Source organism: Oncorhynchus tshawytscha, linkage group LG01 (assembly GCF_018296145.1).
Source record: "Oncorhynchus tshawytscha isolate Ot180627B linkage group LG01, Otsh_v2.0, whole genome shotgun sequence".
In the NCBI taxonomy this organism is placed as follows: Eukaryota; Metazoa; Chordata; class Actinopteri; order Salmoniformes; family Salmonidae; genus Oncorhynchus; species Oncorhynchus tshawytscha.
The window spans coordinates 718,758-820,896 of NC_056429.1; the positions used below are offsets into that span (position 1 = coordinate 718,758).

Here is a 102,139-nt window from a genome sequence, read left to right on the forward strand (position 1 = left end):
ACAGGGAGTACCAGGTAATAACATGGTTATATACAGGGAGTACCAGGTAATAACATGGCTATATACAGTAAGTACCAGGTAATAACATGGCTATATTCAGGGAGGTAATAACATGGTTATATACAGAGAGTTCCAGGTAATAACATGGTTATATACAGGAAGTACCGGGTAATAACATGCTTATATACAGGAAGTACCAGGTAATAACATGGTTATATACAGGGAGTACCATGTAATAACATCTTTATATACAGGAAGTAACAGGTAATACCATGGTTATATACAGAGAGTACCAGGTAATAACATGGCTATATACAGGGAGTACCAGATAATAACATGGCTATATACAGGGAGTACCAGGTAATAACATGGCTATATACAGGGAGTACCAGGTAATAACATGGCTATATACAGGAAGTGCCAGGTAATAACATTACTATATACAGGAAGTGCCAGGTAATAACATGGCTATATACAGGGAGGTAATAACATGGTTATATACAGGAAGTACCAGGTAATAACATGGTTATATACAGAGAGTACCAAGTAATAACATGATTATATACAGAGAGTACCAGGTAATAAGATGGCTATATACAGGGAGTACCACGTAATAACATGGTTATATACAGGAAGTACCAGGTAATAACATGATTATATACAGGGAGTACCAGGTAATAACATGGATATATATAGGAGGTACCAGGTAATAACATGGCTATATACAGGGAGTACCAGGTAATAACATGGCTATATACAGGGATTACCAGGTATTAACATGGCTATATACAGGGAGTACCAGGTAATAACATGATTATATATAGAGAGTACCAGGTAATAACATGGTTATATACAGAGAGTACCAGGTAATAACATGGTTATATACAGGAAGTACCAGGTAATAACATGGTTATATACAGGGAGTACCAGGTCATAACGTGGTTATATACAGGGAGTACCAGGTAATAATATGGCTATATACAGGGAGGTAATAACATGGTTATATACAGGGAGTACCAGGTAATAACATGGTTATATACAGGGAGTACCAGGTAATAACATGGCTATATACAGGGAGGTAATGACATGGTTATATACAGTTTGTACCAGGTAATGACATGGTTATATACAGGAAGTACCAGGTAATAACATGACTATATACAGGAAGTACCAGGTAATAACATGGCTATATACAGGGAGGTAATAACATGGTTATATACAGGAAGTACCAGGTAATAACATGGTTATATACAGGGAGTACCAGGTAATAACATGGCTATATACAGGGAGGTAATGACATGGTTATATACAGTTTGTACCAGGTAATGACATGGTTATATACAGGAAGTACCAGGTAATAACATGACTATATACAGGAAGTACCAGGTAATAACATGGCTATATACAGGGAGGTAATAACATGGTTATATACAGGAAGTACCAGGTAATAACATGGTTATATACAGAGAGTACCAAGTAATAACATGATTATATACAGAGAGTACCATGTAATAAGATAGTTATATACAGAGAGTACCAGGTAATAACATGGCTATATACATGGAGTACCAGGTAATAACATGGTTATATACAGGAAGTACCAGGTAATAACATGATTATATACAGGGAGATAATAACATGGTTATATACAGGGAGTACCAGGTAATAACATGGATATATTTAGGAGGTACCAGGTAATAACATGGCTATATATAGGAGGTACCAGGTAATAACATGGCTATATACAGGGAGTACCAGGTAATAACATGGCTATATACAGGGAGTACCAGGTAATAACATGGCTATATACAGGGAGTACCAGGTATTAACATGGCGATATACAGGGAGTACCAGGTAATAACATGGCTATATACAGGAGTACCAGGTAATAATATGGCTATATACAGGGAGTACCAGGTAATAACATGGTTATATACAGGGAGTACCAGGTAATAACATGGCTATATACAGGGAGTACCAGGTAATAATATGGCTATATACAGGGAGTACCAGGTATTAACATGGCTATATACAGGGAGTACCAGGTAATAACATGATTATATATAGAGAGTACCAGGTAATAACATGGTTATATACAGAGAGTACCAGGTAATAACATGGTTATATACAGGGAGTACCAGGTAATAACATGGTTATATACAGAGAGTACCAGGTAATAACATGGTTATATACAGGGAGTACCAGGTAATAACATGGTTATATACAGGGAGTACCAGGTAATAACATGGCTATATACCGGGAGGTAATAACATGGTTATATACAGGGAGTACCAGGTAATAACATGGTTATATACAGGGAGTACCAGGTAATAACATGGCTATATACAGGGAGGTAATGACATGGTTATATACAGAGAGTACCAGGTAATGACATGGTTATATACAGGAAGTACCGGGTAATAACATGATTATATACAGGGAGGTAATAACATGGTTATATACAGGGAGTACCAGGTAATAACATGGCTATATACAGGGAGTACCAGGTAATAACATGGTTGTATCCAGGAAGTACCAGGTAATAACATAGCTATATACAGGAAGTACCAGGTAATAACATGGTTATATACAGGGAGTACCAGGTAATAACATGGCTATATACAGGGAGTACCAGGTAATAACATGGCTATATACAGGGAGTACCGGGTAATAACATGGCTATATACAGGGAGTACCAGGTAATAACATGGTTATATACAGGGAGTACCAGGTAATAACATAGCTATATACAGGAAGTACCAGGTAATAACATGGCTACATACAGGGAGGTAATAACATGGCTATATACAGGGAGTACCAGTACTGAGTATAGCCATGTTACTTTTACTCGTTATTATTATTCACTGTATATTTAGTCTTCATATCACTATGTCATTTATTTTGATGTTATCTCCGTATTGTTGGAAAATAACCCGTAAGTAAGTCTTGTCCGTCTACTCCTGTTGTTTGCAAAGCATGTGCCAAATAAAATTGGATTTGATTTAGATTTGCTATTGCCACATTCTCTAGCCAGCTGGGTTCACTCACACTTTGCTTGTGTTGGAACATTGTGTGTCTGTCTGTTGTAACAGGAAAAGCGTATGAATGTATAGCCTACATCATACACTAATGGTCTTTTGAGAAACCACTAAAGCTTTATCTAAAAGGCAGAAGAACATTTCAAGACTATTTCTGATCATCACTTTCTTTTTCTCAAACCCCCACATCATGTGGGCTTCCTCAACGTCACAGTGCTGTTTTGTGTATAGCCAACAGATGGCATCATTTTCAGACTTATACATGTGAGTCTGCTTGGAGCGACAGACCAGTCTGTGTCTGTGCTTGGAGGGGACAGTCACAGCACACTGAAAACACTGCAGTCAAGAGTCACAGACAGGAGTAGTATGACTTACTACAGCAATAAGACCAGCTATTTACTTTGATATCACATAAGGTAAGCAAGTACTTTGTTATAGCTTACCTAGTGGAGTTGGTACATTGTTCTGACAACGAAACTGTCCCTTCACGTTGTAATGTTGTTACAGCTCTTATTGATACATTGGGTGGAGAACGTTTGTTCAACTCTTAAAGGCAACTTGAAAATCATTCATTATTCTTTCAATGATCATGATTATAGTTTGACGTGTTCAATCTTCCGTAATTTCTGTAATTCTTTGCTTTTGAATATTCAGGGTTGATCCTTGTTAATGCTGTTAATTTGGCATTCAAAATCAGGCTTGCCTAATACTGAAGCCCTGTTATACCAACAGTGGCATTTAGATTCAGGCTTAGTGTTTCCAGGCTCCTTGACTAAAATGTTGTGAAAGAAAGGCAAACTGGGACACTATTCCTATTGTAGTACACTGCTTTTAACCAGGACCCATAGGGAGACCCATAGGGAGACACATAGGACCCATAGGACCCATAGGGAGGCCCATAGGGAGACCCATAGGGAGACACATAGGACCCATAGGACCCATAGGGAGACCCATAGGGAGACCCATAGGGAGACACATAGGACCCATAGGACCCATAGGGAGACCCATAGGGAGACCCATAGGGAGACACATAGGACCCATAGGGAGACCCATAGGGAGACACATAGGACCCATAGGGAGACCCATAGGGAGACCCATAGGACCCATAGGACCCATAGGGAGACCCATAGGGAGACACATAGGACCCATAGGACCCATAGGGAGACCCATAGGGAGACACATAGGACCCATAGGACCCATAGGGAGGCCCATAGGGAGACCCATAGGGAGACCCATAGGGAGACACATAGGACCCATAGGGAGACACATAGGACCCATAGGACCCATAGGGAGACCCATAGGGAGACCCATAGGGAGACACATAGGACCCATAGGACCCATAGGGAGGCCCATAGGGAGACACATAGGACCCATAGGACCCAATAGGGAGGCCCATAGGGAGACCCATAGGGAGACACATAGGACCCATAGGACCCAATAGGGAGACCCATAGGGAGACACATAGGACCCATAGGACCCAATAGGGAGGCCCATAGGGAGACCCATAGGGAGACACATAGGACCCATAGGACCCATAGGGAGACCCATAGGGAGACACATAGGACCCATAGGACCCATAGGGAGGCCCATAGGGAGACCCATAGGGAGACCCATAGGGAGACACATAGGACCCATAGGACCCATAGGGAGGCCCATAGGGAGACCCATAGGGAGACACATAGGACCCATAGGACCCATAGGGAGGCCCATAGGGAGACCCATAGGGAGACACATAGGACCCATAGGGAGACACATAGGACCCATAGGACCCATAGGGAGACCCATAGGGAGACCCATAGGGAGACACATAGGACCCATAGGACCCATAGGGAGGCCCATAGGGAGACACATAGGACCCATAGGACCCAATAGGGAGGCCCATAGGGAGACCCATAGGGAGACACATAGGACCCATAGGACCCAATAGGGAGACCCATAGGGAGACACATAGGACCCATAGGACCCAATAGGGAGGCCCATAGGGAGACCCATAGGGAGACACATAGGACCCATAGGACCCATAGGGAGACCCATAGGGAGACACATAGGACCCATAGGACCCATAGGGAGGCCCATAGGGAGACCCATAGGGAGACACATAGGACCCATAGGACCCATAGGGAGGCCCATAGGGAGACCCATAGGGAGACCCATAGGGAGACCCGTGGGTAGACCCGTAGGTAGACACATAGGACCCATAGGGAGACCCATAGGGAGACCCATAGGGAGACACATAGGGAGACACATAGGACCCATAGGGAGGCCCAAAGGGAGACCCATAGGGAGACCCGTAGGGAGACCCATAGGGAGACACATAGGACCCATAGGGAGGCCCAAAGGGAGACCCGTAGGTAGACCCGTATGGAGACTCATAAGGAGTCCCATAGGGAGGCCTGTAGGGAGACCCGTATGGAGACCCATAAGGAGTCCTACAGGGAGGCCCATGAGACCCATAGGGAGGCCTATAGGGAAGCCCATAGGACCCATAGGGAGACCCATAGGGAGACCCATGAGACCCATATGGAGACCCATGAAACCCATAGAGAGGCCTAAAGGGAGGCCCATAGGACCCATAGGGAGGCCCATAGGGAGACCCATAGGGAGGTCTATAGGGAGGCCCATAGGGAGGTCTATAGGGAGGTCCATAGGGAGACCCATAGGGAGGCCCATGAGACCCATAGGGGGGCCTATAGGGAGGCCCATAGGACCCATAGGGAAACCCATGAGACCCATAGGGAGGCCCATAGGGAGACCTATGAGACCCATAGGGAGGCCCATAGGGAGGTCTATAGGGAGGTATATAGGGAGGCCCATAGGGAGACACATAGGACCCATAGGACCCATAGGGAGACCCATAGGGAGACACATAGGACCCATAGGACCCATAGGGAGGCCCATAGGGAGACCCATAGGGAGACACATAGGACCCATAGGACCCATAGGGAGGCCCATAGGGAGACCCATAGGGAGACACATAGGACCCATAGGACCCATAGGGAGGCCCATAGGGAGACCCATAGGGAGACCCATAGGGAGACACATAGGACCCATAGGGAGACACATAGGACCCATAGGACCCATAGGGAGACCCATAGGGAGACACATAGGACCCATAGGACCCATAGGAGGCCCATAGGGAGACACATAGGACCCATAGGACCCAATAGGGAGGCCCATAGGGAGACCCATAGGGAGACACATAGGACCCATAGGACCCAATAGGGAGACCCATAGGGAGACACATAGGACCCATAGGACCCAATAGGGAGGCCCATAGGGAGACCCATAGGGAGACACATAGGACCCATAGGACCCATAGGGAGACCCATAGGGAGACACATAGGACCCATAGGACCCATAGGGGCCCATAGGGAGACCCATAGGGAGACACATAGGAGGACCCATAGGACCCATAGGGAGACCCATAGGGAGACCCATAGGGAGACCCGTGGGTAGACCCGTAGGTAGACACATAGGACCCATAGGGAGACCCATAGGGAGACCCGTAGGGAGACCCGTAGGGAGACCCGTAGGGAGACCCATAGGGAGACACATAGGACCCATAGGACCCATAGGGAGGCCCAAAGGGAGACCCGTAGGTAGACCCGTATGGAGACCCATAAGGAGTCCTACAGGGAGGCCCATGAGACCCATAGGGAGGCCTATAGGGAAGCCCATAGGACCCATAGGGAGACCCATAGGGAGACCCATGAGACCCATATGGAGACCCATGAAACCCATAGAGAGGCCTAAAGGGAGGCCCATAGGACCCATAGGGAGGCCCATAGGGAGACCCATAGGGAGGTCTATAGGGAGGCCCATAGGGAGGTCTATAGGGAGGTCCATAGGGAGACCCATAGGGAGGCCCATGAGACCCATAGGGGGGCCTATAGGGAGGCCCATAGGACCCATAGGGAAACCCATGAGACCCATAGGGAGGCCCATAGGGAGACCTATGAGACCCATAGGGAGGCCCATAGGGAGGTCTATAGGGAGGTATATAGGGAGGCCCATAGGGAGGCCCATAGGGAGACCTATAGGGAGACCCATGAGACCCACAGGGTGGCCCATAGGTAGACCCATGAGACCCATAGGGAGACCCATAGGGAGGTCTATAGGGAGACCCATAGGCAGGTCCATAGAGAGGTCTATAGGGAGGTCCATAAGGAGACCCATGAGGCCCATAGAGAGATCAATAGGTAGGCCCATAGGGAGGCCCATAGGGAGACCCATAGGGAGGCCCATAGGGAGACCCATAGGTCTATAGGGAGACCCATAGGGAGGCCCATAGGGAGACCCATAGGGAGGCCTATAGGGAGACCCATAGGTCTATAGGGAGGCCTATAGGGAGGCCCATAGGACCCACAGGGAGACCCATAGGTCTATAGGGAGGCCTATAGGGAGGCCCATAGGACCCACAGGGAGACCCATAGGGAGACCCATAGGTCTATAGGGAGGCCTATAGGGAGACCCATAGGTCTATAGGGAGACCCATAGGGAGGTCCATAGGGAGGCTATAGGGAGGTCTATATGGAGGCCCATAGGGAGACGCATTGGGAGGCCCATAGGGAGACCCATAGGGAGGCCCATGGGGAGACCCATAGGGAGGTCTATAGGGAGACCCATAGGGAGGCCTGTAGGGAGACCCATAGGGAGACCCATAGGGAGACCTGTATGGAGACCCATAAGGAGACCTATAGGGAGACCCATGAGACCCATAGGGAGGCCCATAGGACCCATAGGGAGACCCATGAGACCCATAGGATAGACCCATAGGGAGGTCTATAGGGAGGTCTATAGGGCGGTCTATAGGGAGGTCCATAGGGAGGTCTATAGGGAGGCCCATAGGGAGACCCATAGGGAGGTCCATAGGAAGGTCTATAGGGAGGCCCATAGGGAGACCCATAGGGAATCCCATAGGGAGACCCATAGGGAGGCCCATGAGACCCATAGGGAGGCCCATAGGGAGACCCGTAGGGAGACCCATAGGGAGACCCATAGGGAGGCCCATAGGGCCCATAGGGAGGCCCATAGGGAGACCCATAGGGAGGCCCATAGGGAGGTCTATAGGGAGACCCATAGGGAGACCCATGAGACCCACAGGGAGACCCATAGGGAGACCCATAGGTCTATAGGGAGGCCCATAGGGAGACCCATAGGTCTATAGGGAGACCCATAGGGAGACCCATAGGTCTATAGGGTGCCTTTTGGGATGATACCTAATAGTTTTTTTCTCCAAGGCCATAGTCATGCCCATTGGCCTGTAGTGTTAGGCTCAGCTTCAGAAGGATCCTATCCTGGCTCAGCTTCAGGAGGATCCTATCCTGGCTCTGCCTCAGAAGGATCCTATCCTGGCTCAGCCCTCAGAATGATCATATCCTGGCTTATGGAACACATGGAGTTGCACCTCCTTTTCGTTTGAGCTGGAATGTAGTGCAGCATGCTGGGACATGTGGGTAGAGATGTCAGTCCTCGTCTCACAATCGCTCGTCAGTGCGTTGCTGCGCTGCTCTCATTCTGCTCTCATTCTCTCTTGTTTTGTCGCTCAGAACTGAACAGGCAATTCTCTCTCGTTGTGTCACTCAGACTGAAGACAGAGTTACATGTTTATCGTTTACGAGGACGTATCGACCCTCAATGAGGACATTGGGCATGGCTGTTTTCAAGCAACAGAGAGTAGAGGACTTCTATGAGATTGGTGAAGAGCTGGGGAGGTGAGTGTGTTGCTGTTTCTCCTGAACTGTTATTACTGTTTTATGAGCTCTTATAGACCTGTTATGTAGCTCTATGCTCTGTGTTCTGTATGTAGATTATAATGTACTGTATGTCATTATTATGAGCTGTTATAAACATCTTATTTAGCTCTAAGATCAGTGTTTGTGTATTTAGTCTTTATAATGACTCCTCCTTAGTGTTAATCCCAGCCCCACATGTTGACTGGCCAGCCAGCCTGCCTGATCCTGGGGAGTGCTGTAAAGGAGGACAACAGAGAAATGCAAACAGCTGGCTTGTTGATGTGTATAGGACAGGAGCTAGTTACAGTTTACAGCAAGTTAAATATTGGACAGGATAATGGTGTTAAATGTAGGATAGGATACTGTAATGGAGATAAATATAGGATACTGTAATGGCGATAAACGTAGGACAGGATAATGGTGTTAAATGTAGGATAGGATACTGTAATGGAGATAAATATAGGATACTGTAATGGCGATAAACGTAGGACAGGATAATGGTGTTAAATGTAGGATAGGATACTGTAATGGAGATAAATATAGGATACTGTAATGGAGATAAACGTAGGACAGGATAATGGTGTTAAATGTAGGATAGGATACTGTAATGGAGATAAATATAGGATACTTTAATGGCGATAAACGTAGGACAGGATAATGGAGATAACCATAAGACAGGAAAATGGAGAAAACATGCTATGTGATAATGGAGATAAACACAGGACATGCTCACGTAGATAAACATACTATATCACAATGGAGATAAAAACACAGGACAGGATAATGGAGATAACATACTATATGATAATGGACATAAACACAAGACATGATAATGGAGATAACATACTATATGATAATGGAGATACACACATGACATGATAATGGAGATAACATAATATATGATAATGGACATAAACACAGGACATGATAATGGAGATAACATACGATATGATAATGGACATAAATACAGGACAGGATAATGGAGATAACATATGATATGATAATGGACATAAACACAGGACAGGATAATGGAGATAACATATGATATGATAATGGACATAAACACAGGACAGGATAATGGAGATAAACATACTATATGATAATGGAACATAATAGTTAAGGTGATTTCCCAAACGGTTTATTACCATGTTATTCAACTTTCTCAACCTGTCTTCGGGTAGTCTATTTTCAGCCAATGTGGAAATGAACCTGTAGAAACCCCAATCTCTGGTTCAAAACTGTCCCCTCAACGGGCCCTATAGGCAGGCTAACCTCCCAGTAAGGAACTGCTGTTATAGAGAACATATAGGGGAACTCCTTCTAAGGAAGTATACAATAATTCAAAAGAGGTTAGGAATGTGTTCAGCAGGAAGTTCATTAAGTCACGTGTGGGACAGACGGACAGTATTGGAGGGTTCCAGGAGAAGGCCAACAGCACTTCTACACAGACAACAGGACTTGAAATATGATCTGTGGTCTACCACACTATAGTAACTTCCTGTTCTGGTATTTTCTGTGACACAACCTGCTAGGAGTTAACTTTGTTCTCTTTAACACTGGGTTCAGTTCAGATGGCTCTTGCCTCTCTATTTGAATGCTGGTTATTGGAACATTCAGCTGTTACCGTGGAGATGGCTTTATTGAGATCAATAGGGATTGTTTAGGACACACAAGACTTCACGAGTGGTTAGATTTGCATGTGTATGTGTTGAACCCCCAGACACAAGGACAGCAACAAGACTGGGCTGGGAAGCCTCAGACAACTGTAATGAAAGAGGAAGGACTGTGTGTGTGTGAGTGTGTGTGTGTGTGTGTGTGTGTGTGTGTGTGTGTGTGTCACGGAAGTGTGTGAGAGTTTCCTCAACACCTCAGCAGCTGCTGTGTCAGTTATTAGAGAGAGGGGGAGGAGAGGGAGACTGTCAAAAGAGAGAGAGATCATAGGGAGAGAGATTGGTGGAGAGAGAGAGAGGGGTGGAGAGAGAGAGAGAGAGGGATAGAGAGGGAGGAGAGGGAGACGGGTCGAAAGAGAGAGAGATCATAGTGAGAGAGATTGGTGGAGAGAGAGAGAGGGGGAAAGAGAGGGGGAGAGAGGTCAGAGAGAGAGAGGGGTGGAGAGAGAGAGGGGTGGAGAGAGAGAGGGATAGAGAGGGAGGAGAGGGAGACGGGTCGAAGAGAGAGAGAGATCATAGGGAGAGAGATTGGTGGAGAGAGAGAGAGGGGGAAAGAGAGGGGGGGAGAGGTCAGAGAGAGAGAAACAGATAGATTAGAGAGACAGATCAGAGGGAGACAGATCACTTGCTTTGGCGATGTTACATATGTTTCCCATGCCAATAAAGCCCTTGAATTGAATTGAGAGAATAGTTTCAACTTGAGCAGCAGCTGCTGAAAAAAATGAGCTCCTACAAATATTGAAATTAGCATGGTTTTTAAAGTGAAGTACATTGGAAAAAACAAAAGACAACTGAATGTGAGACAAAACAAGCAACAAATGAAGAAAATAGGCCTATAAGATTGTGCAGTTAGCTTAGCTAGCTGGGTTGTTAAGCAGTTGTTAGGGACTCTCCTAAAAGAAGATAGTTAGCTATCAAAAAACGAGCTAGTTAACAACTCAATAAAAAGACAGAAGACAAAGGACATCAAAGTAAAGCAGTTCTCTAAAGACTCTAATACAAGAAACAACGCTGTTTTGGAAAAGCTACCTTCTATTAGAACGTTGTAGCTATGCTATGCTATGCTATGCTATGCTATGCTATGCTATGCTAACCTATGGACATTGTTTACACACCACACATGCAGACGGAGAAAGCTAAGCTAAAGTTTCAAAGGCTTGATGATGGGACAGAAGCATATGCTGAGGTAACCTCTGGCAAAAGACCCCTTAGAACTACTAGAGATTGGAGAGGTGTGCCAACTACTGTATATAATATGCAAACTACTGGACTAGACACACCCTTTAATTCACACAACATATAACACTTCAGTGCACAACATAAAGCACTTCCTTCCTTAAACAGCTAGGCTGCCCACTACAGCTGAAACAGAGCAGTACCTAGCCAACTGCTTTGCCCTAGTCCCACTACAGCTGAAACAGAGCAGTACCTAGCCAACTGCTTTGCCCTGGTCCCACTACAGCTGAAACAGAGCAGTACCTAGCTAACTGCTTTGCCCTAGTCCCACGACAGCTGAAACAGAGCAGTAACCTAGCTAACTGCTTTGCCCTAGTCCCACGACAGCTGAAACAGAGCAGTAACCTAGCTAACTGCTTTGCCCTAGTCCCACTACAGCTGAAACAGAGCAGTACCTAGCCAACTGCTTTGCCCTAGTCCCACGACAGCTGAAACAGAGCAGTAACCTAGCTAACTGCTTTGCCCTAGTCCCACTACAGCTGAAACAGAGCAGTAACCTAGCTAACTGCTTTGCCCTAGTCCCATGACAGCTGAAACAGAGCAGTAACCTAGCTAACTGCTTTGCCCTGGTCCCACTTCAGCTGAACAGAGCTGTACCTGGCCAACTGCTTTGCCCTAGTCCCACGACAGCTGAACAGAGCAGTAACCTAGCCAACTGCTTTGTCCTAGTCTCACGACAGCTGAAACAGAGCAGTACCTAGCCAACTGCTTTGCCCTAGTCCCACGACAGCTGAAACAGAGCAGTACCTAGCCAACTGCTTTGCCCTAGTCCCACTACAGCTGAAACAGAGCAGTACCTAGCCAACTGCTTTGCCCTAGTCCCACGACAGCTGAAACAGAGCAGTACCTAGCCAACTGCTTTGCCCTAGTCTCACGACAGCTGAAACAGAGCAGTAACCTAGCTAACGGCTTTGCCCTGGTCCCACGACAGCTGAAACAGAGCAGTAACCTAGCTAACTGCTTTGCCCTAGTCCCACGACAGCTGAAACAGAGCAGTACCTAGCCAACTGCTTTGCCCTAGTTTCTGTCAGGCTACACAGAACAAGCCTGTGTACGTGGTCAAGACTGCCGAATAACGGCGCGACCAGCTGACACCTACACCAGTGGATGTCCAGTGTGCCATGAGGGGCTGGTACTTAAGCAGCTTCCAGCGAACGGCCTGCTCCATGTAGCCATCCAATGAGCAGCCAACTTGCACAATGAGCACCTCCCCCTGGCCTCCCCCCATCAACAACAATATCTGGTGTATTTGGCTCACAGGAAAACACATCATCATCAACATCATACCAGCTTCCCCTTACACAACAATGTTCATGCGTGTGTGTTGTTGGTGAAACCACCTCGCTGGTCAACAAGCCAGTCATGTCTAGCAATGTACAAATCCATGTATGAACAGGAACCATTCACAACACGGGCAATGGACTCCGTTACATTTGACTCACTGTTGGTTCACTAGTCCAGCCTACTGCACTGTTGGTTCACTAGTCCATCCTACTGCACTGTTGGTTCACTAGTCCAAACTTACTGCATCCTTACTGCACTGTTGGCTCACTAGTACATCCTTACTGCAGTGTTGTTTACTACAGAAAAACACAAGGCCCCTATGCAATACCTCTCCTCCCACATACAGGACTGTCTCTCTGTCCTGCTGGTGATCTAGAGCCACCACTGCCTAACTGAACCCTTCATATCTAAAACATGACGTTTAGTTTTCATTTACATACATTTGTTATCCTTTATAGAATACGTTGACATGGTGTTGAACATGACTATTCTTCCCCTCAGGCAACTGGACGCTATTCTGAATCTTTATTCCTGCAATGTAACAACTTTGTCTTCATTAGATTCACACATAACAGTCATCACTCTACTGTGTTATAGTCATCTGAGACAGGCTTTCAGAGCTGGGTCTCTGGGGGTGAAATGTCCTGCCGACACCACAGACAGTGAGACCATTTGAGTTGCCGTGTGTCCAGGTCTGCCTCAGGGCCTACATTCCTCCCTGTGAGTAAACTGAGTCTCTCTCGGAATTCAATTCAAAGGGCTTTATTGGCATTGGTAACATATGTTATCGCTCTCTCTTTATACCACTCTAAATTCAAAGGGCTTTATTGGCATTGGGAACATATGTTATCGCTCTCTCTTTATACCACTCTAAATTTAAAGGGCTTTATTGGCATTGGGAACATCAAGTGCATTCGGAAAGTATTCAGACCCCTTGACTTTTCCACATTTTGTTACATTACAGCCTTATTCTAAAATGGATTAAACAGTTTTTTTCCCTCATCAATCTACACACAATACCCCATAATGACAAAGCAAAAACGTTTTTGTTTTTTTTAATGTTTGCAAATGTATTAAATATACAAAACTGAAATATCACAAGTATTCAGACCCTTTACTCAGTACTTTGTTGAAGCACCTTTGGCAGCGATTACAGCCTTGAGTCTTCTTGGGTATGATGCTACATGCTTGGCACAGCTGACGCTACATGCTTGGCACAGCTGGCACGTCCTGACCATAGAAAGCTTTTATTTTCAATGGTAGAGTAGGTCAGGGCGTGACTGGGGGGGTTGTTCTAGTTTATATTTTCTATGTTTTCTGTTCACACTGCATTGTCGTCACGGTTAGTTTATTCCTTATTTGTTTTGTATTTGCTTAAGTTTCACTTTATTCATTAAAAGTATGTGGAACTCCAAGTACGCTGCGCCTTGGTCCGACCATCATTATTACAACAAACGTGACAACACCTGTATTTGGGGAGTTTCTCCCATTCTTCTCTGCAGATCCTCTCAAGCTCTGTCAGGTTGGATGAGGAGCGTCGCTGCACAGCTGTTTTCAGGTCTCCAGAGATGTTCTATCGGGTTCAAGTCCAGGCTCTGGCTTGGCCACTCAAAGAAATTCAGAGAATTGTCCTGAAGCCACTCCTTCGTTGTCTTGGCTGTGTGCTTAGGGTTGTTGTCCTGTTGGAAGGTGAACCTTCGCCCCAATCTGAGGTCCTGAGTGCCCTGGAGCAGGTTTTCATCAAGGATCTCTCTGTACTTTGCTCCGTTCATCTTTGCCTCGATCCTGACTAGTCTCCCAGTCCCTGCCGCTGAAAAAAATCCCCACAGAATGATGCTGCCACCACCATGCTTCACCGAAGGGATGGTGCCAGGTTTCCTCCAGACGTGATTCTTGGCCTTCAGGCCAAAGAGTTCAATATTATTTTCACCAGACCAGAGAATCTTGTTGCTCATGGTCTGAGAGTCTTTAGGTGCCTTTTGGCAAACTCCAAGCGGGCTGTCATGTAGCTTCTCTACCATAAAGGCCTGATTGATGGAGTTCTGCAGAGAGGATTGTTCTTCAGGAAGGTTTCCCATCTCCACAGAGGAACTCTAGAGTTCTGTCAGACTGACCATCGGGCTCTTGGTCACCTCCCTGACCAAGGCCCTTCTCCCCAGATTGCTCAGTTTGGCCGGGCGGCCAGCTCTAGGACGAGTCTTAAGACACTACACAGAGACAGAGACAGAGACAATACACAGAGACTGAGACACTATACAGAGACTGAGACACTATACAGAGACTGAGACACTATACAGAGACTGATACACTATACAGAGACTGATACACTATACAGAGACTGAGACACTATACAGAGACTGAGACACTATACAGAGACTGATACACTATACAGAGACTGAGACAGTGACACTATACAGAGACTGATACACTATACAGAGACCGAGACACTATACAAAGACTGATACACTATACAGAGACTGAGACAGTGACACTACATAGAGACTGAGACACTATACAGAGACAGAGACACTATACAGAGACTGATACACTATACAGAGACTGATACACTATACAGAGACCGAGACACTATACAAAGACTGATACACTATACAGAGACTGAGACACTATACAGAGACTGATACTCTATACAGAGACTGATACACTATACAGAGACCGAGAAGTGACACTATACAGAGACTGAGACACTATACAGAGACTGAGACACTATACAGAGACTGAGACACTATACAGAGACTGAGACAGTGACACTATACAGAGACTGAGACACTATACAGAGACCGAGACACTATACAGAGACTGAGACACTATACAGAGACTGATACACTATACAGAGACTGAGACAGTATACAGAGACTGATACACTATACAGAGACTGAGACACTATACAGAGACTGAGACACTATACAGAGACTGAGACACTATACAGAGACTGAGACACTATACAGAGACTGAGACACTATACAGAGACTGAGACACTATACAGAGACTGAGACACTATACAGAGACTGAGACACTATACAGAGACTGAGACAGTGACACTATACAGAGACTGAGACACCATACAGAGACTGAGACACTATACAGAGACTGAGACACTATACAGAGACTGAGACACTATACAGAGACTGATACACTATACAGAGACTGAGACACTATACAGAGACTGAGACACTATACAGAGACTGAGACACTATACAGAGACTGAGACGCTACACAGAGACTGAGACACTATACAGAGACTGATACACTACACAGAGACTGATACACTACACAGAGACTGAGACACTATACAGAGACTGAGACACTATACAGAGACTGAGACACTATACAGAGACTGAGACACTATACAGAGACTGATACACTATACAGAGACTGATACACTATACAGAGACTGAGACACTATACAGAGACTGAGACACTATACAGAGACTGATACACTATACAGAGACTGAGACACTATACAGAGACTGAGACACTATACAGAGACTGATACACAATACAGAGACTGAGACACTATACAGAGACTGAGACACTATACAGAGACTGAGACACTATACAGAGACTGAGACAGTGACACTATACAGAGACTGATACACTATACAGAGACCGAGACACTATACAAAGACTGATACACTATACAGAGACTGAGACAGTGACACTACATAGAGACTGAGACACTATACAGAGACAGAGACACTATACAGAGACTGATACACTATACAGAGGCTGATACACTATACAGAGACCGAGACACTATACAAAGACTGATACACTATACAGAGACTGAGACACTATACAGAGACTGATACTCTATACAGAGACTGATACACTATACAGAGACTGAGACACTATACAGAGACTGAGACACTATACAGAGACTGAGACACTATACAGAGACTGATACACTATACAGAGACTGAGACACTATACAGAGACTGAGACACTATACAGAGACTGAGAAGTGACACTATACAGAGACTGAGACACTATACAGAGACTGAGACACTATACAGAGACTGAGACACTATACAGAGACTGAGACAGTGACACTATACAGAGACTGAGACACTATACAGAGACTGAGACAGTGACACTATACAGAGACTGAGACACCATACAGAGACTGAGACACTATACAGAGACTGAGACACTATACAGAGACTGAGACACTATACAGAGACTGATACACTATACAGAGACTGAGACACTATACAGAGACTGATACACAATACAGAGACTGAGACACTATACAGAGACTGAGACACTATACAGAGACTGAGACACTATACAGAGACTGAGACAGTGACACTATACAGAGACTGATACACTATACAGAGACCGAGACACTATACAGAGACTGAGACACTATACAGAGACTGAGACACTATACAGAGACTGAGACACTATACAGAGACTGATACACTATACAGAGACTGATACACTATACAGAGACTGAGACACTATACAGAGACTGAGACACTATACAGAGACTGAGACACTATACAGAGACTGAGACAGTGACACTATACAGAGACTGATACACTATACAGAGACTGATACACTATACAGAGACTGAGACACTATACAGAGACTGAGACACTATACAGAGACTGATACACTATACAGAGACTGAGACACTATACAGAGACTGAGACACAATACAGAGACTGAGACACTATACAGAGACTGAGACACTATACAGAGACTGATACACAATACAGAGATTGATACTGTGACAATATACAGAGACTGAGACACTATACAGAGACTGAGACTGATACTCTATACAGAGACTGAGACACTATACAGAGACTGAGACACTATACAGAGACTGAGACTGATACTCTATACAGAGACTGAGACACTATACAGAGACTGAGACTGATACTCTATACAGAGACTGAGACACTATACAGAGACTGAGACACTATACAGAGACTGAGACACTATACAGAGACTGATACACTACACAGAGACTGAGACACTATACAGAGACTGATACACTATACAGAGACTGATACACTATACAGAGACTGATACACTATACAGAGACTGAGACAGTGACACTATACAGAGACTGAGACACTATACAGAGACTGAGACACTATACAGAGACAGAGACACTATACAAAGACTGATACACTATACAGAGACTGAGACACTATACAGAGACTGATACACTATACAGAGACTGATACACTATACAGAGACTGAGACACTATACAGAGACTGAGACACTATACAGAGACTGAGACACTATACAGAGACTGATACACTATACAGAGACTGAGACACTATACAGAGACTGAGACACCATACAGAGACTGAGACACTATACAGAGACTGAGACACTATACAGAGACTGAGACACTATACAGAGACTGAGACACTATACAGAGACTGAGACACTATACAGAGACTGAGACACCATACAGAGACTGAGACACTATACAGAGACTGATACACTATACAGAGACTGAGACACTATACAGAGACTGAGACACTATACAGAGACTGAGACACCATACAGAGACTGAGACACTATACAGAGACTGATACACTATACAGAGACTGAGACACTATACAGAGACTGAGACACTATACAGAGACTGATACACAATACAGAGACTGAGACACTATACAGAGACTGAGACACTATACAGAGACTGATACACAATACAGAGATTGATACTGTGACAATATACAGAGACTGAGACACTATACAGAGACTGAGACTGATACTGCTACACTATACAGAGACTGAGACACTATACAGAGACTGAGACACTATACAGAGACTGAGACTGATACTCTATACAGAGACTGAGACACTATACAGAGACTGAGCCTGATACACTATACAGAGACTGAGACACTATACAGAGACTGAGACACTATACAGAGACTGAGACACTATACAGAGACTGAGACACTATACAGAGACTGATACACTACACAGAGACTGAGACACTATACAGAGACTGATACACTATACAGAGACTGATACACTATACAGAGACTGAGACAGTGACACTATACAGAGACTGAGACACTATACAGAGACTGAGACACTATACAGAGACAGAGACACTATACAAAGACTGATACACTATACAGAGACTGAGACACTATACAGAGACTGATACACTATACAGAGACTGATACACTATACAGAGACTGAGACACTATACAGAGACTGAGACACTATACAGAGACTGATACACTATACAGAGACTGAGACACTATACAGAGACTGAGACACTATACAGAGACTGAGACACCATACAGAGACTGAGACACTATACAGAGACTGAGACACTATACAGAGACTGAGACACTATACAGAGACTGAGACACTATACAGAGACTGAGACACTATACAGAGACTGAGACACCATACAGAGACTGAGACACTATACAGAGACTGATACACTATACAGAGACTGAGACACTATACAGAGACTGAGACACTATACAGAGACTGAGACACTATACAGAGACTGAGACACCATACAGAGACTGAGACACTATACAGAGACTGATACACTATACAGAGACTGAGACACTATACAGAGACTGATACACTATACAGAGACTGAGACACTATACAGAGACTGAGACACTATACAGAGACTGAGACACTATACAGAGACTGAGACACTATACAGAGACTGAGACACTATACAGAGACTGAGACACTATACAGAGACTGAGACACCATACAGAGACTGATACACTATACAGAGACTGATACACTATACAGAGACTGAGACACTATACAGAGACTGATACACTATACAGAGACTGATACACTATACAGAGACTGAGACACTATACAGAGACTGAGACACTATACAGAGACTGAGACACCATACAGAGACTGATACACTATACAGAGACTGAGACACTATACAGAGACTGATACACTATACAGAGACTGAGACACTATACAGAGACTGAGACACTATACAGAGACTGATACACTATACAGAGACTGAGACACTATACAGAGACTGAGACACTATACAGAGACTGAGACACTATACAGAGACTGAGACACTATACAGAGACTGAGACACTATACAGAGACTGAGACACTATACAGAGACTGAGACACCATACAGAGACTGAGACACTATACAGAGACTGATACACTATACAGAGACTGAGACACTATACAGAGACTGAGACACTATACAGAGACTGAGACTGATACACTATACAGAGACTGAGACACCATACAGAGACTGAGACACTATACAGAGATTGATACACTATACAGAGACTGAGACACTATACAGAGACTGAGACTGATACACTATACAGAGACTGAGACACCATACAGAGACTGAGACACTATACAGAGACTGAGACACTATACAGAGACAGAGACACCATACAGAGACTGAGACACCATACAGAGACTGAGACACTATACAGAGACTGAGACACTATACAGAGACTGAGACACTATACAGAGACTGAGACACTATACAGAGACTGAGACACTATACAGAGACTGAGACACTATACAGAGACTGAGACACTATACAGAGACTGATACACTACACAGAGACTGAGACACTATACAGAGACTGATACACTATACAGAGACTGATACACTATACAGAGACTGATACACTATACAGAGACTGAGACAGTGACACTATACAGAGACTGAGACACTATACAGAGACTGAGACACTATACAGAGACAGAGACACTATACAGAGACTGATACACTATACAGAGACTGAGACACTATACAGAGACTGATACACTATACAGAGACTGATACACTATACAGAGACTGAGACACTATACAGAGACTGAGACACTATACAGAGACTGAGACACTATACAGAGACTGATACACTATACAGAGACTGAGACACTATACAGAGACTGAGACACCATACAGAGACTGAGACACTATACAGAGACTGAGACACTATACAGAGACTGAGACACTATACAGAGACTGAGACACTATACAGAGACTGAGACACACTATACAGAGACTGAGACACTATACAGAGACTGAGACACTATACAGAGACTGATACACTATACAGAGACTGAGACACTATACAGACACTATACAGAGACTGAGACACTATACAGAGACTGAGACACTATACAGAGACTGAGACACTATACAGAGACTGATACACTATACAGAGACTGAGACACTATACAGAGACTGATACACTATACAGAGACTGAGACACTATACAGAGACTGAGACACTATACAGAGACTGAGACACAATACAGAGACTGAGACACTATACAGAGACTGAGACACTATACAGAGACTGAGACACTATACAGAGACTGAGACACTATACAGAGACTGAGACACTATACAGAGACTGAGACTGATACTCTATACAGAGACTGAGACACTATACAGAGACTGAGCCTGATACTCTATACAGAGACTGAGACACTATACAGAGACTGAGACACTATACAGAGACTGAGACACTATACAGAGACTGATACACTACACAGAGACTGAGACACTATACAGAGACTGATACACTATACAGAGACTGATACACTATACAGAGACTGATACACTATACAGAGACTGAGACAGTGACACTATACAGAGACTGAGACACTATACAGAGACTGAGACACTATACAGAGACAGAGACACTATACAGAGACTGATACACTATACAGAGACTGAGACACTATACAGAGACTGATACACTATACAGAGACTGATACACTATACAGAGACTGAGACACTATACAGAGACTGAGACACTATACAGAGACTGAGACACTATACAGAGACTGATACACTATACAGAGACTGAGACACTATACAGAGACTGAGACACCATACAGAGACTGAGACACTATACAGAGACTGAGACACTATACAGAGACTGAGACACTATACAGAGACTGAGACACTATACAGAGACTGAGACACTATACAGAGACTGAGACACCATACAGAGACTGAGACACTATACAGAGACTGATACACTATACAGAGACTGAGACACTATACAGAGACTGAGACACTATACAGAGACTGAGACTGATACACTATACAGAGACTGAGACACCATACAGAGACTGAGACACTATACAGAGACTGATACACTATACAGAGACTGAGACACTATACAGAGACTGAGACACTATACAGAGACTGAGACACTATACAGAGACTGAGACACTATACAGAGACTGAGACACTATACAGAGACTGAGACACTATACAGAGACTGAGACACTATACAGAGACTGAGACACCATACAGAGACAGAGACACCATACAGAGACTGATACACTATACAGAGACAGAGACACCATACAGAGACTGAGACACTATACAGAGACTGATACACTATACAGAGACTGAGACACTATACAGAGACTGAGACACTATACAGAGACAGAGACACCATACAGAGACTGAGACACTATACAGAGACTGATACACTATACAGAGACTGAGACACTATACAGAGACTGATACACTATACAGAGACTGAGACGCTATACAGAGACTGAGACGCTATACAGAGACTGAGACACTATACAGAGACTGATACACTATACAGAGACTGAGACACTATACAGAGACTGAGACACTATACAGAGACTGAGACACTATACAGAGACTGAGACACCATACAGAGACTGAGACACTATACAGAGACTGATACACTATACAGAGATTGAGACACTATACAGAGACTGAGACACTATACAGAGACTGAGACTGATACACTATACAGAGACTGAGACACCATACAGAGACTGAGACACTATACAGAGACTGATACACTATACAGAGACTGAGACACTATACAGAGACTGAGACACTATACAGAGACTGAGACACTATACAGAGACTGAGACACTATACAGAGACTGAGACACTATACAGAGACAGAGACACCATACAGAGACTGAGACACTATACAGAGACTGAGACACCATACAGAGACTGAGACACTATACAGAGACTGATACACTATACAGAGACTGAGACACTATACAGAGACTGAGACACTATACAGAGACTGAGACTGATACACTATACAGAGACTGAGACACCATACAGAGACTGAGACACTATACAGAGACTGAGACACCATACAGAGACAGAGACACCATACAGAGACTGATACACTATACAGAGACAGAGACACCATACAGAGACTGAGACACTATACAGAGACTGATACACTATACAGAGACTGAGACACTATACAGAGACTGAGACACTATACAGAGACAGAGACACCATACAGAGACTGAGACACTATACAGAGACTGATACACTATACAGAGACTGAGACACTATACAGAGACTGAGACACTATACAGAGACTGAGACACTATACAGAGACTGATACACTATACAGAGACTGAGACACTATACAGAGACTGAGACACTATACAGAGACTGATACACTATACAGAGACTGAGACACTATACAGAGACTGATACACTATACAGAGACTGAGACACTATACAGAGACTGAGACGCTATACAGAGACTGAGACACTATACAGAGACTGAGACACTATACAGAGACTGAGACACCATACAGAGACTGAGACGCTATACAGAGACTGAGACACTATACAGAGACTGATACACTATACAGAGACTGAGACACTATACAGAGACTGAGACACCATACAGAGACTGAGACACTATACAGAGACTGATACACTATACAGAGACTGAGACACTATACAGAGACTGATACACTATACAGAGACTGAGACACTATACAGAGACTGAGACACTATACAGAGACTGAGACACTATACAGAGACTGAAAAGCGCTGAAAGTTCTGCCTCTCCCATCTCCTCATTGGTTTATAGTTGCAGGTACCCACGTGCCATCTCCTCATTGGTTATACCCACGTGGGTGACTGAAAGACAAACTGTTTTGCCGGTAGTCATGGTAATACAATGAACGTTTAGATGCGATCACCATATAAGTTAAACGATGAAAAAGCCTGGAAGGAGGAGAGATGACTAGAAACGATTCGGTTGGCCGTTTTATGTGTGGATTAATTATCGGAGTAGAGGAGTTTTTGTTTTGATATTTTAACCTGTCCACGTGTTCGAGTTTGTTTTGATATTTTAACCTGCGTGTCGTGATCGCGTTTGGTGTGGGGGGACAAAATACATGTATGCACGATGGCGCACGCGCGCAACCGGTTTGGGTTCTGTGTTAGGCTTAACCAGCTCGTCAAAGTCCTTATCGGGCTGATAATAGGAATAATAGCCTGTATGTAACTTGGTTGCAGATCACTAGAGAGTTAAGACTGAGCTATATCTTGTGTAACATGGAAGTACATGGCGTGAGCAGGCCTAACACAGGCCCCTGTGGTACATTACAGAGTGACTGGCCATTATGGAGCAGGCATGATGCAAGCAGGAGAGGACACTGCAGCAGGCATGATGCAAGCAGGAGAGGACACTGCAGCAGGCATGATGCAAGCAGGACAGGAGAGGACACTGCAGCAGGCATGATGCAAGCAGGACAGGAGAGGACACTGCAGCAGGCATGATGCAAGCAGGACAGGAGAGGACAGGACACTGCAGCAGGCATGATGCAAGCAGGACAGGACAGGACAGGACACTGCAGCAGGCATGATGCAAGCAGGACAGGAGAGGACAATGCAGCAGGCATGATGTAAGCAGGACAGGACACTGCAGCAGGCATGATGCAAGCAGGACAGGAGAGGACACTGCAGCAGGCATGATGTAAGCAGGACAGGAGAGGACACTGCAGCAGGCATGATGTAAGCAGGACAGGAGTGGCAGCAGCCAGCAGGATTAATCAGCATTGATAGCAGCCTGTCAGTGTCAGGATGATAACTTTCTCAACGCAACAGAATACGGTGTCATCATACCCTGACAGAGACGTCATACGTTGTGTTTACCCTGTAAACATCACTAGGGAACTATTTTAACCTCCTCTTTCTTTAATTCCATGAACATACCAGCTGTGTTAGGCTATGTGTTACGCTCTCGTTGGCTGGCCCTCGCTTCATACTCGTCGCCAAACCCACTGGCTCCATGTCATCTACAAGACCCTGCTAGGTAAAGTCCCCCTTATCTCAGCTCGCTGGTCACCATAGCATCTCCCACCTGTAGCACACGCTCCAGCAGGTATATCTCTCTAGTCACCCCCAAAACCAATTCTTCCTTTGGCCGCCTCTCCTTCCAGTTCTCTGCTGCCAATGACTGGAACGAACTACAAAAATCTCTGAAACTGGAAACACCTATCTCCCTCACTAGCTTTAAGCACCAACTGTCAGAGCAGCTCACAGATTACTGCACCTGTACATAGCCCACCTATAATTTAGCCCAAACAACTACCTCTTTCCCAACTGTATTTAATTTTTATTTATTTATTTATTTTGCTCCTTTGCACCCCATTATTTTTATTTCTACTTTGCACATTCTTCCATTGCAAAACTACCATTCCAGTGTTTTACTTGCTATATTGTATTTACTTTGCCACCATGGCCTTTTTGCCTTTACCTCCCTTCTCACCTCATTTGCTCACATTGTATATAGACTTGTTTATACTGTATTATTGACTGTATGTTTGTTTTACTCCATGTGTAACTCTGTGTCGTTGTATCTGTCGAACTGCTTTGCTTTATCTTGGCCAGGTCGCAATTGTAAATGAGAACTTGTTCTCAACTTGCCTACCTGGTTAAATAAAGGTGAAATAAATAAATAAATAAATGTGATGGGAAATTCAGTCTGTCCTTTATTGCTGCTGTGTTGTAATCTACCCTGTCAATGGGGACACGTTGACACATTCTACGTGAACCACAGTCTCTCGCACTGATGCCCAGTAATTAGGTCCATGTTAGGTAAACTGTTTATTTAACCTTTATTTACCAGGGAGTCATATTGAGACCCAGGTCTCTTTTTGTAAATGAGCCCTGTTGTAAAAATCCCAGACACAATCAGTAAATCGTTCAATAAAGAAGCTGATGATTTCAGTTGTGGTAGCTATGTCCTGGAAGCTATGGTAGCTATGTTGTGGTAGCTATGTCCTGGAAGCTATGGTAGCTATGTTGTGGTAGCTATGTCCTGGAAGCTATGGTAGCTATGTTGTGGTAGCTATGTCCTGGAAGCTATGGTAGCTATGTTGTGGTAGCTATGTCCTGGAACCCTTTACAACCACACATGCGAGAACAATAAGTCTGTTGTAGGAGCTTTGGGAAACACCTCTGTTGTGACCTCTTCTGGAGATTTGGGAGTACGAGGGGTGGTTCAGATATTTGGCAGAACATTTGATGGAGTGGGAGAATAGTTCTCTGGCTGTACTCTGCTCCCATCTGACACAAGCCAAGCTTTGGACTTCCTCCCAAACTCTAAGTCTGTGTTCTTTTATCGTCATAAGTAGTTAGCAGCCGAGCAGGGAAAGCGGTCATCTTTGCTTACGGTGAAATTGTCCCCCTGAATATCCCGTTGTGGTGCCCCATGGCTTACTGGGAGAGTTAGAGAGGCAGGAAGCTGCACTCTGCCAGCGACTTAGTTAGTTAGGTAAGATGGGAAAGTGGCTTGGCATGAAGCAGACTGGTACATGTTGCTAGAGTACAGATCTCTAGTTGCTTCAGCTCTGATCTGATCACGTTGCTACAGCTCTGATCTGATCACGTTGCTACAGCTCTGATCTGATCACGTTGCTACAGATCTCTAGTTGCTTCAGCTCTGATCTGATCACGTTGCTACAGCTCTGATCTGATCACGTTGCTACAGCTCTGATCTGATCACGTTGCTTCAGCTCTGATCTGATCACGTTGCTACAGCTCTGATCTGATCACGTTGTTACAGCTCTGATCTGATCACGTTGCTACAGCTCTGATCTGATCACGTTGCTACAGATCTCTAGTTGCTACAGCTCTGATCTGATCACATTGCTACAGCTCTGATCTGATCACGTTGTTACAGCTCTGATCTGATCACGTTGTTACAGCTCTGATCTGATCACGTTGCTACAGCTCTGATCTGATCACGTTGCTACAGCTCTGATCTGATCACGTTGCTACAGATCTCTAGTTGCTACAGCTCTGATCTGATCACGTTGCTACAGATCTCTAGTTGCTACAGCTCTGATCTGATCACGTTGCTACAGATCTCTAGTTGCTACAGCTCTGATCTGATCACGTTGCTACAGATCTCTAGTTGTTACAGCTCTGATCTGATCACATTGCTACAGCTCTGATCTGATCACGTTGCGACAGCTCTGATCTGATCACGTTGCTACAGATCTCTAGTTGTTACAGCTCTGATCTGGTCACGTTGCTGCAGCTCTGATCTGGTCACGTTGCTACAGCTCTGATCTGATCACGTTGCTACAGCTCTGATCTGATCACGTTGCTACAGCTCTGATCTGATCACGTTGTTACAGCTCTGATCTGATCACGTTGCTACAGCTCTGATCTGGTCACGTTGCTACAGATCTCTAGTTGTTACAGCTCTGATCTGATCACGTTGCTACAGATCTCTAGTTGTTACAGCTCTGATCTGATCACGTTGCTTCAGCTCTGATCTGATCACGTTGCTACAGCTCTGGTCTGATCACGTTGCTACAGCTCTGATCTGGTCACATTACTACAGCTCTGATCTGATCACGTTGCTACAGATCTCTAGTTGCCACAGCTCTGATCTGATCACATTGCTACAGCTCTGATCTGGTCACGTTACTTCAGCTCTGATCTGATCACGTTGCTACAGCTCTGATCTGATCACGTTGCTACAGCTCTGATCTGATCACGTTGTTACAGCTCTGATCTGATCACGTTGCTACATCTCTGATCTGGTCACGTTGCTACAGCTCTGATCTGATCACGTTGCTACAGCTCTGATCTGGTCACGTTGCTACAGATCTCTAGTTGTTACAGCTCTGATCTGATCACGTTGCTACAGATCTCTAGTTGTTACAACTCTGATCTGATCACGTTGCTTCAGCTCTGATCTGATCACGTTGCTACAGCTCTGATCTGATCACGTTGCTACAGCTCTGATCTGGTCACATTACTACAGCTCTGATCTGATCACGTTGCTACAGATCTCTAGTTGCCACAGCTCTGATCTGATCACGTTGCTACAGCTCTGATCTGGTCACGTTACTTCAGCTCTGATCTGATCACGTTGCTACAGATCTCTAGTTGCCACAGCTCTGTTCTGATCACGTTGCTACAGCTCTGATCTGATCACTTTGCTACAGCTCTGATCTGATCACGTTGCTCAGCTCATCAGACTGTAACTGTTGTTCAACCATCAGACTGTAACTGTTGTTCAACCATCAGACTGTTGTTCAACCATCAGACTGTTGTTCAACCATCAGACTGTAACTGTTGTTCAACCATCAGACTGTTGTTCAACCATCAGACTGTAACTGTTGTTCAACCATCAGACTGTTGTTCAACCATCAGACTGTAACTGTTGTTCAACCATCAGACTGTTGTTCAACCATCAGACTGTAACTGTTGTTCAACCGTCAGACTGTAACTGTTGTTCAACCGTCAGACTGTAACTGTTGTTCAACCGTCAGACTGTAACTGTTGTTCAACCATCAGACTGTAACTGTTGTTCAACCATCAGACTGTAACTGTTGTTCAACCATCAGACTGTTGTTCAACCATCAGAATGTAACTGTTGTTCAACCGTCAGACTGTAACTGTTGTTCAACCGTCAGACTGTAACTGTTGTTCAACCATCAGACTGTAACTGTTGTTCAACCATCAGACTGTAACTGTTGTTCAACCATCAGACTGTTGTTCAACCATCAGACTGTAACTGTTGTTCAACCATCAGACTGTAACTGTTGTTCAACCATCAGACTGTAACTGTTGTTCAACCATCAGACTGTTGTTCAACCATCAGACTGTTGTTCAACCATCAGACTGTTGTTCAACCATCAGACTGTTGTTCAACCATCAGACTGTAACTGTTGTTCAACCATCAGACTGTTGTTCAACCATCAGACTGTTGTTCAACCATCAGACTGTTGTTCAACCATCAGACTGTAACTGTTGTTCAACCATCAGACTCTAACTGTTGTTCAACCATCAGACTGTAACTGTTGTTCAACCATCAGACTGTTGTTCAACCATCAGACTGTAACTGTTGTTCAACCATCAGACTCTAACTGTTGTTCAACCATCAGACTCTAACTGTTGTTCAACCATCAGACTGTAACTGCTGTTCAACCATGTCAGTCCCAAATTCCCCAGACATTCCCAGTCTATTGGATGAGGTCAGAGATGATATCATCCTCTGTGTACTATGTCAGAGATTTATATTTCAAATGTACCTTTTTGTGTGTTCTCTGCATCCTTCGTCGTCAATTTGATGTCATCCTCTTTGTGTGCTCTTTGCATCCTCAGTGGCCAGTTTGCCATCGTGAAGCGTGTCCGGGACAAGTGCTCGGGTCTGGAGTATGCTGCCAAGTTTGTGAAGAAGTGTCAGAGCCGGGCCAGCAGGAGGGGAGTGAGGAGGGAAGACATAGAGAGAGAGGTGGACATCCTACAGCTGGTCACACATCCCAACATTGTAGCGTTGCATGATGTCTACGAGACCCGCACTGACGTGGTGCTCATACTGGAACTGTGAGTGAAGAGGGACACGCACAAACACGCACGCACGCAAGCATCCATCCAGACAGTCTGGTTGCTGTTCAGCCATTACATTCCACTCCTTCAAATCAAATCAAATGTTATTTGTCACATACCCATGGTTAGCAGATGTTAATGCGAGTGTAGCGAAATGCTTGTGCTTCTAGTTCCGACAATGCAGTAATAACCAACGAGTAATCTAACTAACAATTCCACAACAACTACCTTATACACACAAGTGTAAAGGGATAAAGAATATGTACATAAAGATATATGAATGAGTGATGGTACAGAACGGCATAGGCAAGATGCAGTAGATGGTATCGAGTACAGTATATACATATGAGTAATGTAGGGTATGTAAATATTATATTAAGTGGCATTGTTTAAAGTGGCTAGTGATACATGTATTACATAAAGATGCAGTAGATGATATAGTATATACGTATACTGTATGTTTAAAGTGTCTAGTGATACATGTATTACATAAAGATGCAGTAGATGATATAGTATATACGTATACTGTATGTTTAAAGTGGCTAGTGATACATGTATTACATAAAGATGCAGTAGATGATATAGTATATACGTATACTGTATGTTTAAAGTGGCTAATGATACATGTATTACATAAAGATGCAGTAGATGATATAGTATATACGTATACTGTATGTTTAAAGAAACAGAAACGGCCAACTGCTTCTGGAAAATGTGAAGTCCAAGATGGACAAAGGGGGTGCTGTTGGGGCTGTGTTTCTGGACCTAAGGAAGGCTTTTGATACTGTTAACCATGAGATTCTCATCACAAAATTGTCAAAATTGTCTAAGTTCAACTTTTCCCCTGATGCCTTGAGATGGATGAAATCATACCTTGAAGGCAGAACTCAGTGTGTCAGAGTGAGCAATGAGATGTCGCCCACTCGTAGCTATGATGTGGGCGTGCCCCAAGGGTCAATACTGGGGCCCCTCCTGTTCAGCCTGTACATTAATGATCTGCCTTCTGTCTGTACTGGGTCTGAAGTTCAAATGTATGCAGATGATACAGTGATATATGTGCATGCAAAGAGCAAACAACAAGCTGCACAAGAACTCACTACTGTAATGGTCCAGGTTACAAAGTGGCTCAGTGACTCGTGTTTGCATCTCAATGTGAAAAAAACTGTTTGCATGTTCTTCACAAAGAGGGCAACAGATGCTACTGAGCCAGATGTCTATGTGTCAGGGGAGAAGCTCCAGGTGGTATCCGATTTTAAGTACCTTGGCATCATACTTGATTCCAACCTCTCTTTTAAAAAGCATGTGAAAAAGGTAATTCAAATAACCAAATTCAACCTAGCTAATTTCCGATTTATACGAAATTGTTTGACTACAGAGGTAGCAAAACTGTACTTTGAATCTATGATACTCCCCCACTTAACATACTGCTTGACTAGTTGGGCCCAAGCTTGCTGTACAACATTAAAACCTATTCAGTCTGTCTACAAACAGGCTCTCAAAGTGCTTGATAGGAAGCCCAACAGCCATCATCATTGTCACATCCTTAGAAAGCATGAGCTCTTGAGTTGGGAAAATCTTGTGCAATACACCGACGCATGTCTTGTATTCAAGATCCTTAATGGCCTGGCTCCCCTCCACTCAATATTTTTGTTAAACAGAAAACCCAGACATATGGCAGCAGATCCACAAGGTCTGCCATGAGAGGTGACTGTATAGTTCCCCTAAGGAAAAGCACCTTTAGTAAATCTGCATTCTCTGTGAGAGCTTCCCATGTCTGGAATACACTGCCATCAGACACACATAACTGCACCACATATCACACTTTCACAAAATGCTTGAAGACATGGCTAAAGGTCAATCAGATTTGTGAACATGGTCCCTAGCTGTGTGTTGCCGCTTTCCATGTTGTCTGTTGTCTGTAGCTTGTGAGGTGTGGAAACACTTTGTTGCTTTTATGAATTTTGTCTTGCTGCTTTATGTTCTATGTTGCTCTGTCTGTATGCTATGTCTTGCTTATCCTATGTTGCTATGTCTTGCTTGTTCTATGTTACTATTGTCTATATTGTAATTGTTTTTAATAACCTGCCCAGGGACTGCGGTTGAAAATTAGCCGGCTGGCTAAAACCGGCACTTTTACTGAAACGTTGATTAATGTGCACTGTCCCTGTAAAAATAAAAAATAAAATAAAAAATAAATAAATAAATAATAAACTAAAGTGGCTAGTGATACATTTTTACATCAATGTTTCCATTATTAAAGTGGCTGGAGTTGAGTCAGTATGTTGGCAGCAGCCACTCAATGTCTATTAGACCATCTATTAGACTGGATAGACAGTATATAGACCATCTATTAGACTGGATGTATATATATATAATCTATTAGACTGGATGTATATATATAATCTATTAGACTGGATGTATATATATATAATCTATTAGACTGGATGTATATATATATAATCTATTAGACTGGATGTATATATATATAATCTATTAGACTGGATGTATATATATATAATCTATTAGACTGGATGTATATATATATAATCTATTAGACTGGATGTATATATATATAATCTATTAGACTGGATGTATATATACAATCTATTAGACTGGATATACAGTATATAGACCATCTATTAGACTGGATGTATATATATAATCTATTAGACTGGATGTATATATATAATCTATTAGACTGGATGTATATATATCATCTATCAGACTGGATAGACAGTATATAGACCATCTATTAGACTGGATATACAGTATATAGACCATCTATTAGACTGGATGTATATATATCATCTATTAGACTGGATGTATATATATAATCTATTAGACTGGATGTATATATATCATCTATTAGACTGGATAGACAGTATATAGACCATCTATTAGACTGGATGTATATATATAATCTATTAGACTGGATGTATATATATCATCTATTAGACTGGATAGACAGTATATAGACCATCTATTAGTGTAACGGCTTTCTTCTATCTCCTCCTCGGACGAGGAGGTGTAGCAAGGATCGGACCAAAATGCAGCGTGGCTATTGCAATCCATGTTTATTTAATAATAAAGAAACACAAACTTTACAAAAACAATAAACGTAATGTGAAAACCGAAACAGCCTAAACTGTTGCAAACTAACACAGAGGACACTAAGGACAATCACCCACGACAAACTCAAAGAATATGGCTGCCTAAATATGGTTCCCAATCAGAGACAACGATAAACACCTGCCTCTGATTGAGAACCACCTCAGGCAGCCAAGCCTATGCTAGACACACCCCTAATCAGCCACAATCCCAATGCCTACAAAAAACCCAATACGACAACACAATAAACCCATGTCACACCCTGGCCTGAACAAATAATTAAAGAAAACACAAAATACTAAGACCAAGGCGTGACAATTAGACTGGATATACAGTATATAGACCATCTATTAGACTGGATGTATATATAGACCATCTATTAGACTGGATGTATATATAGACCATCTGTTAGACTGGATGTATATATAGACCATCTATTAGACTGGATGTATATATATATCATCTATTAGACTCTATGTATATATATAATCTATTAGACTGGATGTATATATATAATCTATTAGACTGGATGTATATATAGACCATCTATTAGACTGGATGTATATATAGACCATCTATTAGACTGGATGTATATATAGACCATCTGTTAGACTGGATGTATATATAGACCATCTATTAGACTGGATGTATATATATATCATCTATTAGACTCTATGTATATATATAATCTATTAGACTGGATGTATATATATAATCTATTAGACTGGATGTATATATATAATCTATTAGACGGGATGTATATATATAATCTATTAGACTGGATATACAGTATATAGACCATCTATTAGACTGGATGTATATATATAATCTATTAAACTGGATGTACATATATAATCTATTAGACTGGATGTATATATATAATCTATTAGACTGGATATACAGTATATAGACCATCTATTAGACTGGATAGACAGTATATAGACCATCTATTAGACTGGATAGACAGTATATAGACCATCTATTAGACTGGATAGACAGTATATAGACCATCTATTAGACTGGATAGACAGTATATAGACCATCTATTAGACTGGATAGACAGTATATAGACCATCTATTAGACTGGATATACAGTATATAGACCATCTATTAGACTGGATAGACAGTATATAGACCATCTATTAGACTGGATAGACAGTATATAGACCATCTATTAGACTGGATAGACAGTATATAGACCATCTATTAGACTGGATAGACAGTATATAGACCATCTATTAGACTGGATAAACAGTATATAGACCATCTATTAGACTGGATAGACAGTCTGTGAGAGTCCAGTCTGTGAGAGTCTAGTCTGTGAGAGTACAATCTGTTAGAGAAGAGCAGACATTAGTGTGATAAAATCTAGAGAGGATGTTTTGTCCATGGTAAGATCAGCTGGCCCTGTCTAACAGAGGATGTGATGTCCATGGTGTTATCATCTGTCAAAATCAAATTTGAATTTGTCACATCCTTTGTAAACAACAGGTGTAGACTAACAGTGAAATGCTAACAGGTCCTTCCCAACAATGCAGAGAGAAAATTAACAACATGAGGAATAGCTACATTTTCCCCCAGCATCCGACTTCCCATTACTACCATTACTACCACTACCAGTACTACTACTACTAATACCATTACTAATACTACTACTACTACCATTACTAATACTACTACTACCACTACCATTACTACTATTACTACTACTACTACTACCACTACCATTACTACCATTACTACCAGTACTACTACTACTACTACAATTATGAATACTACTACTACTACCATTACTACTATTACTACTACTACTACTACCACTACCATTACTACTATTATTACTACTACCAGTACTACTACTACCATTACTAATACTACTACTACTACCAGTACTACCATTACTACCACTACCAGTACTACTACTACTACTACCATTAATAATACTACTACTACTACTACCATTACTAATACTACTACTACTACCATTACTAATATTACTACTACTACCATTACTACCAGTACTACCACTACCACTACTACTACTACCATTACTAATACTAATACTACTACCATTACTACTATTACTACTACCATTACTACCAGTACTACTACTACTACCATTACTAATACTACTACCACTACCATTACTAATACCACTACCACTACCATTACTACTACTACCATTACTAATACTACTACTACTAACAGTACTACTACTACTTCTACTACCATTACTAATACTACTACCACTACCATTACTAATACCACTACCACTACCATTACTACCACTACCAGTACTACTACTACCACTACTACTACTACTACTACTACCATGACTACCACTACCAGTAATACTACTACCATTACTAATACTACTACGACTACCATTACTACCATTACTACCAGTACTACCACTACCACTACTACTACTACCATTACTAATACTACTACTACTACCATTACTAAACTACTACCATTACTACTATTACTGCTACCATTACTACCAGTACTACTACTACTACCATTACTAATACTACTACCACTACCATTACTAATACCACTACCACTACCATTACTACTATTATCATTACTACCATTACTAATACTACTACTACTACCAGTACTACTATTACTACCACTACTACTACTACCATTACTAATACTACTACCACTACCATTACTAATACCACTACCACTACCAGTACTAATACTACCATTACTACTACTACTACTACTACCATTACTACCACTACCAGTACTACTACTACCAGTACTAATACTACTACTACTACTACTACAATTAATACCATTACTACCACCACCAGTACTACTACTACAATTACTAATACTACTACTACCATTACTACTATTACTACTACTACTACTACCACCACTACCATTACTACCACTACCAGTACTACTACTACTACTACTACTACTACTACCATTACTCATCCTACTACTACTACCATTACTACCATAACTACCACTACCAGTACAACTACTACTACTACCATTACTAATACTACTACTACTACCATTACTAATACTACTACTACCACTACCATTACTACTATTACTACTACTACTACCACTACCATTACTACCATTACTACCAGTACTACTACTACTACTACAATTATGAATACTACTACTACTACTACCATTACTACTATTACTACTACTACTACTACCACTACCATTACTACTATTATTACTACTACCAGTACTACTACTACCATTACTAATACTACTACTACTACCAGTACTACCATTACTACCACTACCAGTACTACTACTACTACTACCATTAATACTACTACTACTACTACTACCATTACTAATACTACTACTACTACCATTACTAATATTACTACTACTACCATTACTACCAGTACTACCACTACCACTACTACTACTACCATTACTAATACTAATACTACTACCATTACTACTATTACTACTACCATTACTACCAGTACTACTACTACTACCATTACTAATACTACTACCACTACCATTACTAATACCACTACCACTACCATTACTACTACTACCATTACTACCATTACTAATACTACTACTACTAACAGTACTACTACTACTTCTACTACCATTACTAATACTACTACCACTACCATTACTAATACCACTACCACTACCATTACTACCACTACCAGTACTACTACTACCACTACTACTACTACTACTACTACTACTACTACCATTACTACCACTACCAGTACTACTACTACCAGTACTAATACTACTACTACTACTACTACAATTAATGCCATTACTACCACCACCAGTACTACTACTACAATTACTAATACTACTACTACCATTACTACTATTACTACTACTACTACTACCACCACTACCATTACTACCACTACCAGTACTACTACTACTACTACTACTACCATTACTCATCCTACTACTACTACCATTACTACCATAACTACCACTACCAGTACAACTACTACTACTACCATTACTAATACTACTACTACTACTACCATTACTACCACTACCAGTACTACTACTACCACTACTACCATTACTAATACTACTACTACTACGATTACTACCACTACCAGTACTACTACTACCATTACTACCATTACTGATACTACTACTACTACCATTACTACTATTACTACTACTACTACCACTACCAATACTAATATCACTACCACTACCATTACTACCACAACCAGTACTACTACTACCATTACTAATAATACTACCACTACCATTACTACTACTACTACTACTACTACTACTACTACCATTACTACAATTACTACCATTACTACCATTACTACCACTACCAGTACTACTACTACTACTACCGTTACTAATACTACTACCACTACCAGTACTACTACCATTACTAATACTACTACCACTACCATTACTAATACTAATACTACTACCATTATTACCACTACTACTACTACTACCATTACTAATACTACTCCTACTACCATTACTACCACTACCAGTACTTCTACTACCATTACTAATAATACTACCACTACCATTACTACTACTACTACTACTACTACTACTACTACTACTAATACTACTACTACCATTACTACCATTACTACCACTGCCAGTACTACTACTACTACTACCATTGCTAATACTACTACTACCAGTACTACTACTACTACTACTACCATTACTAATACTACTACTACCATTACTACCATTACTACCACTACCAGTACTACTACTACTAATACTACCATTACCAATACTACTACCACTACCATTACTACCATTACTACCACTACCAGTACTACTACTACCATTACTACCATTACTAATACTAATACTATTATCATTACTACTATTACTACTACTACTACTACCACTACCATTACTACCATTACTAATACTAATACTATTATCATTACTACTATTACTACTACTACTACCACTACCATTACTACCACTACCAGTACTACTACTACTACTACCATTACTACCATTACTACCATTACTACCACTACCAGTACTACTACTACTACCATTACTAATACTACTACCACTACCATTACTACCACTACCAGTACTAATACTACTACCACTACCATTACTAATACTAATACTACTACCATTATTACCACTACTACTACTACTACCATTACTAATACTACTCCTACTACCATTACTACCACTACCAGTACTTCTACTACCATTACTAATAATACTACCACTACCATTACTACTACTACTACTACTACTACTACTACTACTACTAATACTACTACTACCATTACTACCATTACTACCATTACTACCACTACCAGTACTACTACTACTACTACCATTACTAATACTACTACCACTACCAGTACTACTACCATTACTACTACTACCACTACCATTACTAATACTAATACTACTACCATTATTACCACTACTACTACTACTACCATTACCTGCTCCTACTACCATTACTACCACTACCAGTACTTCTACTACCATTACTAATAATACTACCACTACCATTACTACTACTACTACTACTACTACTACTACTACTACTACTACTACTACTAATACTACTACTACCATTACTACCATTACTACCACTGCCAGTACTACTACTACTACTACCATTGCTAATACTACTACTACCAGTACTACTACTACTACTACTACCATTACTAATACTACTACTACCATTACTACCATTACTACCACTACCAGTACTACTACTACTACTACTACCATTACTACCATTACTACCATTACTACCACTACCAGTACTACTACTACTACCATTACTAATACTACTACCACTACCATTACTACCACTACCAGTACTAATACTACTACCACTACCATTACTAATACTACTACTACTACTACCATTACTACCAGTACTACTACTTCTACTACCATAACTAATACTACTACTACTACCATTACTACCACTACCAGTACTACTACTACCATTACTAATAATACTACCACTACCATTACTGATACTACTACTACTACCATTACTAATACTACTACTACTACCATTACTAATCCTACTACTCTTATTTTCAAATGTCTTTTTACTGTTGTTTTATTTCTTTACCTACACACACACACACACACACAACCTTTTTTTCACACTATTGGTTAGAGCCTGTAAGTAAGCATTTCACTGTACGGTCTCCTACACCTGTTGTATTTGGCGCACGTGACAAATAAACTTTGATTTGATATGATTTCACTCTGTAATAATAACTAGGCTACTTTTATTTTATTTCAAACAACACCGTTTGAAATTCGACTGAAAAAAAGAGGTGGAAGTATACATTATTCCTCATAAATCAGACACATAACTTTACTTTTCAGCAGATGAACTTCCCTGAACGTTGTCCACATGATGAAATGAACTATGACCTTTAAAAACAGAGAAGAAGGATAGGCGTACATATCATTATTTACTGGTTTTAGATTGTCTGGGGGTATATTTTTCGTTGCTATATCACTGACAACGATTCAAGTGATCCTGCATTGTTGGTTAAAGCGTTTCACGGTACGATCTATACACCTGTTGTATTCGGTGCATGTGAAAAATAACATTTGATTATATTTTTTTATTTTTTAAAATTGTATTTACGTGATTTCTATCTCCTATCTATAATCCCTTTTGGGGGGAGAGCCTTTTAGGTTCAACAATACTTTAAAAAAAGTGAATGAATGAATCTGGTTTAAAACTTTAAAATAAGACAACTTTTTATCCTTTTTCATATTGAAATAAGCTTAGTAGATATAGGAGTGGTTTTGTTTACTCAGGAATTAGATCATATTGAAATAAGCTTAGTAGATATAGGAGTGGTTTTGTTTACTCAGGAATTAGATCGTATTGAAATAAGCTTAGTAGATATAGGAGTGGTTTTGTTTACTCAGGAATTAGATCATATTGAAATAAGCTTAGTAGATATAGGAGTGGTTTTGTTTACTCAGGAATTAGATCGTATTGAAATAAGCTTAGTAGATATAGGAGTGGTTTTGTTTACTCAGGAATTAGATCATATTGAAATAAGCTTAGTAGATATAGGAGTGGTTTTGTTTACTCAGGAATTAGATCATATTGAAATAAGCTTAGCAGATATAGGAGTGGTTTTGTTTACTCAGGAATTAGATCGTATTGAAATAAGCTTAGTAGATATAGGAGTGGTTTTGTTTACTCAGGAATTAGATCGTATTGAAATAAGCTTAGTAGATATAGGAGTGGTTTTGTTTACTCAGGAATTAGATCATATTGAAATAAGCTTAGTAGATATAGGAGTGGTTTTGTTTACTCAGGAATTAGATCATATTGAAATAAGCTTAGTAGATATAGGAGTGGTTTTGTTTACTCAGGAATTAGATCATATTGAAATAAGCTTAGTAGATATAGGAGTGGTTTTGTTTACTCAGGAATTAGATCATATTGAAATAAGCTTAGTAGATATAGGAGTGGTTTTGTTTACTCAGGAATTAGATCATATTGAAATAAGCTTAGTAGATATAGGAGTGGTTTTGTTTACTCAGGAATTAGATCATATTGAAATAAGCTTAGTAGATATAGGAGTGGTTTTGTTTACTCAGGAATTAGATCGTATTGAAATAAGCTTAGTAGATATAGGAGTGGTTTTGTTTACTCAGGAATTAGATCGTATTGAAATAAGCTTAGTAGATATAGGAGTGGTTTTGTTTACTCAGGAATTAGATCGTAGGGCGGGGGGGAGGAAGGTAGAGGGGGAACAATGGGTATATGAGGGTATTGTGTGAAAATGTTGTCTCTAGGTCTCCTGTTTTTGTTTTGAGTTATTAATGGCACAAACGTTATCTAAAGTACATGTTGTCGGCATTGTATATACCAACTTCTTCCTATGTTTTGTCAATTCTACTTCTTCCTATGTACTACAGGAATGACAATCTTTGACTCATTTAGATAGGTAGACACAACGCTTTTTCATGGAATGTGAAGTGTATGGAATGTGAAGTGTATGGCATGTGAAGTGTATGGCATGTGAAGTGCATGGAATGTGAAGTGTATGGCATGTGAAGTGTAATGTGAATGATGGCATGTGACAGCCCTGTTGCAGGAAACTCATTCAATGGGACAAGACATGGAACTAACTAAAAAATGGCATGGGATAAATGTGAAGTGCATGGAATTAAGTGTATGGAATGTGAAGTGTACTCACCCAAAGTGAAGTGTATGGAATGTGAAGTGTATGGCATGTGAAGTGTATGGAAGAATATGGCATGTGAAGTGTATGGAATGTGAAGTGTATGGAATGTGAAGTGTATGGAATGTGAAGTGTATGGAATGTGAAGTGTATGGAATGTGAAGTGCATGGCATGTGAAGTGTATGGAATGTGAAGTGTATGGCATGTGAAGTGTATGGAACAGCATGGCATGTGAAGTGTATGGAATGTGAAGTGTATGGCATGTGAAGTGTATGGAATGTGAAGTGCATGGCATGTGAAGTGTATGGAATGTGAAGTGTATGGCATGTGAAGTGCATGGAATGTGAAGTGCATGGAATGTGAAGTGTATGGAATGTGAAGTGTATGGAATGTGAAGTGTATGGAATGTGAAGTGCCTGGCATGTGAAGTGTATGGAATGAAGTGCATGGAATGTGACAGATGGAAGAAGTGTATGGAATGTGAAGTGTATGGAATGAAGTGTATGGAATGTGAAGTGTATGGAATGTGAAGTGTATGGAATGTGAAGTGTATGGAATGTGAAGCCTGTCATGGTGAAGTGTATGGAATGTGAAGTGTATGGGGCATGGAATGTGAAGTGCATGGAATGTGAAGTGCATGGAATGTGAAGTGTATGGAATGTGAAGTGCATGGAATGTGAAGTGCATGGAATGTGAAGTGTATGGAATAGAAGGCATGGAATGTGAAGTGTATGGAATGTGAAGTGTATGGCATGTGAAGTGTATGGCATGTGAAGTGTATGGAATGTGAAGTGTATGGAATGTGAAGTGTATGGAATGTGAAGTGTATGGAATGTGAAGTGTATGGAATGAAGTGTATGGAATGTCAGTGTATGGAATGTGAAGTGTATGGAATGTGAAGTGTATGGAATGAAGTGTATGGAATGTGAAGTGTATGGAATGTGAAGTGCATGGCATGTGAAGTGTATGGAATGTGAAGTGTATGGCATGTGAAGTGTATGGAATGTGAAGTGTATGGCATGTGAAGTGTATGGAATGTGAAGTGTATGGCATGTGAAGTGTATGGAATGTGAAGTGCATGGCATGTGAAGTGTATGGAATGTGAAGTGTATGGCATGTGAAGTGTATGGAATGTGAAGTGTATGGCATGTGAAGTGTATGGAATGTGAAGTGCATGGCATGTCACATTTTAAAAGGTAACACATAATACAAGAAATGAACATGTGACAGCCCTGTGACAGCCCTGTGACAGCCCTGTGACAGCCCTGTGACAGCCCTGTTGCAGGAAACTCATTCAATGGGACAAGACATGGAACTAACTAAAAAAGATTGGGATAAAGAAATATATTAAACATCTTACTCACCCAAAGCAAGGGGAGTGGCAGTGCTGTTCAAGAATACTGTTAAGCACAAGAAATACTATAGCAGGGCATGGTGTGGCCTGTCAGTAAGTGTTATAGCAGGGCATGGTGTGGCCTGTCAGTAAGTGTTATAGAGGGCATGGTGTGACAGACAGCCTGTCAGTAAGTGTTATAGAGGGCATGGTGTGGCCTGTCAGTAAGTGTTATAGCAGGGCATGGTGTGACAGACAGCCTGTCAGTAAGTGTTATAGCAGGGCATGGTGTGGCCTGTCAGTTAGTGTTATAGAGGGCATGGTGTGGCCTGTCAGTTAGTGTTATAGAGGGCATGGTGTGGCCTGTCAGTAAGTGTTATAGCAGGGCATGGTGTGACACAGCCTGTCAGTAAGTGTTATAGAGGGCATGGTGTGACAGACAGCCTGTCAGTAAGTGTTATAGCAGGGCATGGTGTGGCCTGTCAGTAAGTGTTATAGAGGGCATGGTGTGACACACAGCCTGTCAGTAAGTGTTATGGCAGGGCATGGTGTGACACACAGCCTGTCAGTAAGTGTTATAGCAGGGCATGGTGTGACACACAGCCTGTCAGTAAGTGTTATAGCAGGGCATGGTGTGGCCTGTCAGTTAGTGTTATAGAGGGCATGGTGTGGCCTGTCAGTTAGTGTTATAGAGGGCATGGTGTGGCCTGTCAGTAAGTGTTATAGCAGGGCATGGTGTGACACACAGCCTGTCAGTAAGTGTTATAGAGGGCATGGTGTGACAGACAGCCTGTCAGTAAGTGTTATAGCAGGGCATGGTGTGACACACAGCCTGTCAGTAAGTGTTATAGAGGGCATGGTGTGACACACAGCCTGTCAGTAAGTGTTATGGCAGGGCATGGTGTGACACACAGCCTGTCAGTAAGTGTTATAGCAGGGCATGGTGTGACACACAGCCTGTCAGTAAGTGTTATAGAGGGCATGGTGTGACACACAGCCTGTCAGTAAGTGTTATAGAGGGCATGGTGTGGCCTGTCAGTAAGTGTTATAGCAGGGCATGGTGTGACAGACAGCCAGTCAGTAAGTGTTATAGAGGGCATGGTGTGACAGACAGCCTGTCAGTAAGTGTTATAGCAGGGCATGGTGTGACAGACAGCCTGTCAGTAAGTGTTATAGCAGGGCATGGTGTGACAGACAGCCTGTCAGTAAGTGTTATAGAGGGCATGGTGTGGCCTGTCAGTAAGTGTTATAGCAGGGCATGGTGTGACACACAGCCTGTCAGTAAGTGTTATAGAGGGCATGGTGTGACAGACAGCCTGTCAGTAAGTGTTATAGCAGGGCATGGTGTGGCCTGTCAGTAAGTGTTATAGCAGGGCATGGTGTGACAGACAGCCTGTCAGTAAGTGTTATAGAGGGCATGGTGTGGCCTGTCAGTAAGTGTTATAGCAGGGCATGGTGTGACAGACAGCCTGTCAGTAAGTGTTATAGCAGGGCATGGTGTGGCCTGTCAGTACGTGTTATAGCAGGGCATGGTGTGACAGACAGCCTGTCAGTAAGTGTTATAGAGGGCATGGTGTGGCCTGTCAGTAAGTGTTATAGCAGGGCATGGTGTGACAGACAGCCTGTCAGTAAGTGTTATAGAAGGCATGGTGTGACAGACAGCCTGTCAGTAAGTGTTATAGCAGGGCATGGTGTGGCCTGTCAGTAAGTGTTATAGAAGGCATGGTGTGACAGACAGCCTGTCAGTAAGTGTTATAGAAGGGCATGGTGTGACAGACAGCCTGTCAGTAAGTGTTATAGCAGGGCATGGTGTGGCCTGTCAGTAAGTGTTATAGAAGGCATGGTGTGACAGACAGCCTGTCAGTAAGTGTTATAGCAGGGCATGGTGTGACAGACAGCCTGTCAGTAAGTGTTATAGAGGGCATGGTGTGGCCTGTCAGTAAGTGTTATAGCAGGGCATGGTGTGACAGACAGCCTGTCAGTAAGTGTTATAGAAGGCATGGTGTGACAGACAGCCTGTCAGTAAGTGTTATAGCAGGGCATGGTGTGGCCTGTCAGTAAGTGTTATAGAAGGCATGGTGTGACAGACAGCCTGTCAGTGTTATAGCAGGGCATGGTGTGGCCTGTCAGTAAGTGTTATAGAAGGCATGGTGTGACAGACAGCCTGTCAGTAAGTGTTATAGCAGGGCATGGTGTGGCCTGTCAGTAAGTGTTATAGCAGGGCATGGTGACAGACAGCCAGTCAGTAAGTGTTATAGAAGGGCATGGTGTGGCCTGTCAGTAAGTGTTATAGCAGGGCATGGTGCGACAGACAGCTAGTCAGTAAGTGTTATAGAAGGGCATGGTGTGGCCTCTCAGTAAGTGTTATAGCAGGGCATGGTGTGGCCTGTCAGTAAGTGTTATAGAAGGCATGGTGTGACAGACAGCCTGTCAGTAAGTGTTATAGAAGGGCATGGTGCGACAGACAGCCAGTTAGTAAGTGTTATAGAAGGCATGGTGTGACAGACAGCCTGTCAGTAAGTGTTATAGCAGGGCATGGTGTGACAGACAGCCTGTCAGTAAGTGTTATAGCAGGGCATGGTGTGGCCTGTCAGTAAGTGTTATAGCAGGGCATGGTGTGACAGACAGCCTGTCAGTAAGTGTTATAGCAGGGCATGGTGTGACAGACAGCCAGTCAGTAAGTGTTATAGAAGGCATGGTGTGACAGACAGCCTGTCAGTAAGTGTTATAGCAGGGCATGGTGTGACAGACAGCCAGTCAGTAAGTGTTATAGCAGGGCATGGTGTGGCCTGTCAGTAAGTGTTATAGCAGGGCATGGTGTGACAGACAGCCTGTCAGTAAGTGTTATAGCAGGGCATGGTGTGACAGACAGCCTGTCAGTAAGTGTTATAGCAGGGCATGGTGTGGCCTGTCAGTAAGTGTTATAGAAGGCATGGTGTGACAGACAGCCTGTCAGTTAGACAGCCTCACACTGAAAGACACTGAATTCCACAGATCATTTCCCTAATAACCTGCAGCACAGGAGCCCTAAAAGTGTGTGTTTGTGTTGCAGGGTGTCTGGAGGAGAGCTGTTTGACTTCCTGGCTCAGAAGGAGTCTCTGAGCGAAGAGGAGGCTACCCAGTTCATCAAACAGATCCTGAACGGAGTCCAGTTCCTCCATGGCAAGAGGATAGCACACTTTGACCTCAAGGTACTGTACATGCTCATGCCGTTTCAGCAATATGGAACCTGTGTGGTGGAGCTGTTGGTTAGAAATACTTCCTCCAAGGATTGTTGTGAGCTGTCATCAATGTAGCATGTCACTAAGTTAGGGCTGTGACCTTATTACTACCACTCAGGCAGTCAGGAGTCATGTCCGCAGTCAGTGGTGAACGTTGAGTCATGGTAATCTCCTACTATGTGCTCTGGACATGAGCTGATGATTTGGTACTTCCCAACTCTTTAACAGCCATCTGGTAAAAGGCCTGGTGTTCTATTGTCCCCACTCTGACATCAATCTAAACAGTATCTTTTAAAACTCACTGTTAGGCTACATTTTTGGACCTCACTGTGATCGATCAACGGCAGGTTGAAACTGCGCAGAAAACCTGGTCGTTGTGGATCTTGTTTCAAAGCCAAAGCATAACGAAATGGACAGCGCTTTCTAAGGTGATGATTCATTCAAGGCATTTAAGATGTCGTATGTAGAACACCCATATGCCTATTAGAGCGTATGTGTCTACTACATGGGCCCAAACATCCTGAATTAAAATGATGATTGTGCCGTTGTACAACTACAGGGCATTCAGAAAGTATTCAGACCCTTTGACTTTTTCCACATGTTGTTACGTTACAGCCTTATTCTAAAATATATATATTTTTATTTATCCCTCATCAGTCTACACACAAAACCCCATCATGACAAAGCACAAAGAGTTTTTTTTAGAAATGTTTGCAAATATATTAAAAATAAAAAACAGATACCTTATTTACATAAGTATTTAGACCCTTTGCTATGAGACTGTAAATTGAGCTAAGGTGCATCCTGTTATCATTAATCATCCTTGAGATGTTTCTACAACTTGATTGGAGGTGATTGAACATGATTTGGAAAGTCACACAGTTGACAGTGCATGTCAGAGTAAAAACCATGCCATGAGGTCGAAGGAATTGTCCGTAGAGCTCCGAGACAGGATTGTGTCGAGGCACAGATCTGGGGAAGGGTACCAAAACATTTCTGCAGCATTGAAGTTCACCAAGAACACAAGTGGTCTCCATCATTCTTAAATGGAAGACGTTTGGAACCACCAAGACTCTTCCTAGAGCTGGCCACCCGGCAAAACTGAGCAATCGGGAGAGAAGGGCCTTGGTCAGGGATGTAACCAAGAACCTGATGCAGCATGGTGAAGCATGGTGGTGGCAGCACCACCCGATGAATCATGGTGGTGGCAGCATCATGCTGTGGGGATGTTTTCAGCAGCAGGGACTGGGAGACTAGTCATGATCATAATGTGTATATGCTATATATACAAAAGCGGATGCCAGGAGAACGCTATCTGCCCCAATGAATAGTGCCCACTGTAAAGTTTGGAGGAGGAGGAGGAATAATGGTCTGGGGCTGTTTTTCATGATTCGGGCCCCTTAGTTCCAGTGAAGGAAATCTTAATGCTTCAGCATACAATGACATTCTAGACAATTCTGTGCTTCCAACTTTGTGGCAACAGTTTAGGGAGGCCCTTTCCTGTTTCAGCGTGACAATGCTCACGTGCACAAAGCAAGGTCCATACAGACATAGTTTGTCAAAATTGGTGTGGAAGAACTTGACTAGCCTGCACAGAGCCCTGACCTCAACCTCATCGAACACCAGGCCTAATGGTTTTCCAAATCTCTCAACAGTGCTATTTGTAGGGTTAATTTTAGGGACATTTTGTGATTTTTCATCCATTCCTGAACCTGTGACCAGAAACAAACTACACAGGTGCAATACCAGACTAAATGATCTAATGATTCTGTCTCTTTGCAGCAAAATCTGCAGAGCTGAAGTGGTTGTATGCCCCATATACATAACATTCTGTTGGTGGCAAGAATTTTGTATAATTATATACATTTTAAACATCTAGGTTTTGAATGAAGCGTGTTTTGCATATCAGTTCATGAACCGTGAAATCGGCACATTGAACATCTCTTCCCAACTATTTAGCAACCTGTATGGCACCGCGGTCAACATTTTGGTCCTCAAGTAAAACTGTTAAATTATGTTTAGCCAATTTTGGTCTTTAATAAAAGGGGAAAAACAAGCTTCTTCCCTTCTTCCACTTGCCGTCACCCTTTCCGCAGTAATGCTGCAATCAGTTGGTTGTAATTTTGGATAGAGCAGACACACAAAGGTGAAATAAATAAAAAATGTAAGACGTTGTTTTTAGATGTTGCCAAGGGGCGCCTCACGGCTTGTATGCATGGGGCACAGGAGATGCTAAATGTGTCAATGTTCATTAACGGTCAATTACCGTGAGACCGGTTGTCATTTGCATGACAATTACCGTGAGACCGGTTGTCATTTGCATGATACCGTCTGACAAAATGTCATGACCGCCACAGCCCTAGTCACTATTTCAATATGATTCATCCTCCCTGATCCGTAGGAGACAGACATTCTCCCTGTGCTCTCTGACCCGTAGCAGACAGACAGACATTCTCCCTGTGCTCTCTGACCCGTAGCAGACAGACAGACATTCTCCCTGTGCTCTCTGACCCGTAGCAGACAGACAGACATTCTCCCTGTGCTCTCTGACCCGTAGCAGACAGACAGACATTCTCCCTGTGCTCTCTGACCCGTAGCAGACAGACAGACATTCTCCCTGTGCTCTCTGACCCGTAGCAGACAGACATTCTCCCTGTGCTCTCTGACCTGTAGCAGACAGACATCCTCAACAGACGGTATTTGTATTAATAACATGGCTAACTTAGCTAGCTAACATACATTTTGAGAAAACAAGTTATATCAAGTGGCTAGCTAGCTAGCGTTACCAATGTTTGGTGGCCAATGAGACAGCACCAACTAACCATCTGAGCTAGCAAACAGTGTAACAAAAGTATAATTTAGAATTTCAAAAATACTCCAACAGTCTGTGAATTTCAGGAATCACCGTAGCAACTACCCCAAGTGCAGGATTATTTAGCTATTTAAACATTTTTGCTACTTTTGATGAAAACTGTCCGTGTTGCCATAGCTCTCATTGGCTCTCATGCGTTTGAAACATAAGCCTGTCAGAGGTGTTGGACTCGACAACAGTTGATATCCAGTGGAGCGCTGCGATTGGTTGCCCAAGATTCTGGGGCAGGGCTTAGCGAAGGGTCAACTATAATCAGTCTTTCAACTCAGCTTTTTACCTCAGCTTTTTATTTTACCTTTATTTAACCAGGCAAGTCAGTTAAGAACAAATTCTTATTTTCAATGACGGCCTACTGGGTGACAGTGGGTTAACTGCCTTGTTCAGGGGCAGAACGACAGATCTCTTCAGCTCAGGGATTTGAACTTGCAACCTTTTGGTTGCTAGTCCAATGCTCTAACCACTAGGCTACGCTGCCCCCCCCAGTTCACAATATAACCTATGGAATGTTCTTCCTTTTAATGCTGGCGCAAAGATGGACCATTATAATCAGATACCTAATGTTCTGGTCATCCTGTTATCAACGGGGGCTCTGTAGTACCTAATGTTCTGGTCATCCTGTTATCAACGGGGGCTCTGTAGTACCTAATGTTCTGGTCATCCTGTTATCAACAGGGGCTCTGTAGTACCTAATGTTCTGGTCATCCTGTTATCAACAGGGGCTCTGTAGTACCTAATGTTCTGGTCATCCTGTTATCAACGGGGGCTCTGTAGTACCTAATGTTCTGGTCATCCTGTTATCAACGGGGGCTCTGTAGTACCTAATGTTCTGGTCATCCTGTTATCAACGGGGGCTCTGTATCCTGTTATCAACGGGGGCTCTGGGTACCTAATGTTCTGGTCATCCTGTTATCAACGGGGGCTCTGTAGTACCTAATGTTCTGGTCATCCTGTTATCAACGGGGCTCTGTAGTACCTAATGTTCTGGTCATCCTGTTATCAACGGGGCTCTGTAGGGGCTCTGTAGTACCTAATGTTCTGGTCATCCTGTTATCAACGGGGGCTCTGTAGTACCTAATGTTCTGGTCATCCTGTTATCAACTGGTCATCCTGGGGGCTCTGTAGTACCTAATGTTCTGGTCATCCTGTTATCAACAAGGGCTCTGTAGTACCTAATGTTCTGGTCATCCTGTTATCAACGGGGGCTCTGTAGTACCTAATGTTCTGGTCATCCTGTTATCAACGGGGGCTCTGTAGTACCTAATGTTCTGGTCATCCTGTTATCAACAAGGGCTCTGTAGTACCTAAAGCTAATGTTCTTGTTTTCAGCCTGAGAACATCATGCTGTTGGATAAGAATGTTGATCTGCCGCGCATCAAGCTCATAGACTTTGGTCTGGCTCATAAGATGGATCAGGTTGGGACGGACTTTAAAAAGATCTTTGGAACACCTGAATTTGTGGGTAAGTATTTCAAGGCATTGAGGAGGACGCCATGTTTATGTATACCAGGCTTCATCTACATTTTATTGACTGATATTTGACAATAGACTATGTTGGAGAGCATGTGTAGTGTTGTATCTTTGTGTTGTGTTGTCATTGTGTAGTGTTGTCAGTGTGTAGTGTTGTGTCATGTCATTGTGTAGAGTTGTAGTGTTGTCATTGTGTAGAGTTGTCATTGTGTAGTGTTGTCATTTGCACACATGGTATTCTCTCAACCATCTTCACCTGGAATGTCATTGTGTAGATGTTGTGTTATGTCATAGTGTTGTGTCATTGTATAGTGTTGTGTAGTGGAGAGACTGTAGTGTGTTGTGATAATATGTATTTCCAGCTCCAGAAGTCGTCAACTATGAGCCTCTGGGTTTAGAAGCAGACATGTGGTAAGAACTGATAACTACCTCACACGCATTGGTTTAATTTATACAACATGCACACACACACACACACACACACACACACACACACACACACACACACACACACACACACACACACACACACACACACACACACACACACACACACACACTACCAGTCAAAAGTTTGGACACACCTACTCATTTAAGGGATTTTCTTTTTTTTTTATTACTATTTTGTAGAATAATAGTGAAGACATCAAAACGATGAAATAACAGATATGGAATCATGTAGTAACCAAAGAAGTGTTAAACAAATCAAATCCACCATTTGCCTTGATGACAGCTTTGCACACTTGGTATTCTCTCAACCAGATTCACCTGGAATGCTTTTCCAACAGTCTTGAAGGAGTATGCTGAACACTTGTTGGCTGCTTTTCCATCAATCTGCGGTCCAACTCATCCCTAACCATCTCAATTGGGTTGAGGTTGGATGATTGTGGAGGCCAGGTCATCTGATGCAGCACTCCATCACTCTCCTTCTTGGTCAAATAGCCCTTACACAGCCTGGAGGTGTGTTGGGTCATTGTCCTGTTGAAAAACAAATAATAGTCCCACTAAGCGCAAACCAGATGGGATGGAGTATCGCTGCAGAATGCTGTGGTAGCCATGCTGGTTACATGTGCCTTGAATTCTAAATAAATCACCATCACACCTCCTCCTCCATGCTTCACGGTGGGAACCACACATGCAGATATCATCTGTACACCTACTCTGCGTCTCACAATGACACAGCGGTAGGAACCAAAAATCTAAAATTTGACTCATCAGACCAACGGACACATTTCCACCAGACTAATGTTCGTTGCTCGTGTTTCTTGGCCCAGTCAAGTCTCTTCTTCTTATTGGTGTCGTCCTTTAGTAGTAGTTTCTTTGCATAAATTTGACTTTGAAGGCCTGATTCACACAGTCTCCTCTGAACAGTTGATGTTGAGATGTGTCTGTTACTTGAACTACGTGAAGCATTTATTTGGGCTTCAATTTCTGAGTCTGGTAAGTCTAATGATCTTATCCTCTGCAGCAGAGGGAACTCTAAGAGTCAGTTAACTCTAATGATCTTATCCTCTGCAGCAGAGGGAACTCTGGAGGTCCTCATAAGAGACAGTTAACTCTAATGATCTTATCCTCTGCAGCAGATCTTATCCTCTGCAGGAACCCTGGGTCTTCCTTTCCTGTGGAGGTCCTCATAAGAGACAGTTAACTCTAATGATCTTATCCTCTGCAGCAGAGGTAACTCTGGGTCTTCCTTTCCTGTGGAGGTCCTCATAAGAGACAGTTAACTCTAATGATCTTATCCTCTGCAGCAGAGGGAACTCTGGGTCTTCCTTTCCTGTGGAGGTCCTCATAAGAGACAGTTAACTCTAATGATCTTATCCTCTGCAGCAGAGGGAACTCTGGGTCTTCCTTTCCTGTGGAGGTCCTCATGAGAGACAGTTAACTCTAATGATCTTATCCTCTGCAGCAGAGGGAACTCTGGGTCTTCCTTTCCTGTGGAGGTCCTCATAAGAGACAGTTAACTCTAATGATCTTATCCTCTGCAGCAGAGGTAACTCTGGGTCTTCCTTTCCTGTGGAGGTCCTCATAAGAGACAGTTAACTCTAATGATCTTATCCTCTGCAGCAGAGGTAACTCTGGGTCTTCCTTTCCTGTGGAGGTCCTCATGAGAGACAGTTAACTCTAATGATCTTATCCTCTGCAGCAGAGGGAACTCTGGGTCTTCCTTTCCTGTGGAGGTCCTCATAAGAGCCAGTTTCATCATAGCACCTGATTAAGAAACTTTCCAAATTTGACATTTTCCGGACACCTAATAATGGACTGTCGTTTCTCTTTGCTTATTTAAGCTGTTCTTGCAATAACATGGACTTGTTTTTTTAACCAAATAGGACTGTCTTCTGTATACCACCCCTACCTTGTCACAACACAACTGATTGGCTCAAACGCATTAAGAAGGAAAGAAGTTCCACAAATTAACTTTTAACAAGGCACATCTGTTAATTGAAATGCATTCCAGGTGAATACCTCCTGAAGCTGGTTGATAGAATGCCAAGAGCATGCAAAGCTGTCATCAAGGCAAAGGGTGTCTACTTTGAAGAATCTCAAATCTCAAATATATTTTGATTTGTTTAACACTTTTTTGGTTACTACATGATTCCATATGTGTCATTTCATAGTTTTGATTCTTCACTATTATTCTACAATGCAGAAAATAGTAAAAAATAAAGAAAAACCCTTTTGACTGGAGATACACACATAGATACACACACAGATAGATAAACACACAGATAGATACACACACAGCTAGATATACACACATATAGATACACACACAGATAGATACACACACACAGATACACACACAGATAGATACACACACAGATAGATATACACACATATAGATACACACACACAGATACACACACAGATAGATACACACACAGATAGATACACACACAAATAGATACACACACAGATACACACACACAGATAGATACACATAGATACACACACAGATAATACACACACAGATAGATATACACACGCAGATAGACACACAGATAGACAGAGACACATAGATACACACACACACACACACACACACACACACACACAGATAGATATATAGATAAACACACAGATAGATAGATATACACACAGATAGATAAACACACAGATGCACACACAGATAGATATACACACACATATAGATAGATAAACACACAGATAGATAAACACACAGATAGATACACACACAGATAGATAGACACACAGATAGATAGATAAAAACATAGATAGATAAACACACAGATAGATAAACACACAGATAGATAAACACACAAATAGATAAACACACAGATAGATAAACACACACAGATAGATAAACACACAGATAGATAAACACATAGATAGATACACACACAGATAGATAAACACACAGATAGATAAACACACAGATAGATAAACACACAGATAGATAAACACACAGATAGATAAACACACACAGATAGATAAACACACAGATAGATAAACACACAGATAGATAAACACACACAGATAGATAAACACACAGATAGATAAACACATAGATAGATACACACACAGATAGATAAACACACAGATAGATAAACACACAGATAGATAAACACACAGATAGATAGATAAACACACAGATAGCTAGATAAACACACAGATAGATAGATAAACACACAGATAGATAGATAAACACACAGATAGATAGATAAACACACAGATAGATACACACACATATAGATAAACACACAGATAGATAGATAAACACACAGATAGATAAACACACAGATAGATAGATAAACACACAGATAGATAGATAAACACACAGATAGATAAACACACAGATAGATAGATATACACACAGATAGATAAACACACAGATAGATAAACACACAGATAGATAGATATACACACAGATAGATAAACACACAGATAGATAGATAAACACACAGATAGATAGATAAACACACAGATAGATAGATAAAAACATAGATAGATAGATAAACACACATATAGCTAGATAAAAACATAGATAGATAGATAAACACACAGATAGATAAACACACAGATAGATAGATAAACACACAGATAGATACACACACAGATAGATACACACACATATAGATAAACACACAGATAGATAGATAAACACACAGATAGATAAACACACAGATAGATAGATATACACACAGATAGATAAACACACAGATAGATAGATATACACACAGATAGATAAACACACAGATAGATAGATATACACACAGATAGATAAACACACAGATAGATAGATATACACACAGATAGGTAGATAAACACACAGATAGATAAACACACAGATAGATACACACACAGATAGATAAACACACAGATAGATAGATAAACACACAGATAGATAAACACACAGATAGATAGATAAACACACAGATAGATAAACACACAGATAGATAGATATACACACAGATAGATAAACACACAGATAGATAGATATACACACAGATAGATAAACACACAGATAGATAGATATACACACAGATAGGTAGATAAACACACAGATAGATAAACACACAGATGCACACACAGATAGATAAACACAAACACATATAGATACACACAGATAGATAGATAAACACACAGATAGATAAACACACAGATAGATAAACACACAGATAGATACACACACATATAGATAAACACACACAGATAGATAAACACACAGATAGATAAACACACAGATAGATAAACACACACAGATAGATATACACATAGATAGATAAACACACAGATGCACACACAGATAGATAAACACACACAGATAGATATACACATAGATAGATAAACACACAGATGCACACACAGATAGATACACACACAGATAAATATACACACACACATATAGATACACACATAGATAGATAAACACACAGATAGATAAACACACAGATAGATAAACACACAGATAGATAAACACACAGATAGATAAACACACAGATAGATACACACACATATAGATAAACACACACAGATAGATAAACACACAGATAGATAAACACACAGATAGATAAACACACACAGATAGATAAACACACAGATAGATAAAAACACAGATAGATAAACACACAGATAGATAAACACACAGATAGATAAACACACAGATAGATAAACACACACAGATAGATAAACACACAGATAGATAAACACGTAGATAGATACACACACAGATAGATAAACACACAGATAGATAAACACACAGATAGATAAACACACAGATAGATAAACACACAGATAAATATACACACACAGATAGATAAACACACACAGATAGATAAACACATAGATAGATACACACACAGATAGATAAACACACAGATAGATAAACACATAGATAGATAAACACACAGATAGATAAACACACAGATAGATAAACACACAGATAGATAAACACACATATAGATACACACATAGATAGATATACACACAGATAGATACACACAGATAGATAGATAGATACACATAGATAGATACACACACAGATAGATACACACAGATAGATACACACAGATAGATATACACAGATAGATATACACACACAGATAGATAAACACATAGATAAACACACAGATAGATACACAGATAGATAGATAGATACACATAGATAGATAAACACACACACAGATAGATACACACACAGATAGATACACACAGATAGATATACACACACAGATAGATAAACACATAGATAGATAAACACACAGATAGATACACAGATAGATAGATAGATACACATAGATAGATAAACACACACACAGATAGATACACAGATAGATAGATAGATACACATAGATAGATAAACACACACACAGATAGATAAACACATAGATAGATAAACACACAGATAGATACACAGATAGATAGATAGATACACACAGATAGATAAACACATAGATAGATACACACACAGATAGATAAACACACAGATAGATAAACACACAGATAGATACACACACAGATAGATAAACACATAGATAGATATACACACAGATAGATAAACACATAGATAGATAGATACACACACAGATAGATAAACACACAGATAGATAAACACACAGATAGATAAACACACACAGATAGATAAACACACAGATAGATAAACACACAGATAGATAAACACACAGATAGATACACACACAGATAGATACACACAGATAGATACACACACAGATAGATAAACACACAGATAGATAAACACATAGATAGATAGATACACACACAGATAGATACACACACACACAGATAAACACACACATAGATAAACATACATACACCCACATAGATACACACTCACAGATACACACAGATAGATACACACACAGATAGATAAACACACAGATAGATAAACACATAGATAGATAGATACACACACAGATAGATAGATAAACACACATATTCACACACATACAGATAGATACACACACAGATAGATACACACACACACACAGATAAACACACACATAGATAAACATACATACACCCACATAGATACACACTCACAGATACACACAGATAGATACACACACACAGATAGATAAACACACAGATAGATAAACATACATACACCCACATAGATACACACTCACAGATACACACAGACACATCTTGTGTTCCATCCACCAACCTCACTACCGATACAACACCAGGACAGCTGACAGGCTGTGAATCATCTCCGCTGATGAACCTTGTGTTCTCCTCTTCTGTCACAGGAGCATCGGAGTCATCACCTACATACTGTAAGTAGAAACGGTTTAAAGTAGATGGCTTATACATCTATTGATGTGACAGTTTGGACAGTGTCACTAATGACTGTGTGTGTTTTCAGTTTGAGTGGAGCGTCGCCGTTCCTTGGTGACTCGAAGCAGGAGACTCTAGGGAACATCTCAGCCATAGCCTACGAGTTCGATGATGAGTTGTTCAGCAGGACCAGTGAGCTGGCCAAAAGCTTTATACGACAACTACTGGAGAAAGACACCAGGTTAGGGGTTAGAGATACACATAGGTCAAAGGTCAGATGAGAATAAAGACCCGTATGTGGAGTTCTGAGCTAGCCAGCTGCAGAGGAGAGATCTCAACCTTAACACTGGGTGTGTCAGTGCTGAGCGATTCATCAAAATGTAGGTTATCTTTCAGTTTTTAAACAACTTATTGAAATTAAAATGATTTGAATTCCATTTTCTTCAGGGTTTTCCTGTGAGCTCAATGCGCACATGGCGTAGTTTCTCTGGAGATTAATCAGATCAAGCCCAAACTGTGTGATGTAGTAGGGAGTTGTAGTTTCCAACAGGCCAATATTCAACATAGTTTCGTGCAGAAAACATGGTAATTAACTACAATGATCATAATTCATTGCGCGCCTCCTTGTCCGGTCTGTCTGTTTCTTTTAGTGTGGGGCAGACACAGAAAAATGCATGATGGATAGGGACAGAGGGCAGTTTTTTCACAAGTTATCTTAACCTGAAAATACATAATCCAAGTCATTAATAGTTGCAATTCAGCAGTCATAAAAGTTATGTCTTATTTACTTTGAAGAACTACTAAAATAGTGATTTTGTCAGGCAGGAACTCTATAGAGATGATGACTTGGAAGGAAATAATATAGGAATCAAATAAAACTAATGTAAGAGTATATACAGTGGGGGAAAAAATTATTTAGTCAGCCACCAATTGTGCAAGTTCTCCCACTTAAAATGATGAAAGAGGCCTGTAATTTCATCATAGGTACACTTCAACTATGATGGACAAAATGAGAAAAAAATTGCATTGCAGGATTTTTAATGAATTTATTTGCAAATTATGGTGGAAAATAAGTATTTGGTCAATAACAAAAGTTTATCTCAATACTGTTATATACCCTTTGTTGGCAATGACAGAGGTCAAACGTTTTCTGTAAGTCTTCACAAGGTTTTCACACACTGTTTCTGGTATTTTGGCCCATTCCTCCATGCAGATCTCCTCTAGAGCAGTGATGTTTTGGGGCTGTTGCTGGGCAACACGGACTTTCAACTCCCTCCAAAGATTTTCTATGGGGTTGAGATCTGGAGACTGGCTAGGCCACTCCAGGACCTTGAAATGCTTCTTACGAAGCCACTCCTTCGTTGCCCAGGCGATGTGTTTGGGATGGGCCTGGACATGTACTGGCTTAAGCAGGGGGACACGTCTGGCACTGCAGGATTTGAGTCCCTGGCGGCGTAGTGTGTTACTGATGGTAGGCTTTGTTACTTTGGTCCCAGCTCTCTGCAGGTCATTCACTAGGTCCCCCCGTGTGGTTCTGGGATTTTTGCTCACCGTTCTTGTGATAATTTTGACCCCACGGGGTGAGATCTTGCGTGGAGCCCCAGATCGAGGGAGATTATCAGTGGTCTTGTATGTCTTCCATTTCCTAATACTTGCTCCCACAGTTGATATCTTCAAACCAAGCTGCTTACCTATTGCAGATTCAGTCTTCCCATTCTGGTGCAGGTCTACAATTTTGTTTCTGGTGTCCTTTGAAAGCTCTTTGGTCTTGGCCATAGTGAAGTTTGGAGTGTGACTGCTTGAGGTTGTGGACAGGTGTCTTTTATACTGATAACAAGTTCAAACAGGTGCCATTAATACAGGTAACAAGTAGAGGACAGAGGAGCCTCTTAAAGAAGAAGTTACAGGTCTGTGAGAGCCAGAAATCTTGCTTGTTTGTAGGTGACCAAATACTTATTTTCCACCATAATTTGAAAATAAATAAATTAAAAATCATACAATGTGATTTTCTGGATTTTTTTTCTCAGTTTGTCTGTCATAGTTGAAGTGTACCTATGATGAAATTACAGGCCTCTCTCATCTTGCACAATTGGTGGCTGACTAAATACTTTTTTGCCCCACTGTATATATACAGTATATATAATATATAACTAATGTAATAAACACAACAACTGAAATATGTTATTATAGTAAAGTGAATAAATGATGGTTAAGAAATGATCGGCAGTAATGGACAGTCACTAAAATCAGGGGACTTTGATTCATTGTTTTATTCTGTTTTGTTACAGCGTTCAACCCACATAATGCATAGCGCATTTCATTATTTAAAAAAAAAATACACCGAAAACAAGATTATTTTTTAAATAATCTAACCAAAACGACCTCAAAAAGCACTGATTGCTCAGCGCTAGTGTGTGTTACTTAACATCAATCAATCATATTTATTTATGAAGCCCTTCTTACATCAGCTGATGTCACAAAGTGCTGTACAGAAACCCAGCCTAAAACCCCAAACAGCAAGCAATGCAGGTGTAGAAGCACGGTGGCTAGGAAAAACTCCCTAGAAAGGCCGGAACCTAGGAAGAAACCTAGAGAGGAACCAGGCTATGAGGGGTGGCCAGTCCTCTTCTGGCTGTGCCGGGTGGAGATTATAACAGTACATGGCCAAGATGTTCAAATGTTCATAGAAGACCAGCAGGGTCAAATAATAATAATCACAGTGGTTGTAGAGGGTACAGCACCTCAGGAGTAAATGTCAATTGGCTTTTTATACCCGAGCGTTCAGAGTTAGAGACAGCAGGTGCGGTAGAGAGAGAGAGTCAAAAACAGCAGGTCCGGGACAAGGTAGCACGTCCGGTGAACAGGTCAGGGTTCCAGGCAGAACAGTTGAAACTGGAGCAGCAGCACAACCAGGTGGACTGGGGACAGCCAGGAGTCACCAGGCCAGGTAGTCCTGAGGCATGGTCCTAGGGCTCAGGTCAGTTGAAACTGGAGCAGCAGCACAACCAGGTGGACTGGGGACAGCCAGGAGTCATCGGGCCAGGTAGTCCTGAGGCATGGTCCTAGGGCTCAGGTCAGTTGAAAGCAGCAGCACGGCCAGGTGGACTGGGGACAGCCAGGAGTCATCGGGCCAGGTAGTCCTGAGGCATGGTCCTAGGGCTCAGGTCAGTTGAAACTGGAGCAGCAGCACAACCAGGTGGACTGGGGACAGCCAGGAGTCATCGGGCCAGGTAGTCCTGAGGCATGGTCCTAGGGCTCAGGTCAGTTGAAACTGGAGCAGCAGCACAACCAGTTGGACTGGGGACAGCCAGGAGTCATCGGGCCAGGTAGTCCTGAGGCATGGTCCTAGGGCTCAGGTCAGTTGAAACTGGAGCAGCAGCACAACCAGGTGGACTGGGGACAGCCAGGAGTCATCGGGCCAGGTAGTCCTGAGGCATGGTCCTAGGGCTCAGGTCAGTTGAAACTGGAGTAGCAGCACAACCAGGTGGACTGGGGACAGCCAGGAGTCACCAGGCCAGGTAGTCCTGAGGCATGGTCCTAGGGCTCAGGTCCTCCTGGAGGGGAGGGAGAGAGAGAATTAAAGGGAGCATACTTAACAAGGATCCACCCCTTTTTAAATTTTTTGCCCAAAATGATATACCCAAATCTCACTGCCTGTAGCTCAGGACTAGCATCCCTCCAGTATTCATCTTTCTTTGTTAATTTATTAGTCACTGGACTTGTTTCCTTGAGAGACAGAGACACAATATCCAGCTGGGAAGGAACCTACAGTACATGCATACCCCAGAGGTTGTCAGTGTCGAGGCAGGATGGGACGTGTTCACTTGCCAACCATCTGTTTTCATAGAGTTATAACACTTCTTTATGTGTGTGTGTACGTGCGTCCCCTCGCTAAGCTAGCAAACCTTTACTGTTGTTCTTTGCCTTTCAGAAAACGGTTGACAATCCATGGTGCTCTGAACCATCCCTGGATACAGGTAATGGTTTATTATATCATGTTATATTTGTTGAACACTTTAAAGCTCAACTATAACATTCTGTTCTGCAGAGATTGAAATGTTGCCACCCTGACTGACTTCTTCCCCCTCATATTGTTTTTTGGTGGCTATACACAGCCAGAGATGCAGGAGTCATTTGATTTAGCTATTAAGAACTTCAACAACTGTTATACAGTTAGATATCTTGCTTTCGTAAATTCCCTCTGGCTATCTACTCCGATTTCAGAGGACTGCTGAATTGCTGAAGCACAACACCTGCTGAATATGACCGGTGTCAGTAAATGTAGGCAAATAGAAAAGGCCTAACCAGCTCTGCTACGACGAGTAAAAAGTAAAAACTTTAATAGTTAGTCAAGAACTCTCTGGATAACATGTAAACAGCCTAACCAGCCTAACCAGCTCTGCTACGGCCGGTAAAATAGTCAGAGTTAGCTGTTCTCTCATTTGTGTCTGGAAGTAGCTAGCCAGCAAGCTAGCCAACTTTAGCCCGTTAGCTTGGGTGCTTGGTTGGGACAAGCATGCATTGGCAGGCAAGCTGCAGAAGGACGAGGAGGCTACATTTCCCCATTGTTTATCAGTGCAATTTTGACGGCCAACTAGCTGAAAAAGTTTGAGAGGGTTTATCTAAATGTTCCTGCATTAGATACTTAATATCACTGGACAGTTTTATCTCCATCTCTTCATTCAAAGACACGATCATGGACACTCTCCTAGCCCCCGTCCCTTCCTTTTGGTAGGCCGTCATTGTAAATAAGAATTTGTCCTTAACCTGACTTGCCTGGTTAAATAAATAAAATAAAACATGTTTAATTCATCCTTAGCCTTTGAAGGCGTAGAAGGCCCATTCTTCCCCACTGTGTTTGGGTTAGTACTAATTTTTAGAATGGCTATTTTTTTCACCGCTATGTTGTTCTGAAATATTAACCCAGAAATACTGGACATGTTGAACTCTTATCATGGTGGTGAATTGGACTCACATTATTCTGGTCTTGTCCCCCTCTTCGTCTCGGTTTGCTCCGGTCTTGAATTGGACACAACACTGTTGCTTACCATAGATTTCCTAGGTATAGATCCCTGTCTTTAACCGTGTGTGTTGTCCCCTTGCAGCCGTTGGACTCCAGACATAACAAACTGACCCTAGCCCCCCGACACATAAACTACTGCAGCATAAATACTGGAGGCTGAGACAGGAGGGGTCAGGAGACACTGTGGCCCCATCCGATGACACCCCCGGACAGGGCCAAACAGGAAAGATAGGATTTCCTAGGTATAGATCCCTGTCTTTAACCGTGTGTATTGTCCCCCTGCAGCCGTTGGACTCCAGACAGGCCCTGGTAAAGAGACAGTCTGTGGTCAACCTGGAGAACTTCAGGAGACAATACGCCCGACGCAGGTGGAAGGTAAAACAGACCTTACACGGCAATAGGGGTGTATGGAAAGAAACCTTTTGGGGAATTAATTTATGGACTTGGTTGCTCTCCTAATCACAACTGTGTGTCTGCCTCAGGGCCTACATTCCCTCCCATCCTGGTTTGATTTGTGTAGATGGAGCCTCTTATCACTCTGAACTCTCCCCCCTACAGCTTTCCTTCAGAATTGTGTCTCTCTGTAACCATTTAACTCGTATGATGAAGAAAGGTCATCCCAAGCTGGCAGCCCAGGACGAGGTATGTACAATAGGAGTTCACAGTCTAGTCCACAGGAGGCTGGTGGCACCTTAATTGGGGAGGACAGGCTCGTGGTAATGACTGGATCGGAATGAGTGGAATGGTGTCAAAAATATAAAACATGGTTTAATGCCGTTCCATTTGCTCCGTTCCAGCCATTATTATGAGCCGTCCTCCCCTCAGCAGCCTCCACTGCTGTAGTCTATATTTAGATAGTCATCTTATCCAGAGTCCTTCATCAGATGCTCTTATCCAGAGTCCTTCATCAGACTCTCTTATCCAGAGTCATTCATCAGATGCTCTTATCTAAAGAGTTAAGTTTGATGTTTTTCTACATGAGCTATCACTGGTAGCAGCAGATCTGTGGGCTAACTAGATCAGATCTACATTAATTATCACTGGTAGCAGCAGGTCTATGGGTTAACTAGATCAGTTCTACAGCAGGTCTATGGGCTAACTAGATCAGATCTACAGCAGGTCTATGGGTTAACTAGATCAGATCTACAGCAGGTCTATGGGCTAACTAGATCAGATCTACAGCAGGTCTATGGGTTAACTAGATCAGATCTACAGCAGGTCTATGGGCTAACTAGATCATATCTACAGCAGGTCTATGGGTTAACTAAATCAGATCTACAGCAGGTGTATGGGCTAACTAGATCAGATCTACAGCAGGTCTATGGGTTAACTAGATCAGATCTACAGCAGGTCTATGGGCTAACTAGATCAGATCTACAGCAGGTCTATGGGCTAACTAGATCATATCTACAGCAGGTCTATGGGCTAACTAGATCATATCTACAGCAGGTCTATGGGCTAACTAGATCAGATCTACAGCAGGTCTATGGGACTGGCAGCATGATTATATTACAGTGTTTAGTACAGTATGTGTTGTTAGCAGTATACAGTAGGCAACAGTATAGTCCCTGTGAAAGGTGTTATAAATATGCCGCCTGGGTACTGTCACGGTGCAGAATGCTGCTTCTGTTTTCCACAGACATGTTATTCTGTTAGTTCTCAAACTAAAATAAGTAATACATAATTAACTATGTTGATGGTTGCACACTGTACATTCAGTTGTTTTGGGAACAGAAGTTTGACTGTGTGTGTGACAGACAGTGATGGCATTCTCTGAATGCAAAATAAACCATATGCTGCAAATTGAGGCATGTTGTTGAGTGGTAAGGGTGGTGCACAACAGTTGTTTCTGGCTCAGGTTAAGGTTACAGCTCAGGTTAAGGTTACAGCTCAGGTTAAGGTTACAGCTCGGGTTAAGGGTTTGCAGCTCAGGTTAAGGGTTTGCAGCTCGGGTTAAGGTTTGCAGCTCGGGTTAAGGTTTGCAGCTCGGGTTAAGGTTTGCAGCTCGGGTTAAGAGTTGCAGCTCAGGGTAAAGTTTGCAGCTCAGGTTAAGGTTTGCAGCTCAGGTTTGCAGTTCAGGTTAAGGTTTGCAGCTCAGGTTAAGGTTTGCAGCTCAGGTTTGCAGCTCAGGTTAAGGTTTGCAGCTCAGGTTAAGGTTTGCAGCTCAGGTTAAGGGTTTGCAGCTCGGGTTAAGGTTTGCAGCTCGGGTTAAGGTTTGCAGCTCGGGTTAAGGTTTGCAGCTCGGGTTAAGGTTTGCAGCTCGGGTTAAGAGTTGCAGCTCAGGGTAAAGTTTGCAGCTCAGGTTAAGGTTTGCAGCTCAGGTTTGCAGCTCGGGTTAAGAGTTGCAGCTCAGGGTAAAGTTTGCAGCTCAGGCTAAGGTTTGCAGCTCAGGTTTGCAGTTCAGGTTAAGGTTTGCAGCTCAGGTTAAGGTTTGCAGCTCAGGTTTGCAGCTCAGGTTAAGGTTTGCAGCTCAGGTTAAGGTTTGCAGCTCAGGTTAAGGTTTGCAGCTCAGGTTTGCAGCTCAGTTTGAGGTTTGCAGCTCAGGTTTGCAGCTCAGGTTAAGGTTTGCAGCTCAGGTTTGCAGCTCAGGTTAAGGTTTGCAGCTCAGGTTTGCAGCTCATGTTAAGGTTTGCAGCTCAGGTTTGCAGCTCATGTTAAGGTTTGCAGCTCAGGTTAAGGTTTGCAGCTCATGTTAAGGTTTGCAGCTCAGGTTAAGGTTTGCAGCTCAGGTTTGCAGCTCAGGTTAAGGTTTGCAGCTCATGTTAAGGTTTGCAGCTCAGGTTAAGGTTTGCAGCTCATGTTAAGGTTTGCAGCTCAGGTTAAGGTTTGCAGCTCAGGTTTGCAGCTCAGGTTAAGGTTTGCAGCTCATGTTAAGGTTTGCAGCTCAGGTTAAGGTTTGCAGCTCAGGTTAAGGTTTGCAGCTCAGGTTAAGGTTTGCAGCTCAGGTTTGCAGCTCATGTTAAGGTTACAGCTCATGTTAAGGTTTGCAGCTCAGGTTTGCAGCTCAGGTTAAGGTTTGCAGCTCAGGTTTGCAGCTCATGTTAAGGTTTGCAGCTCAGGTTTGCAGCTCATGTTAAGGTTTGCAGCTCAGGTTTGCAGCTCAGGTTTGCAGCTCAGGTTTGCAGCTCAGGTTTGCAGCTCAGTTTAAGGTTTGCAGCGCATGTTAAGGTTTGCAGCGCATGTTAAGGTTTGCAGCTCAGGTTAAGGTTTGCAGCTCAGGTTAAGGTTTGCAGCTCGGGTTAAGGTTTACAGCTCAGGTTTGCAGCTCATGTTAAGGTTTGCAGCTCAGGTTTGAGCTCATGTTAAGGTTTATAGCTCAGGTTTGCAGCTCGGGTTTGCAGCTCAGGTTAAGGTTTGCAGCTCAGGTTTGCAGCTCAGGTTAAGGTTTGCAGCTCAGGTTTGCAGCTCGGGTTTGCAGCTCTAGTTAAGGTTTGAGCTCGGGTTAATAAGGTCTGTTGTTTTATCATACTTCCAGAGGGACTGTGAGAGCGACCAGGAGACGGAGATGATCATGAAGAAAAGACCCAGAACCAGGAAGAGAAGCAACACTTCCTGAAACCTGCCTATCTTTTCTGATTTGTTGAATGTGTGTCTGTAGCACACATGATTGGTCCAAAAGCAGCCACAGAGACTAATTCAAAAACTGCTGTCCATACAATGTCTTCTATATGTTGCACAGCATTCTAAAAACACATTTTCTGGGGCGATAGATGAAACACGTTGATAGTGTTTCCTATGGAGGGATTTCAGCGCCAACAGAAATGGTATTTGAATCCCTGCCTTCTGTAAAGCTATCTAGATTGTAGAAATGTACATGTGATAGGGGACAGGTTACACAGTACAGGTTAGGGTTACAGGTTAGGATAGGGGACATGATAGGGTACAGGTTAGGGTACAGGTTAGGGTAGGGTACAGGTTAGGGTTACAGGTTAGGATAGGGGACAGGATAGGGTACAGGTTAGGGTACAGGTTAGGATAGGGTACAGGTTAGGGTTACAGGTTAGGATAGGGGACAGGATAGGGTACAGGTTAGGGTACAGGTTAGGATAGGGTACAGGTTAGGGTTACAGGTTAGGATAGGGGACAGGATAGGGTACAGGTTAGGGTACAGGTTAGGATAGGGTACAGGTTAGGGTTACAGGTTAGGATAGGGGACAGGATAGGGTACAGGCTAGGGTTACAGGGGACAGGTTACATGGTACAGGTTAGGGTTAGGGTTAGGGTACTGGTTAGGGTTATAGTGGACAGGTTAGGGTTACAGGTTAGGATAGGGGACAGGTTAGGGTTATAGTGGACAGGTTAGGGTTACAGGTTAGGATAGGGGACAGGTTAGGGTTACAGTGGACAGGTTGGGATAGGATACAGGTTAGGGTTACAGTGGACAGGTTAGGGTTACAGTGGACAGGTTAGGGTTCCAGTGGACAGGTTAGGGTTACAGTGGACAGGTTAGGGTTAGGGTTATAGTGGACAGGTTAGGGTTACAGTGGACAGGTTAGGGATAGGGTATATGTTGGGGTGCAGGTTAGGGTACAGGTTAGGGTACAGGTTAGATTTAGGGTACAGGTTAGGGTTACAGTGGAAAGAAAGAGGACAGCTCACAGATCATTTAATTGTTATCCAATTGTCTTAAATAACCAATTTCCTCATTCTGCTATTGTCCTCATAAGAGACTAACTTCCTCATTCTGCTGTTGTCCTCATTCTGCTGTTGTCCTCATAAGTGACTAACTTCCTCATTCTGCTGTTGTCCTCAGTCTGCTGTTGTCCTCATTAATGAACAACTTCCTCATTCTGCTGTTGTCCTCATTCTGCTGTTGTCCTCATAAGAGACTAACTTCCTCATTCTGCTGTTGTCCTCATTCTGCTGTTGTCCTCATAATTGACTAACTTCCCCATTCTGCTGTTGTCCTCATAAATGAACAACTTCCTCATTCTGCTGTTGTCCTCATTCTGCTCTTGTCCTCATTCTGCTGTAGTCCTCATAAGAGACTAACTTCCTCATTCTGCTGTAGTCCTCATAAGAGACTAACCTCCTCATTCTGCTTTTGTCCTCATTCTGCTGTTGTCCTCATAAATGAACAACCTCCTCATTCTGCTCTTGTCCTCATTCTGCTGTTGTCCTCATAAATGACTACCTTCCCCATTCTCATATGTGAACAACCTCCTCATTCCCATGTACTGTACATCTAATAAACAGAGTTAGTAAAGATGTGTATTATCTCTCTTGAAAACTGGCCTTACTTTGTATGACTGAAATGTTCAAGTTTTGATATATTTTAATATATTCATGAAATGGGGATTTTGTGTCTTAAGTGGGTTGTGCATGCTGACCACACCGCTCACATTGCGGAATAAATGCATGTTAATCAATAATTACATCCAAACTGCTTGCGCACGTCAACGTCTGCATAGCCAGGCGCTGAAATAGAACCTAGTTCTATTTGTGATGCTGAATGCGCTGCAAGTCCCGCCTCTCCCATCTCCTCATTGGTTGTTAGGAGCATCTACCCACTTGGGTGATTGAAAGCAACTGAGGTCCACACTCCAGTCCAGTTGGTGGTGGTAATGCACCTTAAAGTTGGTTGCCAACCGCCATATAAAGTCCAAAGAAGAAAACTGAAGGAGGAGAGATTACTAGACACTAACTTCCCCTTTTATCTCTGGATTAACTGTCAGAGTAGAGAACATAAAAAATAATCTACAAAGATCCAGGAAAAAATTGACCTTGTGTATTTCAAGTAGAATAACAACCCAGTGTTTAATTTTATCCCAGGACAAATGAACTAGCTAAATGTCCATGAATGTTTCATGTGTTTCGACCTGTCCCAAATGAATATAATTCGTTCAGAGTTCGTTTGGATATTTCAACCTGCGTGTCCTGATTGTGTCTGGTGTGGTTGGACAAAATCAACATGCGTGCAATGTGCACGTGGATGCAAGCGCGTGCCCGGTGTAGTCAGCATGTTCGTTCTTGTAATTCAATGCTGGAGGCTTTGCTGTTCAACAAAAAGGATGTATTTGTTTAAAAAATAAAAAATAAACTTTGTTGAAAAGAAGTCAGCAATGTGTGTTAATGCTTTTTATAGGTCTTGTTAGACCACATGCTTAGTCTGTTTGTAGTTCTAGCGATTCATTCTGTATCTACAGTAGTTCTATCTCTTCATTCTGTATCTACAGTAGTTCTAGCGATTAATTCTGTATCTACAGTAGTTTTATCTATTAATTCTGTATCTACAGTAGTTCTAGCGATTAATTCTGTATCTACAGTAGTTCTATCTATTCATTCTGTATCTACAGTACAGTAGTTCTATCTATTCATTCTGTATCTACAGTAGTTCTATCTATTCATTCTGTATCTACAGTACAGTAGTTCTAGCTATTCATTCTGTATCTACAGTACAGTAGTTCTAGCTATTCATTCTGTATCTACAGTAGCTCTAGCTATTCATTCTGTATCTACAGTAGCTCTATCTATTCATTCTGTATCTACAGTAGCTCTAGCTATTCATTCTGTATCTACAGTAGTTCTATCTATTCATTCTGTATCTACAGTAGCTCTAGCTATTCATTCTGTATCTACAGTACAGTAGCTCTAGCTATTCATTCTGTATCTACAGTACAGTAGCTCTAGGTATTCATTCTGTATCTACAGTAGAGTAGCTCTAGGTATTCATTCTGTATCTACAGTACAGTAGCTCTAGCTATTCATTCTGTATCTACAGTACAGTAGCTCTAGCTATTCATTCTGTATCTACAGTACAGTAGCTCTAGCTATTCATTCTGTATCTACAGTACAGTAGCTCTAGGTATTCATTCTGTATCTACAGTAGAGTAGCTCTAGGTATTCATTCTGTATCTACAGTAGTGTAACTATTCTGTATCTACACTAGTTCTATCTATTCATTCTGTATCTACAGTAGTTATATCTATTCAATGTGTATCTACAGTAGTTATATCTATTCAATGTGTATCTACACTAGTTCTATCTATTCAATGTGTATCTGCAGTAGTTCTACCTATTCATTCTGTATCTACAGTAGTTATATCTATTCAATGTGTATCTGCAGTAGTTATATCTATTCATTCTGTATCTGCAGTAGTTATATCTATTCAATGTGTATCTGCAGTAGTTCTACCTATTCAATGTGTATCTACAGTAGTTATATCTATTCATTCTGTATCTACAGTAGTTATATCTATTCAATGTGTATCTACAGTAGTTATATCTATTCAATGTGTATCTACACTAGTTCTATCTATTCATTCTGTATCTACAGTAGTTATATCTATTCAATGTGTATCTACACTAGTTCTATCTATTCAATGTGTATCTGCAGTAGTTATATCTATTCAATGTGTATCTACAGTAGTTATATCTATTCAATGTGTATCTACAGTAGTTATATCTATTCATTCTGTATCTACAGTAGTTATATCTATTCAATGTGTATCTACACTAGTTCTATCTATTCAATGTGTATCTGCAGTAGTTATATCTATTCAATGTGTATCTGCAGTAGTTATATCTATTCAATGTGTATCTGCAGTAGTTCTACCTATTCAATGTGTATCTGCAGTAGTTATATCTATTCAATGTGTATCTGCAGTAGTTATATCTATTCAATGTGTATCTACAGTAGTTCTACCTATTCAATGTGTATCTACAGTAGTTCTACCTATTCAATGTGTATCTACAGTAGTTCTACCTATTCATTGTGTATCTACAGTAGTTCTACCTATTCAATGTGTATCTACAGTAGTTCTACCTATTCATTGTGTATCTACAGTAGTTCTACCTATTCAATGTGTATCTACAGTAGTTCTACCTATTCAATGTGTATCTGCAGTAGTTATATCTATTCATTGTGTATCTACAGTAGTTCTATCTATTCATTCTGTATCTACAGTACAGTAGTTCTATCCATTCATTCTGTATCTATGCCCTCTCCCCTCCTCCCCTTGCCCTCTCCCCCTCCTCCCCTCCCCATGCCCTCTCCCCTCCTCCCCATGCCCTCTCCCCCTCCTCCCCATGCCCTGTCCCCCTCCTCCCCATGCCCTCTCCCCTCCTCCCCTTGCCCTCTCCCCTCCTTTCATTCCCTATGCCCTCTCCCCCTCCTCCCCTTGCCCTCTCCCCCTCCTCCCCTCCCCATTCCCTCTCCCCCTCCTCCCCTCCCCATTCCCTCTCTCCCCCTCCTCCCCTTGCCTCTCCCCATCCTCCCCTTGCCCTCTCCTCCCCCCTCCTCCCCTTGCCCTCTCCCCCTCCTCCCCATTCCCTCTCCCCTCCTCCCCATTCCCTCTCCCCCTCCTCCCCTTGCCCTCTCCCCCTCGACCTCTTCCCTTTCCCCCTCCTCCCCTTGCCCTCTCCCCCCCTCCTCCCCTTGCCCTTCCTCGCCCTCTCCCCCTCCTCCCCTTGCCCTCTCCCCTCCTCGCCCTCTCTTCTCCTTGCCCTCTCCCCCTCCTCCCCTTGCCCCTCCCCTCCCCCTCCTCCCCTTGCCCTTCCTCGCCCTCTCCCCCTCCTCGCCCTCTCTTCTCCTCGCCCTCTCCCCTTTCCCCCTCACATCTCTCCATAGGGAGAACATGTTGGTAACTCTGCACTACAGTCCATATCCACAGAGTCCAGTAAAGTAAGCAACTTAATGTGTTCAAAAGGGAATTGGTCCAACATAGCCTGCACTGCACTGTTGTTTTCTGGGAATGAAACGTGAGGCGTTACATGTGAATGACTCAATCAGTTTATATAACATTGAGAGTGACAGGCTTACATTCAGTTAGGGACCTCAACTGTGTCATCCACGGTTAGTGTTTAATAAAACAAACATTAAAACAAATCATCAAATCTCAGTATAAAACCCAACCACACAAAAAGTATAAAGCACCTCAAATAAAAATCAGTATGAAGTCAAAACTATTATAATAATTGCCACTTTCAATTCAGAACCGAAACTATTTTTGCTCCTATCAATAAGACTGAAGTCCAAAACAAGTCAACAGTGACCCTCCCATTCACCTTTAGGCATTTCAACACTGCCTCCTAGTGGTGAAACTATGGACTGTATCCCAAATATTCCCTACATTACTATTTACCAGAGCTCAATGGGCCCTTGTCAAATGTAGTGCACTATATAGGGAATAGGGTGCTATTTGAGAAGCAGATGTCTGTGGTTAAGTCTATGGTCCTCAGGATAACTGAAGAATCTTCTGCAGTCCATATTGGGTTCTGGTCCTCAGGATAACTGAAGAACCTTCTGCAGTCCATATTGGGTTCCGGTCATCAGGAGAACTGAAGAACCTTCAGCAGTCCCTATGGGGTTCTGGTCATCAGGATAACGGAAGAACCTTCAGCAGTCCGTATTGGGTTCTGGTCATCAGGATAACTGAAGAACCTTCAGCAGTCCATATTGGGTTCTGGTCATCAGGATAACGGAAGAACCTTCAGCAGTCCGTATTGGGTTCTGGTCATCAGGATAACGGAAGAACCTTCAGCAGTCCGTATTGGGTTATGGTCATCAGCATAACGGAAGAACCTTCAGCAGTAGTCTGCAGTCCGTATTGGGTTCTGGTCTAAAGCAGTGCACTATATAAGGAACAAGGTGCCATTTGGGACACAACCATGGCCTCTCATCATGACCTCTCATCATGACAACTGCAGGACCTTCTGCAGCAGTAGGTTTGTCTCCCAAATGGCACTCTATTCCTAAATAGCTCCCTATTCCCCATGTAGTGCACTCCTTTTAACCAGGGCCCATAGAGACACAGCCTCATCAGGGGAACTGTAGTGATGTCATCAGGAGAACATTAGGCCCTTCTGCATAAGTCTCCGTCTGAGTGGTAGCTGCGTCCTTTTGTCCGGTTTACTATCAGGTATCATCCCTGCGCTCCTCTCAGCGGTCAGCCTAATGTCCGGCCGTCTTTCCCGGATCATCTCCAGCCCTGCCTGGGTAACATTACGGCAGAAGTCCACTGTGACCTGGTGGAGGCCGGCCCCATGGAGCACCAGGGCCTGCAGGGTCAGGTCTGTGACCCGGACACAGTTCTCCAGATGGAGGGAGCGGAGGCGACTGCAGCTCTGCAGAACACAGATCACTTCCTGGTCTGAGATATGCCCGCAGCCAGACAGGGTCAGGGACAGCAGGTTAGGACACCTGGAGAAAGGAAGAATCATGTATATTTGACATTGTAGTAATTTAGCAGGCGTCCTTAAAGAGAGACTTAGTTAGTGAATTTATCTTAAGATAGCTAGGTGAAACAACCACATTATCACAGTACGTAGTAATGTTTTCCTCAATAAAGAAGGTATCAGAAAAGTTAGTGCTAGTAGGTAAAATGTGTGGTAAATAAAGCATACATAACATGATCTACAGTAACAGTCAAAGACCTGGAGGGAGGAAGAGACCAGGTTAAGGCTGGTACTAAACTAACCAGACCTGGAGGGAGGAAGAGACCAGGTTAAGGCTGGTACTAAACTAACCAGACCTGGAGGGAGGAAGAGACCAGGTTAAGGCTGGTACTAAACCAACAAGACCTGGAGGGAGGAAGAGACCAGGTTAAGGCTGGTACTAAACTAACAAGACCTGGAGGGAGGAAGAGACCAGGTTAAGGCTGGTACTAAACTAACAAGACCTGGAGGGAGGAAGAGACCAGGTTAAGGCTGGTACTAAACTAACAAGACCTGGAGGGAGGAAGAGACCAGGTTAAGGCTGGTACTAAACTAACAAGACCTGGAGGGAGGAAGAGACCAGGTTAAGGCTGGTACTAAACTAACAAGACCTGGAGGGAGGAAGAGACCAGGTTAAGGCTGGTACTAAACTAACAAGACCTGGAGGGAGGAAGAGACCAGGTTAAGGCTGGTACTAAACTAACAAGACCTGGAGGGAGGAAGAGACCAGGTTAAGGCTGGTACTAAACTAACCAGACCTGGAGGGAGGAAGAGACCAGGTTAAGGCTGGTACTAAACTAACAAGACCTGGAGGGAGGAAGAGACCAGGTTAAGGCTGGTACTAAACTAACAAGACATGGAGGGAGGAAGAGACCAGGTTAAGGCTGGTACTAAACTAACAAGACCTGGAGGGAGGAAGAGACCAGGTTAAGGCTGGTACTAAACTAACAAGACCTGGAGGGAGGAAGAGACCAGGTTAAGGCTGGTACTAAACTAACAAGACCTGGAGGGAGGAAGAGACCAGGTTAAGGCTGGTACTAAACTAACAAGACCTGGAGGGAGGAAGAGACCAGGTTAAGGCTGGTACTAAACTAACCAGACCTGGAGGGAGGAAGAGACCAGGTTAAGGTTGGTACTAAACTAACCAGACCTGGAGGGAGGACAAGAGACCAGGTTAATGGCTGGTACTAAACTAACCAGACCTGGAGGGAGGACAAGAGACCAGGTTAAGGCTGGTACTAAACTAACCAGACCTGGAGGGAGGACAAGAGACAAGGTTAATGGCTGGTACTAAACTAACCAGACCTGGAGGGAGGAAGGACAAGAGACCAGTTTAAGGCTGGTATTAAACTAACCAGACCTGTAGGGAGGAAGATACCAGGTTAAGGCTGGTACTAAGATAAAATAATATGTTAAGATGGTCATACTACTATAGCCAATAGAAACGCATTGAATAACACATTCATATTAATGGCAAAAAAGACAGTCAAAATAAAGTCTCTCTCCTGTGTCTAAAACACTAAAGCTAAAGCTGAGGAAATATCTATATTTTTTTGCACATTTTTAAACCCTTTTTTTTGATGACACAAAACTACTTCCTACATTTGTACGGGTCACCTTCTGAGTCCCGTGACACTTGTGGGGGTCGTAGAGGAACATGGAGAACACCATCATGTTTGTGAGAGCCTCTCCATTCCACAGTGGGGTCATATCAGTTTGTTTCAGACAGAGGTTGCAGCATTAGATTTATCGACTTCAGAGGAGGAGTCCCTTTGGGGTTGTGGGGGTCGTAGAGCAAAACAGCCAAACCATTTGGACGCTACAGACATTTTTTTGTGAAAAGACCTATTTATTTTCGGGATGTCTCAAGGTCTGACAAACACCACTGTAGCACAGAAGGCCTATATAGGCGGATGCGGCTATTGACACACAAGGGTCACAAGGGTGTGTCAATAGACTCTTAAGGCTGTTAAGCGATGCTGGGTCCTTGAAAAGCACTATATAAATACATTGTATTAATATTACACTGAACAACCTATACATACAGAGTGCCTTCAGAAAGTATTCAGAACCCTTGACTTTGACATTTTGTTACGTTACAGCTTTATCCTAAAAGGGATTAAATCAATGTTTTTCCTCATCAATCTAAACCCCCCATAATGACATCACAACATCACAATACTCCATAATGACATCACAATCGCCCATAATGACATCACAATACCTTATAATGACAAAATGAAAAAATGTATACAAAATGTACTAAAAATATAAAACAGAAATACCTTATTCACTATGACAGAGCTCCAGAGTTCCTCTGTGGAGAAGGGAGAACCTTCCAGAAGGACATACATCTCTGCAGCACTCCACCAAATCAGGTAGAGTGGCCAGACGGAAGCTACTCCTCACTAAAAGGACACGACAGACCGCTTGGAGTTTGCCAAAAGGCACCTAAATATTCTCTGATCTAATGAAACCAAGAATAAACTCATTGGCCTGAATGCCAAGTGTCACATCTAGAGGAAACCTGGCACCATCCCTACAGTGAAGCATGGTGGTGGCAGCATCATGCTGTGGAGATGTTTTTCAGCGGCCGGGACTGGGAGACTAGTCAGGATCAAGAGAAAGCTGAACGGAGCAAAGTACAGTGAGATCCCTGATGAAATCCTGCTTCAGAACGCTCAGGACCTCAGACTGGGGTGAAGGTTCACCTTCCGACAGGACAACGACCCTAAGCACACAGCCAAGACAAGCAGGAGTGGCTTCGGGACAACGCTCTGAATGTCTGTGAGTGCCAAGCCAGAGCCTGGACTTGAACCCGATAGAACATCTCTGGAGACCTGAAAATAGCTGTGCAGCAACGCTCCCCATCCAACCTGACAGAGCTTGAGAGGATCTGCAGAGAAGAATGGGAGAAACTCCCCAAATACCGGTGTGCCAAGCTTGTAGTGTCATGCCAAAGAAAACTCTAGGCTGTCATCGCTGCCAAAAGCGCTTTAACAAAGTACTGAGTAAAGGGTCTGAATACTTATGTAAATGTGATATTTCAGTTGATTTATTATGGGGTATTGAGTCATTATGGGGTATTGAGTCATTATGGGGTATTGTGAATAGATTGATGAGAAAAAACTATTTCCCTCTCCCCCTCCTTCCCCTCCTCCCCATTCCCTCTCCCCCTCCTCCCCATTCCCTCTCCCCCTCCTCCCCTTGTCCTCTCCCCTCCTCCCCATGCCCTCTCCCCTCCTCCCCATTCCCTCTCCCCCTCCTCCCCATTCCCTCTCCCCCTCCTCCCCATTCCCTCTCCCCCTCCTCCCCTTGCCCTCTCCCCTCCTCCCCATTCCCTCTCCCCCTCCTCCCCATGCCCTCTCCCCCTCCTCCCCATGCCCTCTCCCCTCCTCCCCATTCCCTCTCCCCCTCCTCCCCATTCCCTCTCCCCTCCTCCCCTTGTCCTCTCCCCTCCTCCCCATTCCCTCTCCCCCTCCTCCCCATTCCCTCTCCCCCTCCTCCCCATTCCCTCTCCCCCTCCTCCCCATGCCCTCTCCCCTCCTCCCCATTCCCTCTCCCCCTCCTCCCCATGCCCTCTCCCCCTCCTCCCCTTGCCCTCTCCCCTCCTCCCCATTCCCTCCCCCCTCCTCCCCATGCCCTCTCCCCCTCCTCCCCTTGCCCTCTCCCCTCCTCCCCATTCCCTCCCCCTCCTCCCCTACCCCCTCCCCCTTCCCTCCCCCTCCCCTGCCCCTCCCCATCCCCCCCTCTCCCCTCCTCCCCATGCCCTCTCCCCACCTCCCCATTCCCTCTCCTCCTCCTCCCCATGCCCTCCCCCTCCTCCCCTGCCCCTCCCCATTGCCCTCTCCCCCTCCTCCTTTGCCCTCTCCCCTCCCCCTCCCCATTCCCTCTCCCCCTCCTCCCCATGCCCTCTCCCCCTCCTCCCCTTGCCCTCTCCCCTCCTCCCCATTCCCTCCCCCTCCTCCCCTTGCCCTCTCCCCTCCTCCCCATTCCCTCTCCCCCTCCTCCCCATGCCCTCTCCCCCTCCTCCCCTTGCCCTCTCCCCTCCTCCCCTCCCTCCTCCCCATTCCCTCTCCCCCTCCTCCCCATGCCCCTCCCCTCCTCCCCATTCCCTCTCCCTCCTCCTCCTCTTGCCCTCTCCCCTCCTCCCCATTCCCTCTCCCCCTCCTCCCCATGCCCTCTCCCCCTCCTCCCCTTGCCCTCTCCCCTCCTCCCCATTCCCTCTCCCCCTCCTCCCCATTCCCTCTCCCCCTCCTCCCCTTGCCCTCTCCCCTCCTCCCCTTTCCCTCTCCCCTCCTCCCCATTCCCTCTCCCCCTCCACCTTTGCCCTCTCCCCACCTCCCCATGCCCTCTCCCCCTCCTCCCCTTGCCCTCTCCCCCCCCTCCCCTTGCCCTCTCCCCTCCTCCCCTTGCCCTTCCTCGCCCTCTCCCCCTCCTCCCTTGCCCTCTCCCCTCCTCGCCCTCTCCCCATTCCCTCTCCCCCTCCTCCCCATGCCCTCTCCCCCTCCTCCCCATTCCCTCTCCCCCTCCTCCCCTTGCCCTCTCCCCTCCTCCCCATTCCCTCTCCCCCTCCTCCCCATGCCCTCTCCCCTCCTCCCCTTGCCCTCTCCCCTCCTCCCCATTCCCTCTCCTCCTCCTCTTGCCCTCTCCCCTCCTCCCCATTCCCTCTCCCCCTCCTCCCCATGCCCTCTCCCCCTCCTCCCCTTGCCCTCTCCCCCTCCTCCCCATTCCCCTCCCCCTCCTCCCCATTCCCTCTCCCCCTCCTCCCCTTGCCCTCTCCCCTCCTCCCCATTCCCTCGCCCCTCCCCCTTTCCCTCTCCCCTCCTCCCCATTCCCTCTCCCCCTCCACCTTTGCCCTCTCCCCTCCTCGCCCTCTCCCCTCCTCGCCCTCTCCCCTTTCCCCCTCACATCTCTCCATAGGGAGAACATGTTGGTAACTCTGCACTACAGTCCATATCCACAGAGTCCAGTAAAGTAAGCAACTTAATGTGTTCAAAAGGGAATTGGTCCAACATAGCCTGCACTGCACTGTTGTTTTCTGGGAATGAAACGTGAGGCGTTACATGTGAATGACTCAATCAGTTTATATAACATTGAGAGTGACAGGCTTACATTCAGTTAGGGACCTCAACTGTGTCATCCACGGTTAGTGTTTAATAAAACAAACATTAAAACAAATCATCAAATCTCAGTATAAAACCCAACCACACAAAAAGTATAAAACACCTCAAATAAAAATCAGTATGAAGTCAAAACTATTATAATAATTGCCACTTTTAATTCAGAACCGAAACTATTTTTGCTCCTATCAATAAGACTGAAGTCCAAAACAAGTCAACAGTGACCCTCCCATTCACCTTTAGGCATTTCAACACTGCCTCCTAGTGGTGAAACTATGGACTGTGTCCCAAATATTCTCTACATTACTATTTACCAGAGCTCAATGGGCCCTTGTCAAATGTAGTGCACTATATAGGGATAAGGTGCCATTTGGGACACAGTCATAGCCTGGGCTGTTATTAACAGGTGTTCTAGGGTGGGCTGTTATTAACAAGTGTTCTAGGGTGGGCTGTTATTAACAAGTGTTCTAGGGTGGGCTGTTATTAACAAGTGTTCTAGGGTGGGCTGTTATTAACAGGTGTTCTAGGGTGGGCTGTTATTAACAAGTGTTCTAGGGTGGGCTGTTATTAACAAGTGTTCTAGGGTGGGCTGTTATTAACAAGTGTCATAGGGTGGGCTGTTATTAACAAGTGTTCTAGGGTGTTCTACAGTGGGCTGTTATTAATGGGTGTTCTAGGGTGGGCTGTTATTAACGGGTGTTCTACAGTGGGCTGTCATTAACGGGTGTTCTAGGGTGGGCTGTTAATAACGGGTGTTCTACAGTGGGCTGTTATTAATGGGTGTTCTAGGGTGGGCTGTTATTAACGGGTGTTCTACAGTGGGCTGTTATTAACGGGTGTTCTACAGTGGGCTGTTATTAACAGGTGTTTTACAGTGGGCTGTTATTAACGGGTGTTCTAGGGTGGGCTGTTACTAACAAGTGTTCTAGGGTGGGCTATTATTAACAAGTGTTCTAGGGTGGGCTGTTATTAACAAGTGTTCTAACGGGTGTTCTAGAGTGGGCTGTTATTAACAAGTGTTCTAGGGTGGGCTGTTATTAACGGGTGTTCTACAGTGGGCTGTTATTAACGGGTGTTCTAGGGTGGGCTGTTACTAACAAGTGTTCTAGGGTGGGCTATTATTAACAAGTGTTCTAGGGTGGGCTGTTATTAACAAGTGTTCTAGGGTGGGCTGTTATTAACAAGTGTTCTAGGGTGGGCTGTTATTAACAAGTGTTCTAGGGTGGCTGCTGTTATTAACAAGTGTCCTAGTGTGGGCTGTTATTAACAGGTGTTCTACAGTGGGCTGTTAATAATGGGTGTTCTACAGTGGGCTGTTACTAACGGGTGTTCTAGGGTGGGCTGTTATTAACGGGTGTTCTACAGTGGGCTGTTATTAACGGGTGTTCTAGGGTGGGCTGTTAATAACGGGTGTTCTAGGGTGGGCTGTTATTAACAGGTGTTTTACAGTGGGCTGTTATTAACGGGTGTTCTAGGGTGGGCTGTTATTAACGGGTGTTTTACAGTGGGCTGTTATTAACAGGTGTTCTACAGTGGGCTGTTATTAACAGGTGTTCTACAGTGGGCTGTTATTAACAGGTGTTCTACAGTGGGCTGTTATTAATGGGTGTTCTACAGTGGGCTGTTATTAACGGGTGTTCTAGGGTGGGCTGTTATTAACAGGTGTTTTACAGTGGGCTGTTATTAACGGGTGTTCTACAGTGGGCTGTTATTAACAGGTGTTCTACAGTGGGCTGTTATTAACAGGTGTTCTACAGTGGGCTATTATTAACAGGCGTTCTACAGTGGGCTGTTATTAATGGGTGTTCTATAGTGGGCTGTTATTAATGGGTGTTCTACAGTGGGCTGTTATTAATGGGTGTTCTACAGTGGGCTGTTATTAACGGGTGTTCTAGGGTGGGCTGTTATTAACAGGTGTTTTACAGTGGGCTATTATTAACGGGTGTTCTACAGTGGGCTGTTATTAACAGGTGTTTTACAGTGGGCTGTTATTAACGGGTGTTCTACAGTTGGCTGTTATTAACAGGTGTTCTACAGTGGGCTGTTATTAACGGGTGTTCTACAGTGGGCTGTTATTAACAGGTGTTTTACAGTGGGCTGTTATTAACGGGTGTTCTACAGTGGGCTGTTATTAACGGGTGTTCTACAGTGGGCTGTTATTAACAGGTGTTCTACAGTGGGCTGTTATTAACAGGTGTTCTACAGTGGGCTGTTATTAACAGGTGTTCTACAGTGGGCTGTTATTAACGGGTGTTCTACAGTGGGCTGTTATTAACGGGTGTTCTACAGTGGGCTGTTATTAACAGGTGTTTTACAGTGGGCTGTTATTAACGGGTGTTCTAGGGTGGGCTGTTATTAACGGGTGTTCTACAGTGGGCTGTTATTAACAAGTGTTCTAGGGTGGGCTGTTATTAACGGGTGTTCTAGGGTGGGCTGTTATTAACGGGTGTTCTACAGTGGGCTGTTATTAACAAGTGTTCTAGGGTGGGCTGTTATTAACGGGTGTTCTACAGTGGGCTGTTATTAACGGGTGTTCTACAGTGGGCTGTTATTAACGGGTGTTCTACAGTGGGCTGTTATTAACGGGTGTTCTAGGGTGGGCTGTTATTAACGGGTGTTCTACAGTGGGCTGTTATTAGCAAGTGTTCTAGGGTGGGCTGTTATTAACGGGTGTTCTAGGGTGGGCTGTTATTAACGGGTGTTCTACAGTGGGCTGTTATTAACAAGTGTTCTAGGGTGGGCTGTTAATAACGGGTGTTCTACAGTGGGCTGTTATTAACGGGTGTTCTAGGGTGGGCTGTTATTAACAGGTGTTCTAGGGTGGGCTGTTACTAACAGGTGTTTTACGGTGGGCTGTTATTAACGGGTGTTCTAGGGTGGGCTGTTAATAACGGGTGTTCTACAGTGGGCTGTTATTAACGGGTGTTCTACAGTGGGCTGTTAATAACGGGTGTTCTAGGGTGGGCTGTTATTAACGGGTGTTCTAGGGTGGGCTGTCATTAACGGGTGTTCTACAGTGGGCTGTTATTAACGGGTGTTCTACAGTGGGCTGTTATTAACGGGTGTTCTACAGTGGGCTGTTATTAACGGGTGTTCTACAGTGGGCTGTTATTAACAAGTGTTCTAGGGTGGGCTGTTATTAACGGGTGTTCTACAGTGGGCTGTTATTAACGGGTGTTCTAGGGTGGGCTGTTATTAACGGGTGTTCTACAGTGGGCTGTTAATAACGGATGTTCTAGGGTGGGCTGTTAATAACGCGTGTTCTACAGTGGGCTGTTATTAACAAGTGTTCTAAGGTGGGCTGTTATTAACAAGTGTTCTAGGGTGGGCTGTTATTAACGGGTGTTCTACAGTGGGCTGTTAATAACGGGTGTTCTACAGTGGGCTGTTATTAACAAATGTTCTAGGGTGGGCTGTTATTAACGGGTGTTCTACAGTGGGCTGTTATTAACAGGTGTTCTAGAGTGGGCTGTTATTAACAAGTGTTCTAGGGTGGGCTGTTATTAACGGGTGTTCTACAGTGGGCTGTTATTAACAAGTGTTCTAGGGTGGGCTGTTATTAACGGGTGTTCTAGGGTGGGCTGTTATTAACGGGTGTTCTACAGTGGGCTGTTATTAACAAGTGTTCTAGGGTGGGCTGTTATTAACGGGTGTTCTACAGTGGGCTGTTATTAACGGGTGTTCTACAGTGGGCTGTTATTAACGGGTGTTCTACAGTGGGCTGTTATTAACGGGTGTTCTAGGGTGGGCTGTTATTAACGGGTGTTCTACAGTGGGCTGTTATTAGCAAGTGTTCTAGGGTGGGCTGTTATTAACGGGTGTTCTAGGGTGGGCTGTTATTAACGGGTGTTCTACAGTGGGCTGTTATTAACAAGTGTTCTAGGGTGGGCTGTTAATAACGGGTGTTCTACAGTGGGCTGTTATTAACGGGTGTTCTAGGGTGGGCTGTTATTAACAGGTGTTCTAGGGTGGGCTGTTACTAACAGGTGTTTTACGGTGGGCTGTTATTAACGGGTGTTCTAGGGTGGGCTGTTAATAACGGGTGTTCTACAGTGGGCTGTTATTAACGGGTGTTCTACAGTGGGCTGTTAATAACGGGTGTTCTAGGGTGGGCTGTTATTAACGGGTGTTCTAGGGTGGGCTGTCATTAACGGGTGTTCTACAGTGGGCTGTTATTAACGGGTGTTCTACAGTGGGCTGTTATTAACGGGTGTTCTACAGTGGGCTGTTATTAACGGGTGTTCTACAGTGGGCTGTTATTAACAAGTGTTCTAGGGTGGGCTGTTATTAACGGGTGTTCTACAGTGGGCTGTTATTAACGGGTGTTCTAGGGTGGGCTGTTATTAACGGGTGTTCTACAGTGGGCTGTTATTAACAAGTGTTCTAGGGTGGGCTGTTATTAACGGGTGTTCTACAGTGGGCTGTTATTAACGGGTGTTCTAGGGTGGGCTGTTATTAACGGGTGTTCTACAGTGGGCTGTTAATAACGGATGTTCTAGGGTGGGCTGTTAATAACGCGTGTTCTACAGTGGGCTGTTATTAACAAGTGTTCTAAGGTGGGCTGTTATTAACAAGTGTTCTAGGGTGGGCTGTTATTAACGGGTGTTCTACAGTGGGCTGTTAATAACGGGTGTTCTACAGTGGGCTGTTATTAACAAATGTTCTAGGGTGGGCTGTTATTAACGGGTGTTCTACAGTGGGCTGTTATTAACAGGTGTTCTAGAGTGGGCTGTTATTAACAAGTGTTCTAGGGTGGGCTGTTATTAATGGGTGTTCTAGGGTGGGCTGTTATTAACGGGTGTTCTACAGTGGGCTGTTATTAATGGGTGTTCTACAGTGGGCTGTTATTAACAGGTGTTCTACAGTGGGCTGTTAATAACGGGTGTTCTAGGGTGGGCTGTTATTAACGGGTGTTCTAGGGTGGGCTGTTATTAACGGGTGTTCTAGGGTGGGCTGTTATTAACGGGTGTTCTAGGGTGGGCTGTTATTAACAAGTGTTCTAGGGTGGGCTGTTATTAACAAGTGTTCTAGGGTGGGCTGTTATTAACAAGTGTCATAGGGTGGGCTGTTATTAACAAGTGTTCTAGGGTGTTCTACAGTGGGCTGTTATTAATGGGTGTTCTAGGGTGGGCTGTTATTAACGGGTGTTCTACAGTGGGCTGTCATTAACGGGTGTTCTAGGGTGGGCTGTTAATAACGGGTGTTCTACAGTGGGCTGTTATTAATGGGTGTTCTAGGGTGGGCTGTTATTAACGGGTGTTCTACAGTGGGCTGTTATTAACGGGTGTTCTACAGTGGGCTGTTATTAACAGGTGTTTTACAGTGGGCTGTTATTAACGGGTGTTCTAGGGTGGGCTGTTACTAACAAGTGTTCTAGGGTGGGCTATTATTAACAAGTGTTCTAGGGTGGGCTGTTATTAACAAGTGTTCTAACGGGTGTTCTAGAGTGGGCTGTTATTAACAAGTGTTCTAGGGTGGGCTGTTATTAACGGGTGTTCTACAGTGGGCTGTTATTAACGGGTGTTCTAGGGTGGGCTGTTACTAACAAGTGTTCTAGGGTGGGCTATTATTAACAAGTGTTCTAGGGTGGGCTGTTATTAACAAGTGTTCTAGGGTGGGCTGTTATTAACAAGTGTTCTAGGGTGGGCTGTTATTAACAAGTGTTCTAGGGTGGGCTGTTATTAACAAGTGTCCTAGTGTGGGCTGTTATTAACAGGTGTTCTACAGTGGGCTGTTAATAATGGGTGTTCTACAGTGGGCTGTTACTAACGGGTGTTCTAGGGTGGGCTGTTATTAACGGGTGTTCTACAGTGGGCTGTTATTAACGGGTGTTCTAGGGTGGGCTGTTAATAACGGGTGTTCTAGGGTGGGCTGTTATTAACAGGTGTTTTACAGTGGGCTGTTATTAACGGGTGTTCTAGGGTGGGCTGTTATTAACGGGTGTTTTACAGTGGGCTGTTATTAACAGGTGTTCTACAGTGGGCTGTTATTAACAGGTGTTCTACAGTGGGCTGTTATTAACAGGTGTTCTACAGTGGGCTGTTATTAATGGGTGTTCTACAGTGGGCTGTTATTAACGGGTGTTCTAGGGTGGGCTGTTATTAACAGGTGTTTTACAGTGGGCTGTTATTAACGGGTGTTCTACAGTGGGCTGTTATTAACAGGTGTTCTACAGTGGGCTGTTATTAACAGGTGTTCTACAGTGGGCTATTATTAACAGGCGTTCTACAGTGGGCTGTTATTAATGGGTGTTCTATAGTGGGCTGTTATTAATGGGTGTTCTACAGTGGGCTGTTATTAATGGGTGTTCTACAGTGGGCTGTTATTAACGGGTGTTCTAGGGTGGGCTGTTATTAACAGGTGTTTTACAGTGGGCTATTATTAACGGGTGTTCTACAGTGGGCTGTTATTAACAGGTGTTTTACAGTGGGCTGTTATTAACGGGTGTTCTACAGTTGGCTGTTATTAACAGGTGTTCTACAGTGGGCTGTTATTAACGGGTGTTCTACAGTGGGCTGTTATTAACAGGTGTTTTACAGTGGGCTGTTATTAACGGGTGTTCTACAGTGGGCTGTTATTAACGGGTGTTCTACAGTGGGCTGTTATTAACAGGTGTTCTACAGTGGGCTGTTATTAACAGGTGTTCTACAGTGGGCTGTTATTAACAGGTGTTCTACAGTGGGCTGTTATTAACGGGTGTTCTACAGTGGGCTGTTATTAACGGGTGTTCTACAGTGGGCTGTTATTAACAGGTGTTTTACAGTGGGCTGTTATTAACGGGTGTTCTAGGGTGGGCTGTTATTAACGGGTGTTCTACAGTGGGCTGTTATTAACAAGTGTTCTAGGGTGGGCTGTTATTAACGGGTGTTCTAGGGTGGGCTGTTATTAACGGGTGTTCTACAGTGGGCTGTTATTAACAAGTGTTCTAGGGTGGGCTGTTATTAACGGGTGTTCTACAGTGGGCTGTTATTAACGGGTGTTCTACAGTGGGCTGTTATTAACGGGTGTTCTACAGTGGGCTGTTATTAACGGGTGTTCTAGGGTGGGCTGTTATTAACGGGTGTTCTACAGTGGGCTGTTATTAGCAAGTGTTCTAGGGTGGGCTGTTATTAACGGGTGTTCTAGGGTGGGCTGTTATTAACGGGTGTTCTACAGTGGGCTGTTATTAACAAGTGTTCTAGGGTGGGCTGTTAATAACGGGTGTTCTACAGTGGGCTGTTATTAACGGGTGTTCTAGGGTGGGCTGTTATTAACAGGTGTTCTAGGGTGGGCTGTTACTAACAGGTGTTTTACGGTGGGCTGTTATTAACGGGTGTTCTAGGGTGGGCTGTTAATAACGGGTGTTCTACAGTGGGCTGTTATTAACGGGTGTTCTACAGTGGGCTGTTAATAACGGGTGTTCTAGGGTGGGCTGTTATTAACGGGTGTTCTAGGGTGGGCTGTCATTAACGGGTGTTCTACAGTGGGCTGTTATTAACGGGTGTTCTACAGTGGGCTGTTATTAACGGGTGTTCTACAGTGGGCTGTTATTAACGGGTGTTCTACAGTGGGCTGTTATTAACAAGTGTTCTAGGGTGGGCTGTTATTAACGGGTGTTCTACAGTGGGCTGTTATTAACGGGTGTTCTAGGGTGGGCTGTTATTAACGGGTGTTCTACAGTGGGCTGTTAATAACGGATGTTCTAGGGTGGGCTGTTAATAACGCGTGTTCTACAGTGGGCTGTTATTAACAAGTGTTCTAAGGTGGGCTGTTATTAACAAGTGTTCTAGGGTGGGCTGTTATTAACGGGTGTTCTACAGTGGGCTGTTAATAACGGGTGTTCTACAGTGGGCTGTTATTAACAAATGTTCTAGGGTGGGCTGTTATTAACGGGTGTTCTACAGTGGGCTGTTATTAACAGGTGTTCTAGAGTGGGCTGTTATTAACAAGTGTTCTAGGGTGGGCTGTTATTAACGGGTGTTCTACAGTGGGCTGTTATTAACAAGTGTTCTAGGGTGGGCTGTTATTAACGGGTGTTCTAGGGTGGGCTGTTATTAACGGGTGTTCTACAGTGGGCTGTTATTAACAAGTGTTCTAGGGTGGGCTGTTATTAACGGGTGTTCTACAGTGGGCTGTTATTAACGGGTGTTCTACAGTGGGCTGTTATTAACGGGTGTTCTACAGTGGGCTGTTATTAACGGGTGTTCTAGGGTGGGCTGTTATTAACGGGTGTTCTACAGTGGGCTTTATTAGCAAGTGTTCTAGGGTGGGCTGTTAACGGGTGTTCTAGGGTGGGCTGTTATTAACGGGTGTTCTACAGTGGGCTGTTATTAACAAGTGTTCTAGGGTGGGCTGTTAATAACGGGTGTTCTACAGTGGGCTGTTATTAACGGGTGTTCTAGGGTGGGCTGTTATTAACAGGTGTTCTAGGGTGGGCTGTTACTAACAGGTGTTTTACGGTGGGCTGTTATTAACGGGTGTTCTAGGGTGGGCTGTTAATAACGGGTGTTCTACAGTGGGCTGTTATTAACGGGTGTTCTACAGTGGGCTGTTAATAACGGGTGTTCTAGGGTGGGCTGTTATTAACGGGTGTTCTAGGGTGGGCTGTCATTAACGGGTGTTCTACAGTGGGCTGTTATTAACAGGTGTTCTACAGTGGGCTGTTATTAACGGGTGTTCTACAGTGGGCTGTTATTAACGGGTGTTCTACAGTGGGCTGTTATTAACAAGTGTTCTAGGGTGGGCTGTTATTAACGGGTGTTCTACAGTGGGCTGTTATTAACGGGTGTTCTAGGGTGGGCTGTTATTAACGGGTGTTCTACAGTGGGCTGTTATTAACAAGTGTTCTAGGGTGGGCTGTTATTAACGGGTGTTCTACAGTGGGCTGTTATTAACGGGTGTTCTAGGGTGGGCTGTTATTAACGGGTGTTCTACAGTGGGCTGTTAATAACGGATGTTCTAGGGTGGGCTGTTAATAACGCGTGTTCTACAGTGGGCTGTTATTAACAAGTGTTCTAAGGTGGGCTGTTATTAACAAGTGTTCTAGGGTGGGCTGTTATTAACGGGTGTTCTACAGTGGGCTGTTAATAACGGGTGTTCTACAGTGGGCTGTTATTAACAAATGTTCTAGGGTGGGCTGTTATTAACGGGTGTTCTACAGTGGGCTGTTATTAACGGGTGTTCTAGAGTGGGCTGTTATTAACAAGTGTTCTAGGGTGGGCTGTTATTAATGGGTGTTCTAGGGTGGGCTGTTATTAACGGGTGTTCTACAGTGGGCTGTTATTAATGGGTGTTCTACAGTGGGCTGTTATTAACAGGTGTTCTACAGTGGGCTGTTAATAACGGGTGTTCTACAGTGGGCTGTTATTAACGGGTGTTCTAGGGTGGGCTGTTAATAACGGGTGTTCTAGGGTGGGCTGTTAATAACGGGTGTTCTACAGTGGGCTGTTATTAACGGGTGTTCTAGGGTGGGCTGTTAATAACGGGTGTTCTACAGTGGGCTGTTATTAACAGGTGTTCTAGAGTGGGCTGTTATTAACAAGTGTTCTAGGGTGGGCTGTTATTAACGGGTGCTCTACAGTGGGCTGTTATTAACGGGTGTTCTAGGGTGGGCTATTATTAACAAGTGTTCTAGGGTGGGCTGTTATTAACAAGTGTTCTAGGGTGGGCTGTTATTAACAAGTGTTCTAGGGTGGGCTGTTATTAACAAGTGTTCTAGGGTGGGCTGTTATTAACAAGTGTCCTAGTGTGGGCTGTTATTAACAGGTGTTCTACAGTGGGCTGTTATTAACGGGTGTTCTACAGTGGGCTGTTATTAACGGGTGTTCTAGGGTGGGCTGTTAATAACGGGTGTTCTAGGGTGGGCTGTTATTAACAGGTGTTTTACAGTGGGCTGTTATTAACGGGTGTTCTAGGGTGGGCTGTTATTAACGGGTGTTTTACAGTGGGCTGTTATTAACAGGTGTTCTACAGTGGGCTGTTATTAACAGGTGTTCTACAGTGGGCTGTTATTAACAGGTGTTCTACAGTGGGCTGTTATTAATGGGTGTTCTACAGTGGGCTGTTATTAACGGGTGTTCTAGGGTGGGCTGTTATTAACAGGTGTTTTACAGTGGGCTGTTATTAACGGGTGTTCTACAGTGGGCTGTTATTAACAGGTTTTCTACAGTGGGCTGTTATTAACAGGTGTTCTACAGTGGGCTATTATTAACAGGCGTTCTACAGTGGGCTGTTATTAATGGGTGTTCTATAGTGGGCTGTTATTAATGGGTGTTCTACAGTGGGCTGTTATTAATGGGTGTTCTACAGTGGGCTGTTATTAACGGGTGTTCTAGGGTGGGCTGTTATTAACAGGTGTTTTACAGTGGGCTGTTATTAACGGGTGTTCTACAGTGGGCTGTTATTAACAGGTGTTTTACAGTGGGCTGTTATTAACGGGTGTTCTACAGTTGGCTGTTATTAACAGGTGTTCTACAGTGGGCTGTTATTAACGGGTGTTCTACAGTGGGCTGTTATTAACAGGTGTTTTACAGTGGGCTGTTATTAACGGGTGTTCTACAGTGGGCTGTTATTAACGGGTGTTCTACAGTGGGCTGTTATTAACAGGTGTTCTACAGTGGGCTGTTATTAACAGGTGTTCTACAGTGGGCTGTTATTAACAGGTGTTCTACAGTGGGCTGTTATTAACGGGTGTTCTACAGTGGGCTGTTATTAACGGGTGTTCTAGGGTGTTCTACAGTGGGCTGTTATTAACAAGTGTCATAGGGTGGGCTGTTATTAACAAGTGTTCTAGGGTGTTCTACAGTGGGCTGTTATTAATGGGTGTTCTAGGGTGGGCTGTTATTAACGGGTGTTCTACAGTGGGCTGTCATTAACGGGTGTTCTAGGGTGGGCTGTTAATAACGGGTGTTCTACAGTGGGCTGTTATTAATGGGTGTTCTAGGGTGGGCTGTTATTAACGGGTGTTCTACAGTGGGCTGTTATTAATGGGTGTTCTAGGGTGGGCTGTTATTAACGGGTGTTCTACAGTGGGCTGTTATTAATGGGTGTTCTACAGTGGGCTGTTATTAACAGGTGTTCTACAGTGGGCTGTTAATAACGGGTGTTCTACAGTGGGCTGTTATTAACGGGTGTTCTAGGGTGGGCTGTTAATAACGGGTGTTCTAGGGTGGGCTGTTAATAACGGGTGTTCTACAGTGGGCTGTTATTAACGGGTGTTCTAGGGTGGGCTGTTAATAACGGGTGTTCTACAGTGGGCTGTTATTAACAGGTGTTCTAGAGTGGGCTGTTATTAACAAGTGTTCTAGGGTGGGCTGTTATTAACGGGTGTTCTACAGTGGGCTGTTATTAACGGGTGTTCTAGGGTGGGCTGTTACTAACAAGTGTTCTAGGGTGGGCTATTATTAACAAGTGTTCTAGGGTGGGCTGTTATTAACAAGTGTTCTAGGGTGGGCTGTTATTAACAAGTGTTCTAGGGTGGGCTGTTATTAACAAGTGTTCTAGGGTGGGCTGTTATTAACAAGTGTCCTAGTGTGGGCTGTTATTAACAGGTGTTCTACAGTGGGCTGTTAATAATGGGTGTTCTACAGTGGGCTGTTACTAACGGGTGTTCTAGGGTGGGCTGTTATTAACGGGTGTTCTACAGTGGGCTGTTATTAACGGGTGTTCTAGGGTGGGCTGTTAATAACGGGTGTTCTAGGGTGGGCTGTTATTAACAGGTGTTTTACAGTGGGCTGTTATTAACGGGTGTTCTAGGGTGGGCTGTTATTAACGGGTGTTTTACAGTGGGCTGTTATTAACAGGTGTTCTACAGTGGGCTGTTATTAACAGGTGTTCTACAGTGGGCTGTTATTAACAGGTGTTCTACAGTGGGCTGTTATTAATGGGTGTTCTACAGTGGGCTGTTATTAACGGGTGTTCTAGGGTGGGCTGTTATTAACAGGTGTTTTACAGTGGGCTGTTATTAACGGGTGTTCTACAGTGGGCTGTTATTAACAGGTGTTCTACAGTGGGCTGTTATTAACAGGTGTTCTACAGTGGGCTATTATTAACAGGCGTTCTACAGTGGGCTGTTATTAATGGGTGTTCTATAGTGGGCTGTTATTAATGGGTGTTCTACAGTGGGCTGTTATTAATGGGTGTTCTACAGTGGGCTGTTATTAACGGGTGTTCTAGGGTGGGCTGTTATTAACAGGTGTTTTACAGTGGGCTGTTATTAACGGGTGTTCTACAGTGGGCTGTTATTAACAGGTGTTTTACAGTGGGCTGTTATTAACGGGTGTTCTACAGTTGGCTGTTATTAACAGGTGTTCTACAGTGGGCTGTTATTAACGGGTGTTCTACAGTGGGCTGTTATTAACAGGTGTTTTACAGTGGGCTGTTATTAACGGGTGTTCTACAGTGGGCTGTTATTAACGGGTGTTCTACAGTGGGCTGTTATTAACAGGTGTTCTACAGTGGGCTGTTATTAACAGGTGTTCTACAGTGGGCTGTTATTAACAGGTGTTCTACAGTGGGCTGTTATTAACGGGTGTTCTACAGTGGGCTGTTATTAACGGGTGTTCTACAGTGGGCTGTTATTAACAGGTGTTTTACAGTGGGCTGTTATTAACGGGTGTTCTAGGGTGGGCTGTTATTAACGGGTGTTCTACAGTGGGCTGTTATTAACAAGTGTTCTAGGGTGGGCTGTTATTAACGGGTGTTCTAGGGTGGGCTGTTATTAACGGGTGTTCTACAGTGGGCTGTTATTAACAAGTGTTCTAGGGTGGGCTGTTATTAACGGGTGTTCTACAGTGGGCTGTTATTAACGGGTGTTCTACAGTGGGCTGTTATTAACGGGTGTTCTACAGTGGGCTGTTATTAACGGGTGTTCTAGGGTGGGCTGTTATTAACGGGTGTTCTACAGTGGGCTGTTATTAGCAAGTGTTCTAGGGTGGGCTGTTATTAACGGGTGTTCTAGGGTGGGCTGTTATTAACGGGTGTTCTACAGTGGGCTGTTATTAACAAGTGTTCTAGGGTGGGCTGTTAATAACGGGTGTTCTACAGTGGGCTGTTATTAACGGGTGTTCTAGGGTGGGCTGTTATTAACAGGTGTTCTAGGGTGGGCTGTTACTAACAGGTGTTTTACGGTGGGCTGTTATTAACGGGTGTTCTAGGGTGGGCTGTTAATAACGGGTGTTCTACAGTGGGCTGTTATTAACGGGTGTTCTACAGTGGGCTGTTAATAACGGGTGTTCTAGGGTGGGCTGTTATTAACGGGTGTTCTAGGGTGGGCTGTCATTAACGGGTGTTCTACAGTGGGCTGTTATTAACGGGTGTTCTACAGTGGGCTGTTATTAACGGGTGTTCTACAGTGGGCTGTTATTAACGGGTGTTCTACAGTGGGCTGTTATTAACAAGTGTTCTAGGGTGGGCTGTTATTAACGGGTGTTCTACAGTGGGCTGTTATTAACGGGTGTTCTAGGGTGGGCTGTTATTAACGGGTGTTCTACAGTGGGCTGTTAATAACGGATGTTCTAGGGTGGGCTGTTAATAACGCGTGTTCTACAGTGGGCTGTTATTAACAAGTGTTCTAAGGTGGGCTGTTATTAACAAGTGTTCTAGGGTGGGCTGTTATTAACGGGTGTTCTACAGTGGGCTGTTAATAACGGGTGTTCTACAGTGGGCTGTTATTAACAAATGTTCTAGGGTGGGCTGTTATTAACGGGTGTTCTACAGTGGGCTGTTATTAACAGGTGTTCTAGAGTGGGCTGTTATTAACAAGTGTTCTAGGGTGGGCTGTTATTAACGGGTGTTCTACAGTGGGCTGTTATTAACAAGTGTTCTATGGTGGACTGTTATTAACGGGTGTTCTAAAGTGGGCTGTTATTAACAGGTGTTCTAGGGTGGGCTGTTATTAACGGGTGTTCTAGGGTGGGCTGTTAATAACGGGTGTTCTACAGTGGGCTGTTATTAACGGGTGTTCTACAGTGGGCTGTTATTAACAAGTGTTCTAGGGTGGGCTGTTAATAACGGGTGTTCTACAGTGGGCTGTTATTAACGGGTGTTCTACAGTGGGCTGTTATTAACAAGTGTTCTAGGGTGGGCTGTTAATAACGGGTGTTCTACAGTGGGCTGTTATTAACAAGTGTTCTAGGGTGGGCTGTTATTAACGGGTGTTCTACAGTGGGCTGTTATTAACGGGTGTTCTACAGTGGGCTGTTATTAACGGGTGTTCTACAGTGGGCTGTTATTAACAAGTGTTCTAGGGTGGGCTGTTATTAACGGTTGTTCTACAGTGGGCTGTTATTAACAGGTGTTCTAGAGTGGGCTGTTATTAACGGGTGTTCTAGGGTGGGCTGTTATTAACAGGTGTTTTACGGTGGGCTGTTATTAACGGGTGTTCTAGGGTGGGCTGTTATTAACGGGTGTTCTACAGTGGGCTGTTATTAACAAGTGTTCTAGGGTGGGCTGTTAATAACGGGTGTTCTACAGTGGGCTGTTATTAACGGGTGTTCTAGGGTGGGCTGTTATTAACGGGTGTTCTAGGGTGGGCTGTTAATAACGGGTGTTCTACAGTGGGCTTTTATTAACAAGTGTTCTAGGGTGGGCTGTTATTAACGGGTGTTCTAGGGTGGGCTGTTAATAACGGGTGTTCTACAGTGGGCTGTTATTAACAAGTGTTTTACGGTGGGCTGTTATTAACGGGTGTTCTAGGGTGGGCTGTTATTAACGGGTGTTCTACAGTGGGCTGTTATTAAGGGTGTTCTAGGGTGGGCTGTTAATAACGGGTGTTCTAGGGTGGGCTGTTACTAACAGGTGTTCTACAGTGGGCTGTTATTAACGGGTGTTCTACAGTGGGCTGTTAATAACGGGTGTTCTACAGTGGGCTGTTATTAACAGGTGTTCTAGAGTGGGCTGTTATTAACAAGTGTTCTAGGGTGGGCTGTTATTAACAGGTGTTCTACAGTGGGCTGTTATTAACAAGTGTTCTAGGGTGGGCTGTTAATAACGGGTGTTCTACAGTGGGCTGTTAATAACGGGTGTTCTAGGGTGGGCTGTTAATAACGGGTGTTCTACAGTGGGCTGTTATTAACAAGTGTTCTAGGGTGGGCTGTTAATAACGGGTGTTCTACAGTGGGCTGTTATTAACACGTGTTCTAGGGTGGGCTGTTAATAACGGGTGTTCTAGGGTGGGCTGTTATTAACAGGTGTTCTACAGTGGGCTGTTATTAACGGGTGTTCTACAGTGGGCTTTTATTAACGGGTGTTCTACAGTGGGCTGTTATTAACGGGTGTTTTACGGTGGGCTGTTATTAACGGGTGTTCTGTGGTATTATAGTGCGCTCCAACATTGGGACAGATTATTTTGTGTCCAATAGAAGTTAATGGTAAATAACGTATTGTGTCATGACTTTTTTACTTTTATTGTAAATAAGAATAGATTGTTTCTGAACACTTCCACATTAATCTGGGTGCTACCATGGTTATAGATAATCCTGAATGAACCGTGAGAAAGTTGCTTGTTGTTATGATATAAAATGCTAACCTCCCCTGTTATTGTAATGGTGAGAGGTTAGCATGTCTTAGGGGTACGATATAAAATGCTAACCTCCCCTGTTATTGTACTGGTGAGAGGTTAGCATGTCTTAGGGGTATGATATAAAATGCTAACCACTCCCTGTTATTGTACTTGTGAGAGGTTAGCATGTCTTAGTGGTATGATATAAAATGCTATTCTCCCCAGTTATTGGTAATGGTGAGTGGTTAGCATGTCTTGGGGGTATGATACATAATGCTAACCTCCCCTGTTATTTGTAATGGTGAGTGGTTAGCATGTCTTGGGGGTATGATACATAATGCTAACCTCCCCTGTTATTGGTAATGGTGAGAGGTTAGCATGTCTTGGGGGTATGATATAAAATGCTACCCTCTCCTGTTATTGGTGATGGTGAGAAGTTAGAATGTCTTGGGGGTATGATACAAAATGCTAACCTCCCCTGTTATTGTAATGGTGAGAGGTTAGCATGTCTTGGGGTTATGATATAAAATGCTACCCTCCCCTGTTATTGTAATGGTGAGAGGTTAGCATGTCTTGGGGGTATGATATAAAATGCTAACCTCCCCTGTTATTGTAATGGTGAGAGGTTAGCATGTCTTGTGGTATGATATATAATGCTAACCTCCCCTGTTATTGTAATGGTGAGACGTTAGCATGTCTTAGGGGTATGATATAAAATGCTAACCTCCCCTGTTATTGTAATGGTGAGAGGTTAGCATGTCTTAGGGGTATGATATAAAATGCTAACCTCCCCTGTTATTGTAATGGTGAGAGGTTAGCATGTCTTAGGGGTATGATATAAAATGCTAACCTCCCCTGTTTTTGTAATGGTGAGAGGATAGCATGTCTTAGAGGTTAGAATATTTGTGAGTCTAACTTTCTCATGCATCATTATTGACGATTCATTCAGGATTATCCATAATCACAGTAGCTTCCACATGAATGTATTAGTGTTCTATTCTACATTATATTCTATGTACAAAAGGTGCTTTAGTTTCTAAACAGTTCAACCAATATGGATGACAGTCTGCACTTTAACCTCATATTCATTGTGTCTTTTCAAATCCAAAGTGATGGAGTACAGAGCCTAAACAAATTGTCACTGTCCCAATACTTCTGGAGATCACTGTGTTTTTTCTGTTATATTGTGTTTTTATCTGACGTTCTTCTCTAGGGGGTTGAAGAGGATTTCTCACATTCAACAGACGTGCTTCTCTAGGGGGTTGAAGAGGATTTATCTTACAGGCAACACTCCCCTCGGTCATCTCACAGCTGTGACCTCAACAGCCTTCAGGACACAGAAACAATACCACTTAAAACAATGAGCCCCGTAGAGCCCACAGACAGACTCTCAGTAACTGTAGCAAGACCAGCTCACCTGGGATGTCAGGAAGCTAGAGAGCAGCTGTTGCTCCTCCAACATACCTACAACCTGTTCCTGCTAGTCTAGTCTGGAGACAGGCTGACAAGTGTCCTGGGGGGAGCCCCTGTGTTTCTCTCAGAGAGTGTGTGTGAAAGAGACAGACAGTAACTGATGGCAGCAGCAGTAGGATGTGCATAATGTTTCTGCCACCGTCTCTTATGACCAAAAAGAGCTTCTGGACATCAGGGATTTGTCACGCCCTGGTCTTAGTATTTTATGTTTATATATTTATTTGGTCAGGCCAGGGTGTGACATGGGTTTATTTTGTGTTGTGTTTTCGTATTGGGGTTTTAGTAGGCATTGGGATTGTGGCTGAGTAGGGGTGTCTAGCATAGTCTATGGCTGCCTGAGGCGGTTCTCAATCAGAGTCAGGTGATTCTCGTTGTCTCTGATTGGGAACCATATTTAGGTAGCCTGGGTTTCACTGTGTGTTTTGTGGGTGATTGTTCCTGTCTTTGTGTTTGCACCAGATAGGACTGTTTCGGTTTTCATTATTTCATTTTGTTAGTTTTGTAGTCTCTGTATGTATAGGTTTTCCTTCATTAAAATATATAATGAATCATCATCACACTGCATTTTGGTCCGATCCTTGTTCTACCTCTTCGTCAGAGGAGGAGATAGAAGAGAGCCGTTACAGGATTACTCGCCTTGTGCTGGACGAAGATTTTTAACGAAGGATTTACGACACCGACAAATCATCCCTGTGATTCACATGAAGAAGAGACAGAGATATCGGGGTCGTAGGTCGGGGTGCCTTGTAAGGATCCGACTGCAAGTGGGTCATCTGCCTCTACCATCAGTCTTATTCGCCAACGTACAATCATTGGATAACAAAATGGAGGAGCTATGATCACGAATATCCTACCAACAGGACATTACAAACTGTAATATCTTATGTTTCACCGAGTCGTGGCTGAACGATGACATGGATAGCTGGCTGGGTTTACGCTGCGTCGGAAAGAAAAGCTGCCTCCGGTAAGACAAGGGGTGACGGTCTATGTATATTTGTAAACAGCTGGTGTACGAAATCTAATATTAACGAAGTAATGCGTACGGCCCAGTACATCACTGGGGCCAAGCTTCCTGCCATCCAGGACCTCTCTACCAGGCAGTGTCAGAGGAAGGCCCTAAAATTTGTCAAAGACTCCAGCCACCCTAGTAATAGACTGTTCTCTCTGTTACCACACGGCAAGCGGTACCAAGCACCAAGTCTAGGTACAAAAGGCTTCTTAACAGCTTCTACCCCCAAGCCATAAGACTCCTGAACATCTAATCAAATGGCTACCCGGGCTATTTGCATCGGAAATGGACAGCTCATGGTGCTGAAAGTCAGAAAATTCCATAATTTCTACTGTTTTCATTTTAATTCGACTTTACTATCAACAAGAGGGCTTTCTATAGTCAAGTGGAAGACAATTCTAACATTCTTCAAAAAGGAACAGGTTTCAATTGCAAATTTTACAAGATTCATTTATCTGCAACAGAGCATGCTAAACTTAATTTTCTTATTTTAGTTCAAACAAGAGGCACTGTCATCCTTATAAACAAACACGCCCCAGTCATATCTGACCACGCCCCAGTCATATCTGACCACGCCCCAGTCATATCTGACCCACGCCCCAGTCATATCTGACCACGCCCCAGTCATATCTGACCTCGCCCCAGTCATATCTGACCACATACGAGTGTAGATAGATCTGGATCTCGGCACAACAACCCCCAAAATAAGATGTTGGAGACTTAATGCATCCACCCTTAAAGTGGAACTGACAGCGTTTTAACTACTTTCCAGATAATATCAGTCCAAAATACCACATTTCCAGTTTATGCTACAAAACCAACTTTGGCTAATATGCTACCGTATCTATTTATGTAGCAAGTTAAAAACACAGAGCCTAATGTTAGCTTGCTAGCAGCTAGGAGGACGTCATGTCAGTGGAGGAGTGGGTGGCTGTCCTCTTATCGTTTTTCATTGGCTACAGCAAGAGATGTACGTGCCATTTGGTTAGCTAGCAATAAATGGCCATCACTATGCTGAACGACTTATCCAGTTAGCATCTCTCGCATTTGCAAATTCACTCTGGCTAGCGATCTACTCCGATTTCAGAGCACTCTTCAGAGATAGTAAATTCATCAGTTATTCTGCACTAACAAGCAAGACCCGGCGAAGAAGGAAAGAAATTCCACAAATTAGCTTAAGACACACCTGTTAATTGAAATGCAATCCAGGTGACTATCTCATGAAGCTGGTTGAGAGAATGCCAAGAGTGTGCAAAGCATTGTGTCCCACCACCCGCCAACCCCTCTTTTTACGCTTCTGCTACTCTCTGTTCATCATATATGCACAGTCACTTTAACGATATCTACATGTACGTACTACCTCAATAAGCCTGACTAACAGGTGTCTGTATATAGCCTTGCTACTCTTTTTTCAAATGTCTTTTTACTGTTGTTTTATTTCTTTACTTACACACACACACCTTTTTTGGGCACCATTGGTTAGAGCGTGTAATTAAGCATTTCACTGTAAGGTTTACACCTGTGGTATTCGGCGCATGTGACAAATAAACTTTGATTTGGAGGCTATTTGAAGAATCTCAAATATAAAATATATTTTGATTTCTTTAACACTTTTTTGTTACCTACATGATTCTATGTGTTATTTCATAGTTTTAATGTCTTCACTATTATTCTACAATGTAGAAAATAAAAATAAAAGAAAAACCCTTGAATATGTAGGTGTTCTAAAACTTTTGACCGGTAGTGTATTAGTCAATTTGTCCTAATTAATCTTGTCCCCTAAAATGGGGGGACTACGTACCAAAAGTGCTGTAATTTCGAAACAATTGGGAATCGCCTGCTCGTCTTTCTGCAACTTGCCTGCCAATGCATGCGTTGTCCCAACCAAGCACCCAAGCTAACGGGCTAAAGTTGGCTAGCTTGCTGGCTAGCTACTTCCAGACACAAATGAGAGAACAGCTAACTCTGACTATTTTACCGGCCGTAGCAGAGCTGGTTAGGCTGTTTGCATGTTATCTAGAGTGCTGGTGACTAACTGTGCTGCTGTCAATAATTACCCCAACAATAATGTGCTGCTGTCAATAATTACCCTAACTAGTCAAAAGTTTAGTATTTTGTCCCATATTCCTAGCACGTAGTGATTACACCAAGCTTGTGACTCTAGAAACTTGTTGGATGCATTTGCTGTTTGTTTTGGTTGTGTTTCAGATCATTTTGTGCCCAATAAAAATGAACACTAAATAATGTAGTGTCTCATTTTGGAGTCACTTCCTGTAAATAATAATGTTTCTAAACACTTTCACAATAATGTGGATGCTACCATATTACCGATAGTCCTGAATGAATCGGGAATAATGATAAGTGAGAAAGTTAAAGGCATAAATATCAGATCCTGAGGTTTTCGTCAAAGATCTCTGTTGATCTTTCCCTCGATCCTGACTAGTCTCCCAGTCCCTGCCGCTGAAAAACATGCCCACAGCATGCTGTTGCCACCACCAGGCTTCACTGTACGGATGGTGCCAGGTTTCCTCCCGACGTGCCGGTTGGAATTCAGGCCAGAGTTCACTCTTGGTTTCATCAGACCAGACAATCTTGTTTCTCATGGTGTGAGAGTCTTTAGGTGCCTTTTGGCAAACTCCAAGCAGGCTTTCATGTGCCTTTTACTGAGGAGTGGCTTCTGTCTGGCCAATCTGCCATAAATGCCTGATTGGTGGAGTGCTGCAGAGATGGGAGAACCTTCAGAAGGACAACCATCTCCACTGAGGAACTCTGGAGCTCTGTCAGAGGGACCATCGGGTTCTTGGTCACCTCCGTGACTAAGGCCCTTCTCCGATTACTCAGTTTGGGAAGACAGGCAGCTCTAGGAAGAGTCTTGGTGGTTCCAAACTTCTTCCATTTAAGAATGATGGAGGGCAGTGTGTTCTTGAGGACCTCAATGCTGCAGACATTGTTTGGTACCCTTCCACAGATCTGTGCCTCGACACAATCCTGTCTTTGAGCTCTACGGACAATTCCTTCCACCTCATGGCTTGGTTTTTGCTCTGACGTACTGTCAACTGTGGGACCTTATATAGACATGTGTGTGCCTTTCCAAATCATGTCCAATCAATTGAATTTACAACAGTTGGACTCAAATCAAGTTGTAGAAACATCAAGGATGATCCATGGAAACAGTACGCATCTGAGCTCAATTTCGAGTCTCCTAGCAAAGGGTCTGAATACAGTATGTTTTTTTTTTTTTTTTAATGAATTCATAAACATTTCTAATAACCTGTTTTAGCTTTGTCATTATGAGGTTGTGTGAGTAGATCGATGAGGATCTTTATTTAATCCATTTTAGAATAAGGCTGTTACGAAACAAAATGTGGAAAAAGTCAAGGGGTCTGTATACTTTCCGAATGCACTGTATATAAACAGAAACACCGGTTAACACGCATAAACAAAAACACAGGTTAACAGAAACACAGGTTAACAGAAACACAGGTTAACAGAAACAGGTTAACAGAAACACAGGTTAACAAAAACACAGGTTAACAGAAACACAGGTTAACACGTATAAATAAAAACACAGGTTAACATATATAAACAGATATTTACTTACATGGTACAGACACGTTCTAGGAAGCTGCTGACCAGACTCTCATGTTTACTACAGAGATCCTTCTGGAACTGATTCTTCATCCAGTCCTCTATGTTACAGACCTTGACCCTGGAGCTGTGCCAGGTGACAGCCAGATAGCGCAGCGACGATCCTAACACATAGTTCTCTCTCCTCAGCTCAGAGGGGGAGTGGAACAAGAGCAGTGACCACAGCCTGGGGTCCAGGTAGACCTCTCTGAGCCGATGGCAGGTCAGGGAGAAAGCCCTACAACTGTCTTTATCCAGGTAGGAGAGGAGGTGGAGGAGACACTCCTGGTTCAACTGGGTGATGGTGAGGTCCGTAGTGGGCTGGATGAGCTTGGTGGTGCTGGTGTCCATGCTTGCACGGTGAGACAGACACAGAAAGACTGGCTGACCAGGCTCCGATGGACAGAGAGAGGCCTCGTCTGATCCTCGGGTCCCCAAAGCTTATCACTGACCAGCTGCCTCCAGGCTACAATGAGGCAGCAGCAAATTGACTGTATTGTCCTGCCTGGATATATGATGCCTTCTCAGCACAGGCTGAGAGCTTGGAGCAGGGTGGGGGGCTAGAGGGTAACACAGTTGCTGCTGGACATATAAGGCTGTGGAATGGAGGTTATTTTGGGAGGTGGAGGCCAACTGTTTGGTGGAGCTGTCAGAGAGAGAAGTGCGTGAGCTAAGACACACACTCCCTCTGTGAGAGACAGACACACACACAAACCCCTCTCTCCCATCTGTCAACCTGTTTCCTCCACAGGTTCTGGCAGTTTGGACACCTACTCATTCAAGGGTTTCCTTTATTTTTTAAAACTATTTTCTACATTGCAGAACAATAGTGAAGACATCTATGAAATCACATGTATGGAATCATGTAGTAACCAAAAAAGTGTTAAAGAAATCAAAAATATATTTTATATTCAAGGTTCTTCAAATAGCCATCCTTTGCCTTGATGACAGCTTTGCACACTTGGTCCGGTGATCACACATGCCTCAAGCACACATAGGTTACGTTACCTGCTTGCAAATGTGTGCCAAATGTTTCATAGTATTTCTGATTAACTCCCCACCACCTATTATTTTCTTTACAGAAAACCACAGAACCACCACTGCAATATAGGCCTACACTTAGCACCTTTTCATCCATCTACAAACAGGATTATTCCACTGTCACCATAGGGTAACCCTTTTTGGCTCCAGGTAGAACCCCTTCTGTTTCTAGATAGAACCCTTTTTGGCTCCAGGTAGAACCCCTTCTGTTTCTAGATAGAACCCTTTTGGGCTCCATTCCACAGAGGGTTCTACCTGGAACCAAAAAGTGTTCTCCTTTGGTGACAGCCGAAGAAACCTGTTGGAAGGCCTTGGACCGACCATGAGGCCCTGGACCATGCTGCACTGAGATGGGCACAGAGGTATGTATGTAGTCTTTTCAGTGTGGCGGAAAATTAATTGAACAGGAGAACAGGATGTGGTTGGTTGAGGAGGGAGAGAGGTGGGTTGAACAGGATGTGGTTGGTTGAGGAGGGAGAGCAGGGGGGTGGTGGGTTGAACAGGATGTGGTTGATTGAGGAGGGAGAGCAGGGGTGGTTGGGTTGAACAGGATGTGGTTGATTGAGGAGGGAGAGCGGGGGGGGAGAACAGCTACAGTGATGCTGATTGGTTGCTCTGGCTCATCATTTCTTGACTAAAAGAAATATAGATTTATAAATGAGTTTGACATTGCCATAGTTCAACAGCTGAAAAGCCTTCATTAACATTCTCCCACAGACAGCAAGACATTCAGTATTCACTGAATGAAGGAGCCTAGCCATCTACAATTCCATTCATCAATTAAATAAATTATACTATCGCACATTCCCTGACATTAAAGTAGACTATAGGCTACTCCTGTAGCTACCTTGTACAACACCGTAATCATTGAAATAAGTAGAGTACCCATCCACATTTCCACTTTTATTGATCAATTAGATAATACTAGCACATAGTTACATTATAGTAGAACAGGCCACTCCTGTATCCACACTATATTAGGATAGCGTTATAATTTCATTGGTCTTGTCAGGCATGATTTTAGGTCTTCAATCGAAGTCGTCTCTCTTTTCCCTCCTTCAGGGAAGTAGTATGCATCCCTTATTCAAATCAGATCCAGTGTTAATGTGTAGACCTAGTGACAGTGGAGAGATACACCCACAGCTCCAGTGTTAATGTGTAGACCTAGTGACAGTGGAGAGATACACCCACAGCTCCAGTGTTAATGTGTAGACCTAGTGACGGTGGAGAAATACACCCACAGCTCCAGTGTTAATGTGTAGACCTAGTGACAGTGGAGAAATACACCCACAGCTCCAGCACACAATGGCATGTAGGGGTGTAGTAGGCAAGTCAGTTAAGGACAAATTCTTATTGACAATGACGGCTTACCGGGGCCCAAACCTAACAACGCTGGGCGCCGTCCTATGGGACTCCCAATCACGGCCGGTTGCAATACAGCCTGGAACCGAACCAGGGTCTGTAGTGAAGCCTCTAGCACTGAGATGCAGTGCCTTAGACCGCTGCGCCACTCGGGAGCCCTACATGTAAAATATGTATATATGCAACATTTACAATTGAATTCATCCATGAAATAAATACTAACACATCTAATTAAGTTATTTTACACTAGCCTACTCCCCTATCGACACAATATTACCTACGTGCTTTCAACAAATACGTTATCAAGAGAGATGTATTATTTTTTAAATAAACAGAGTTTTCCTCATCAATAAATATTTCCTAACAAATTCCCAATTTAATACAGCCTACTTACTCCTCAAATCGGATCAAGGACATCGTGGTAATTATTTTAATCGTCTAAGGAAACTATCTGGGGTTAACACTCTCGAAAATCACTTCTGCCGCTTGTAAAAACAACCCTAAAACCTTAAACTATAATCCTTAACCATTTTGATTGAGGTAGCGACATCCCAAGGATCCCGAATAGCACTGCGAAAGCCTATGGGACTCCTCTATCAGACTGAAAGCCACGGACAACTCTTACTGTCTGTTTCGGCTACTGGGAACACAGTCTGTGATTGGCTAACAACATTTAGATCTGTATAGGGGGAGTTAAGATAACATACCATGAGGTGTTGAGGGAAAGACAGATTACCTACAGATTGGACAGTCTTTTTTTAGGCCTTTAGAGATAACAGGAAATACGCAAGCCGTAGACTACACTAAAGCTCAACGTGGCTACGTAGGAATGTCGACCTGCACGAGGAAAACATTTCTAACGTTTTATTAATATAAATATCAACTACGCACCTTATGACTCATTAACACGTCAGTACAGGATTGGTACTGTATGACACGGTAGTTACAGTGAGACGTCATGTAGACGTCAGTACAGGATTGGTACTGTATGACACCGTAGTTACAGTGAGACGGCGACCATTACAGTAGTGAGTCACTGAGTCACTTTGTAACCTGGACCATTACAGTAGTGAGTCACTGAGTCACTTTGTAACCTGGACCATTACAGTAGTGAGTCACTGAGTCACTTTGTAACCTGGACCATTACAGTAGTGAGCCACTGAGTCACTTTGTAACCTGGACCATTACAGTAGTGAGCCACTGAGTCACTTTGTAACCTGGACCATTACAGTAGTGAGTCACTGAGTCACTTTGTAACCTG

General features: G+C 43.3%; 2 protein-coding genes and 1 long non-coding RNA gene across 6 annotated transcripts; 2 read left to right on the top strand and 1 right to left on the bottom strand.

The window, feature by feature from the left end:
• The first annotated feature begins 3,313 nt into the window (after positions 1–3,313).
• Positions 3,314–65,502, top strand: dapk2b (death-associated protein kinase 2b). 4 transcript variants are annotated; one of them, XM_042323853.1, is made up of 12 exons: positions 3,314–3,454; positions 8,625–8,752; positions 29,401–29,622; positions 45,321–45,459; positions 49,688–49,820; positions 50,191–50,239; positions 56,560–56,586; positions 56,676–56,828; positions 60,519–60,564; positions 61,896–61,985; positions 62,169–62,252; positions 65,086–65,502. In XM_042323853.1, the coding sequence occupies exons 2-12, from the start codon at positions 8,676–8,678 to the stop codon at positions 65,164–65,166; spliced, it is 1,101 nt and encodes a 366-aa protein (XP_042179787.1). In that variant the 5' UTR covers positions 3,314–3,454; positions 8,625–8,675; the 3' UTR covers positions 65,167–65,502. The 4 variants fall into 4 exon arrangements, with proteins under 4 accessions (XP_042179787.1, XP_042180143.1, XP_042179255.1 ...); XM_042323321.1 differs by having other exon boundaries at positions 3,316–3,454; positions 8,588–8,752; XM_042323552.1 differs by lacking the exon at positions 3,314–3,454 and having other exon boundaries at positions 8,475–8,752.
• Positions 65,503–65,679: 177 nt separating this feature from the next.
• Positions 65,680–67,665, top strand: LOC121846799. The gene is made up of 2 exons (XR_006083785.1): positions 65,680–65,888; positions 65,939–67,665. It is a non-coding gene; the product is annotated as an uncharacterized LOC121846799 (long non-coding RNA).
• Positions 67,666–70,323: 2,658 nt separating this feature from the next.
• On the bottom strand, positions 70,324–99,030 carry fbxl22 (F-box and leucine-rich repeat protein 22). The gene is made up of 2 exons (XM_042325015.1): positions 98,450–99,030; positions 70,324–71,751 (listed from the first exon to the last, which is right to left on the bottom strand). Exons 1-2 carry the CDS (start codon positions 98,824–98,826, stop codon positions 71,394–71,396), a joined length of 735 nt encoding a protein of 244 aa, XP_042180949.1. The 5' UTR covers positions 98,827–99,030; the 3' UTR covers positions 70,324–71,393.
• Positions 99,031–102,139: the final 3,109 nt, after the last annotated feature.

Coding starts and splice junctions, on each gene's coding strand:
- dapk2b (XM_042323853.1), top strand. CDS start 8,676: ATGAGGACATTGGGCATGGCTGTTTTCAAGCAACAGAGAGTAGAGGAC. Junction 45,460..49,687: donor TAGCACACTTTGACCTCAAG/GTACTGTACATG, acceptor TCTTGTTTTCAG/CCTGAGAACATCATGCTGTT. Junction 62,253..65,085: donor AGCTGGCAGCCCAGGACGAG/GTATGTACAATA, acceptor TCATACTTCCAG/AGGGACTGTGAGAGCGACCA.
- fbxl22 (XM_042325015.1), bottom strand. CDS start 98,826: ATGGACACCAGCACCACCAAGCTCATCCAGCCCACTACGGACCTCACC. Junction 71,752..98,449: donor CTAGAACGTGTCTGTACCAT/GTAAGTAAATAT, acceptor TCCTTTCTCCAG/GTGTCCTAACCTGCTGTCCC.